Source organism: Coregonus clupeaformis, chromosome 2 (genome assembly GCF_020615455.1).
Source record: "Coregonus clupeaformis isolate EN_2021a chromosome 2, ASM2061545v1, whole genome shotgun sequence".
NCBI classification, from domain to species: Eukaryota; Metazoa; Chordata; class Actinopteri; order Salmoniformes; family Salmonidae; genus Coregonus; species Coregonus clupeaformis.
Genome location: NC_059193.1, coordinates 10,967,857 through 11,103,909, shown reverse-complemented (window position 1 = coordinate 11,103,909; position 136,053 = coordinate 10,967,857). Strand labels below are relative to the sequence as shown.

The 136,053-nt window shown below is 45.0% G+C and overlaps 4 protein-coding genes and 1 long non-coding RNA gene across 5 annotated transcripts; 2 read left to right on the top strand and 3 right to left on the bottom strand.

Moving 5' to 3' along the window:
* Positions 1–4,198: 4,198 nt before the first annotated feature.
* On the top strand, positions 4,199–14,319 carry LOC121535648 (vicilin-like seed storage protein At2g18540). Its single transcript, XM_041842893.1, has 5 exons — positions 4,199–4,376; positions 12,107–12,229; positions 12,488–12,623; positions 13,003–13,669; positions 14,061–14,319. Exons 3-5 carry the CDS (start codon positions 12,566–12,568, stop codon positions 14,317–14,319), a joined length of 984 nt encoding a protein of 327 aa, XP_041698827.1. The 5' UTR covers positions 4,199–4,376; positions 12,107–12,229; positions 12,488–12,565.
* A 21,854-nt stretch (positions 14,320–36,173) lies between these two features.
* LOC121535654 (potassium channel subfamily K member 4-like) lies at positions 36,174–52,361 on the top strand. Its single transcript, XM_045225479.1, has 8 exons — positions 36,174–36,495; positions 37,662–37,822; positions 44,377–44,652; positions 45,116–45,233; positions 45,551–45,711; positions 46,108–46,294; positions 46,743–46,879; positions 51,378–52,361. The coding sequence occupies exons 3-8, from the start codon at positions 44,464–44,466 to the stop codon at positions 52,359–52,361; spliced, it is 1,776 nt and encodes a 591-aa protein (XP_045081414.1). The 5' UTR covers positions 36,174–36,495; positions 37,662–37,822; positions 44,377–44,463.
* Positions 52,362–57,438: 5,077 nt separating this feature from the next.
* LOC121536830 (transforming growth factor beta-2 proprotein-like) lies at positions 57,439–65,126 on the bottom strand. Its single transcript, XM_041844421.1, has 7 exons — positions 64,569–65,126; positions 64,155–64,318; positions 60,861–60,993; positions 60,512–60,622; positions 59,487–59,673; positions 59,068–59,221; positions 57,439–57,841 (listed from the first exon to the last, which is right to left on the bottom strand). The coding sequence occupies exons 1-7, from the start codon at positions 64,921–64,923 to the stop codon at positions 57,683–57,685; spliced, it is 1,263 nt and encodes a 420-aa protein (XP_041700355.1). The 5' UTR covers positions 64,924–65,126; the 3' UTR covers positions 57,439–57,682.
* A 3,473-nt stretch (positions 65,127–68,599) lies between these two features.
* On the bottom strand, positions 68,600–71,634 carry LOC121536836. Its single transcript, XR_005994904.1, has 4 exons — positions 71,423–71,634; positions 70,943–71,042; positions 69,642–69,814; positions 68,600–69,125 (listed from the first exon to the last, which is right to left on the bottom strand). It is a non-coding gene; the product is annotated as an uncharacterized LOC121536836 (long non-coding RNA).
* Positions 71,635–71,765: 131 nt separating this feature from the next.
* On the bottom strand, positions 71,766–110,610 carry LOC121533537 (autophagy-related protein 2 homolog A-like). Its single transcript, XM_041839576.1, has 40 exons — positions 110,088–110,610; positions 109,499–109,661; positions 108,955–109,104; positions 108,568–108,670; positions 108,125–108,263; positions 107,599–107,799; positions 107,370–107,469; positions 106,447–106,617; positions 105,982–106,173; positions 105,642–105,885; positions 105,376–105,517; positions 105,106–105,204; positions 104,797–104,955; positions 104,342–104,615; positions 104,183–104,255; positions 103,857–104,025; positions 102,518–102,660; positions 102,140–102,264; positions 101,743–101,897; positions 101,332–101,482; positions 97,297–97,481; positions 97,091–97,171; positions 96,864–96,970; positions 96,668–96,760; positions 91,768–91,838; positions 91,606–91,682; positions 82,437–82,607; positions 82,132–82,258; positions 81,748–81,974; positions 78,157–78,386; positions 77,900–78,035; positions 75,965–76,189; positions 75,620–75,806; positions 75,258–75,423; positions 75,096–75,165; positions 74,902–74,984; positions 74,690–74,811; positions 74,334–74,488; positions 73,655–73,810; positions 71,766–73,501 (listed from the first exon to the last, which is right to left on the bottom strand). Exons 1-40 carry the CDS (start codon positions 110,256–110,258, stop codon positions 73,265–73,267), a joined length of 6,030 nt encoding a protein of 2,009 aa, XP_041695510.1. The 5' UTR covers positions 110,259–110,610; the 3' UTR covers positions 71,766–73,264.
* Positions 110,611–136,053: the final 25,443 nt, after the last annotated feature.

The window sequence follows — 136,053 nt, the reverse complement described above, 5'->3', positions numbered from 1 at the left end:
CATTAGTAGGCCAATAATATATGGTATTATTTGTTTCCATTATTAGGGCAATAATATATGGGTAGTATGTATTTCCATTAGTAGGGCAATAATATATGGGTAGTATTTATTTCCATTAGTAGGCCAATAATATATGGTATTATTTGTTTCCATTAGTAGGCCAATAATATATGGTAGTATTTATTTCCATTAGTAGGCCAATAATATATGGGTAGTATTTGTTTCCATTAGTAGGCCAATAATATATGGGTTGTATTTGTTTCCATTAGTAGGCCAATAATATATGGGTTGTATTTATTTCCATTAGTAGGGCAATAATATATGGGTTGTATTTGTTTCCATTAGTAGGGCAATAATATATGGTAGTATTTGTTTCCATTAGTAGGGCAATAATATATGGGTTGTATTTGTTTCCATTAGTAGGCCAATAATATATGGGTTGTATTTGTTTCCATTAGTAGGGCAATAATATATGGTAGTATTTGTTTTGTGAGTGCAGGTTTGGAGCAGGAAGGATGCAGTTAAAGTTAAACCAGTAAAGAAAGCTAGCTTCCTTTGACAACAGAAGGGCAGAGGGAGTGTGTCAGAGGGAGTGTTTAGCCTGAATGCACCCCCATTGTCTTTCCTGCTGGTCGGTAGACACTGGCTGCAGTATGGGCTTTGTGTCATCCTGTATGGCTCCAGACACATTTAATTACTAGCCTTTCAGTACAGACACTGCGTTCCTCAACACAGGAGACAAGACTGCTCAAATGTACTGTGAAATGAGCTCAAAATGGATTTCACATGACTTGGAATTGTGAAACCCCAAACTAGAGTTAAAGGCATTGGAGAAACAGAGCTGATAGTGCCTTGACAGTTGACTGACTCCTCTTAGTCAATCTGTATGGATAGTCCTACATTCACAATCACCAACAGTTGCTACAGTGTTTTTGTTGTTGTTTTTTGGCCCATCCACCACCACTCTTTGGAGGACAAAAATGAACTTTCTCTTTTGTTGTTACATGGACATTCTACACACATTCTACACACATTTTACATACATTGCACTTTATTTTATATTTTATTTTACAGTAGTTACATAGCAAGAATAAAGTAATTTGACATTTTGATATACATTACATCTAGATAGCTAGTACGTATACATTTTCAGTCATAACTATTATAGAACATGAGCTAGTCCCCTGTAGCTCAGTTGGTAGAGCATGGCGCTTGCAACGCCAGGGTTGTGGGTTCGTTTCCCACGGGGGGCCAGTATGAAAATGTATGCACTCACTAACTGTAAGTCGCTCTGGATAAGAGCGTCTGCTAAATGACGTAAATGTAAATGTAATGAGCTTTTAAACCCACCCCTCAGCTACTTTCAGTCCATCCTACCTATCGCCGTAAAACACCCTCTTGTGATTTCCATGGGCCATATTCTTTTCAACTGTGCTGTTTCACATATTCTGAACCTGTTTAATCGCATAGGATCTACAATTTGTAAGTTCAAGATAACTATTTGTACTAAAAATATTATTATGTTGATTGAATTCCAAATCTCCCAACAGTGCTATTTGTAGGGTTAATTTGAGATACATGTTGTGATTTTTCAGCGATTCCTGAACCTGTGACCAGAATCAAGCTACATAGGGACAATACCAGAATAAATGATCTAGTGATTCTGTCTCTTCGCAGCAAAATCTGCAGAGCTGAGATTGTTATATGCCCCATATACAGTTAAAGTTGGAAGTTTACATACAGTTAGGTTGGAATCATTAAAACTCGTTTTTCAACCACTCCACAAATTTCTTGTTAACAAACTATAGTTTTGGCAAGTCGGTTAGGACATCTACTTTGTGCATGACACAAGTTATTTTTCCAACAATTGTTTACAGACAGATTATTTCACTTATAATTTACTGTATCACAATTCCAGTGGGTCAGAAGTTGACATACACTAAGTTGACTGTGCCTTTAAACAGCTAGGAAAATTCCAGAAAATGATGTCATGGCTTTAGAAGCTTCTGATAGGCTAATTGACATCATTTGAGTCAATTGGAGGTGTACCTGTGGATGTATTTCAAGGCCTACCTTCAAACTCAGTGCCTCTTTGCTTGACATCATGGGAAAATCAAAAGAAATCAGCCAAGACCTCAGAAAAAATATAGTAGACCTCCACAAGTCTGGTTCATCCTTGGGAACAATTTCCAAACGCCTGAAGGTACCATGTTCATCTGTACAAACAATAGTACGCAAGTATAAACACCATGGGACCACGCTGCCATCATACCGCTCAGGAAGGAGACGCGTTCTGTCTCCTAGAGATGAACATACTTTGGTGCGAAAAGTGCAAATCAATCCCAGAACAACAGCAAAGGACCTTGTGAAGATGCTGGAGGAAACAGGTACAAAAGTATCTATATCCACAGTAAAACGAGTCCTATATCGACATAACCTGAAAGGCCGCTCAGCAAGGAAGAAGCCACTGTTCCAAAACCGCCATAAAAAAGCCAGACTACGGTTTGCAACTGCACATGGGGACAAAGATCGTACTTTTTGGAGAAATGTCCTCTGGTCTGATGAAACAAAAATAGAACTGTTTGGCCATAATGACCATCGTTATGATTGGAGGAAAAAGGGGGTTCTTGCAAGCCGAAGAACACCATCCCAACCGTGAAACACGGGGGTGGCAGCATCATGCTGTGGGGTTGCTTTGCTGCAGGAGGGACTGGTGCACTTCACAAAATAGATGGCATCATGAGGAAGGAAAATTATGTGGATATATTGAAGCAACATCTCAAGACATCAGTCAGAAAGTTAAAGCTTGGTCGCAAATGGGTCTTCCAAATGGACAATGACCCCAAGCATACTTCCAAAGTTGTGGCAAAATGGCTTAAGGACAACAATGTCAAGGTATTGGAGTGGCCATCACAAAGCCCTGACCTCAATTCTATAGAAAATGTGTGGGCAGAACTGAAAAAGCGTGTGCGAGCAAGGAGGCCTACAAACCTGACTCAGTTACACCAGCTCTGTCTTATTGTGGGAAGCTTGTGGAAGGCTACCTGAAACGTTTGACCCAAGTTAAAGAATTTAAAGGCAATACTACCAAATACTAATTGAGTGTATGTAAACGTCTGACCCACTGGGAATGTGATGAAAGAAATAAAAGCTTAAATAAATAATTTTCTCTACTATTATTCTGACATTTCACATTCTTAAAATAAAGTGGTGATCCTAACTGACCTATGACAGTGGATTTTTACCAGGATTTAATATCAGGAATTGTGAAAAACTGAGTTTAAATGTATTTGGCTAAGGTGTATTTAAACTTCCGACTTCAACTGTACATTACATTCTGTTTGTGGCAAGAATTTTGTATAATAATTTAAATTGAAAAACTCTTTAAAGTTTTGAATCAAGCATAGTTTTGCGTATCAGTTCATAAACCATGTGCCATGGAATCAGCACATCGAAAATCTCTTACCAACTATTTTGGTATGGCGACGCGGTCAACATTTTGGTCCTCACGTAAAACTGACATATATTTTTATTTCCATTTTTTTGTGTGCCAATTTTGGTCTTAAATAAAGGGCAGACAAACAACTTCCTTCTTCCTCTTTCCTCCTCAATTCTTTACAGTAATGCTGCAATCACTTGGTTGTCATTTTGGAAAGAGCAGACAGCTACAGTCTTAATCAATGTGTTAGTCGTTCTGTCAATCAATCTGACAGCTATCTGATAAATCAGTCACTTCCCTGTTTACATTCTCAACATATGACAACAACATCCACTATGTATCTACCATGAATCACTAAGATTCTCGCTCAAATACATGTAATTAAATTCAAGACCCTTTTAGAAATAACTTTCATTGCCAAAGCAAACAGGGAACATATTCTCTCTCTCCTCATCTCTCCCAGTGTCAGGGTGTGTAGCAGAGCTGCAGGGGCGTACGTGTACCCTACAAGGGGAGCTGAAGGCTGAGTGTGAACGGTTCAGACAGACCCAGGACGCTCTAGCCAACGCCAGGAGAGACCTGACCACCAGAGAACAGAGTGTACAGAGGGCCAAGGACGAACTGAGCCTCGCTCACACGCGCCTTCTCACAGGAGAGCGATCGGGTTTGGATACACACACACTTACACTGTATGAAACACACACGGGTGAGTGACTGCCAAACAAACTGCACACAAGAGTGTGACTACCAAGGCAGAGGGACACAGTCACACCTATCACACATTCAGTTATACTGTGTGTCTCCTCTCCAGGCCCAGTCGTTGGAGCAGGGTGTGAAGCAGCTGCAGGAGGAACTGCAGTGTCAGAGACAGAACACTGAGAGCAGCTGGCTGCAGCACCAGCAACGCACCAGAGACCTGGACAAACAACACCAGAGGGTGAGGGGGGGAGAGGGGGATGGGTGTGTCTGAGGGTTGCATACACCCCTCCACTGTGTGTAAGATGATCTGAAGAAGGACAAACAGAGGGTGAGGCTGTGTGTGTGTGTGTGTGTGTGTGTGTGTGTGTGTGTGTGTGTGGGGGGGTCTCATACACCTCTGTAGCTACTCACCCAGGTGGGATGGTGTGTAAGGTGATCTGGAAAAAGTCTAGTGTCAACTCAAGTAAAAAAAAATAGTATGAAAATAACAATAATGAGGCTATATACAAGAAGTATCAGTACTAAGTCAATGTGCAGGGGTACAGGGTAGTAATGAGGCTATATACAAGAAGTATCAGTACTGAGTCAATGTGCAGGGGTACGGGGTAGTAATGAGGCTATATACAAGGAGTATCAGTACTGAGTCAATGTGCAGGGGTACAGGGTAGTAATGAGGCTATATACAAGAAGTATCAGTACTGAGTCAATGTGCAGGGGTACGGGGTAGTAATGAGGCTATATACAAGGAGTATCAGTACTGAGTCAATGTGCAGGGGTACAGGGTAGTAATGAGGCTATATACAAGAAGTATCAGTACTGAGTCAATGTGCAGGGGTACAGGGTAGTAATGAGGCTATATACAAGGAGTATCAGTACTGAGTCAATGTGCAGGGGTACGGGGTAGTAATGAGGCTATATACAAGGAGTATCAGTACTGAGTCAATGTGCAGGGGTACAGGGTAGTAATGAGGCTATATACAAGAAGTATCAGTACTGAGTCAATGTGCAGGGGTACGGGGTAGTAATGAGGCTATATACAAGAAGTATCAGTACTGAGTCAATGTGCAGGGGTACAGGGTAGTAATGAGGCTATATACAAGGAGTATCAGTACTGAGTCAATGTGCAGGGGTACGGGGTAGTAATGAGGCTATATACAAGGAGTATCAGTACTGAGTCAATGTGCAGGGGTACAGGGTAGTAATGAGGCTATATGCAAGGATTACTGTCCCGTGTAGCTCAGTTGGTAGACCATGGCGCTTGCAACGCCAGGGTTGTGGGTTCGATTCCCACGGGGGGCCAGTATGAAAATGTATGCACTCACTAACTGTAAGTCGCTCTGGATAAGAGCATCTGCTAAATGACTAAAAATGTAAAATGTAAATGAGTTCCGGTACCCGAGTCAATGTGCAGGGGTACGGGGTAGTTGAGGCAATACAATATGTACACTGAACAAAAACATAAATGCAACATGCAATAATTTAAAAGATTTTAATGAGTTAAAGTTCATATAAGAAAATCAGTCAATTTAAATAAATAAATTAGGCCCTAATCTATGGATTTCACATGATTTCACATCACATGAGAGATGTGCATCTTGTTGGTCACAGATACCTTAAATAAAAGGTAGGGGCGTGGACCAGGAAACCAGTCAGTATCTGGTGCAGCGCAACACATCTCCTTCGCATAGAGGAAATCAGGCTGATTGTGGTCTGTGAAATGTTGTCCCACTCCTCTTCAATGGCTGTGCGAAGTTGCTGGATATTGGTGGGAACTGGAACACGCTGTCATACACCTCAATCCAGAGCATCCCAAACATGCTCAATGGGAGACATGTCTGGTGAGTATGCAGACCATGCAAGAACTGGGACATTTTCAGCTTCCAGGAATTGTGTACAGATCCTTGTGACATGGGGCCATGCATTATCATGCTAAAACATGAGGTGATAGCGGCGGATGAATGGCGCGACAATGGGGCCTCAGGATCTCGTCACGGTATCTCTGTGCATTCAAATTGCCATCGATAAAAATGGTAATTGTCGGTTACTTCTGCCAAATTCTCTAAAACAATGGTAGAGAAATTAACATTACATTCTCTGGCAACAGCTCTGGTTGTTGCACGCTCCCTCAAAATTTGAGACATCTGTGGCATTGTGTTGTGTGACAAAACAGCATATTTTAGAGTGGCCTTTTATTGTCCCCAGCACAAGATGCACCTGTGTAATGATCATGCTGTTTAATCAGCTTCTTGAATGCCACACCTGTCAGGTGGATGGATTATCTTGGCAAAGGAGAAATGCTCACTAACAGGGATGTAAACCCATTTGAGAGAAATTAGCTTTTTGTGTTCGTATGGAACATTTCTGGGATCTTTTATTTCAGCTCATGAAACATGGGACCAACACATTCCGTGTTGGGTTTATATTTTTGTTCAGTGTACATGTAGGTAGGGGTAAAAGTGACTAGGCATTCAGGACAGATAATTAACTGAGTAGCAGCAGCGTATGTGGAGAGTATGAAAGTGTGTAGTGTGTATGTATGTGCGTATGTAGTGTGTGTATGTGTGTTGGAGTGTCAGTGTAGTGTGTGTGGATCCAGTGAGTGTGCATAGAGTCAGTGCAAATAATTTTTATTTTTTATAAAGGGGTTCGATGTAAATAGTCCAGGTAGCCATTTGATTAACTGTTCAGGAGCCTTTCGGTCCCAGACTTGATGCACCGGCACTCCATTTCCTATATAGTGTACTACTTTTGACCAGGGCCCATAGGTTAGTACACTATGTAGGGAGTAGGGTGCCATTTGGGACTCAGATCGCAGTGTTTCCCCTATATGCATTATCTGCTAAATGGTAAAAAAAATGTAATACATTAATTATTTATAATGTAGATGTATAAATGTACATTGAGTGTACAAAACATTAAGATCCCCTTCCTAATATTGAGTTGCACCCCCCTCAGAAAAGGGCTGTACATTACAGTAAAAGAGATGCTTGGTTATTCCAGTCTCACAGGTGCTACTTAACACTTTCTGAGAATATTTCCCACTCTACTACTAGTCTAGCTTTTCAACCTCTAGTTCATGAATGATAACAATGAATCACTTTCAGTTCCTCCAGTCAGTCACCACAGTCTAGTAAATCAACCGCAGGCCTGACCTCAGTAAAATACAGTGCATTCGGAAAGTATTCATACCCATTCCCTTTTTCCACATTTTGTTACATTAAAGCCTTATTCTAAAATTGATTAAATAAATACAAATCTCATCAATCTACACACAATACCCCATAAGGACAAAGCTAAAACAGGTTTTTAGAAATGTTTGCCAATTTATTTAAAAAAAAACTCAACTGAAATACCTTATTTACATAAGTATTCAGACCCTTTGCTATGAGACTCGAAATTGAGCTCAGGTGCATCCTGTTTCCATTGATCATCCTTGAGATGATTCTACAACTTCATTGGAGTCCACCTGTGGTAGATTCAACTGATTGGACATGATTTGGAAAGGTACACATCTGTCTATATAAGGTCCCACAGTTGACAGTGCATGTCAGAGCAAAAACCAAGCCATGAGGTCAAAGGAATTGTCCGTAGAGCTCCGAGACAGGATTGTGTCGAGGCACAGATCTGGGGAAGGGTACCAAAAAATGTCTGCAGCATTGAAGGTCCCCAAGAACACAGTGGCCTCCATCATTTTTAAATGGAAGAAGTTTGGAACCACCAAGGCTCTTCCTAGAGCTGGCCGCCCCCCGGCCAAACTGAGTAATCGGGGGAGAAGGGCCTTGGTCAGGGAGGTGACCAAGAACCCGATGGTCACTCTGACAGAGCTCTAGAGTTCCTTACAGAAGGACAACCATCTCTGCAGCACTCCACCAATCAGGCCTTTATGGTAGAGTGGCCAGACAGAAGCCACTCCTCAGTAAAAGGAACATGACAGCCCGCTTGGAGTTTGCCAAAAGGCACCTAAAGACTCTCAGATTCTCTGGTCTGATGAAAACAAGATGGAACTCTTTGGCCTGAATGCCAAGCGTCACATCTGAAGGAAACCTGGCACCATCCCTACATTGAGGCATGGTGGTGGCAGCATCATGCTGTGGGGATGTTTTTTAGCGGCAGGGACTGGGAGACTAGTCAGGATCGAGGGAAAGATGAACGGAGCAAAGTACAGAGAGATCCTTGATGAAAACCTGCTCCAGAGCGCGCAGGACCTCAGACTAGGGCGAAGGTTGACCTTCTAACAGGACAACGACCCTAGGTACACAGCCAAGACAACGCAGGAGTGGCTTCGGGACAAGTCTCTGAATGTCAGTGAGTTGCCCAGCCAGAGCCCGGATTTGAACCCGATCTAGCATCTCTGGAGAGACCTGAAAATAGCTATGCAGCGACACTCCCCAACCAACCTGACAGAGCTTGAGAGGATCTGCAGAGAAGATTGGGAGACACTCCCCAAATACAGGTGTGCCAAGCATGTAGCGTCATACCCAAGAAGACTCGAGGCTGTAATCACTGCCAAAAGTGCTTCAACAAAGTACTGAGTAAAGGGTCTGAATACTTTTTTTTTTTACCCATTTTTCTCCCCAATTTCGTGATATCCAATTGGTAGTTACAGTCTTGTCCCATCGCTACAACTCCCCTTTGGACTCGGGAGAGGCGAAGGTCGAGAGCCATGCGTCCTCCAAAACACAACCCTGCCAAGCCGCACTGCTTCTTGACACACTGGTTGCTTAACCCGGAAGCCAGCCGCACCAATGTGTCAGAGGAAACACCGTCCAGCTGGCGACCGAAGTCAGCTTGCAGGCGACCGAAGTCAGCTTGCAGGCGTCCGGCCCGCCACAAGGAGTCGCTAGAGTACGATGGGACAAGGATATCCCGGCTGTCCAAACCCTCCCCTAACCCGGACGACGCATGGGCCAATTGTGCGCCGCCTCATGGTCTACCGGTCACGGCCGGCTTTAGATAGATAGATAGATAGATAGATAGATAGATAGATAGTTGTGTTTGCTAATCCAAGTTTATCATTTTAAAAGACTAATTGATCATTAGAAAACCCTTTTGCAATTATGTTAGCACAGCTGAAAACTGTTGTGCTGATTAAAGAAGCAATAAAACTGGCCTTCTTGAGACTAGTTGAGTATCTGGAGCATCAGCAATTGTGGGTTCGATTACATTTACATTTTTAGTCATTTAGCAGACGCTCTTATCCAGAGTGAATTAGAGTTATCCAGAGAAATTGCCAAGAAACTGAAGATCTCGTACAATGCTGTGTACTACTCCCTTCACAGAACAGCGCAAACTGGCTCTAACCAGAATAGAAAGAGGAGTGGGAGGCCCCGGTGCACAACTGAGCAAGAGGACAAATACATTAGAGTGTCTAGTTTGAGAAACAGGCGCCTCACAGGTCCTGAACTGGCAGCTTCATTAAATTGTACCCGCAAAACACCAGTCTCAACATCAACAGTGAAGAGGCGACTCCGGGATGCTGACCTTCTAGGCAGAGTTGCAAAGAAAAAGACATATCTCAGACTGCCCATCTTAATCTTTTCTTTTTATTGGCCAGTCTGAGATATGGCTTTTTCTTTGCAACTCTGCCTAGAAGGTCAGCATCCCAGAGTTGCCTCTTCACTGTTGACGTTGAGACTGGTGTTTTGCGGGTACTATTTAATGAAGCTGCCAGTTGAGGACCACATTTCTAAGTGACCCCAAACTTTTGAACGGTAGTGTAGATAGATGGATAGATACAACAGGATCTGTCCTATAGATACAGTGGATATAAAAAGTCTACACACCCCTGTTAAAATGCCAGGTTTTTGTGATGTAAAAGAATGAGACAAAGATAAATCATGTCAGAACTTTTTCCACTGTTATTGTAACCTATAATGTGAACAATTCATTTGAAAAACAAACTGAAATCTTCGAGGGGGAAAAATGAAAAATTAAAATCTTACAATAACCTGGTGTGTAGACTTTTTATATCCACTGTATATAGATAGATAGATAGATAGATAGATAGATAGATAGATAGATAGATAGATAGATAGATAGATACAACAGGATCTGTCCTTTAGATAGATAGGTGGATAGATAGATACAACAGGACCTGTCCTTTAGCTCAATAGATAGACACAACAGGATATGTCCTTTAGATAGATAGATAGATAGATAGATAGATAGATAGATACAACAGGATCTGTCCTTTAGATAGATAGATAGATAGATAGATAGATAGATAGATAGATAGATGGATACAACAGGATATGTCCTTTCGATAGATGGATATGTCCTTTAGATAGAAAGATACAACAGGACCTGTCCTTTAGATAGATAGATATATAGATAGATAGATAGATGGATAGATAGATAGATAGATAGATAGATAGATAGATAGATAGATAGATAGATAGATAGATAGATAGATAGATAGATAGATACAACAGGACCTGTCCTTTAGATAATGTCCACATAGCCCCTCCTGTTTGTTTCCTTCCCTGTGGCTACTGTTCCTTTGGCTACTGTTCCTGTGGCTACTGTTCCTATGGCTACTGTTCCTGTGGCTACTGTTCCTCTCTATTCCCAGCTCCCCCCATCCCCCCCCTCAGGAAAGGGCTGTACATTACAGTAAAAGAGATGCTTGGTTATTCCAGGCTCACAGGTGCTACTTAACACTTTCTGAGAATATTTCCCACTCTACTACTAGTCTAGCTTTTCAACCTCTAGTTCATGAATGATAACAATGAATCACGTTCAGTTCCTCCAGTCAGTCACCACAGTCTAGTAAATCAACCGCAGGCCTGACCTCAGTAAAATACAGTGCATTTGGAAAGTATTCATACCCATTCCCTTTTTCCACATTTTGTTACATTAAAGCCTTATTCTAAAATTGATTAAATAAATACAAATCTCATCAATCTACACACAATACCCCATAACGACAAAGCTAAAACAGGTTTTTAGAAATGTTTGCCAATTTATTTAAAAAAAAACTCAACTGAAATACCTTATTTACATAAGTATTCAGACCCTTTGCTATGAGACTCGAAATTGAGCTCAGGTGCATCCTGTTTCCATTGATCATCCTTGAGATGATTCTACAACTTCATTGGAGTCCACCTGTGGTAGATTCAACTGATTGGACATGATTTGGAAAGGTACACACCTGTCTATATAAGGTCCCACAGTTGACAGTGCATGTCAGAGCAAAAACCAAGCCATGAGGTCAAAGGAATTGTCCGTAGAGCTCCGAGACAGGATTGTGTCGAGGCACAGATCTGGGGAAGGGTACCAAAAAATTTCTGCAGCATTGAAGGTCCCCAAGAACACAGTGGCCTCCATCATTTTTAAATGGAAGAAGTTTGGAACCACCAAGACTCTTCCTAGAGCTGGCCGCCCCCCGGCCAAACTGAGTAATCGGGGGAGAAGGGCCTTGGTCAGGGAGGTGACCAAGAACCCGATGGTCACTCTGACAGAGCTCTAGAGTTCCTTACAGAAGGACAACCATCTCTGCAGCACTCCACCAATCAGGCCTTTATGGTAGAGTGGCCAGACAGAAGCCACTCCTCAGTAAAAGGAACATGACAGCCCGCTTGGAGTTTGCCAAAAGGCACCTAAAGACTCTCAGATTCTCTGGTCTGATGAAAACAAGATGGAACTCTTTGGCCTGAATGCCAAGCGTCACATCTGAAGGAAACCTGGCACCATCCCTACATTGAGGCATGGTGGTGGCAGCATCATGCTGTGGGGATGTTTTTTAGCGGCAGGGACTGGGAGACTAGTCAGGATCGAGGGAAAGATGAACGGAGCAAAGTACAGAGAGATCCTTGATGAAAACCTGCTCCAGAGCGCGCAGGACCCCAGACTTCCTTTTCCTTTTATATGTAATCTTCTCATAATCCTCCCCGGTCCTCAACTTTTCCTTAGTGAGTACTTCCTTCCTCAATTATGGAGTAATATTCCTGTACCTCATCTCTCTCCCAGGTGTCCCTTCAGAAGCAGGCATTGGAGAGGGATGTAGACGCTCTGAAAGAGAAAGTCAAATGGACTGAGGGGGAACTGAAGGAGAGTGAGAAGAAAGAGTCCCAAACACAAACGAAACTAACGGTATACACACACAATGATCAACTACAGATGGACAGACTCTTGTGTCCTTTGGTCTAGACATGTCAATCTATTATGCCTGAACTAAGCAGTGGCCGCGTTATGAAGTCACTGAATAATTTAGTCCATATGTTATTGCTATAGAATTGGCTGCTGTTATCTAAAGAATAGGTTGGTTATTAAAAGTTGCATAGTTATTACATAGTTATTGACTTCATGCATGTGAATGTGTGCTGTTTCTCTCCTGTTGCTCTCCTATAGGAGTCGGTGCGTGAGAGGGAGGGGCTGAATGTAACACTGGAGCAGAACAGGAGGAGAGAGAGAGGACTGGAGGAGGAGATGAAGAAGCTGACTGATGAGCAGGCTGAGGCCCTCAGACGCATCAAAGAACTAGAAGGTGAGGAGGAGGAGGAGGAGGAGGAGGAGGAGGAGGAGGAGGAGCGGAGGAGGAAAGAGGGCTGTTGTTGATAATGGGGTGTTTACCCTTTATGACTAGAGACGATAGACAATGCTGTTGTCTGTTCAAGGTTCAGAAATTTGAACAGGACGTGTTTGAGTTAACAAAAGAGTGAAATCATTCCTACACCAAAGTCACTCACTTCCTTTGAGCTGCACAAGCTGTTAGTCTTGTTACTGATACCTTCAGCGGTATTACACCCTGGCTCATGATATTTGGTTGATTATCCAAATAATGAACTCTAAACAAATAATTAACATTTTCTTGAATTAACATGCCAGTTTGAATGATAATAAGTCATTTGGTTTATCTTTTCCAGACCAGAAGACAGTCCAGCCCTCTGCTGCTCCAATGGAGGAGAGGAAACAAGATAATGAGCGAAAAGAGGAGGCAGAGTCGGTAGTAGATGGCTGCATTCCTGGAAAGGAAACATCCACCAAGGACAAAAACACACTCAACACACAGAGCTCTCTTTCTCCAACAGACCAAAGTCTCCACCTCTCCAGCTCCGCTAGCTCCGATACAGACTACGAGAGCGAGACCCTGTCCAGCCACTCCAAACCCCGAGCCCAGACCACCAGGGCTGAGGGAGACCTACAGAGGGAGAACAGAGAGCTGCGTTCAGAGCTGCAGGACCTTAAGGATGAGTTACAAAGGAGACTGGAGGATCTGGAGACCCAGCGCAGAGCGGAGGCCAAGGCCAGGACCAGGCTCAAGCAAATCAGCCGCAAACACGCCTCCCAGGCTGAGACCACCAGAGAGATGGAAAGGAGGAGGGAGTTAGAGGAGAGGGCAGAGATGGGGAGGTTGAAGGAGGCACTGGCTGAACTTGAGATAAAGGTCAGGAGAGATGGAGAGGACAGGGAGAGGAGGGAGAGAGAGGACAGGGAGAGGAGGGAGAGAGAGGACAGGGAGAGGAGGGAGAGCGAGGACAGGGAGTCTGAAAGCATGCTGCTGAACTTCCAGCTAAAAAAGCAGCTGGCTGAGTTGAAGACGGAGCTCTTGATAGAACAGGAGGAGAGAGAAAAGGAGGAGGAGGGAAAGAGAAAGAGATTGAAAAACAAAGGGATAGAAGGAACGATTGACCTGACTGTGAAGTTTGAAGAGCTCCAGGCAGAGTTGGAGGAACTGAAGAATCGTGGACGTCTTGAAGTGAAGAACATGGTTGATAAAAACACCACTCTGACATATCTCACCCTGCACCATGACATCAACTCTAACTCCAACAACAACACTGTTGTCCCTGACTACAAGCTACTACCATCTCCAGACCAGCACCATCTCCTGTGTGAGAATCCCAACCTCCCAGGCAACAGCAACAACAGCTGATCTGATCCAGGAAGACTGAACTCTGACCAAAGCTCCAGAACTCTCCAGACCTATTGGTGAGGCAGAGACCACTGTGGAGGCCCAGGGGGGTGTATCTGCCTCTGAGCTGGGTGAAACCACTGTGGAAGCTGAGAAAGGGGTATCTCCCTCAGACCAGGGAGAGACCAATAAAGACCTTCTGAGAGGTGTATCTCCCTCAGACCAGGCTGAAACCACCATGGAGCTCCAGAGTGGAGGCCTCTCTGCCTCAGAGCTAGCCCAGGAGGTGGAGCATCTGCGTGGGGAGAGTGCCAGGGAGGCTGGGTGAGCCAGACAGACCCAGGCCAAGCTGGTGGCTCTACAGAGCCAGGTGACCAGGCAGACCCAGCAGCTGACCCTGGCCTTCGACCACCAGAGCAGACACATCCAGGACCTGCTGGCAGACCTGCAGGAGAAGGACGGCGGCCTCCTCAGACAGGGACAGGAACTGCAGCGCTGTAGAAATGAACTGGCCACACTCAGAGAGGAGAAGGAGAGACAGGAGGAAGAGAGGAGGTGGGAAAAAGAGGAGAGGGAGAGAAGGGAGGAAGCGAGACAGAAGGAGGAGATAGAGGAAGGTAGGGCCACTATAACCCGTCAGCAGGCTGACCATTACACAGATGTACATCAGATCACCCATAGCACTCAGAATGAGTCTGCCTCTGGGATAGAAGAGAGTACAGACATAACAATGAAACCACTGAACACTACCCAGGCTTCCTCTGCACTTTGTGATGAGGGAGGTCAGCTGACCACTCCACAGAAAAACTGTCACAGAATCGCATGATGTAACAGACAACACTACCACTCTGAGCAGCCATCCTGTTGAAAATGAGGCGGTGAAGATGGTGGATTCTAAGGCTTCTGCTCAGCCATGCAGGAGTGAAGAGACAGTTGAAAACACAGAGAAATTCAAATCGGACCATTTAACTGTCACACGTTCCAACGAGAAGATGGAACATCCTGAGGGTTCTTGGCTCCAACAGCAACACGCCCTAGTGACGGACACACCATGGACAGCCTTGCCTTCAGGAGAGTTACTGAAGAGTTACAGCTATCCCAGAAAGACCTGAGTCTAACCAGGACTGAGAACACCCATCTTACTGCAGAGCTGGAGAAGCTTCTGGTCCTACCAACAAACAACAGTACACCAGTGGACAGGGTAGACAAGATGGTAGTGAAGAGAGTCCGGCTGAAGAGCTGCGGTCTCTAAAACAGCAGAACGAACAGCTGAAACTCAAACTTCAAGATGTGGCAACCACAGACGGAGAAACTAGTTCTGTCAGTAACACGACACTACCAGCCACCTGTGGAGACCAGGCTGAAAGAAAAGCAAAGCAAAGGAAAGAACCAGAGAGAAGGACAGGAAGTTATCTCCACCTCTGGAAAGCTAGAGCAAGTCAGTGACATCAACTCGGGACGGGAGGCCACACTGCAGGATGGAGGGAAACCCAAAGACGAGGAGAGAGGGGGAGTAGAGTCTGAAGGAGAGAGGGAGAGAGGAGCTGGGGATGAGGGGAGGGGATGTAGAGTCTGAAGGAGAGAGGAGCTGGGGATGAGGGGAGAGGGAATGTAGAGTCTGAAGGAGAGAGGAGCTGGGGATGAGGGAAGAGGGGAAGTAGAGTCTGAAGGAGAGAGGAAGAGAGGAGCTGGGGATGAGGGGAGAGGGGAAGTAGAGTCTGAAGGAGAGAGGGAGAGAGGAAGAGAGGAGCTGGGGATGAGGGGAGAGGGGAAGTAGAGTCTGAAGGAGAGAGGAAGAGAGGAGCTGGGGATGAGGGGAGAGGGGAAGTAGAGTCTGAAGGAGAGAGGAAGAGAGGAGCTGGGGATGAGGGGAGAGGGGAAGTAGAGTCTGAAGGAGAGAGGAAGAGAGGAGCTGGGGATGAGGGGAGAGGGGAAGTAGAGTCTGAAGGAGAGAGGAAGAGAGGAGCTGGAGATGAGACTCTACTAGACACTACTCCACTGGCTCCACTCCAGATCACCTGCCTAGAGAAGCAGGTAGGTTTCTATACTCAAAATGTTACTGTGAACGTACAGTTGAAGTCGAAAGTTTACATACACTTAGGTTGGAGTCATTAAAACTTGTTTTTCAACCATTCCACCATTTCTTGTTAACAAACTATAGTTTTGGCAAGTCGGTTAGGACATCTACTTTGTGCATGAAACAAGTAATTTTTCCAACAATTGTTTACAGACAGATTATTTCACTTATAATTCACTGTATCACAATTCCAGTGGGTCAGAAGTTGACATACACTAAGTTGACTGTGCCTTTAAACAGCTAGGAAAATTCCAGAAAATGATGTCATGGCTTTAGAAGCTTCTGATAGGCTAATTGACATCATTTGAGTCAATTGGAGGTGTACCTGTGGATGTATTTCAAGGCCTACCTTCAAACTCAGTGCCACTTTGCTTGACATCATGGGAAAATCAAAAGAAATCAGCCAAGACCTCAGAATTTTTTTTGTAGACCTCCACAAGTCTGGTTCATCCTTGGGAGCAATTTCCAAACGCCTGAAGTTACCATGTTCATCTGTACAAACAATAGTACACAGGTATAAACACCATGGGACCACGCTGCCGTCATACCGCTCAGGAAGGAGACGCGTTCTGTCTCCTAGAGATTAACGTACTTTAGTGCCAAAAGTGCAAATCAATCCCAGAACAACAGCAAAGGACCTTGTGAAGATGCTGGAGGAAACAGGTAAAAAATAATCTATATCCACAGTAAAACGAGACCTATATCGTGCATACTGGTGCACTTCACAAAATAGATGGCATCATCAGGAATTGTGAAAAACTGAGTTTAAATGTATTTGGCTAAGGTGTATGTAAACTTCCGACTTCAACTGTAGTTATCAATGTAAGTTAGCATTAATACACTGCTCAAAAAAATAAAGGGAACACTTAAACAACACATCCTAGATCTGAATGAATGAAATAATCTTATTAAATACTTTTTTCTTTACATAGTTGAATGTGCTGACAACAAAATCACACAAAAATTATCAATGGAAATCAAATGTATCAACCCATGGAGGTCTGGATTTGGAGTCACCCTCAAAATTAAAGTGGAAAACCACACTACAGGCTGATCCAACTTTGATGTAATGTCCTTAAAACAAGTCAAAATGAGGCTCAGTAGTGGCCTCCACGTGCCTGTATGACCTCCCTACAACGCCTGGGCATGCTCCTGATGAGGTGGCGGATGGTCTCCTGAGGGATCTCCTCCCAGACCTGGACTAAAGCATCTGCCAACTCCTGGACAGTCTGTGGTGCAACGTGGCGTTGGTGGATGGAGCGAGACATGATGTCCCAGATGTGCTCAATTGGATTCAGGTCTGGGGAACGGGCGGGCCAGTCCATAGCATCAATGCCTTCCTCTTGCAGGAACTGCTGACACACTCCAGCCACATGGGGTCTAGCATTGTCTTGCATTAGGAGGAACCCAGGGCCAACTGCACCAGCATATGGTCTCACAAGGGGTCTGAGGATCTCATCTCGGTACCTAATGGCAGTCAGGCTACCTCTGGCGAGCACATGGAGGACTGTGCGGCCCCCGAAAGAAATGCCACCCCACACCATGACTGACCCACCGCCAAACCGGTCATGCTGGAGGATGTTGCAGGCAGCAGAACGTTCTCCACGGCATCTCCAGACTGTCACGTCTGTCACATGTGCTCAGTGTGAACCTGCTTTCATCTGTGAAGAGCACAGGGCGCCAGTGGCGAATTTGCCAATCTTGGTGTTCTCTGGCAAATGCCAAACGTCCTGCACGGTGTTGGGCTGTAAGCACAACCCCCACCTGTGGACGTCGGGCCCTCATACCACCCTCATGGAGTCTGTTTCTGACCGTTTGAGCAGACACATGCACATTTGTGGCCTGCTGGAGGTCATTTTGCAGGGCTCTGGCAGTGCTCCTCATGCTCCTCCTTGCACAAAGGCGGAGGTAGCAGTCCTGCTGCTGAGTTGTTGCCCTCCTACGGCCTCCTCCACGTCTCCTGATGTACTGGCCTGTCTCCTGGTAGCTCCTCCATGCTCTGGACACTACGCTGACAGACACAGCAAACCTTCTTGCCACAGCTCGCATTGATGTGCCATCCTGGATGAGCTGCACTACCTGAGCCACTTGTGTGGGTTGTAGACTCCGTCTCATGCTACCACTAGAGTGAAAGCACCGCCAGCATTCAAAAGTGACCAAAACATCAGCCAGGAAGCATGGGAACTGAGAAGTGGTCTGTGGTCACCACCTGCAGAACCACTTCTTTATTGGGGGTGTCTTGCTAATTGCCTATAATTTCCACCTGTTGTCTATTCCATTTGCACAACAGCATGTGAAATGTATTGTCAATCAGTGTTGCTTCCTAAGTGGACAGTTTGATTTCACAGAAGTGTGATTGACTTGGAGTTACATTGTGTTGTTTAAGTGTTCCCTTTATTTTTTTGAGCAGTGTACTTCAACAATTTCCCCCCATATCTTAAGCATGTGGTTGTCCACAAACCCTACTACAGAATGCTTAATACAAGCTGGCTATTTTGAATAAATGTATTTTGAATTATTTTGAATAAATCCTAAATGTTATTGTCTCTCTCCTCCTGTCCAGGTGGTGGCGCTGCAGGCTGAACTGCAGTCTCTCTCTGAGGAGAACCAGAGGCAGGCTGAGGAGCTGGCATTGTGGAGGCTGACAGCCCAGACCCCCTGTCTGGACCCAGAGGACCCCACTGCTGCTACCCTCAGCCCTGGACACAACACTGTGACTGTGATCAGGGAGGATGAGCTGCTTCTCTCCTGCACCTCCAATAGGTAATGGAAAATTAAGCACTTGCAGGAAACATTGCTATGGTGACAGTAATGCTTTTCATATACTGCTTACAGTGCATTCGGAAACCCCTTGACTTTTTCCACATTTTGTTACGTTACAGCCTTATTCTAAAATTGATTTTTTTTAAACAACCTCTTTAATCTACACACAGTACCCCATAATGACAAAGTGAAAACAGTTTTTTCGAAATGTTTGCTAATTATTTTCAAATAAAAAACATAAATATCTTATTTAAATAAGTATTCAGACCATTTGCTATGAGACTCGAAATTGAGCTCAGGTGCATCCTGTTTCCATTGATCATCCTTGAGATGTTTCTACAACTTGATTGGAGTCCACCTGTGGTAAATTCAATTGATTGGACATGATTTACACACATCTGTCAATATAAGGTCCCACAGTTGACGGTGCATGTCAGAGCAAAAACCAAGCCATGAGGTCGAAGGAATTGTCCATAGAGCTACGAGACAGGATTGTGTCTAGTGTTTCTCTGAAGACCATCCAGTTTTGATTTCTATTTGCCATATAATTTTCCGCTGTGATGTTTCAAAAAGTCCTGAACCTTTATATTCTCATAGTTTCTACAGATTGTAAATTAAAGATAAACACCTTTGCTAAGAGTATTATTATATTATTGATCAATTGACTATGACTTTTCAAATCACCCAGCAGTGCTATTTGCAGAGTTGGCTCCAAGTAAATGTTGCAATTTTTCAGCCATTCCTGAACCTGCGACTAAAAACAAGCTACATATGGGCAGTACCAAAACAAGTAATCTAATGATTCTGTCTCTTCGCAGCAAAATCTGCAGAGCTGGGATGGTTGTATCCCCCATATAAATAAACATATACATGTTATACAGAAATATACACAGATACAGTGCATTCGGAAAGTATTCAGACCCCTTCCCCTTTTCCACATTTTGTTACGTTACATCAATATTCTAAAATTTATTAAATTAAAAAAGAATCTCATCAATCTACACACAATACCCCATAATGACAAAGCAAAAACAGGTTTTTTGAAATTTTTGTAAATGTATTACAAATAAAAAAGAGAGACCTTATTTACATTAGTATTCAGACCATTTGCTATGAGACTTGAAATTGAGCTCAGGTGCATCCAGTTGACAATGCATGTCAGAGCAAAAACCAAGCCATGAGGTCGAAGGAATTGTCCGTAGAGCTCCGAGACAGGATTGTGTCGAGGCACAGATCTGGAGAAGGGTACCAAAACATTTATGCAGCATTGAAGGTCCCCAAGAACCCAGTGGCCTCGATCATTCTTAAATGGAAGAAGTTTGGAACCACCAAAACTCTTCCTAGAGCTGGCCGTCCGGCCAAACTGAGCAATCGGGGGAGAAGGGCCTTGGTCAGGGAGGTGACAAGAACCCGATGGTCACTCTGACAGAGCTCCAGAGTTCCTCTGTGGAGATGGGAGAACCTTCCAGAAGCACAACCATCTCTGCAGCACTCCACCAATCAGGCCTTTATGGTAGAGTGGCCAGACGGAAGCCACTCCTCAGTAAAAGGCACATGACAGCCCACTTGGAGTTTGCCAAAAGGCACCTAAAGGACTCTGACCATGAGAAACAAGATTCTCTGGTCTGATGAAACCAAGATTAAACACTTTGGCCTAAATGCCAAGCGTCACGTCTGGAGGAAACCTGACACCATTCCTACGGAGAAGCATGGAGGTGGCAGCGTCATGCTGTGGGGATGTTTTTCAGCGGCAGGGACTGGGAGACTAGTCAGGGTCGAGGGAAAGCGGAGCAAAGTACAGAGAGATCCTTGATGAAAACCTGCTCCAGAGCGCTCAGGACCTCAGACTGGGGCGAAGGTTCACCTTCCAACAGGAGTGGCTTTGGGACAAGTCTCTGAATGTCCTTGAGTGACCCAGGTCAGAGCCCGGACTTGAACCCGAACATCTCTGAAGAGACTTGAAAATAGCTGTGCAGCGACGCTCCCCATCCAACCTGACAGAGCTTGAGAGGATCTGCAGAGAAGAATGGGAGAAACTCCCCAATTACAGGTTTGCCAAGCTTATAGCGTCATACCCAAGAAGACTCAAGGCTGTAATCGCTGACAAAGGTGCTTCAACAAAGTACTGAGGAAAGGGTCTGAATACTTATGTAGATGTAATATTTCTGTTTATTTTTGTTATTTAAAAAAAAGAAAATTTCTAAAAACCTGTTTTCTCTATGGTGCATCTGTAGAAGTTGGTGAGGGTCTTAGGGGCCAAGCAAAATTACTTTAGGCTCTTGAGGTTGAAGAGGTGCTTTTGCGCCTTCACTAAACTGTCTGTGGATGGACCATTTCATTTATTTTTATTTTTATATATATTTTTTTGTCATTTAGCAGATGCTCTTATCCAGAACGACTTACAGTAGTGAGGTTGTCGCCTGATGTCCACCAGATGAAAATGTTTAACGCATGCAGTACACAGAACGCACCGCAGCCTATTGCGGCACCCCCAATGTATCGTTGTGGACTGCTCCATTGGCCACGCAGTCATGGGTGAACAGGGAGTACAGGAGGGGGCTGATCACGCACCCTTGTGGGGCCCCCGTGTTGAGGATCATCGTGGCGCAGGTGTTGTTGCCTACCTTCACCACCTGCGGTCGGCCCGTCAGGTAGTCCAGGAAGTCCAGGACGCAATGTCGGGTAAGGTGGATGTGATCTGATCCTTAACTAGCCTCTTAAAGCACTTCATGATGACAGAAGTGAGTGCTACGGGGCGATAGTCATTTAGATTCGGAGATTCAGATTCAGTGTTTAATAGTCACATGTACAGGGTTGCAGGTTTGATTTCAGGGTTCGGTTACCTTCGCTTTCTTGGGTACAGGAACAATGATAGACATCTTGAAGCAAGTGAGGACAACAGACTGGGATAGGGAGAGATTTAATATTTCCGTAAACACTCCAGCCAGCTGGTCTGCACATGCTTTATAATCCGTTATTGTCTGGAGTCTCTGCCATATACGTCTCATGTCTGAGTCATTGAATTGCGATTCCACTTTGTCCACGTACTGTCATTTTGCCTCTTTGATTGCCTTACAGAGGGCATAGCTGGTCTGTTTGTACATGTCCATGTTCCTAGTCACCTTGCCATGGTTAAATGCGGTAGTTCGTTGCTTTCAGTTTTGCGCGATTGCCGCCAATCTATCAACGGTTTTTGGTTCTAATCGTCAGTGGGAACAACATCCTCTATGCACTTCCTGATGAACTCAGTCACAGAGTCAGTGGCCGAATACCTATACTAGCGTACTAAATAGTATGCGGAAAACAACGTTTTATAGTATGTGAAGTTTCAAAAATAGTACTCCGAATGCGTCATCTAATGCGCGATTGCGTTAACTCCCGCCATTCGTTGATTTTGGTACAGTTGTTGTCATGCTGTTATCAGCTGTCAAACACGTGAGTCAAAAAAGAAGAGTGAATTCTACTAGATCAAACGGCAAAATTAGTTTATGTATGTAGTACGCTAGTATGGGTATTCGGACACGGCCAGTGTATACGTCAATACTATTCTCAGAGGCAGACCGGAACATTTCCGAGACCGTGTGATTGATCAAAACAATCTTGAAGCATAGATTCCGATTGGTCAGACCAATGTTGAACAGTCCTTACCACAGGTGCGTCCTGTTTTACATTTCTGCCTAAATCGGGAGGAACAAAATAGAGGCGTGATCTGATTTGCCGAAGGTAGGGCAGGGGAGGGCCTTGTAGCCGTCCCGGAAGGGGGAGTAGCAATGATCAAGAGTGCTCGATGAGCGAGTGCCACAGGAGATGATAAAACTTCGGTAGCGTTTTCCTCAGATTTCCTTTAGTGAAGTCCCGAGCTACAATAAATGCGGCCTCAGGATATGTGGTTTCTAGTTTGCACTAAGTCCAGTGTAGTTCCTTGAAATCCGCCGCGATGTTGGCTTGGGGGGTATACACGGCCATGACAATGACCGAAGAAAATTATCTTGGGTGGTAATACGGTCAGCATTTGATGATGAGGTATTCCAGATCGGGAGAACAAAAGGACTTGAGTTCCTGTACGTTACCACAATCACACCATAAGTAGTTAATCATGAAACATACACCTTCACCTTTTCCCGGAGTGTTCCTTCTACCTGTCCACGCCATGGACGGAGAACCCTGCTAGCTGAATAGACGGTAATAGTATATCCGGAGAACCATGATCCCGTAAAACAGAGTATGTTACACAGTCCCGGATGTCTCTCTGGAAGGAGGTCCTCGCCCTGAGGTCGTCGAATTTATTGTCCAGGGACTCAACGTTCGCAAGTAAATATACTCGGAAGCAGTGGATGGTATGCACGCCTCCTGAGTCTAAGAGCCCACTCCTTGTTCCTCTTCTCTGGCGACGGCGACATGGAGCAGTTTAATTCAAAATGACAAAAGCTGCGAAAGGAGAGTTGAAAAGTAATTTTGGGAAAATATTTGGTGAAGTGGTAAAATAAAATTATAGCAATGGCGGATATTTTATGTGTGATGATTGTGAGGCGCTATTCAAATGTAACAGTCAAGACGGGACTTCAAATAGGCCTATGGCATGTCAATGGAACTGTAGCCTACTGTTTAGATGGGTTAAATGGAAACTGAAATCTGGACATTGACTAACCAGAATAACCTACGTTTTTTGGTAAACTCCAAAGTCCTCTGATACTAGTCCCGTGCGAATCGACATCCCTGTGTTTTGAGAGAAATGTCTGAGTTTGACAGGTGTTGCTCGCGGTTTGAGCAAGAAAGCAATAACTGATTAGAGAAATGGAATTTAGTGCTGTGCATAGCCTATATACGAAGGGCCTACGTGTATGAACTTTCATAGTGAATGCTTTTGTTTATACGTTTTGTGCGAATGAATTGAACATCGCCAAATGCATCATAAAAAAATATTGCGCCTATTTAATGCAACTCTTGCTGTTAATAAATCGCAAAGCAGTGTACTACTGAGCTAAACATTTGGTACAAGTTCACTTTCTCACCCATCGACTAAAAACGCATATCAAATGCAAGTTAGGCCTAGCTGTTTAGCTCACATCTGAAGGCAGGGGGCATTTAGGACGTCTTTTAATGCGGATCGCTAAAATATCCGAATGATTATGATCACACTTCCTCAATTCAAATATTATGGCAAATACAGTATACCAAAGATGGTTTGGTATGGTTTAGAACCTTGGGAACCAAGCTCGAGTTATCAGTGTAGCCTGTTATCACCTGGACTTGTTGAAATACTTTATTTTCATACCTAGAAAACACTTGTCACCCTCTGTCAAAAAATTGTTCTGCAGTCTTTGACTGTAGCTTATAGCGCATGTTCTATATTTGCGGGTTAGGGTTGGGTGCAGGCCTCAGATTTTCAATTTATCACATATAGTCGGGCGGTTGTGGATGGGTTATTAGCAATTGGGTGCAGGTGAACAAACAGCTGACCCGCGCACCACTAATCTACACCAGTCACACAAATGACAGCTGCATCATCACACTGTTTACTTTCGGCACATATTTCACATCTATCACAGAGTCTGTATAGTCACAATGTAAAGTCATGTAGCTACTGAATGTGATAGCGGATACAAAGTCTGTAGTCTAATGTTGTCTTTAGAAAGGACTTCATGTGGAGATGACATTAACTAGTACCACATATGACTTCACTTAATCCTCTTGGCCTCCTTGGGAGTGTAGGGCGTCCACCATGGCTCTCCACCTTACGCTCTTCTTAATTTTTGTTGTGTGTGTGTTTGTACAGATCCACTGGGAGACCGTCAGAGGAGAAAGAGTCCCTTTCACTGGACCTACTGCGTACCGCCTCCTGACCTGATGTACTGACTCATGGTACTGGAACATAGAGATCAAACAAAACACCTTTCATCTCTGTCTACTGAAACACCTAGACCTCAAGAGGGACAACAACTCTATCACCTGCTGACGTTTCAGACAAGGCCTTTTATTGAGTTTTACCACGGCTCATTGGTTTCTCAGCCCCTACCACAGTACTATTCTTAACAAATCTACTGATACAGATTGCCTTGATGTGCTTAAAACAATACTTTTTTTATAAGCTACTCGCCCTGACGCCAAAGTTGTTATGATTCATCTTATGGGTTAGGCCATGGTCAGAGGTCTGTTGTGAAAACTTCAATTTTTGTTTGAGTAGCCTTATTTATAGACTGTTGAATGTGTTAGTGTGTGTGTTCATATCGGCTTTTATAAGCAGTGGGTGTACATTTGAGTGAGTGTGTGTGTTGGTTTGTACAAAACTGTGTGTACAAGGATGAGTACGTACTGCATGTGTAGGATGATGTGTGGGTCGTTATGTTTTCTCAATATTAGCGTGTGTGCCTGTGTATGACTCAACCTAACCTGAGCTTGTTTCCGCTCCTTGTATGGTGATCCACTGTGAGCGCTCCCTCTCTCCCCCTCCCTCTCTCCCCCTCCATCTCTTCCCCTCCCTCTCTTTCCCTCCCTCTCTACCCCTCCATCTCTTCCCCTCCCTCTCTTTCCCTCCCTCTCTACCCCTCCATCTCTTCCCCTCCCTCTATTCCCCTCCCTCTCTCCCCTCCCTCTCTTCCCCTCCCTCTCTTCCTCTCCCTCTCTTTCCCTCCCTCTCTACCCCTCGCTCTCTTCCCCTCGCTCTCTCCCCCTACCTCTCTCCCCCTACCGCTCTCCCACTCCCTCTCTCCCCTCCCTCCCCCACTCTCTTTCCCTCCCTCTCTTTCCCTCCCCCTCTCTCTTTCCCTCCCCCTCTTTCCCTCCCTCTCTTTCCCTCCCCCTCTCTTCCCCCTCTCTTCCCCTCCCTCCCCCTCTCTTCCCCTCCCTCCCCCTCTCTTCCCCTCCCTCTCTTCCCCCCTCTCTTCCCCTCCCTCTCTTCCCCCTCTCTTCCCCTCCCTCTCTTCCCCTCTCTTCCCCCTCTTCCCCTTCCCTCCCTCTTCCCTCCCTCTCCCCCTCCCTCTCTCCCCTCCCTCTCTTTCCCTCCCTCTCCTTCCCTCCCTCTCTAACCCTCGCTCTCTTCCCTCGCTCTCTCCCCTACCTCTCTCCCCTACCGCTCTCCCACTCCCTCTCTCCCTCCCCCTCCCCCTCTCTTTCCCTCCCTCTCTCTCTTTCCCTCCCCCTCTTTCCCTCCCTCTCTTTCCCTCCCCTCTCTTCCCCCCCTCTTCCCCTCCTCTCTTCCCCCCTCTCTTCCCCTCCCTCTCTTCCCCTCCCTCTCTTTCCCTCCCTCTCTTCCCCCTTTCTTCCCCTCCCTCTCTTTCCCTCCCTCTTCCTCTCCCTCTCTTTCCCTCCCTCTCTTCCACTCCCTCTCTTCCCCCTTTCTTCCCCTCCCTCTCTTTCCCTCCCTCTTCCTCTCCCTCTCTTTCCCTCCCTTTCTTCCCCTCCATCTCTTTCCCTCCCTCTTCCTCTCCCTCTCTTCCTCCCTCTCTTCCCCTCTCTCTTCCTCCCTCTCTCTTTCCCTCCCTCTCTTCCCCCTTTCTTCCCCTCCCTCTCTTTCCCTCCCTCTTCATCTCCCTCTCTTTCCCTCCCTATTCCCTCCCTCTCTTTCCCTCCCTCTCTTCCCCTCCCTCTCTTTCCCTCCCTCTTCCTCTCCCTCTCTTTCCCTCCCTCTCTTCCACTCCCTCTCTTCCCCCTTTCTTCCCCTCCCTCTCTTTCCCTCCCTCTTCCTCTCCCTCTCTTTCCCTCCCTTTCTTCCCCTCCATCTCTTTCCCTCCCTCTTCCTCTCCCTCTCTTTCCCTCCCTCTCTTCCCCTCTCTCTCTTCCCCTCCCTCTCTTTCCCTCCCTCTCTTCCCCCTTTCTTCCCCTCCCTCTCTTTCCCTCCCTCTTCATCTCCCTCTCTTTCCCTCCCTCTCTTCCCCTCCCTCTCTTCCCCTCCCTCTCTTCCCCTCCCTCTCTTCCCCTCCCTCTCTTCCCCTCCCTCTCTTCCCTACCTCTCTTCCCCTCCCTCCCTTCCCCTCCCCCTCTTCCCTCCCTTTTCTTTCCGTCCACTCAGAAACGTTTTAAAGCTTGCACGCCGTGTTCTTACATTTACGCAAATGCCAGACACTTATGAGTGAGGGCTATTTTTGTTTTGTTGATACGCTTTATTTAAATTGTCCAGGTTTAATCTCCTTTTTTTACATTTGAGTTTTTTCTAGATTTAATATATTTTTTAAATATTTTGATAGATATTTTTGCTTACGTTAATTATTGTGCCTTGGATTTGTGCCTTAGGTTCCTAGATTTTCAGTTGCAACAATAAACTGCCCTGGTTTGAAACAATATTCAGTTAAGAGATTGTATAGAGCGTCTGCCAAATGACTCAAATGTAAAATGTATATCAGAACAATTTATAGCATCTTAAATGTAATCCTGGTACTGCCACCCTCGTTTATGTGCTTTGAGGAAGTGTGCGCTTGTATATGCGAGAGTGTTTAGTGTGAACGAAACCTACCTCCATTACAAATCCACTTCACTCTAACCTCCTTTCAGAGCGGAGGTTTATTACAGTGTTACTGCATGGTACTTAGATTAATCTGAGTTGTTATTGGTTTAGTTGTGGTCTAAAAATCTCTCAAAACCACCCCTATTTGTTTTTAACACACAGCTAAATAAGTTAATAGAAATAGTAAGTTAATGCATTGTGGAATTATTTTAATTTCTCTCACATTTTTTGGTACCCTTCCCCAGATCTGTGCCTCGACACAATCCTGTCTCGGAGCTCTACAGACAATTCCTTCAAACTCATGGCTTGGTTTTTGCTCTGACAATCACTGTCAACTTTGGGACCTTATATAGACAGGTGTGTGCCTTTCCAAATCATGTCCAATCATTTGAATTTACAACAGGCAGACTCCAATCAAGTTGTAGAAACATCTCAAGGGTGATCAATGGAAACAGGATGCACCTGAGCTCAATTTCGAGTCTCATAGCAAAGGGTCTGAATACTTATGTAAATAAGATATTTCTGTTTTTAATTTTTAATAGATAAACAAAATGTGGAATAAGTCATGGGGTCTGAATATTTTCAGAATGCACTGTACGTAGTTAGCTACACGTGCTTTCTGTCACTACATACATAATACATGTAGCCTCTTTCAACAGCCATGTCTTTAGATTCTAGAAGCCTGGCGTGTGTTCTAGAACACACATAACTCTATGGGCTGTTACAGTACCATCAGTGCTCGACTCGGAATGAAATAGGTGCTGGTACTCATGTTGGGTGCCGGTACTGTTTATATTTCTGAGCTCCACAATACTTTTGAGCTAATATTTTATAAGAGGAACACGAGCTCAAGCAGTAGAAAATTTGAGGTGCCAGTACTCCGTTCCGGTGAGCTCCTGCCCAAGTCAAGCACTAAGTACCATTCATTAGCCTTCTGAACACACCCCTAGCTGAGTTATCTGTGGGATCTCTGGGTGTATGGGCGGTGGGACTAGTCCAAGGAGTCCAAACAGAACACACTGAATTCTTTCCCTTATATGTGACACTTTTATGTGAATTTATCACTGTTGATGTTTTTTGTCACTGTTGAAGATAGATTAAAAAGGTATCTTGTGACTTCTTTCTCTTTCCACCTCTAAGGTCTGTGTGTCTAAGAGTTGTTCTTTCCATCTTGTCTATGATAGCTCTATTTGGTAGCTGTATTTCTTTCCATCTCTCTCTTTATTCTCTCTAGGTTGGAGTTGCATTCCAAATAGTGCCCTCTAGTCTAGAGGTCACTAATGGGGTACCCAGTACGGCAACTGGCAAGACATCAGTCCTGACATCAGAGTCCAACTGAAATCATTTTTTTCCCATTCACCGCTTACTTGAAAGTAGCCTGGTCCCAGATCTGTTTGTGCTCTTGCCAACTCCCTTGCTCATTGTCAAGCCAAACAATGTTTGGTATGACAATGAGTGGCATGATGGCACATACACACTGGTACCCAGAGTAACATGAAAGGACTGGAAAAGTGAATGCAATGTCTCAGGCACTCATCCTAACCTAGTAGTTGGATATCCTGTTTCTGCTACACAACAGTCAACCTTCTAGTCACCTCGAGAGACTTGAGTTTGATGACTGGATAAATATGAGTGGATTACATTGTGATAACTTAACGTTGCTCAAGACACCTCTGTCTGTATTTTGATCCAAACTCACTCTAGTTAGGAATGTATGGGTTTAAAAAGCTAAGCCCCTCTAAATGAACATCAGGAAACAGACAGGGTCTCTGCTCTTCCTCCAGCCCATAGCTTTCTCATGCTCACAGTAATGACTAGGGTGTAGGGCCAGGAGTTTTGGGTCACTGTGCTTCTACCGGTATTTCCAGCATTGTCCACTAGTGTTGCTGCAGGTAGGAAATCCTAGGAAATGTTCTGTAATTGACGCAAGCTGTCTCCAATCAATTGTTTGGTTGTGCGTGTGTGTTTGGCGGGGGGATTGCCTAATCCAAAGATATCAAATCAAAGTTTATTGGTCGCTTACACACATTTGCAGATGTTGTCGCAGGTGCAGTGAAATGCTTGTGTTTCTAGCTCCAACAATGTAGTAATAATACCTAGCAATACAAAACAATACACACATAATCCAAAAAGTAAAATAAAATAAATTCAGAAATATCAGTACGAGCAATGTCAGTGTCCGGAATATATACAGTACCAGTCAAAAGTTTGGACACACCTACTCATTCAAGGGTTTTCTTAATTTTTACTATTTTCTACATTGTAGAATAATAGTGAAGACATCAAAACTATGAAATAACACATATGGAATCATTTAGTAACCAAAAACGTGTTAAACAAATCAAAATACATTTTAGATTTTAGATTCTTCAAAGTAGTCACCCTTTGCCTTGATGACAGCTTTGCACACTCTTGGCATTCTCTCATCCAGCTTCACCTGGAATGCTTTTCTAACAGTCTTGAAGGAGTTCCCACATATGCTGAGCACTCGTTGGCTGCTTTTCCTTCACTCTGCGGTCCAACTCATCCCAAACCATCTCAATTGGGTTGAAGTCGGGTGATTGTGGATGCCAGGTCATCTGATGCAGCACTCCATCACTCTCCTTCTTGGAGGTGTGTTGGGTCATTGTCCTGTTGAAAAATAAATGATAGTCCCACTAAGCGCAAACCAGATGGGATGGTGTATCGCTGCAGAATGCTGTGGTAGCCATGCTGGTTAAGTATGCCTTGAATTCTGTGGTCCTCTGTAGCTCAATTGGTAGAGCATGGCGCTTGTAACACCAGGGTAGTGGGTTCGATCCCCGGGACAACCCATACGTAAAAATGTATGCACACATGACTGTAAGTCGCTTTGGATAAAAGCGTCTGCTAAATGGCATATTATTATTATAATAATTCTAAATAAATTACAGACAGTGTCACCAGCAAAGCACCATCACACCTCCTCCTCCATGCTTCACGGTGGGAACCACACATGCGGAGATCATCCGTTCACCTACTCTGCGTCTCACGAAGACATGGCGGTTGGAACCAAAAATCTCAAATTTGGACTCATCAGACCAAAGGACAGATTTCCACCAGTCTAATGTCCATTGCTCATGTTTCTTGGCCCAAGCAAGTCTCTTCTTCTTATTGGTGTCCTTTAGTAGTGGTTTGTTTGCAGCAAATCGACCATTTACATTTACATTTTAGTCATTTAGCAGATGCTCTTATCCAGTGCATACATTATTTTATTTTTATTTTTTTCATACTGGCCCCCCGTGGGAAGCGAACCCACAACCCTGGCATTGCAAAAGCCATGCTCTACCAACTGAGCTACATCCCTGCCGGCCATTCCCTCCCCTACCCTGGACGATGCTGTGCCAGTTGTGCGCCACCACATGGGTCTCCCGGTCACAGCCGGCTACGACAGAGCCTGAAGGCCTGATTCACGCAGTCTTCTCTGAACAGTTGATGTTGAGATGTGTCTGTTGAACTTAACTCTAATGAAGTTATCCTCTGCAGCAGAGGTAACTCTGGGTCTTCCTTTCCTGTGGCGGTCCTCATGAGAGCCAGTTTCATCATAGCGCATGATGGTTTTTGCGACTGCACTTGAAGAAACGTTCAAAGTTCTTGAAGTTTTCCGGATTGACTGACCTTCATGTTTTAAAGTAATGATGGACTGTCGTTTCTCTTTGCTTATTTGAGCTGTTCATACCATAATATGGACTTGGTCTTTTACCAAATAGGGCTATCTTCTGTATACCACCCCTACCTTGTCACAACACAACTGATTGGCTCAAACACATTAAGGAAAGGAATTCCACAAATTATATTTTAAGAAAGCACACCTGTTAATTGAAATGCATTCCAGGTGACTACTTCATGCTGGTTGAGAAAATGCCAAGAGTGTGCAAAGCTGTCATCAAGGCAAAGGGTGGCTACTTTGAAGAATCAAAAATATAAAATATATTTTGATTTGTTTAAAACTTTTTTGGTTACTACATGATTCCATATGTGTTATTTAATAGATTTGATGTCTTATCTATTATTCTACAATGTAGAAAATAGTAAAAATAAAGAAAGTAGGTGTGTCCAAACTTTTGACTGTATAGTGTGTGTGTACACCAACCCGTTCACGTTCACGAAAATGGTTCACTCCTACAGACAGTGGGCCATGGCTTGCTATGTAAAGCAGGCAGACATGCATCGAGGCATTGTTACTGTTTGATTGAATGTTAGAATGGGCAAAACGAGTGACCTAAGCGTTAACGTGGTATGTTCGTCGGTGCCAGGCGCGCTGGATCCAGTATCTCAGAAACAGCCGCTCTCCTGGGCTTTTCACGCACGAAAGTGTCTAGGGTATACAGAGAATGGTGGCAATACAAAAAAACATCCAGTCAGCTGCAGTCCTGTGGGTAAAAAGAGCTTGCTGATGAGAGGGGTCGAAGGAGAATGGCAAAAATCGTGCAAGCTAACCGGCTGGCCACAAACAGGCAAATAACAGCGCAGTACAACAGTGGTGTGCAGAACGGCATCTCGGAACGCACAACTCATCGGTCCTTGTCACGGATGGGCTATTGCAGCAGACGACCACACCGGGTTCCACTCCTATCAACTAAAAACAAGAAGCAGCTCCAGTGGGCACGTGATCACCAACACTGGACAATTAATGAGTAGAAAAACAATAACATGGCCTGGTCCGACGAAGGTTCCTGTTGTGTCATGCTGATGGCAGTCAGGATTTGGCTAAAGCAGCATGAGTCCATGGCCCCATCCTGCCTGGTGTCAACAGTACAGGCTGGTGGCGGTGGTGTAATGGTGTGGGGAATGTTTTGCTGGCACACGTCAGGTCCATTGATACCAATTGAGCAACATTTGAACGCCACAGTGTATCTGAACATTATTAGGTACACCCATCTAGTACCGAGTCGGACCCCCGTAGCCATGAAGGGATGAAGCTGGTCAGAAACAAACTGGCCACTGAATGAGTACATACTATATATATATATATATATAAATAAATAAATAATGTTGTGTAATCCTTCTACCCCCCTTACCCCACCTCCCCGCCCAAAAAATAAAAGAACATTGTAAAGTGGTTATCCCACTGGCTATAAGGTGAATGCACCAATTTGTAAGTCGCTCTGGATAAGAGCGTCTGCTAAATGACGTAAATGTAAAATGTAATGTAAATGTATGCACAGTATATGATTAGAAAAGGTGTGTACAGACATTATGGACAGTATATGAATAGAATAGGTGTGTACAGCAGTAGTTATGAGCCATGACAAGAATACAGTATATACAACGTGCCATTGGAACACAGGACTGATGGTTGCTGATAATGGGCCTCTGTACACCTATGTAGATATTCCATTAAAAATCAGTAGTTTCCAGCTACAATAGCCATTTACAACATTAACAACGTCTACACTGTGTTTCTGATCAATTTGATGTTATTTTAATGGACAAAAAAATTGCTTTTCTTTCGAAACAAGGACATTTCTGAGTGACCCCAAACTTTTGAACAGTTGTATGTGTATATATACACAGTGGGGGAAAAAAGTATTTAGTCAGGCACCAATTGTGCAAGTTCTCCCACTTAAAAAGATGAGAGAGGCCTGTAATTTTCATCATAGGTACACGTCAACTATGACAGACAAATTGAGAATTTTTTTTCCAGAAAATCACATTGTAGGATTTTTTATGAATTTATTTGCAAATTATGGTGGAAAATAAGTATTTGGTCACCTACAAACAAGCAAGATTTCTGGCTCTCACAGACCTGTAACTTCTTCTTTAAGAGGCTCCTCTGTCCTCCACTCGTTACCTGTATTAATGGCACCTGTTTGAACTTGTTATCAGTATAAAATACACCTGTCCACAACCTCAAACAGTCACGCTCCAAACTCCACTATGGCCAAGACCAAAGAGCTGTCAAAGGACACCAGAAACAAAATTGTAGACCTGCACCAGGCTGGGAAGACTGAATCTGCAATAGGTAAGCAGCTTGGTTTGAAGAAATCAACCGTGGGAGCAATTATTAGGAAATGGAAGACATACAAGACCACTGATAATCTCCCTCGATCTGGGGCTCCACGCAAGATCTCACCCCGTGGGGTCAAAATGATCACAAGAACGGTGAGCAAAAATCCCAGAACCACACGGGGGGACCTAGTGAATGACCTGCAGAGAGCTGGGACCAAAGTAACAAAGCCTACCATCAGTAACACACTACGCCGCCAGGGGACTCAAATCCTGCAGTGCCAGACGTGTCCCCCTGCTTAAGCCAGTACATGTCCAGGCCCGTCTGAAGTTTGCTAGAGTGCATTTGGATGATCCAGAAGAGGATTGGGAGAATGTCATATGGTCAGATGAAACCAAAATAGAACTTTTTGGTAAAAACTCAACTCGTCGTGTTTGGAGGACAAAGAATGCTGAGTTGCATCCAAAGAACACCATACCTACTGTGAAGCATGGGGTGGAAACATCATGCTTTGGGGCTGTTTTTCTGCAAAGGGACCAGGACGATTGATCCGTGTAAAGGAAAGAATGAATGGGGCCATGTATCGTGAGATTTTGAGTGAAAACCTCCTTCCATCAGCAAGGACATTGAAGATGAAACGTGGCTGGGTCTTTCAGCATGACAATGATCCCAAACACACCGCCCGGGCAACGAAGGAGTGGCTTTGTAAGAAGCATTTCAAGGTCCTGGAGTGGCCTAGCCAGTCTCCAGATCTCAACCCCATAGAAAATCTTTGGAGGGAGTTGAAAGTCCGTGTTGCCCAGCGACAGCCCCCAAAACATCACTGCTCTAGAGGAGATCTGCATGGAGGAATGGGCCAAAATACCAGCAACAGTGTGTGAAAACCTTGTGAAGACTTACAGAAAACGTTTGACCTGTGTCATTGCCAACAAAGGGTATATAACAAAGTATTGAGAAACTTTTGTTATTGACCAAATACTTATTTTCCACCATAATTTGCAAATAAATTCATTAAAAATCCTACAATGTGATTTTCTGGATTTTTTTTCTGAATTTGTCTGTCATAGTTGATGTGTACCTATGATGAAAATTACAGGCCTCTCTCATCTTTTTAAGTGGGAGAACTTGCACAATTGGTGGCTGACTAAATACTTTTTCCCCCACTGTACATATAAAGTGGGTAAAACGGTATGTAAACATTTATTAAAGTGACCAGTGTTCAATGACTATGTACATAAGGCAGCAGGGTAGAGTACCGGGTGGTAGCTGGCTAATAACAGTGACTAAGTTCATGGCAGGGTACTGGGTGGAGGCTAGTGGTGACTGTTTAACAGTCTGATGGCCTGGAGATAAAAGCTTTTAATCGGTCTCATGGTCCCAGCTTTGATGCAGCTGTACTGTCTCCGCCTTCTAGATGGTAGTGGGGTGAACAGGCCGTGGCTGAGGTCTTTGATGATCTTCTTGGCCTTCCTGTGACACCGGGTGCTGTAGATGTCCTGGAACGCAGGCAGTGTGCCCCCGGTGATGCGTTGAGCAGACCGCACCACCCTCTGGAGAGCCCTGCAGTTGCGTGCGGTTCAGTTGCCATACGAGGCGGTGATACAGCCCAACAGAATGCTCTTGATGGTGCATCTGTAGAAGTTTGTGAGGGTCTTAGGGGCCACGCCAAATTTCTTCAGCCTCCTGAGGTTGAAGAGGCGACATTGCGCCTTCTTCACCACACTGTCGGTGTGGAGGAACCTTTTCAGGTCCCCAGTGATGTTAAACGCCGAGGAACTTTAAGCTTTTGATAGGGATGTGCTCTCTTTGCTGTCTCCTGTAGTCCACAATTAGCTCCTTCGTTTGGTTGACGTTAAGGGAGAGGTTATTTTCCTGGCACCACTCTGCCAGGGCCCTCACCTCCTCCCTGTAGGCTGTCTTGTCATTGTTGGTAACCAGGCCTACCACTGTTGTGTCGTCAGCAAACTTGATGATTGAGTTGGAGACGTGCGTGGCTACGCATTCATGGGTGAACAGTGAGTACCGGAGGGGGCTGAGCATTCACCCCTGTGGGGCCCCGTTTTGAGGATCAGCATGGCGGAGGTGTTGATGCCTACCAAGATACTGGATAGAATGATGAGATGCTTGAGTCTCCGCCCTAACAATGGGATTCGTTGTCCACAGAGTGGAATGGAGGGCTCTCAACCTCCCACCTATTCCTATCTTTGGATTGGTGGATACATCTCGTATTTGAATACATTTTTGAATATTCGATGAGGGGTGTTGACGCCAACCGCCTGTATTCAATGGACCTCATGAATTTGCATAGACAGTCTCTAATTTAAACAGGGACAGCTCCGATATAAAGTGTTTTTACTCAAAGTTGCCGGGATGTCACGTGCATCGCACTTATATCAGTACACTCGTAACGCGTAAGCATTACAAAACTTTTATTAGATTAAATAAGCCTCACATTTAAAAATAGCAATTCATTTTTATCTTGACTAAATTCGAAACTCATTGCCCTCCATACAGAAACTTCTCACCTGCTTATTAATTAATGATCTGCTTAACGTGGACAGATTTTGGGCGGAGTAAACCCTCTCACTTCACCTCTTCCTCTTTGCCTAAGCCAGGGGAGGTATAGCTCTGTGAATTTTAATCGCACAAAACCTATTATTTTGCAGGAAATACTATTTGTAGATCAGTGACTCTACACCTCTATTTGCTCAAGATGGTTTCGTGCGATTAATATTAGTAGAGCTACGCCTCTCCTGGATTAGGCAATCCCCTCCGCCAAACACACACGCACAACCAGAAATTGATTGATTTATTGATTGGAGACAGCTTGTGTCAATTACAGAACATTTCCTAGAAATTCCTACCTGCAGCAACATTAATGGACAATGCTGGAAATACTGGTAAAAGCACAGTGCTGCTAGCCTGGCTGATTCGTGACCCACGTGACTACACAGTGAGCTGAGGGGAGGCTGGTGTTAGGAAGACTACAGTGCTTTAAAAAAGTTCCCCAAAACTCCTGGCCCTAAGACACACATGCACACCTCCTAGAATCGCCCCGCTCCTCCATTACAGGGATGTAGAGTCCTGAGCATGGGGAAACACCTTCCCACCACTGGACACACACACACACTCTCACACACTCCTACTCTGTGGACATATACACTCCTACTCACAGAGCGTTTGATGGTGAGAAGAGCCTGGACACCGAGAAGCGCATACCGATACTTCAGACTACTTCAGTTTCTCCTGAACTCAGGTAGGACTTAAAGTTAGTTGCTTTGTCAATACTTTGTTCAGATGTTTGTTTGCTCACCTATTAGTAATATACAGTATTTGTTGTCTGAGAAGATATTGATGTACTTGTTTGTGTTGTGTTGATTGCAAGCTAGAACTAACCAGCATAATTGTATGTATAAAATATGCTTCTGTGCTCAAGTGTAGGTTTTGGTTCTGGTGGGGTCATCCATTTTTTTACATGTATATCTGGGGACATTAGTATCTGTTTTTGTGACATTTCATTGAATTATTGACTTACTTGCTTGACTGAATAGTCGATTTTGTGTTTTTCTCCTCAAATGCTGTTTCTTAGCTTTGTCAGTGATTTGGATAACAAAATCTAACTTTATCCTTCTAAAGAACATTGGCAATATCAAATGCTGAGGAAAATGTTGGAAACATTCTTCGATTTATCTTTAATCTCTCAATATAAATTACTCATAACATGACATTTTATTGAATGACAAATGTACCTTAAAAAATGAATTGTTAGACAAATAAGCCTGCCATATCTGCAGCCATCTTATGAGCTAGGTGGAGACTGGTGCCAAAGCCTGGCAGTTCTGCACTCCTTTTTGTTTTTAATTGCAATACTTTGGAAACATTATGATTTATTACAACTTATGTCAGACTGTTTGAGCTGGGATATTTCACAACACATCAAACACACGTTTGCTTTTTTGGGGTTAGCTCAGTCATATCTTACAAAAATATCAAAATATGTCAGGATAGGTTTAGACAACGATAACAAATAATACCTTTTCAGCCAAGGCAGAGGGAGAGAACGTCCATACAAACCAACTCAGTCCATTAGATCAGAATGCTAACAGAGAACTCTGGGAAATATCAGAACATTGACACGGTTCTTTGGAACACCATGGCCATCTTCTGGTTCTCTTCCCCAATTGGCTGTCTTTGAACTGGCACTCTCATGACACAGTAACTGTGTAGATGGGAGGTGAATATAATTTAAAGAAAACAAACTCGTTTACACTAAATAAAGATAAGCACCCTAAACATACTTTGATTAACAGCGAGACGTATGTCTAGCAGGTTGGCAGAAGTTAATCGTTTAAAAACTTTGACAAGTTGATATCCAGGGTAGTCTGGTGTGTGTCAGTGTGTCTCTGTGTGTTATTATGACAGGGGCCCTAACGTGGACGTTGGTCTGAACCCTCCTATTAGTCACCTGGTCTTCAGCCCTGGGCCTGGGAGAGAGATCGAGGAGCGAGATCTCTCCATCACCAGATCTTCAGGATGAATAAAACGTGGACAAGTGAGGTGGTTTAGAGCGGGATGTCTTAACGGTAGTAACGTCATACTTTCCTCTATGGGTAAATCCATTTCAATTCAATAATTTTTTGACAGCACACCTTTTGAGTTCAATGAAACCTTCCATACATATTTGCCTACTGTAGAAGTGCTCCGAAAGTTACTTTTTGGACCTGAATGACGAAATATTCAAGAGATGGCACTCCTCTGGTACTCCTGGTCTGAGCATTTCCTAGTATTCTGTACATAAATCTGATACACTCCATTTAGTATATGTTATGTATCGTATGGTATGTATTCATTTGTGGATGTCCATCATCCGTTTCGCATGATATGTTACGAATTAGTGAAATGAACAATATATTACGAATTTGCAAAACGTATGATATGTTACAAATTCCAATTTGTTGTTGCTAATGTTAGCTAGGTGGCTAACGTTAGCTAGGCTAAGGGTTAAGGTTAGGAGTTAGGTTAAAGTTAGGGTTAGCCAAAAGGGTTAGGTAACGTGCTAAGTAGTTACAAAGTATCTTAAAAGTTGTTGAAAAGTTGCTAACTAGCTAAAATGCTACAGTTGTCCATGAGGAGATTCAAACACACAACTTTTGGGATGCTAGACATACGCATTATACGCCCACCCATCCACCGGCCAAGCACCCTCCTTTTCGTTTTTGTCTTATGTAACCATACCAAAGTAACATATCATACTAATTTGAGAGTCTCTGATTTATATTTACTATGTTTAGTCCATGAGACCAGACTGTGTATATAGTCTCCTTATTTTGTGTTAATATATTTTTTTTTTGCACATTTCTTACTTTTAACTCTGCATTGTTGGGAAAGGGCTAGTAAGTAAGTATTTCACGGTAAAGTCTACACCGGTTGTATTAGTCTCATGCGACAAATAAAATGTGATTTGATTTAAATTTGACTTTTTTGCATACCCCACCATACCATGAGACAGCCAGGTCTTCATCACTGGAAAATATACAGTTGAGAATATCATTTAAAAAGCTTACAAACAGGGTTGCCAAACTATTTTATAATTGCTTTTAAAAAAAATAAGTACTGCAACTTTTTAAAAAACAAACGTCAATGATCTAAAAACGCGTAAACTCCGATTTTTTTCATATTCGCATGTTGTTGTTTACACCCTATTTTACATCATCTGACGTTTTTGTGTTGTGACCACCATCGTTTGAGAAACGATGCTCTTGAATACAGGATGGCTGTCATGTTTTGGCTGTTAATTGTACTAAAATGGGAATTAAATGTATATTTTAACTTTCAAATGGTACCACAAAGATGGTTGGAGGTCCACACAGAATGTTGACTTGAATATCTGTTTTAAATTATACTGTCAATCCTCCATAGGAAACCTATTGAAATATAGATAGACATGACCATTTAATTTGACATTCGAGGGCAGGTGGACCGGCGACCATCGTTGTGGTAATAATTAGAAGTTGAAAGCCAGTATGAGGGTTTGCGCTCAGGCTATGGGAGGCAGCCGGTGCGCAGTAGAAAAAGTATGTAGAGTTCAAAGGGTACTCGCACTCAAAACCATGAAAAAGAATAACCCAAGGAGGCAGAGATGCAAAACTAATGTAATGAATTTAATACACGCTCAAAAGACTAAAAAAAGTGAAAGGTGCTATAAAACAAACTGAGCATATGTTTCGGCCTCTTTCATCAGTGCAGTACAAACAAATTAGGAAGATACATACTTAAGGAGTCACACCTGCTGTGCATAACAGGTGCAAGCAGATAGTTGATTCGATAGCCTACTGGTGAACAGGGAGTCCATACATATTAGCAAGGAATATGTAGAATATCAAAAATGGACAATTCAAATGTCACAATTGAAAAAATACGTCTAGGCTACATAACTATCAGAAGCAATAATGGTCAATGGCACAGAATTTAAAGATCAGTCACAGCATGATTAGCCTCATAAAGGTCTAGCCACTGGTGATTTCAGTTCATTTCTTTGGATGGAAGACCATAGATACACTACATTGTTAGAACCACAGGTAATGACTCTATTGATGGTGTATTCTTTATTTGTGACGAAAGATCTGAAGCTGTTGCACTTTTTAATACCTGTACAGGCCGCACAATTGCCGCAGGGGAATATATTACCCAGAAGTTCCTAAGGAGATTTCGCTGCGTCATAAGTGTCTGCGCGAACCAGCATGTCCCAGGCTGCGGGACCTGGAGTGAGTGAACAGGGAAAGATCATGAAACGCATCTGAGCCCACAGTTTGCAATACATGCCAGTGTAGTCTAATAACGTCAGGTCTGTAAGGAGTGTGCGGTAAAGTTTATTTTAATTTTTTGCGTTTGCCTTGTTCACGTCTGTCCATAGCCTTTATCGAGAGCAGAGTCCAAACTTTCTGTTGATACGTGAAGAAGGCTATTTTTGTCAGTCGGTTTGACAGAGGGTAGAACGAATTGTCAAATCACATGTCTAGAAAATGTATCTTTGCAGGGTCACGTTCCAAACTGAAGTTAATAGTCAACTAAGCCACTGGAATTCTAATGGAACGAGTCCAGTTCCGTGTTGGTGCCCTTTCATGAGATAAAAACATAAATATAGCGTTTGTAGAACACAATGTTATCAGAAAAAATATTATTAGAACGGATATTTATCCTGAGGCCCATAACATTGTTGGCATAATCAGGGGCGAAGGTAGCACCCATCGAAATGCCTCGGGATTGCAGATAATTCTCTCCAAACAAAACATAGTTCTTAGTACCAACTCAGCCATTTCAACTAAACTGGGTGGTAGGAGTAGTCAGCTCTAGCGTCTAAAGAGTAACGTAAAGCCTCCAGTCCAATGTTGTGGGGAATGTTGGTGTACAAACTAATTATGTCCATAGTTACAAGAAAAGTAGGCCTATCATCATTGTTCAGCTTTAGTTCAGATAAGTGATGAAGTCGTCCGTGTCTCTTAGGTAGGATGGTATCTTAGTAAAGAGAGGTCTGATGTGGAAATCAATGAAATAAGACAAAGGCTCGGTTAGTCATTACTTGCCCCAATCGGACGTCCGGGGGGAAACTCCTGGTAATCATTGTGCGTTTCTGGTAAAAATGTACCTAACGGCCATGGTGGGCCGCTTGTTGAGGAGGTAGCCCCGCTCATTGTCAGTCAGGTAGGCTGCCTCAGCTGAGAAAAGTACATTTCAGTTTTGTATACAGGTAGGGTTACCTTTGAGTTTACAGTAGGAGTCCGTGTCAGACAATTGTCTATGGATTTCTCCATCATAGTCAGATCTATTCATGCATGCCAATCCACCTCCCTTATCACAGCTCTTGAAGATAAGGTTGGGATTTTTTTTAGATGGAATGAAGCATGTCTCTTTGTGTCTTGCCGTAGTTGGAAGCATATTTTTTTGTCATTAGCAACAAACAATTTATCAACATCTCTTGCCACAAGCTTGCAAAGCGTGTCAATAGCTGAGTTATTTAGAAGGGGGCAGAATGTGCTCTTAGATTTGGATACTGGACGACTATCGTCATTAGCATTACACACCTAGAGGTAGACTAGTTCTGCCGTTATGGAACGAAAACGCAAAGCGCTCCCTTGGTTTGAAAGGGGTTGGTTCTCCGTCTAGGGAAAAAGGAAAGTCCCTTGTTAAGCACAGTTGCTTCATCCTCATTGAGAATATCAACAGATAGGTATTCCATATCTATTGCTTCTGATATTGCTATGCAGCCTAGATCGTTGTCTTTTTTCAATCATATGTGACATTTGAATTGTACATTTCTTTAAAATATTTTTCTACATATTCCTTGCATGGTCTCCCTATTCGCCAGTGTCTAATCAACTTTCTGCTTGCGCCTGTTAGGCACAGCAGGTGTCTCCTTAAAGACGCTGCATGATCAATCTGCTGTCTGCATTGGCCGTGCAGCATTTACGGTGATATGGCCTCTGCAGAAGTCAGCGCATTCATACTTCTTGCACTTCGCGGAGCAGAGCTGTTGTCAAGGAAGTGAGTTTGGTGTTTATACAGGACCTACCGTCAACCAATGATGTCAATGCGGAGTCCTCCCCATTGTTACAAAACCTGAGAGGCGCTCGGCGATGCGGTACAGAGCTCAATTTGGCCTATGCGTGCCTCTGGAGCCTTCGCAATTGCGTCACACCATGCATACGGCGCCTCCGACCACCTTTTCGGATCAAGCATAGATTGACTCTTAAGTACTTGTCTTCCTAATTTGTTTGTACAGCACTGATGAAGACGAGGCCGAAATGCTCCGTTTTGTCTTATAGCACCCTGCACTTTCGCTTTTTGTATTGTTTTGAGCATTAATTAAATACATTATTTTTGCATATCGGCCTCTGGGTTGTTCCTTTTCATGGTTTTGGGTGCAGTATCTTTTGAAATCTACAATAATTACAAGTACACATTTCAATTCAATAAACATTTCAATGGTGTACAAGCTAAATTGCAGTGGTCTGAAGGGAAAGGTCCATTCTATTAATTCTAATTTCTATGACTGAAATGACACCAACCATGTTATGTCTCAACCGCTGGCTGGCTGCTGCTCAACAGGTGGCGCGCATAACACAAACACCTAATAAAGTAGGGTCTAAGCTACAACACATGCAAATATGGAAAAATATCAGGTTTTTACATAGAGGTTAAAGGTTAAGACATTACATTTTTTATTACACTTTTTCCCCCCAAGAAATTATCAAATAGTTTGACAATCCTGTTTGTAAGCTTTTAAGTCATAAACTCAACCATCAAGCATCTTTCCCAGTGATGAAGATGTGTCTGATTATTATACCATGACATTTAAATAATTAAATGTATTTATATCTCTTGTGGTCCTCTGTAGCTCAGCTGGTAGAGCACGGCGCTTGTAACGCCAAGGTAGTGGGTTCGATCCCCGGGACCACCCATACACGCAACAAAAAAAAATATGCACGCATGACTAAGTCGCTTTGGATAAAAGCGTCTGCTAAATGGCATATTATATTTATATTATATTATGGTGTGGCAGGGTATACAAAATGAGTCAACTTTGAGCACCTTTATCTCTTGAATGTTCGGGCATTCCGGTCCAAAATGTCACTTTCTGCCCACTTCTTCCATGGGCAAACATGTATGGAAAGTGTTTAAATCAAAAGGGATGCTGTCAAAAAATGTTTCAATTCCTATAGGAGATATGCTTCATATCTTGTCTCACACTTACTTTCATGTTCTGGAAATGACCAGAGAACGACCCAGTTGTGTTTTTTTTTTTTTCCCCTTGATTATCAAAGTTGTTGATGGTCTCAATTTCCATGAAGAGATCATCATCATTGAATATATACACACACGTTAGTGCTGAGCAATTAGTGCTTTTTGAGGTTGGTTCGGTTTAATTTTTAAAAATTTATTATAGTTTTCGATTTTTTAAAACTCTGTTCACAACGTTGACATCAGCAAACCACTCGCCCACACGACGCCGTCTGCCCCGTACAGTTGAAACCGGGATTCATCCATGAAGAGCGCACTTCTCCAGCATGCCAGTGGCCATCGAAGGTGAGCATTTGCCCAGTGAAGTCAGTTACGATGCCGAACTGCAGTCAGGTCAAGACCCTGGTGAGGACGACGAGCACGCAGATGAGCTTCCCTTATAGTTTGTGCAGAAATTCTTCGGTTGTGAAAACCCACAGTTTCATCAGCTGTCCAGGCGGCTGGTCTCAGACGATCCCGCAGGATGTGGAGGTCCTGGGCTGGCATAGTTACCACGTGGTCTGCGGTTGTGAGGCGGGTTGGACATACTGCCAAATTCTCTAAAACGACATTGGAGACGGGTTATGGTAGAGAAAATAACATTGAATTATCTGTCAACAGCTCTGGTGGACATTCCTGCAGTCAGCATGCCAATTGCACGCCCCCTCAAAACTTGAGACATCTGTGGCATTGTGTTGTCAAACAAAACTGCACATTTTAGAGTGGCCTTTTATTGTCCCCAACACAAGGTCATGCTGTTTAATCAGCTTCTTGATATGCCACACCTGTCAGTTGGATAGATTATCTTGGCAAAGGAAAAATGCTCACTGACAGGGATGTAAACAAATTTGTGAACCAAATTTGAGAGAGAAGCTTTTTGTGCATATAGAACATTTCTGGGATCTTTTAATTTCAGCTCATGAAGAAACACGTGACCAACACTTTACATGTTGCGTTTATATATTTTTCCGGTGTACATCACACAGTTTAGGCTTGATTTGATTTATCTCTTCAGAAACTGCACATCGAGCGAGCTGACAGAAAAAAAAAATGAATTAAATAGAATTCAAATAATTGAACCGATTGTTGGTCAATTAGTTGTTTAAAAAACGAAAAATAACCGGTATTTCGGTTAATCGCTCAGCACTAACACACATTCAAAATCCTATTTGACCTAACCTTAATTGTAACCCTAAACCTAACCCCTAAAATAGCCTCTTTCCTTGTGGGGACCGGCAAAATGTCCCCACTTGTCCGAATTTTCCTTGTTTTACTATCCTTTACTATCCAAGGATGTTTTACTATCCTTGAAACCAAACACACACACACACACTTCTAAGAATGGTGCCTGTGTGTCTAGCTGTGCCACCGTCTGTATCGTGGAAGAGGCCGTAGAGCAGATCCTGGCGAACCCTGACCCCTGTGGTGGGGGGGTGAGCTCGGGGCAATGCGGTGCCCCACCCTGCTGGCCCTGCTGGCAGGTGTCATGCTTTACCTGGTGATGGGGGCGCTGGTGTTCCGGACCTTGGAAAGCCCCAAGGAGAGCAAGGAGCACGAGAAGCTGCTCTGCACCACACGCGACTTCCTTGGAAACCACTCCTGTGTCACCGCACAGAACCTCAGCGACCTCATAAAGGTACACACTCACCATAGTGCATACACTTGAACAGACAGACAAGTTAAAACACATCTGAGAAGAACCTAATCTAAACAGACTAAGACCGGTGTAGAGCCCTACCTGAGAAAGTGTAGCCAGCGGTAGATTCAGCTGCGGGACAAGTTTTGTCGGAGAGGATGGTAATTTGTAAATTAACCACAATTTAAGCACCAAAAGGCCTTTGAAAATCACGCTGAGCCAAGTTTCTTTTTATTTGTGTGAATTGGAAATATACTTATTTTTAGCAGAATTCCTGGTGATTTTAGTATTTTTTGACCAAAAACTAAAATCCTAAAAAGAAGAACACAGACCCCAGATGTAGACCTAACCTAAGACTGGTAATGAGCAGGTGTAGACCCAACCTAAGACTGGTAATGAGCAGGTGTAGACCCAGCCAGCCAGCCAGCCAGCCAGCCTGTCTGTTCTGTCTCTTTACTGTCAGAGTGTGGTGAAAGCGGTGGAGGCAGGCCTGGACGTAAAACACAGTTCCACCAACTTCACTAGCAGGTGGGACCTGGCCAGCGCCTTCTTCTTCTGTGGTACCATCATCACCACCATCGGTGAGCCTTTGTTTGTTTTTTTCCTCCTGCAAACCCTTTGGTAACAACTTAGTCAGACTGATGTGCATTTTGAATTTGATAGAAAATGAATAATCCCATCTCGGAAAATACAATGAACCTCAAGAGACTTCCCACTGGGCACAAGCTGGTTGAATCAACGATGTTTCCACGTAATTTAAATGAAATTACGTTGAACCAACGTGGAATATATGTTGAATTGACGTCTGTCCCCAGTGGGTTGCTGGTTAAATGACTAATTTTTTAAGTGATATAGATTAACATATAGGTGAATGTATATGGTCTCCATCTGTCCTCAGGGTTTGGGAACCTGTCTCCCAGGACCAAATGGGGCCAGCTGTTCTGTGTCTGTTATGCCCTGGTAGGGATCCCCATGTTTGGTTTCCTGCTGGCTGGTGTCGGGGACCACATGGGGACGGGGCTGAGGAAGGCTGTGTGGAAGATGGAGACACTCTTCCTGGTGAGACTACGCTGTCTTGTCTCAGGGGCTGGGGCTGCTTCATTTACGGGATATCATCTCATTGTACTCGCCTGTCTCAGTGGCCTGCTTAAGTGATGTCATGTCACTGTGCTGTAAACAGAAGAGGCCGTCTTGGAGTCTCTAGCACTTGAAACACGTTACACACAAGTAGAACAGAAGCCGACTTAAACATTCAGTTAGTCATTAGCTACTTCCCAATGTAACTTTGCAGTAATATTTTTTTAAGTTTCTGTTTATCAAAGAAAAGGCACAGTATTTGAGCCTCTTGAGGAAGATCTTACCCTCTCCATACATCTACCTCATCTCTCCCTCTTTTAATACATAATTCTTTCCCTTCTTCTTTTGTGTCCCTCTTTCTCTCTGCCCCTCTCTCAGAAGCGGCGGGTCAGTCCCACCTATGTGCGGGTCATGTCTGCCGTTCTGTCCATCCTGATTGGCTGTCTGATCTTCCTCGCCGTGCCAACGCTGGTGTTTAAGGAAGTGGAGGACTGGTCATTTCTGGAGGCGCTCTACTTTGTGGTCATCACCCTCACCACGGTCGGCTTCGGAGACTATGTAGCAGGTATGAAGTGAAGTGAACACGGGGTACATGAAAGACACTGTACACACTTTGGATAGTATAGAATCTGGAGAGTACACACTCTACACATTCCTTTCAGGCAGGGGCGCAACTTTGGTTTCATAAGCGGGGGGGGGACATAACTTTTTATTCAATTAATTTTTTGGTCAATATTTTTTGGGGATAAACACTCCAAACAGCCTACCCGACGCTCGGAGGCGTCCGCATGGCCCTAAAGCACACCTTTGCCTCATTTTGTCTCACATTCCAATTATAAGACTGGGGGGGACAAAACTGCAATTTCATGTCCCCCTGTCCCCAGTGAAAGTTGCACCCCTGCTTTCAGGATACACACTATGAAAGATACACATCATATTTCATAGGGATAGGGACCTATCGAAACCCCTTTGTTCGTGGGTGCACGTGCATGCGTCAATGTCCTTGTTCTTAGGTGCTAACCGGAGGGACGGAGATCTGTTTAAGCCCCTGGTGTGGCTCTGGATAGTGTTTGGCCTGGCTTACTTTGCCTCTATACTCACCATGATTGGGAACTGGCTGCGGGTCCTATCCAAGAAAACACGTGCTGAGGTGAGTGGTAGTGAGTGGGACACAAACCAAGGATTTACTGGGGGCACTTTGGATTTGAACTGTCAATATTTACTTATCCTTTATCCCTCTGTCTCTGGGTTTCTTTCACTCTCACCTCTCTCACCTCTCTCTCTCTCTCTCTCTCTCTCTCTCTCTCTCTCTCTCTCTCTCTCTCTCTCTCTCTCGCTCTCTCTCTCGCTCTCTCTCTCTCGCTCTCTCTCTCGCTCTCTCTCTCTCTCTCTCTCTCGCTCTCTCTCTCTCTCAAAATTCAATTCAATTCAAGGGGCTTTATTGGCATGGGAAACATATGTTTACATTGCCAAAGCAAGTGAAATGGATAAACTAAAGTGAAATAAACAATATTAAGTGAACAGTAAATATTACACTCACAAAAGTTCCAAAGGAATAAAGACATTTAAAATGTCATATTATGTCTATATACAGTGTTGTAACGATGTGCAACTAGTTAAAGTACAAAAGGGGGAAAAAAATAAACATAAATGGGTTGTATTTACAATGGTGTTTGTTCTTCACTGGTTGCCCTTTTCATGTGGTAACAGGTCACAAATCTTGCTGCTGTGATGGCACACTGTGGTATTTCACCCAATAGATATGGGAGGTTATCAAAATTTAGATTTGTTTTCAAATTCTTTGTGGGTCTGTGTAATCTGAGGGAAATATGTGTCTCTAATATGGTCATACATTTGGCAGGAGGTTAGGAAGTGCAGCTCAGTTTCCACCTCATTTTGTGGGCAGTGTGCACATTGCCTGTCTTCTCTTGAGAGCCAGGTCTGCCTACGGTGACCTTTCTCAATAGCAAGGCTATGCTCACGGAGTCTGTACATAGTCAAAGCTTTCCTTAATTTTGGGTCAGTCACAGTGGTCAGGTATTCTGCCACTGTGTACTCTTTGTTTAGGGCTAAATTGCATTCTAGTTTTCACAGTTTTTTTTGTTAATTCTTTCCAATGTATCAAGTAATTATATATTTATTTTCTCATGATTTGGTTGGGTCTAATTGTGTTGCTGTCCTGGGGCTCTGTGGGGTCTGTTTGTGTTTGTGAACAGAGCCCCAGGACCCGCTTGCTTAGGGGACTCTTCTCCAGGTTCATCTCTCTGTAGGTGATGGCTTTGTTATGGAAGGTTTGGGAATCGCTTCGTTTTAGGTGGTTGTAGAATTTAACGGCTTTTCTGGATTTTGATAATTAGCGGGAATCGGCCTAATTCTGCTCTGCATGCATTATTTGGTGTTTTTCATTGTACACTGAGGATATTTTTGCAGAATTCTTCATGCAGAGTCTTAATTTGGTGTTTGTCCCATTTTGTGACTTCTTGGTTGGTGAGCGGAACCCAGATCTTACAACCATGAAGGGCAATGGGTTCTATAACTGATTCAAGTATTTTTTGCCAGATCCTCATTGGTATGTCAAATGTTATGTTCCTTTTGATGGCATAGAAGGCCCTTCTTGCCTTGTCTCTCAGATCGTTCACAGCTTTGTAGAAGTTACCTGTGGAACTGATGTTTAGGCCGAGTATGCATCGTTTTTTGTGTGCTCTAGGGCAACGGTGTCTAGATGCAATTTGTATTTGTGGTCCTGGCAACTGGACCTTTTTTGGAACACCATTATTTTTGTCTTACTGAGATTTACTTTCAGGGCCCAGGTCTGACAGAATCTGTGCAGAAGATCTAGGTGCTGCTGTAGGCCCTCCTTGGTTGGGGACAGAAGCACCAGATCATCAGCAAACAGTCGACATTTTACTTCAGATTCTAGTAGGGTGAGGCCAGGTGCTGCAGACTGTTCTAGTGCCCTCGCCAATTCGTTGATATTTATGTTGAAGAGGGTGGGGCTTAAGCTGCATCCCTGTCTCACCCCACAGCCCTGTGGAAAGAAATGTGTGTGTTTTTTTGCCAATTTTAACTGCGCACTTGCTGTTTGTGTACATGGATTTCATAACGTTGTATGTTTTTGCCCCAACACCACTTTCCATCAATTTGTATAGCAGACCCTCATGCCAAATTGAGTCAAAAGCTTTTTTTAAATCAACAAAGCATGAGAAGACTTTGCCTTTGTTTTGGTTTGTTTGTCAATTAGGGTGTGCAGGGTGAATACGTGGTCTGTCGTACGGTAATTTGGTAAAAAGCCAATTTGACATTTGCTCAGTACATTGTTTTCACTGAGGAAATGTACAAGTCTGCTGTTAATGATAATGCAGAGGATATTCCCAAGGTTGCTGTTGACGCATATCCCACAGTTGTTATTGAGGTCAAATTTGTCTCCACTTTTGTGGATTGGGGTTATCAGTCCTTGGTTCCAAATATTGGGTAAGATACCAGAGCTGAGGATGATGTTAAAGATTTTAAGTATAGCCAATTGGAATTTGTGGTCTGTACATTTGATCATTTAATGTAGGATACCATGAACACCACAGGCCTTTTTGGGTTGGAGGGTTTATATTTTGTCCTGTAGTTCATTCAATGTAATTGGAGAATCCAGTGGGTTCTGGTAGTCTTTAATAGCTGATTCTAAGATTTGTAATTGATCATGTATATGTTTTTACTGTTTGTTCTTTGTTATAGAGCCTAGTTAAATAAAGGTTAAATAAATAAAATAAAATAAAAAATAGAGCAAAAAAGATTGGAGAAGTGGTTTACCCATACATCTCCGTTTTGGATAGATAACTCTTAGTGTTGTTGTTTGTTTAGTGTGTTCCAATTTTCCCAGAAGTGGTTAGATTCTATGGATTCTTCAATTACATTGAGCTGATTTCTGACTGTTTCTTCTTTTTCCATAGTGTATTTCTGTATTGTTTTAGTGATTCACCATAGTGAAGGTGTAGACTCAGATTTGCTGTGTCTCTATGTTTTTGGTTGGATAGGTTTCTCAATTTCTTTCTTTAGGTTTTTGCATTCTTCATCAAACCATTTGTTGTTGTTGTTAATTTTCTTAGATTGTCTGCTTGAAATTTTTAGATTTTATAGGGAAGCTGAAAGGTCAAATATACTGTTTAGGTTTTCTACTGCAAAGTTTACACCTTCAATATTACAGTGAAATGTTTTGTCCAGGAAGTTGTCTAAAAGGGATTGAATTTGTTGTTGCCTAATCGTTTTTTGGTAGGTTTCTACACTACTTTCCTTCCATCTATTGCATTTCTTAATATTATGCAGTTCCTTTGGCTTTGATGCCTTGTGATTGAATATTGCTCTGTTCAGGTAGACCATGATTTTGCTGTGATCTGATAGGGGTGTTAGTGGGCTGACTGTGAACGCTCTGAGAGACTCTGGGTTGAGGTCAGTGATAATGTAATCTACTATACTACTGCCAAGGGATGAGCTGTAGGTGTACCTACCATAAGAGTCCCCTCGAAGCCTACCATTGACTATGTACAGACCCAGTGTGCGACAGAGCTGCAGGAGTTGTGACCCATTTTTGTTAGTTGTTTTGTCATAGTTGTGTCTAGGGAGGCATATTTGGGAGGGAATGCTGTCATCTCCAGGTAGGTGTTTGTCCCGCTGTGTGCTGAGGGTGTTCGGTTCTTATCCAGTTCTGGCATTTAGGTCACCACAGACTAGTACATGTCCCTGGGCCTGGAAATGGTTGATCTCCCCCTGTAGGATGGAGAAGCTATCATCGTTAAAGTTTGTGGATTCTATTTTGGGGATATAGGTAGCATACATGATGACATTTGTCTCTGTTGAGATCATTTCCTTATTAATTTCTATCCAGATGTAAAATGTTCCTGTTTTGACTAATTGAATAGAGTGGGTTAGGTCTGCTCTATACCAAATTAGCATACCCCCTGAGTCTCTTCCCTGTTTCACCCCTGGTAGTTTGGTGGGTGGGACTACCAGCTCTCTGTAACCTAGAGGGCAACCAGTGGGTCCGTCTCCTCTATAACATGTTTCTTGTAGGATGACAATGTCTGTATTTCCAATTTCTTTGATGAAGTCTGGGTTCCTGCTCTTTAGGCCAAAGGCAGATGACCTCAGGCCTTGTATATTCCAGGATGAGATAGTAAAAGCTTTGTGTTCCATAGTGTATTTTTGTGTGGTTTAGGCCCGGACCATTACAGTAGGTGTGATGAGAGCATGCTGAGCATCTGATACATACCTCTTAGGTCGCAGGATGGGGCTTGGGGGGGTGCATTAGTGGGGGTTGAGCCTGTTGCTCTTCTCTCTCACCTCTCTCGCTCTCACCTCTCACACCTCACTCTCTCACCTCTCACACCTCTCTCTCACACCTCTCACACCGCTCACCTCTCTCTCTCGCTCACCTCTCTCTCTCGCTCACCTCTCTCCCTCGCTCACCTCTCTCCCCCGCTCAGCTCTCTCTCCCGCTCACCTCTCTCTCCCGCTCACCTCTCTCTCCCGCTCACCTCTCTCTCCCGCTCACCTCTCTCTCCCGCTCACCTCTCTCTCTCTCTCACCTCTCTCTCTCACCTCTCTCTCTCTCACCTCTCTCTGCCTCTCTCACCCTTTTTCCCTCTCCCTTTCTTTCTCAGATGGAGGAGTTGAGGGCCCATGCTACAGACTGGACCCAGAACATGTCCATGGACTTCCGGATCCTCAACCCTCTGGACCTCAACGACCCCTTCCTGCAGCAGCGGCGCCGCTGGAAACTCAGCACCCGGCGGCGGGTCCGCAGGGGGGTGCTGGGGCACCACGGCAGGCAGGGTGTCATAGGGGAGAACGGACATCTGCCCAATAGGTGGGTCACCCACACCCGCTCCATGACCCGTCTGGAGGTCGTGAGGTTAGGGGGGGGTGAGGTTAGGAATGAGGGGGCGAGGTTAGGACCAGGGGCGGGGGGCAGGTCGTTGGGCCGGACGGTGGCGAGGTCGCTCTCAATGCCTGCAGCACGCTCCGTGATGGAGTTAGACTATGACCCTGATCCTGTTTCTATGATGATGATGCAAGGGGAGACTGGGTCTGTGTTCGAGTCTGAGTCTGAGTTGCCGTCCGAGTCTCCAGAGTCTGACTGCAGATCAGAAGTCTCCTCCTCTGACTCTCACACCTCTGACGTGTGTACACCAGGGCAGGGGATCACTTTTGCCAGTTTTGATCCCAGTGGGTCTCTCTGTACTGAGCAGAGGGGAAGCCAGGGAGAATCCAGGCAGGTATTTTTCAAGGAGGACGTCCGGTTCCCTGTGCCTCTCCAGCAGCTCCCCAAGTCCCCCAAGCCCATCCCCATGTCGCCCATATTCTCTGTTACGCACATGCCTCTCCCCATACCCACCCCGCCAGGCTGCAAAATGCTCGATTTCTTTGGGGAGAACTTGGCCTACATTGACGAGTCGTCGGACACGCTGAGTGACCGGAACCAGCCGGTTGAGGGGGGTGTCAGCCCTCGCCCCCGTAAGCCCCGCAGGAGGAGTATGAGGAGGCAGCTGCCCCACCGGAGCCCCCTGAGGGAGAGGAGGGACAGCGACATGCAGCCCCCCTCCAACCCCCCGACACCTCCCCCTCTCTCCCATCTCAGAGACTGACACAGTGACATGCAGTCCCCCTCTAACCCCCCCACCCAATCCCCTCTCTCCCATCTCAGAGACTGATGAACAAACTGACAGACACAGGTCATCAAGGGGGATACTAAGGCTGGTCTTTATTACCAGTGTTCACAGGAGATGCAGACCTTAAAGCTCAGATGGACTTATATTATGTACTGGGGATAAAGGCCAACAATTTACTAGATCTCACTGACTGAGGACCACAGACGCCATTGAGATATATTTGTATGAAAACCAATGCATGTATTCAGCAGCACAGATATAGAATATAAAAACGGTCTAAGCTCAGTCAAGTCAGACTCACTGGGTTATGAAATAGCACCATCTCCTGGCTGGTAAGTGTAGTACCTCAACTCCTCTGCATAGGTGTAGAGCCTGCTGTGCTGTCTGATACTGGAGCTCAGCCCATACCTCAGCCATGGTTTTTAAATGACTGACTAAATTGGATAGACTTTTTTGAATAACCATTTTGGATCTGGTTTCAGAGATCCATATCTCTGTATATCCCAGTGTCCTTCAGCATGTGGGATATATCGTGCTCTGGTTGAATAAAGGCCGGTCCACAAAATGTAACTTGGTGCAAAAAGTTTTATTTCACATAATTTTTCAAGAGGTTAAATAAAACAAATGACTATAGTAAGGCCTATAAAGTGCCAAATAAAGTAACAGGGTTGACCGTAACAGGGTTGATGATTTCATCTTAAATCAGCCATAAATCCTCGCTGACAGGAGGTATGTAAGCTTGTTGTGTGCAACAGGGAGGGGCAATTGAATGAAAACTTCCCCAAAAAGGTTTTATAGATATTTCCACACTAGCATGATAAAGGATGATAATGCCCTTTTAGTGTAAGAGCTGTTTGAAAATAAATGTGACATTTCAGCCTGTTTTGGTGGGATGGAGTTTGGGCCTGTCTGGTGACATCACCAGGCAGTAAATTAGTTAATAGACCAATAACAAAGAGAGTTCCAAACCTCTCTGCCAATAACAGCTAGTTTTCAGTTTCCCCCTCCCTACTCAGACCATTCCCAGACAGTCCTAGCAAAGTTCTTGCTTGAGAAATCGCTCTTTGCTAAAAAGCTGTTTTGTTTCTTTTTGACCGTTTTGATTGACAACAATCACAATAAGTGACTTAATTGTTACCCAGAAATGATTTGATATTGAGTTAAAAACAGCTGCATTGGGCCTTTTTAAAATATCAAAGGGATGCAAAAGGGACTGATTTTGTGGAATGACCCATAACTTTAGTTTTGACTGCATTCTGTTTCTCTGAATACAAAGGAAATAAAGTCCTATTAAACCTACCTGAGATAACATAATACATGGAGAGGCCTTGGGGAGACGAGGGGGGTCAGATCGTATGTGTACATCACACACACACACACATACCATACACACACACTGCAAACAAACTACAAATGCACACACACACTACACACCCTCTCAAAGCCACTGAGTCAGACACACTCAGACACCCAGAGGAGTGTTACTGTGGGATAAATGCAGGTTGAATATCGTAAGGGGTGGTTAAGTGGAAAGGACTAACAGATGCTGGGGGGGAGGGGGACCTCACCACACCTCCGTCCTGCAGCCAGCAGCACCCCTAACGTCCTCCTCCCCCTACAGAGGCCACATGTCCTCACGTCCTCCGCTCTTCACGTCCTCTTCCCCCTCCTCCCCCTACAGAGGCCACATGTCCTCACGTCCTCCCCCCTTCACGTCCTCTTCCCCCTACAGAGGCCACATGTCCTCACGTCCTCCCCCGTTCACGTCCTCTTCCCCCTCCTCCCCTACAGAGGCCACATGTCCTCACGTCCTCCCCCCTTCACGTCCTCTTCCCCCTACAGAGGCCACATGTCCTCACGTCCTCCCCCGTTCACGTCCTCTTCCCCCTCCTCCCCCTACAGAGGCCACATGTCCTCACGTCCTCCCCTCTTCACGTCCTCTTCCCCCTCCTCCCCCTACAGAGGCCACATGTCCACACGTCCTCCCCCGTTCACATCCTCTTCCCCCTCCTCCCCTACAGAGGCCACATGTCCTCACGTCCTCCCCCATTCACATCCTCTTCCCCCTCCTCCCCCTACAGAGGCCACATGTCCTCAAATCCTCCCCCGTTCACGTCCTCTTACCCCTCCTCCCCTACAGAGGCCACATGTCCTCACGTCCTCCCCCGTTCACGTCCTCTTCCCCCTCCTCCCCCTACAGAGGCCACATGTCCTCATGTCCTCCCCCCTTCACGTCCTCTTCCCCCTCCTCCCCCTACAGAGGCCACATGTCCTCACAGCCTCCCCCCTTCACGTCCTATTCCCCCTCCTCCCCCTACAGAGAGGCCACACGTCCTTTTCCCAGACAGGGCCCCAGAAAGGCTGAGGGACTGGGGAAAGAGGAGGAGGAGAGGATTAATGGAGGCACAGTTTGGTTACTGTTTCAGACTCAATGTCCAACTCTCTAGGCATTATCTTATTTTCATCACCTTTCTGTGTTTGGTGCATAAAGCGGACCAACTTGGCGGCCGTACAGACCCACTCTGTTTCTCTCTAGGTTCAGTGTCAACCACAGGAGTACACAGAGCATAAAGATAAACATAGAGAACTCTACAGTCTTTCTCTCTCTCACACACACACGCCTACCTGAAATACCAGAAGGCCCAAAATAAGCTGAGCCTCAGGGTGGACGTATTTTGAGTTGAGGCATCTTATCAAAAGTGGTTAACGTGGCCAAACCTCAATGTGTGACTGGATCAATGTTAACAATATGACCTAATATATTGTACATCCAACAGCAATCAAGTAAGAAGTAAATGTACATGACAGATAAAGTGTGGTTACAGCTGTGAAACGTCCTATCATGCCAGACCTGATTGTTACAAATTTGCTACGGCTGCAAAATAGCTACCCCTGTCCAAAGCTGATGTGTTCCAAATTGGGCCTATGGCCCACGTCTCTCCTTTCAAAGCCTCTCTTTCTGTTTTATTCCCTCTCTCCTCTCCTCCCACCACAAACGGGTTTAAATCTGGCATTCCGTGAGTGGTCGCTGTCTGGAAATCTTTCACATCCTGTTTACGCCAGCAGATTTCAGCCCTCAACCACAGAGCTAGCTGGAGGCCCCGGGACACACAACCTCACTCCCTATCCTCCTTTCGTTCTCTTTCCCTCTCAGCCTCCTCTCTCTCTTCTCTTTCCTCGCTCTCTCCCTCTACTCCCCTCTCTCACCTCTTTATCTCCTTCTCTCCCTCCGCTTCTCTCTCTTTCTTTCAGACCAAAGGAAAACTACACTGCTCAAAAAAATTAAGGGAACACTAAAATAACACATCCTAGATCTGAATGAATGAAATAATCTTATTAAATACTTTTTTTCTTTACATAGTTGAATGTGCTGACAACAAAATCACACAAAAATTATCAATGGAAATCAAATGTATCAACCCATGGAGGTCTGGATTTGGAGTCACCCTCAAAATTAAAGTGGAAAACCACACTACAAGCTGATCCAACTTTGATGTAATGTCCTTAAAACAAGTCAAAATGAGGCTCAGTAGTGTGTGTGGCCTCCACGTGCCTGTATGACCTCCCTACAACGCCTGGGCATGCTCCTGATGAGGTGGCGGATGGTCTCCTGAGGGATCTCCTCCCAGACCTGGACTAAAGCATCTGCCAACTCCTGGACAGTCTGTGGTGCAACGTGGCGTTGGTGGATGGAGCGAGACATGATGTCCCAGATGTGCTCAATTGGATTCAGGTCTGGGGAACGGGCGGGCCAGTCCATAGCATCAATGCCTTCCTCTTGCAGGAACTGCTGACACACTCCAGCCACATGGGGTCTAGCATTGTCTTGCATTAGGAGGAACCCAGGGCCAACTGCACCAGCATATGGTCTCACAAGGGGTCTGAGAATCTCATCTCGGTACCTAATGGCAGTCAGGCTACCTCTGGCGAGCACATGGAGGACTGTGCGGCCCCCCAAAGAAATGCCACCCCACACCATGACTGACCCACCGCCAAACCGGTCATGCTGGAGGATGTTGCAGGCAGCAGAACGTTCTCCACGGCGTCTCCAGACTGTCACGTCTGTCACATGTGCTCAGTGTGAACCTGCTTTCATCTGTGAAGAGCACAGGGCGCCAGTGGCGAATTTGCCAATCTTGGTGTTCTCTGGCAAATGCCAAACGTCCTGCACGGTGTTGGGCTGTAAGCACAACCCCCACCTGTGGACGTCGGGCCCTCATACCACCCTCATGGAGTCTGTTTCTGACCGTTTGAGCAGACACATGCACATTTGTGGCCTGCTGGAGGTCATTTTGCAGGGCTCTGGCAGTGCTCCTCCTGCTCCTCCTTGCACAAAGGCGGAGGTAGCAGTCCTGCTGCTGAGTTGTTGCCCTCCTACGGCCTCCTCCACGTCTCCTGATGTACTGGCCTGTCTCCTGGTAGCTCCTCCATGCTCTGGACACTACGCTGACAGACACAGCAAACCTTCTTGCCACAGCTCGCATTGATGTGCCATCCTGGATGAGCTGCACTACCTGAGCCACTTGTGTGGGTTGTAGACTCCGTCTCATGCTACCACTAGAGTGAAAGCACCGCCAGCATTCAAAAGTGACCAAAACATCAGCCAGGAAGCATAGGAACTGAGAAGTGGTCTGTGGTCACCACCTGCAAAACCAGTCCTTTATTGGGGGTGTCTTGCTAATTGCCTATAATTTCCACCTGTTGTCTATTCCATTTGCACAACAGCATGTGAAATGTATTGTCAATCAGTGTTGCTTCCTAAGTGGACAGTTTGATTTCACAGAAGTGTGATTGACTTGGAGCTGCATTGTGTTGTTTAAGTGTTCCCTTTATTTTTTTGAGCAGTGTAGTTAAAATCAGAATCATCTCCCTTCAGTAAATATGCACAGATCTTAAGTATCAGAGGGCTTACGTGGGGTTACTGGGCCTTTCAACTTGGTAGAGATCAGAGTCTTATGCAACAAGAACACATTGTATTTCCAATCAAAACACTTTAATAATATCAGATTTTTAAAGCTATTTCAATAAATTCGATATTTACAGTATTCTCAACCTTATGAAAGTGGGGAAGAGACCCACTGCTGATGACGACTTTCAGAGTTTCATCCTGTGCCAGACAGCCAGACTGCCAGACAGCGTAAAATGTGTCTTAGTGAAATGAAGGGTTGAATATACAGAGATAGTCAGTCTGTTCTTTTTGCTTGAGGACCAAAAGTTGTTTTGATCAAAGTCCCTCGTCCTCCACCTCGTCCTCCTCCTCGTCCTCCATCCTCCTGGCCCGCCGCTCAGCTCCTGCGTCAGTGGCACTTGCAGGACTTGACCACCATGTTGGAGAGCTGCTCTACCTTGGGCGTTCGGCCCATGAAGTAAACGATGGTCAGAGGCTCCAGGTCCTGAGGTACGCAGCACGGAGAGGCAGACGCCTCAGGGTTCAGCTTGTTATATAGCGGCAGGATCTGTGTGTGTGTGTGGTCAAGAGAAAGTACCACATGATATCACATCAAAAACAATGACAAGTACTGAAAACACTACTTAAAGGGATAGTTTACCCAAATTACAAAATGACACAGTGCTTTCCTTTCCATTATATCGTCTAGAATGTCATTGTATGCTGTAGCGTTAAGATTTCCCTTCACTGGAATTAAGGGGCCTAGCCCAAACCATGAAAACAGCCCCAGACCATTATTCCTCCTCCACCAAACTTTACATTTGGCACTATGCATTCGGGCAGGTAGCATTCTCCTGGCATCCGCCAAACCCAGATTTGTCCGTCGGACTGCTAGATGGTGAAGCGTGATTAATCACTCCAGAGAACGCGTTTCCACTGCTCCAGAGTCCAATGGCGGCGAGCTTTACACCACTCCAGCCGACGCTTGGCATTGCGCATGGTGATCTTAGGCTTGTGTGCGGCTGCTCGGCCATGGAAACTCATTTCATGAAGCTCCCATTTCATGAACAGTTCTTGTGCTGATGTTGCTTCCAGAGGCAGTTTGGAACTTGGTAGCGAGTGTTGCAACCGAGGACAGACGATTTTTACGCGCTTCAGCACTTGTCGGTCCCATTCTGTGAGCTTGTGTGGCCTACCACTTCGCGGTTGCTCCTAGACGTTTCCACTTCACAATAACAGCACTTATAGTTGACCGGGGCAGCTCTAGCAGGTCAGAAATTTGATGAACTGACTTGTTGGAAAGGTGGCATCCTATGACGGTGCCACGTTGAGCTCTTTAGTAAGGCCATTCTACTGCCAATGTTTGTCTATGGAGATTGCATGGCTGTGTGCTCGATTTTATACACCTGTCAGCAACGGGTGTTGCTGAAATAGCCAAATCCAAATTATTTGAAGGGGTGTCCACATACTTTTGTATATATAGTGTATATAACTTTCAAAATACAGAAATACAGCCAGTATGATGCTGCGTTTTGCATCATGATGCAAAATGCATCATACCAGCTGTGTTTCTGTATTTTGAAAGTTATACATCTTGAAAACTAGATTGCTGACATGCAAAACATTTTGGGACTATATCAACAATGGACTAATGAAACAAATACCAAAATATAGTTTTTGGGCAGAGTTTTCCTTTAACCATACTGTGAGTGTGTGGCAATAAAGCCACAAGACCTGACTGTGACTGAGGTGATATAACATTCATGCCACTGTAGTGGTTGGGGGTTAACTAACCATGTTGTAGTGGTTGTCAGCGCTCCAAAGGTATGAGCAGCTGCCAGAGCAGAAATTGGCCTTGTATCCCTTCGGCTCATGGATCCACTTCCAGTTCAGGTCCCGGCGGAAGTGGATGTAGAGCGACCGCAGACAGCAGTCCGCGTCTGAGTTCCTAAAACGGGTAGGAGAGATGGAGAGAAACCACTCTCTCATTCTGATCCACACAGGCACAGGATATGTCCTACTTAATCAGTTTCAGGACTATAAGCCTCCGATAGATTCATAACAATACAACAATAATCAATAATGTTGCTATGAACAAATGTGTAGTAATTCTGGATATCAAAGACCAAAATAAAGAGAAACCTCTAAGTGTCTTGTATGGTCGTAGATAACATTGTACATTTTTGGTGTCTGATCTGAGGTGCATACCCTACCTGGAGCAGGTGGTGGTGTCTGCGGTGGCCCTCTTCTTACGGGTCTTCTTGCCCGGGTTTTCTACCCTGTCGCTGGGCAGCAGGGTGAGGATGAGGTGGGGGGTCTTGGTACTAAACTCCACATGGCCCTTAGCCAGCCCTGACCCCGGCCTCCGCACCTGCTGCTGAAGCAGCTCATCATCCAGACCTGGGGAAGGAGGAGGAAGAGAGAGAGGGAGAGGAGGAGGAGGAAGAGAGGGAGAGGGGGAGTAGGACATGGAGGAAGAGGGAGAGGGGGAGTAGGACATGGAGGAGGAGGAGGAGAGGTAGAGGGGGAGTAGGACATGGAGGAGGCGGAGGAGGAGAGGTAGAGGGGGAGTAGGACATGGAGGAGGAGGAGGAGGAGAGGTAGAGGGTGAGTAGGACATGGAGGAGGAGGAGGAGGAGAGGTAGAGGGTGAGTAGGACATGGAGGAGGAGGAGGAGGAGAGGTAGAGGGTGAGTAGGACATGGAGGAGGCGGAGGAGGAGAGGTAGAGGGGGAGTAGGACATGGAGGAGGAGGAGGAGAGGTAGAGGGGGAGTAGGACATGGAGGAGGAGGAGGAGGAGGAGAGGGAGAGGGAGAGGGGGAGTAGGACATGGAGGAGGAGGAGAGGTAGAGGGGGAGTAGGACATGGAGGAGGAGGAGAGGTAGAGGGGGAGTAGGACATGGAGGAGGCGGAGGAGGAGAGGTAGAGGGGGAGTAGGACATGGAGGAAGAGGAAGAGGGAGAGGGGGAGTAGGACATGGAGGAAGAGGAATAGGGACAGGGAAGGGAGAGGAAGTGGGGGGAGAGGAGGAGGGAGAGAGGTGGAGGAGGGAGAGAAAGGGTTGGTGTGTTTTCGGAGTGCGTGGGAAAATGTATTGATCTCATGGAGACACATAATGGGAACATTTGTCAGCCAGAATGCTGTGTGTGAGTTGAGAAGCTCAATCATTACTAAAAAAAAGAGCCATGTGTTATGTGTCTACGTTACATAACATAAACAGGTTCTACAACAAGCAGACCAGCGAAGCGCGCCTCCAGCTCCTCGCTCTTATTGAACACGATGCTGTTGGTGGAGGGAACGAAGGTGCAGAACGGACAGTGAACACCCAGCTTCAAACCCAGGTTCCTCTCTGAAAGAGTGATATGGAGGATGAGATGACGGAGTAGGGGTAGAGAGATGGTGAGAGGTGGACAAAGAGAGAGGAGAAAACAGATACAGTATAAACCTCCAAATCATGAGTAGAGTCAAATCTGAAACATTCATCCAATTGACACTTCAAATGTTAACTTTGAAGTTAAGTTTGACACCTTGAATGCTGTTAAGTAGATAAAGGGATATTGAGCCGTGAGATTGGCTTGTCAACTTACCTCTATGAGCCAGCCAGTCCTTCACAGTGTCTGTGACATCCACAGAAAGCCACGCCCCTTTGGTCTGTGGGCGAACTGTTCTGGAGTCGATGTATCTCTGCGAGGGGCCTGTTGGCTCTTCTGGCTTTATCACCTGACAGAGACATAGAGAGAGAACCGGAGAGAAGCATCAGTTCACAACTCCAGCAAACTGTGATACCAGTGAAGTTCTGAGATATTGTAAAAACGAATGAATTGATTGATTCTGACATGGGTTCATGAACTATGTGATATTGTTGTGACCCTTTGTACAGGAAAGTAATATTGTGATACCTAATACAGGTAAGCGATAGTGTAATATGATATACTGTACAGTAGCGGTGAGTGGGTAAAATCACCGGGGTAGCCAATCCAGAAAATAAAACATATTACAACCTATATATTCTTGTTTCTCATGGTCTGAGAGTCCTATAGGTGCCTTTTGGCAAACTAAGTGGGCTGTCGTGCCTTTTACTGAGGAGTGGCTTCCGTCTGGCCACTCTACCATAAAGGCCTGATTGGTGGAGTGCTGCAGAGATGGTTGTCCTTCTGGCAGGTTATCCCATCTCCACAGAGGAACTCTGGAGCTCGGTCAGAGTGACCATCGGGTTCTTGGTCACCTCCCTGACCAAGGCCCTTCTCCCCACATTGCTCAGTTTGGCCGGGCGGCCAGCTCTAGGAAGAGTCTTGGTGGTTCCAAACTTCTTCCATTTAAGAATGATGGAGGGCACTGTGTTCTTGGGGACCTTCAATGCTGCAGAAATGTTTTGGTACCCTTCCCCAGATCTGTGCCTCGACACAATCCTGTCTCGGAGCTCTACGGACAATTCCTTCAACCTCATGGCTTGGTTTTTGCTCTGACATGCACTGCCAACTGTGGGACCTTATATAGACAGGTGTGTGCCTTTCCAAATCATGTCCAATCAATTGAATTTACCACAGGTGGACTCCAATCAAGTTGTAGAAACATCTCGAGTCTCATAGCAAAGGGTCTGAATATTTATGTAAATAAGGTATTTTTGTTTTTTTTAATGTAATACATTTGCAAAAAATTCAAAAAACCTGTTTTCGCTTTGTCATTATGGGGTATTGTGTGTAGATTGATGAGGGGGAAAAAACTATTTAATCCATTTTAGAATAAGGCTGTCACAAAACAAAATGTGGAAAAAGTCAAAGGGTCTGAATACTTTCCAAATGCACTGTATGCCTGGCGACCGTGATATATAGGCCTAAGGCCGAGACAATAAGAAGACAGTGGCAGAATAAATTCAACCACACCTTTGTTTCATCACAAAACCAGATAGCAACCTCTGCCCAGTGAAATACACAAAACATATTTTTTGTAACAGTTACATGACCTACAGCATGGTCAAGCAAGGTAATGTTTTCGACATTTTCGGACTACTAAACAACTATTGATTTAGAACCATGGAGAGTTACCTCAAGTCGCAAAGAAAACAGGAGCTGCCTTCACTATTGCAGCACCATTTCAACTTCAAGATTTCAACATAATCTAAATCACCTATGCTTAGTCTAATACAGTGACAAGTAAGAACAAAGTAATATAATAAAATAACAATAACGAGGCTATATACAGGGGGTACCGGTAACAAGTCAATGTGCGGGAGTACAGGTTAGTCGAGGTAATTGAGGTAATATGTACATGTAGGTAGGGGTAAAGTGACAATGCATAGATAATAAACAGCGAGTAGCAGCTGCGTAAAAAAGGGGGTCAATGCAAATAGTCCGGGTAGCCATTTGATTAACTGTTTAGCAGTCTTATGGCTTGAGGGTAGAAGCTGTTAAGGAGCCTTTTGGACCTAGACTTGGCGCTCCGGTACCGCTCGCCGTGCAGCAGCAGAGAGAACAGTCTATGGCTTGGGTGGCCACGTAGTCGTGGGTGAACAGGGAGTACAGGAGGGGACTAAGCACGCACCCCTGAGGGGCCCCCGTGTTGAGGATCAGCGTGGCAGATGTGTTGTTGCCTACCCTTACCACCTGAGGGCAGCCCGTCAGGAAGTCAAGGATCAAGTTGCAGAGAGAAGTGTTTAGTCCCAGTGTCCTTAGCTTAGTGATGAGATTTGAGGGCACTATGGTGTTGAATGCTGAGCTGTAGTCAACAAACAGCATTCTCACGTAGGTGTTCCTTTTGTCCAGGTGGGAAAGGGCAGTGTGGAGTGCAATGGAGATCGTGTCATCTGTGGATCTGTTAGGGTGGTATGCGAATTGTAGTGGGTCTAGGGTTTCTGGGATGATGTTGTTGATGTGAGCCGTGACCAGCCTTTCAAAGCACTTCATGGCTACAGACATGAGTGCTACGGGGCGGTAGTCATTTAGGCAGGTTACCTTGGTGTTCTTGGGCACAGGGACTATGGTGGTCTACTTGAAACATGTAAGTATTACAGACTCGGTCAGGGAGAGGTTGAAAATGTCAGTGAAGACACATGCCAGTTGGTCAGCGCATGCTCTGAGTACGTGTCCTGGTAATCCGTCTGGCCCTGCGGCCTTGTGAATGTTTACCTATTTAAAGGTCTTACTCACATCGGATACAGAGAGCGTGATCACATAGTCGTCCGGAACGGCTGGTGCTCTCATGCATGGTTCAGTGTTGCTTGTCTCAAAGCGAGCATAGAAGGCATTTAGCTCATCTGGTAGGATTGTGTCACTGGGCAGCTCACGGCTGGGTTTCCCTTTGTAATCCGTAATAGTTTGCAAGCCCTGCCACATCCGACGAGCGTCAGAGCCGGTGTAGTAGGCCAGTACGGAGATTTAAGTATAAACCACAAGTCCAAATCCATATCTCCATAGATGGCTAATGTAGGAAAGGGATGGACAACACAAAGAGATGCAACAATTTAAGTTTTTTTCTGTCAATAATTATGTTTGGCTTATGATTTGATTGGTCTGAAGCCAAATCCAAACTGGCTTCCCTTGACACTTTTTTTTGTGCTCCATGACCATTCACAGCTGAGCTCACTCAGTTTAACTCAATGCTGATTGGCTATTATTTTATATATTTTTTATCAAGGGAGGCCAAATCCTAGCTGGCTTCCCTTGCATTCAACGCTACGGGCGGCAACAATGTAATAATCTTTTGGACCAGACAGCATCAGATGATTTCTCTGGTGAGATACATTCAGCCTCTTGCGAATTGAAGAACATTTATGAAACACAGAGAGACTAAAGATACATTTGTAAATGCTTTTTTTTTGGTAAATATTTTGGGGAAGGCAGGCTTCCCTTGGCTTCCATGAATACACACCACAGATCCTGTACCTGATAGATCTCTACTCTCTGCTCTGAGGTGCGGGCCTGGGGGTTTGGTGCTCTGTAGATTCTGAACTCAGCTTTGACCAGGGTGCTGGAGTTCCTGTCCACAACACTCACATCGAACCCCACCACTCTGTAATATGGGCTGGGGATTGGAGGGCTCACTGCATCTACAAGAGTGGAGAGGTGTATTAATAAAGATGCAACATATCCTAAATAATGTGTGACACACACAGTCACGATAGTAATAGAGGTATCTGACAAATGGCTAACAACTTGGCAAGGTGGCTGGAGACCATAACGCATGCATAACAGTAATGTATAAACATTTATTTTCGTAAATCACTGACATACAAAAAAGAATCATGATGACTGATTTGTGTCTTCTATTAAGTTGATATTGATTAAGGCACCACTCACTTGTGTCCATGCGCTGCTTAAGCATGTCTATGCGCTGAACCTCTTTTGCGTAATAATCCTCCTCGCTGCTCTCCCGGTCGCACGCGGAATCGGACTGACGCGCACGCTCCTTCAGCAGCTCTCTAGTGCTGTTGTAGAGCAGCATCACCTCCGCGGGCACGGCCTCGGGCTGTGGGCTCGGTGCGGGGGGCTCCGGTGTGCTCCGGTAGCGGAGCTTGCTGAGGATCTGGCCGCGGACGGCCTCAATGCGCTTGGATTTCTGATCATCCAGGCTGACTGACTGGCAGGTGGAGAGGCCCTCGGCGGACACGGCCAGCCGGAGCAGCAGTAGCAGGGCGAGGTGGGTGAGCCACATAGTCCGGTGGTCAGATGGATGAAGGGGCTCACTCCGCTCAATATGGAATATTTCAGTCTGTGTCGTGTCCGGTGCAGTTCAATGCGCACTGAGGACCTGTTACTCCGCTATCCTGGCGACTGTCTATCAACCCCCAGAAATACAATTTGACAGAAAATGTCCAACGTTTAAAAAAATAAGTCTAAATAATAGCCAATTAATAGTATAAAACAAATACAGCTAGAATAGAGAAGCTCAGCCCATGGCGTCTAAGCATAAAGTTGGATACAATTATTTCAAGTGTTTATTTGATCATTTTCTCTGAGAGACATTTCTGAGCAAATAGAATAAAAATCACTGTCCATACGTGTTCCTTCAAAAGCCTTAGAACTGAATGCTATAGAGAGATTCCTGATACAATTTTGAGAAAATGTTGAGATGTAAACCAACATGCATGGTTGGCTACTCAAATTCTCACACCACATAAAAGTTAGAATATGATACAATCCTATATGTAAGAGGTATTTGTACTACCGATAAAGACAACTCCTCCAGAAAAGTTGAAATATATTATAGAGTTTAAGGTAATCTTTGGTACAATCCCATCCTTAGAAAATGTATCCTCCTCTTGATTCTTCTGATATGGATATCACGTTCCACTATAGCGAAAAGGTCTGATGCCTTTCTTTCATTCCTTGGCAAGAGAAAAATAATCCAGAGCTGTGGGACAGAACCTTCAGTGTGTGTGTGTGTGTGTGTGTGTGTGTGTGTGTGTGTGTGTGTGTGTGTGTGTGTGTGTGTGTGTGTGTGTGTGTGTGTGTGTGTGTGTGTGTGTGTGAGAGAGGAACAGAGTGAGAGAGGGAGGGGGTGAGAGAGAGAGGTTGCATGTGAGAGCTAGCGGGTGGGGGTGCCACCAAAGTGATGGGTGTGTGTCATTAGACATCTCCCTCTCATCAATTGAGTACCAACGTACACACACACAGACACACACTGGCAGCCATATTTTTGGAGATTCTCCCCACCACAAAAATGTTTGCACAGGCCTCCCTTCTATCCTCGGGTAAGTATCCTGTTCAAACATATCAAACCACCGTTTCATACCCAGTCCCTATTTAAAAGCAAAAAAGTGATAGATGGAGTTTGCTAATTCCTTGGCTTGTCATATTTGACTGACATGGTCTCATTCGTCTTCCATCTAGTTATTTCCATAACTGTCTCCTAACTGTGTGTCCTACATACAGTTGAAGTCGGAAGTTTACATACACCTTAGCCAAATACATTTAAACTCAGTTTTTCACAATTCCTGACATTTCATCCTTGTAAAAATTCCCTGTCTTAGGTCAGTTAGGATCACCACTTTATGTTAAGAATGTGAAATGTCAGAATAATAGTAAAGAGAATTCTTTATATCAGCTTTTATTTCTTTCATCACATTACAATACACTCAATTAGTATTTGGTAGCATTGCCTTTAAATTGTTTAACTTGGGTCAAACGTTTCAGGGAGCTTTCCACAAGCTTCCCACAATAAGTTGGGTGAATTTTGGCCCATTCCTCCTGACAGAGCTGGTGTAACTGAGTCAGGTTTGTAGGCCTCCTTGCTCGCACACACTTTTTCAGTTCTACCCACACATTTTCTATAGGATTGAGGTCAGGGCTTTGTGATGGCCACTCCAATACCTTGACTTTGTTGTCCTTAAGCCATTTTGCCACAACTTTGGAAGTTTGCTTGGGATCATTGTCCATTTGGAAGACCCATTTGCGACTAAGCTTTAACTTCCTGACTGATGTCTTGAGATGTTGCTTCAATATATCCACATCATTTTCCTTCCTCATGATGCCATCTATTTTGTGAAGTGCACCAGTCCCTCCTGCAGCAAAGCACCCCCACAGCATGATGCTGCCACCCCCGTGCTTCACGGTTGGGATGGTGTTCATCGGCTTGCAAGCAGCCCCCTTTTTCCTCCAAACATAACGATGGTCTTTATGGCCAAACAGTTCTATTTTTGTTTCATCAGACCAGAGGACATTTCTCCAAAAAGTACGATCTTTGTCCCCATGTGCAGTTGCAAACCGTACTCTGGCTTTTTTATGGCGGTTTTGGAGCAGTGGCTTCTTCCTTGCTGAGCAGCCTTTCAGGTTATGTCGATATAGGACTCGTTTTACTGTGGATATAGATACTTTTGTACCTGTTTCCTCCAGCATCTTCACAAGGTCCTTTGCCGTTGTTCTGGGATTGATTTACACTTTTCGCACCAAAGTACGTTCATCTCTAGGAGACAGAACGCGTCTCCTTCCTGAGCGGTATGACGGCTGCGTGATCCCATGGTGTTTATACTTGCATACTATTGTTTGTACAGATAAACGTGGTACCTTCAGGTGTTTGGAAATTGCTCCCAAGGATGAACCAGACTTGTGGAGGTCTACAATTTTTATTCTGAGGTCTTGACTGATTTCTTTTGATTTTCCCATGATGTCAAGCAAAGAGGCACTGAGTTTGAAGGTAGGCCTTGAAATACATCCACAGGTACACCTCCAATTGACTCAAATGATGTCAATTAGCTATCAGAAGCTTCTAAAGCCATGACATCATTTTCTGGAATTTTCCAAGCTGTTTAAAGGCACAGTTAACTTAGTGTATGTCAACTTCTGGCCCACTGGAATTGTGATACAGTGAATTCTAAGTGAAATAATCTGTCTGTAAACAATTGCTGGAAAAATTACTTGTGTCATGCACAAAGTACATGTCCTAACCGACTTGCCAAAACTATAGTTTGTTAACAAGAAATTTGTGGAGTGGTTGAAAAACAAGGTTTAATGACTCCAACCTAAGTGTATGTAAACTTCCGACTTCAACTGTACATCTAGGCCATTTGTCCCAGATCTAGTATTTATTGAAATATTTTCATTTTCATAAAGGAGTATCCCAGTTATCCAGTCCCACCCTGTCTCTGTCTTCCTCTCTCCCTCTTCTTGCCAGTCTCATTGTTAATTACAGTTCAGAAGCCGGGAACTGTTAATCTGTCAGAGGAGGCTTTTGTTGCAGCTCTCTCCCCATCCCATTATACTCTTATTATAGTTTCGGCTCCAAAGCTGTAATTGCAGTAAATAGAAGGGATAGGTACGAGCGAGAGAGAGAGAGAGAGAGAGAGAGAGAGAGATAGGAGAAGAGAAAGAGATAAAGAGACAGAGAGAGAAAGAGAGATGGAGAGGGAGAGAAAGGGAGAATGAGAGAGAGACGCAGTCAGCCCAAAAGCTTGTGGCGGGCAGGCTTTTTTCTCTCCTGGCAAGGTTTCTAAAAATGATAACACTGCATGGGAAGTTTGGGAACACTTTGTTTCAACATGACCGTTAATGCTGTGCCCCAAAGCCTCAGACGGTGTGCCCCCCAAGGCGGCTCAGAGCAAATTTTGCCTACGTGGATCTAGGGTTGTTTGGCAACAGCCAGTGCTTATGACTGTCTGACCTGGGGGTGAATGGATCAAAGGGGCCTAGTGGTTAGTTGTGGTATTGCAATGTGTGGGTAGAAAACAGGCTTCCTCTTTTCCTCAGTCCCCAAATATAGTCACGGATCGCCACGTCATCTAGCTCTCAGCAGTTCTCCTGACCTGCGACAACAAACTCAAGGATATGGTTTGGTGATTTATCACAGTTTGACATTACCTTTAATTCATGAGTGGATATACTACCGGTATGCATTTTTAACTTGCCTGTAGTTGAGGTCTGTAACGGTATTTATTTATCTGTGTAACTTAATTACAAGGGAAAGTATTTTAGGGTAGCAAGGAAACCAAGGAATGTTACTTTTATTGCAAAAAATAAATAAAACAAAATTAGCTCCCAGATATTGGACAACGTAGAAGCATTCAGACCCGTTCTGTGGTTTTCTGGGGGCAGCAGTGTGTTCACATCCCATTGCCCCATGTACTGTACTATATAACCAATTCAACAGTGTATTTCTTCCTATACAGTCTTAAACAGCAAGCAGTCCCATACAATGAACGGTTGGTGTGAGATGGTGGAGAAGGGCGAATGGGGGGTTACTGTATGGATAAGTGGTGTATTTCTCTCTGTACATCTAAGAGCCCATGTTGGGGGTAACGAACCCCCAACCCCCCTCCTCCATGCCTCGTCCTCATCCAGCAGCATGTTGGGGGCCCCTTGGGAGATGGGGAACTCACGGCCAGACTCTGGGCACTCCAGACACCCCTCCTGCACCTCCACCTGGACAGAAGAGAGACCGATACACGTCACATCACCTGTGGTTACTCTCTGTGTGTCTGTGTCAATTAGGGCCAGCACGATACTCGTTAGTATCGTGGCAAGGAAACAAAACACAAAGCGGATTTAAACTTCTTTAGGAAAACAGCCCTAATGTTGGAAACAAACATCATCATGTTGTCATCTAGAGTCACATTTATTTATTTTCCAAGCTATAGCAGACAATATTTTACATACAGCAGGTTTTTAAAGGATGAGAGTTTGGTCTGCTTCCTGTTTTCATTTTTGCCATGGAAAAGATATTGCGATACTGGTATAGTTACAGCCCTAGTGACAATAGGGTTGTAGGTTACACAATGCAGTGTGTTTACATAGGAGAAGAGTGGAAACCTACAATCACATTTTATCAAGCAGAATGAAACAGCCAGAGGGAAACGTGACTGGGACTCTACCTAACCTGACCACTAGATGTCCTCATATTCCCATAGTACTAAAAGCATTATGCATCCTTCTACTCACCAAAATAGGAGTTGATAGAACTATGACTCAAGTAATGAAGAACAATTCATTACTATCAGGTTATTTATGGTGAACATAACCTTCAGCAGAACCCTGTGTACTTTATGCAGGAAGTCTTCATTCTTCTCATAGTCCGTAACCAGCTCTGCAGGTGAGCCCTGAAGATGACCCAGCTGGAGAAAGACCACAGTTAGGAATTAGGATATACTGGAAGACAGTAATATTGCCATACAACCACAATCACAAGAATCAAGACTTAGAATTTTGGTAAAACCTATCTGTATTAGTTAGACCAAAGTATAGTTAGTCTACATGCCATATAGGTTATAAGACTAGTTAACTATTCTACCTCTGTTGGATATAGTAGCTTTAAATGACTTTGCACAGGGGTGTACAGAGCAAATGGAACAAAACAGGAAGGGACCATAGAGAAAGATAGAGGCCTCTAGTGGCCAAAAGGCCGTATTAGCATAGGCAACGCAATTGAGGGCTTCCACCATTTTAATGAAGTCAACTGGGTGGGACTTCCAACTTCATTGGCTGATCCCTCCTGTTGGAGTCATGTCCAACTGGGTCATCAGGAGGGATCAGCCAATTGACTACTTTACAATGGAGATAGCCTCGATGGCGCTGCCCATGCTGTCACCACTGAGGTATAATAAGAACTGGAGACTGCGTCAAAGATGTCTGACTATTGTTTTCAAGGTAATCTACTCATGTTCACATAAGCCGATTCATGGACAGTCTATATCCGGTTTATAAGGACCAACATTCCATGCGCACTAGCACTCAGTGTGCACAGGGAGCATCGCGAGCAGCGACGACATCATCACGTCATCCAAAAAGATGGCAGACATTGGATGAATATAAAATGTTAATGTCTTCGGCTGTGAGTGATGAAAAAAATAATCTGCCTCAGCGACAATTATTTGAATGATTCAATGGATGTTTTGTGCACAAAGGTGTTAACTAACGTGTCTTATTAGGAATGTTGAAATCTGACTTCTCTAAGTGGCAATGTATGAAAATTGTTTTTCTGGGCGGGGTGTCAGTTAAACTGCAGTACAGAAGCAAAACTGTAGGAGCAGTCGAAACCGTGCTTCTAGATCTGAACACTGGCCCCTTGGCTGTCACATAAACTATAACGGCACAGATACAAAGATGAGTCCTCTATCTCTCTTCATGGACCTACCTGAATTTGTCCAATAGAAACTCTCGTTTGTGTTTTCCGTTGGGAGTAAACCCTGGTGTGTACACGTTTGTTTGGCATTCCAGACAGTGGTAGTCAGACAGACACTCACCCCATCAGCCGCCTGAACCAGTGCGCTCCAATCCAATTTGGGGATCATTCGATTCACGAAATTGGGATTGAACTCCACCTCACTCACTCACCTCCGTCGCCTGGGATCCTCACAAGCGGGATGAAAAAAATGCATATACACTGAGTATACAAAACATTAAGAGCACCTGCTCTTTCCATGACAAACTGACCAGGTGAAAGCTATGATCCCTTATTGATGACACTTGTTAAATCCACTTCAATTGGTGTATATGAAGTGGAGGAGACAGGTTAAAGAAGGATTTTTAAGTCTTGAGACACAGATTGTGTATGGTAGTAGGTGCCAGGCGCACCGGTTTGTGTCAAAAAACTGCAACGCTGCTGAGTTTTCACGCTCAACAGTTTCCCGTGTGTTTCTCAACAGTTTCCCGGGGTTGGGCGACATATGACACCTTGCCAGTTGCCACAATTCTGCAAGCTAGTTTTGAGCAGACTTCCTTACCTTTACGAGGGGGGTATCCTTTGGTTACCTCTTTTACGTGAGATGTCAATATGTTGTGCGTCAGTAGATTCATCTTTACAGTCTATGAATGTCGCCTATATAAAAGAAAGTGAGAGAACCAGTAGCTTGGTCAATATATACTGTATTTATCTACAATCATTATGATTCTCTACCATTCAAACTCAAAAAAATTCGTTTAAATTTGGACGGGAATGTCGATGGTGCAACAGTGAATAGTTTCCCCCAAACATCAATCCTAAAACAGGTTCCTAGCAGTACAAACTATTTTAGGAAAGCAGAGGACTGCACCCCCCCCAAAAAAATTCTCACAGAAACCGAGAAGTTACGTTTTTTTTATATTCATGTTTTATTTTTTTGTATACTCATTGTCTTGGTATTATACAGGTCATTCTTACAGGTATATAGTAAATACAGACCTGTGACCAATAGAACCCATGGGTCACCCTCAAGAAACCACTAACCCACAAACATGCATTACACACACACACTCTCTTACACACACACACCTTAAACTTATTGAACAAAATATAAAAATGTTTTACCCTTTTCCCCCCCCCATCTTAACCCTCCAGACAGATTCCACCAACACTTATTTGAAAATGAATGATAATACTAGTTTAACATAATTTGAAAATACAAATAAAGAATGGAGGAAGGCAACTAATGAGACAAGTCTTATGTTGAGAGGAAGGAACCAGACTGGTGATAAGGTCTAAGGCCCTGAGGGGACCTCTTGCTCTGACAAAAACAACAGTTAACGTACTGCAAGTACAAATCGGATGACCAAGCGCTAGCAAGCATTAAACGCAAGCAAAGCCATTTGACGTAGAGAGGAAAGGACATTTCTCTAGTTCGTTCAGTTCATCGTCCAAATTCTCCCATGACTGCATTTAGTTAACACAACCAGGCCCAGGTCATTTTGTCCACTGGTCAAATATGAACAAGTAAGCATACAGAGAGATGAGTAAAGGTTTCAGGAAGGCGATAAAACTAAACACATTGGTTTAAAACCAAAGGAGGAGAGGCCAGGGAACCCAACATTGAACAAGCTTATGGCACAAACAACACCGGGGTGGGGATGTGTGCAGGCTAGGATGGAACAATCCCAGAATTGCGTTTTGAGGTTTTGATTAACTATGACATTCCTCTGTAAGAATCTCAGCTAAGGCCACTATATCATAGTCTTTCAGTCTCCATGACTACAAGAGAGATGGATATTACCATCCAATCCCTGTGGACACTGATTTAGGCTCAATAGAATGATTTCCCAGACTCAGATTAAGCCTACTCCTAAAATGCATGCTCAATTAAGGATCGCCATTCAAACTGCTTTTCAGTCCAGGAATAGGTTTAATCTCAAACTGGGAAACCGGCCCATAGTCTGATCAACAGAAGACTGGGAGAGCTACTGATTAACACGTTCAATCGCACCTACCACTACTAGACACCTTATACTAGACTAGAGCCCTGTATGCCCTTTGTCAGCGTTGACATCTAAACATGAAGACAACCCAGAATGACAGTGATATGTTGACATAGTACTAACGGTAGAGTATCCTCATCATGTACGTACTGCTGCAAGGAGAGTGAACAGAACTGAGCTCTATTTGATTGCATCGAAGAAAGAAATAAAAAACATTTGTATCTTGATCCATATGGAGCCCCATAAAATACTGGGTGTCAATCACTCCGCAGTAGTTAGTTTTGTTGCATTAAAACTCACTCTTTCACGTTTTCACACATTCACTCCCTTCATCTATTCACACACTTAACAATTTCACTCCCATATCTTTAACCTTTAATCCCCCCCCCCAAGAATCATCACTCTTGGCCTTCTTCGGAGCGCCATTTTAAGAAGTCCTCCTTCCGTGCATCTGGCTTGATCTGGTTCCGCATGCCCCCAAGTAGGTTGGATGTTGCCTCAGAGGCCACTATTAGGGGACGGACCACAGTGGGCGGGATCTGCCGCAGGACTCCGCCCACAGCACCAGGCAGACCTTTCTGCTCATGCCCGCGAGTCGCCACGTCACATAGCGTCTGAGCTGTGTCCATCATGCCCTAGGAAACAGACAGACAACAGAGGGGTGAGTGAGAGAAGTTTGTGTGTTCAAATGAAAGAAAGTGCTAGGCCTTTTGTTGTTGCTATTATTCTAAAATGGTTGCCTTAAATTAACATTTATTGATTGATTTGTTGATCAGTAGAACACGTACTTCTCTGATGGTGTCATAGGCCTTAGCCACGCCCTCTCTGAGGTCGGCAGGCTGGTGGGCGCGGCGGGGCCGGTTGGAGGGCGGTCGGCCCTCTGTGATGTAACGGTTCAGGGGGGGCGTTGGGGACAGGATGTCGTACACCGTCTCTGCTGTGGCCTAGAGGAGAAACAGCAGGAATATTACAACACTTCAGGAGAGTGAGGCACATCATAGTAATGGAGGAATCTGTATTACTGGTCCCAGTGGCTTCTACCCATACGGTTGCTACTAGTCTTTCAGTTCTTTCCTACATGGTTTAGGTATGCTAACCCTTTGGCCACAATCTAGGGCAGGGTTCTTCAATTCCGGTCCTGGAGGGCCGAAACACTTCTGTTTTTTATTTCTACCTGGTAGTTAATTGCACTCACCTGGTGTCCCAGGTCTGAATTAGCCCCTGATTAGAAGGAGAGGATGAAAAACAGAGGTGTTTTGGCCCTCCAGGACCGGAATTGAAGAACCTTGATCTAGGACATGTGACTGTAAGGTTAGTGGTATTAACATGTGTGGTACATGGGATGCATTGTTTCAACCTATGTCTATGTGAGCTGCTTGTATGATTGGTATTCTACCGCTGTGTGACTTACAGACCGTCTGTATCCAGCTGATCTGTCTGTGGTTAGAGGTCAGAGGTCAGTAGTACCTGTATGGCCTGCACCAGTCGGTTGCTGAGCTCCAGAGCAGCAGAGGCAGTGGAGGTACCGAAGGACGCGGCCCCCCGCTGGAGACCCCGGATAATGCGGCCGTCCCGCCTGTACTGCTCTATGGGCATCCAGAACAAGTCCCTCACTCCATGGACTAGAGAGAGAGAAAGTTACACACAAAAAAACTAATGAGATCAACACTAAATGAGGTTGTGAGAGTATGCTAGCTATAACCATACTGCAAAAGAACAATTATATTACTATGGTTATAACTCAGGAACTACTAAAAGGGACAATAGCAAAAAAGCCAAGAAACAAAGATCACCAAACAAGTGACGTCACTTCCTGTACTTACACAGCTGAACTACAGAGTGCATGGGGCCTAGACCTCCCAGAATGCCCGGCAGCTGGTTCTTCCTGATGTCTGTCAGCCACTCAGTGACAGCGTACTGAATCACCTTATCTACTCCTAGAAGTCTGGGAGGAAGAGATATTAGAGAAAAGCGTTACGAAAAAGACACTTGCTTCAGACTACAGAGAAACCCCACAGAGTTAGTGTTGTTGTACCCGTGTCGGCAGCAGAGTCTCTTCAGCTTCAGCTCAGAGCAGTTCAGCTGGGCCAGACCAATCAGAATCCCTGCAAACGTCCCCTAGGAAACAATCACAAAGAAAATGTCAAGTGTGTGACATAACAAAAATATAACCACAGAGATGAGTTCACTGACAAAGCATTGCAGTTAAAATGTTCTTTGTCCTTTCACCTGCTCAATGACCACATGCTTGCCCTGGTAGTCCAGCCAGATGGGAACTTCAGAGGTGAAACGGAACTCCCTTAGAAAGAGAAGGAAAGACAACGTAGAAATAATTTCCACACATTCAAAATAGACTGTTGATTTACTCTTTGGGAGGATGAAGTTAATTACCGGAAGTAGATTGGCTGATCAGTGGAAGAGGTGGAGCCAGCGGATGAGGAGCTCTGCTCGCTATAGGTGGTTTCTACAGAAGTGGTGAGGTCAGGACCCAGACCAGCAGTGGTCTCAGCGCCACTGACCCCATCCTCAGCGGGCTTCTGGGAAGGGTCTGTCTTCACTGTGAGAGGACAGAGAGAAAAGAGAATATTATGAAAACAGGAGAAAGTATCAAGTGGGTGAGGAGATGATACATGATACAGAGCACCATGTATGCTATGTATGATTTCTTTCCTGATCCATGTGACCGGAGCCAGAAAAAAACCCCAGGCCCTACTTATTATGTAGAGTACAGAGAACACAGTGAAGGTGCTCACCCTCAGCTGCAGGGTCCACAGGCAGGTAGGGGTTAACTCCAGCAGCCAGACTACTGAAGAAATCCTTCAGGAAGAACAAGGCATCCTGGTCGATGTTGAGTCGGAGGGGCAGGAGGCTGACTCTTAAACAACACTCTGCACCACCCAGACCAGAGTCTGGACACACCTGCAGGGCCTTCACTGTTAACTGGGAGACACAGACATGGACAACATATTAGACAGGATTACAACAAACCAATATCATAGAAAACGTTATAATTCCCCTGGAAATGAGAATCATTAATAAGAACAGACTTTCACAATGAAAATAAATTATGATAAATGGCTATAAAAAGCCCCTCTCACCATGTTGGAGTGTGCTCTGCGGGGCATGCTCTCGCTGGTATACAGGTAGAGGAACTTGTTAAGCTGGGACGAGGCCAGGCGGTCGCGTACCTCCAGCTCCTGAACAATGAACACCTGGCGGGACAGAGGCTGCTCCCCCACCACCCCGACCTCAGGCCCCTCTCCGTCCTGACCCGGCCCAGCCGCAGACGCCACCACCGGGTAGGACTCGTGCTGGAAGCTCACCTGGAACAGGAATGACACAATTAACTAATGGTTGTAAACACATAGTACCGGTTTTAGCTTTTTGCTGTCTCCACATTAACAAAAGGACTGGTTGACATTTATGCTACACTCGAACTGAACATATCCTTATGATGGGGGAAAAATGAATTAGCTTTCTAGTTTGTACGGAGAAAATAATCAAAGGCAAACAATATCTTTAGAGTACTGTAAGGACACTTCTTCCATTTAGGAATGATGGAGGCCACTGTGTTCTTGGGAACCTTCAATGCTGCAGACATTTTTTAGTACCCTTCCCCAGATCTGTGCCTCAACACAATCCTGTCTCGGAGCTCTACGGACAATTATTTCGACCTCATGGCTTGGTTTTTACTCTGACATGCACTGTCAACTGTGTGACTTTATATAGACAGGTGTGTGCCTTTTCAAATAATGTCCAATCAATTGAATTGACCACAGGGGGACTCCAATCAAGTTGTAGAAACATCTCAAGGATGATCAATGGAAACAGGATGCACTTGAGCTCAATTTCGAGTCTCATAGCAAAGGGTCTGAATACTTATGTAAATAAGGTATTTCCGTTTTTAATTTTTTATAAATTTGCAATGAAATCTAAAAACCTGTTTTCGCTTTGTCATTATGGGGTATTGTGTGTAGGTTGATGAGGGGAAAAATAATAGGATGCCACCTTTCCAACAAGTCAGTTCATCAAATTCCAGCCCTGCTAGACCTGCCCCGGTCAACTGTAACTGCTGTTAATGTGAAGTGGAAACGTCTAGAAGCAACAACGGCTCAGCCGTGAAGTGGTAGGCCACACAAGCTCACAGAACGTGACCGCTGTGTGCTGAAGCACGTACAAATAATCTGTCCTCGGTTGCAACACTCACTACCGAGTTCCAAACTGCCTCTGGAAGCAACGTCTGCACAACAACTGTTCGTCAGGAGCTTCATGAAATGGGTGTCCATGTACGAGCAGCCACACACAAGCCTAAGATCACCATGCACAATGCCAAGCGTTGGCTGGAGTGGTGTAAAGCTCGCTGCCATTGGACTCTGGAGCAGTGGAAATGCATTCTCTGGATTGATGAATCACGCTTCACCATCTGGCAGTCCGACGGACGAATCTGGGAACGCTACCTGCCCAAATGCATTGTGCCACCTGTAAAGTTTGGTGGAGGAGGAATAATGGTCTGGGGCTGTTTTTCTAGGCCCCTTAGTTCTAGTGAAGGGAAATCTTAACGCTACAGCATTTGATGAACTGACATTCTAGACGATTCTGTGCTTCCAACTTTGTGGCAACTGTTTGGGGAAGGCCCTTTCCTGTTTGAGCATGACAATGCCCCCGTGCACAAAGCGAGGTCCATACAGAAATCTTTTGTCGAGATCGGTATGGAAGAACTTGACTGGCCTGCACAGAGGCCTGACCTCAACCCCAACAAACACCATTGGGATTAATTGTAACACCGACTGTGAGCCAGGCCTAATTGCCCAACATCAGTGCCCGACCTCACTAATGGTCTTGTGGCTGAATGGAAGCAAGTCCCCGCAGCAATGTTCCAACATCTAGTGGAAAGCCTTCCCAGAAGAGTGGAGGCTGTTATAGCAGCAAAGGGGGGACCAACTCCATATTAATGCCCATGATTTTGGAATGAAATGTTCGATGAGCAGGTGTCCCATACTTTTGGTCATGTAGTGTATATACACTCTACCTACCTTGGTGAGCTGGATCTCCATGAGCAAGTTGTGTTGACGCCCGCCGCCTCCAGCCCAGCGCCACGAGTTCTGAGGCCGGGACAGAGCAGCGGAGCGGGACGGGGACCCACGCATCCCAGAGGGGGCAGAGCGACCCCTAGAGAAAGAGGGGGAGGGAAAGAAAGAGAGGGAGAAAGGAGCTTTATGATCAGTAAGAGAGAAATCTTCCAAATTCAAGTGCCTGTTGCTGGGTTGTGTGTACATTTGTGTATATGGACCTGTTTCTATGCTGCGTGTGTGTAGACATGGCCTTGCCCCCAAAGTCTCTCCCTCCGTACAGATGCCAGACGACAGACACCTCTCGTAGCACCACCCTGCTCTGGGGGACAGGGAAGCAGCTGGGGGCCCGCAGCAGGTCAGAGCTGCCCCGCGGCCGGGAGAAGTGGCCCTCCCTCACCCTGATAGGACCCTCAGCTAGCACCGTCACTAGGGGCTCCCCGTCTCTGGGCTGGGGAGGGGGTGAATTAATGAACATGGGACACCAGAATAGGTTTAGTACTTAATGTCACATAATCAAATTCCATGTGAACTACGACTAATCGGCGAGTAATAGGACCCGAGCTTAATTTCGAGTCTCATAGCAAAGGGTCTGAATACTTATGTAAATAATTTGCTCAACATTTCTAAAAACCTGTTTTTGCTTTGTCATTGTGGGGTATTGTGTGTAGATTGCTGAGGATTTGTATTTATTTAATCCATTTTAGAATAAGGCTGTAATGTAACAAAATGTGGAAAAAGTAAAGGGGTCTGAATACTTTCCGAAGGCACTGTATATATAGAGAGAGTATATAGAGAGTATAGAGGGAGCGAGAGAGTGAGTATAGAGGGAGCGAGAGTATAGAGGGAGAGTATAGCGAGAGTATATATATAGAGAGAGAGAATAGAGGGAGAGAGAGAGAGCATAGAGGGAGAGAGAGAGAGCATAGAGGGAGAGAGAGAGAGCATAGAGGGAGAGAGAGTATAGAGGGAGCGAGAGTATAGAGGGAGCGAGAGTATAGAGGGAGACAGAGTATATATATATATGAGAGAGAGTATATAGAGAGAGAGTATAGAGGGAGAGAGAGTATAGAGGGAGAGAGAGTATAGAGGGAGAGAGAGTATAGCGGGAGAGAGAGTATAGCGGGAGAGAGAGTATAGCGGGAGAGAGAGTAGAGAAAGAGTATTATATATATATACAGTGGGGGAAAAAAGTATTTAGTCAGCCACCAATTGTGCAAGTTCTCCCACTTAAAAAGATGAGAGGCCTGTAATTTTCATCATAGGTACACGTCAACTATGACAGACAAAATGAGATTTTTTTTCTCCAGAAAATCACATTGTAGGATTTTTAATGAATCTATTTGTAAATTATGGTGGAAAATAAGTATTTGGTCAATAACAAAAGTTTCTCAATACTTTGTTATATACCCTTTGTTGGCAATGACACAGGTCAAACGTTTTCTGTAAGTCTTCACAAGGTTTTCACACACTGTTGCTGGTATTTTGGCCCATTCCTCCATGCAGATCTCCTCTAGAGCAGTGATGTTTTGGGGCTGTCGCTGGGCAACACAGACTTTCAACTCCCCTCCAAAGATTTTCTATGGGGTTGAGATCTGGAGACTGGCTAGGCCACTCCAGGACCTTGAAATGCTTCTACGAAGCCACTCCTTCGTTGCCCGGGCGGTGTGTTTGGGATCATTGTCATTCTGAAAGACCCAGCCCCGTTTCATCTTCAATGCCCTTGCTGATGGAAGGAGGTTTTCACTCAAAATCTCACGATACATGGCCCCATTCATTCTTTCCTTTACACGGATCAGTCGTCCTGGTCCCTTTGCAGAAAAAACAGCCCCAAAGCATGATGTTTCCACCCCCATGCTTCACAGTAGGTATGGTGTTCTTTGGATGCAACTCAGCATTCTTTGTCCTCCAAACACAACGAGTTGAGTTTTTACCAAAAAAGTTCTATTTTGGTTTCATCTGACCATATGACATCTCTCCCAATCCTCTTCTGGATCATCCAAATGCACTCTAGCAAACTTCAGACGGGCCTGGACATGTACTGGCTTAAGCAGGGGGACACGTCTGGCACTGCAGGATTTGAGTCCCTGGCGGCGTAGTGTGTTACTGATGGTAGGCTTTGTTACTTTGGTCCCAGCTCTCTGCAGGTCATTCACTAGGTCCCCCTGTGGTTCTGGGATTTTGCTCACCGTTCTTGTGATCATTTTGACCCCACGGGGTGAGATCTTGCGTGAGCCCCAGATCGAGGGAGATTATCAGTGGTCTTGTATGTCTTCCATTTCCTAATAATTGCTCCCACAGTTGATTTCTTCAAACCAAGCTGCTTACCTATTGCAGATTCAGTCTTCCCAGCCTGGTGCAGGTCTACAATTTTGTTTCTGGTGTCCTTTGACAGCTCTTTGGTCTTGGCCATAGTGGAGTTTGGAGTGTGACTGTTTGAGGTTGTGGACAGGTGTCTTTTATACTGATAACAAGTTCAAACAGGTGCCATTAATACAGGTAATGAGTGGAGGACAGAGGAGCCTCTTAAAGAAGAAGTTACAGGTCTGTGAGAGCCAGAAATCTTGCTTGTTTGTAGGTGACCAAATACTTATTTTCCACCATAATTTGCAAATAAATTCATTAAAAATCCTACAATGTGATTTTCTGGATTTCTTTTTCTCAATTTGTCTGTCATAGTTGACGTGTACCTATGATGAAAATTACAGGCCTCTCTCATCTTTTTAAGTGGGAGAACTTGCACAATTGGTGGCTGACTAAATACTTTTTTCCCCCACTGTGTATATATACACATACAACTGTTCAAAAGTTTGGGGTCACTTAGAAATGTCCTTGTTTTCGAAAGAAAAGCAATTTTTTTGTCCATTAAAATAACATCAAATTGATCAGAAATACAGTGTAGACGTTGTTAATGTTGTAAATGGCTATTGTAGCTGGAAACTACTGATTTTTAATGGAATATCTACATAGGCGTACAGAGGCCCATTATCAGCAACCATCAGTCCTGTGTTCCAATGGCACGTTGTGTTTGCTAATCCAAGTTTATCATTTTAAAAGGCTAATTGATCATTAGAAAACCCCTTAGCAATTATGTTAGCACAGCTGAAAACTGTTGTGCTGATTAAAGAAGCAATAAAACTGGCCTTCTTGAGACTAGTTGAGTATCTGGAGCATCAACAATTGTGGGTTCGATTACAGGCTCAAAATGTCCAGAAACAAATAACTTTCTTCTGAAACTCGTCAGTCTATTCTTGTTCTGGGAAATGAAGGCTATTCCATGCGAGAAATTGCCAAGAAACTGAAGATCTCGTACAACGCTGCGTACTACTCCCTTCACAGAACAGCGCAAACTGTCTCTAACAAGAATAGAAAGAGGAGTAGGAGGCCCCGGTGCACAACTGAGCAAGAGGACAAATACATTAGTGTCTAGTTTGAGAAACAGGTGCCTCACAGGTCCTCAACTGGCAGCCTCATTAAATAGTACCCGCAAAACACCAGACTCAACGTCAACAGTGAAGAGGCGACTCCGGGATGCTGACCTTCTAGGCAGAGCTGCAAATAAAAAGCCAGAATTGCTGAACAGTAGTGTATATATAAAGAGAGTATAGAGAGGGAGAGAGTATAGAGTATAGAAGGAGAGAGAGAGTAGAGAGAGTATAGCGGGAGAGAGACTACAGAGGGAGAGTACAGAGGGAGAGTAGAGAGGGAGAGTAGAGAGAGAGTATAAAGGGAGAGTAGAGAGAGTATAGCAGGAGAGAGAGTATAGAGGGAGAGTAGAGAGAGAGATAATGAAATAGAGAACAGAGACTCACAGGTATACCCATCCCAGGAGCCTCTAGGATACAGAAGTCCTCGTTGTCCTCTGAACCCTCAGAGCCCTCCTCTGACATCATATCCATCTGCACCTCAGTGGCTGTCACCACCAGTTTGTCAAGCTCTGACTCCTCCCCCTCAATGACAACTGGTGGGCGGAGCTTACGGGCCTCCCCAGGAAACAGGTAGACAGAGACAGGTGAGCCCCGCGGGACTGTGGGAGATCCTGGACATAGAAATGTTAATTTAGAAGTAATATGCATTAGAAATAGGAAATACACACAGGAATAGCTAATGGCCATCCATTTCATCTATCAAATGTACAGAAGGATTTTATAGGGGGAGATATCGAACTACACTATCATTTAATTCCCCCGTTTTACCTGAATCCATATCCTCATCTCGAAGGCTCCTCTCGGTGTCAATCAAAGCATCAAGGAGATCGTACTGGTTGATCTCAGCAGTCTCAGCTGGAGGGCAGGGTGGCAAGGAGGCGGGACTTTCTGACAACTAAAACAAGTCACAGACAGATAGTTGAGGTTCAGTTAGGCTCCTTTCCTGTCGCTCCAGTTTCATTTTTCTTCAGTTGTTCTCACACAACGTTTAGCCGAACAAACAAAATCTGTTCCAGACCTTAAACAAGGTAGTGTACACTAGTTTACTATTGGTCTACTGGCCTGTGTCTTACCGGCAGTTTCTGTCCAGCGATCTCAGTGGGTGATGTGTGTCGGGGGGGCGGGTGCAGGTCTCCCTGGGACACCAGGTACTGCAGCATGTTGACCAGGGCAGCACAGGAGTCAGCACAGGTGTGGAGGTGGACCATGTTGTTGGAGCAACGCAACTCAAACAGAGGCTGGGACTGGGGGAAGAGACAGAGAGGAGGTGAGGGGATTGGAATAGAAATCTAATAAAATGTTATGTCACATGCACCAAACACAACTGGTGTACACTTTACCGTGAAATGCTTGCTTACAGGCAGTGGTGGAAAAAGTACCCAATTGTCATACTTGAGTAAAAGTAAAGATACCTTAACAGAAAATGACTCAAGTAAAAGAGAAAGTCACCCAGTAAAATACTACTTGAGTAAAAGTCTAAAAGTATTTTGTTTTAAATATACTTAAGTATCAAAAGTAAAAGTATTAATAATTTCAAATTGCTTATATTAAGCAAACCAGACGGCACACTTTTATTTTATTTTTTTAACAAACAAAGCATTTGTGTTTATTGAGTCCTCCAGATCAGAGGCAGTAATAAGTGCGTGAATTGGACCATTTTCCTGTCCTGCTAAGCATTCAAAATGTATCGAGTACTTTTGGGTGTCAGGGAAAATGTATGGAGTAGAAAGTACATTCTTTTCTTTAGCAATGTACTGTAGTAAAAGTAAAAGTTGTCCAAAATATAAATAGTAAATTATAGTTCAGATACCAAAAAAACTACTTAAGTAGTACTTTAAAGTATTTTTACGCCACAGTTTACGGGCCCTTCCCAACAATGCAGTTTAAAAATAATGATACAAATAAAATAGTAACATGAGGAATAAAATAAAATACACAAGAATGGAGCTATATACAGGGAGTACCAGTCCCAGATCAATGTGCAGCGGTACAAGGTATTTAAGGTAGATATGTACATGAAGGCAGGGTAAAGTGACTAGGCATCAGGATAGATAATAATAAGGTATTTAAGGTAGATATGTACATGAAGGCAGGGTAAAGTGACTAGGCATCAGGATAGATAATAATAAGGTATTTAAGGTAGATATGTACATGAAGGCAGGGTAAAGTGACTAGGCATCAGGATAGATAATAATAAGGTATTTAAGGTAGATATGTACATGAAGGCAGGGTAAAGTGACTAGGCATCAGGATAGATAATAATAAGGTATTTAAGGTAGATATGTACATGAAGGCAGGGTAAAGTGACTAGGCATCAGGATAGATAATAATAAGGTATTTAAGGTAGATATGTACATGAAGGCAGGGTAAAGTGACTAGGCATCAGGATAGATAATAATACGGTATTTAAGGTAGATATGTACATGAAGGCAGGGTAAAGTGACTAGGCATCAGGATAGATAATAATAAGGTATTTAAGGTAGATATGTACATGAAGGCAGGGTAAAGTGACTAGGCATCAGGATAGATAATAATAAGGTATTTAAGGTAGATATGTACATGAAGGCAGGGTAAAGTGACTAGGCATCAGGATAGAAATAATAAGGTATTTAAGGTAGATATGTACATGAAGGCAGGGTAAAGTGACTAGGCATCAGGATAGATAATAATAAGGTATTTAAGGTAGATATGTACATGAAGGCAGGGTAAAGTGACTAGGCATCAGGATAGATAATAATAAGGTATTTAAGGTAGATATGTACATGAAGGCAGGGTAAAGTGACTAGGCATCAGGATAGATAATAATAAGGTATTTAAGGTAGATATGTACATGAAGGCAGGGTAAAGTGACTAGGCATCAGGATAGATAATAATAAGGTATTTAAGGTAGATATGTACATGAAGGCAGGGTAAAGTGACTAGGCATCAGGATAGATAATAATAAGGTATTTAAGGTAGATATGTACATGAAGGCAGGGTAAAGTGACTAGGCATCAGGATAGATAATAATAAGAGTAAGTTAAGAACAGAGCATCAGCAGCAAATTATGAATGTAAAAGTGTGTGTGTGTGTGTGTGTAATGTGTATGTATGTGTATTTGTGTTGTGTCGGATGGCAGGGAGCTTCCCTCTGTAACTCTTTGCAGTCAAGGGCTGGTGCATTTGCCATACCAAGTGGTGATTCAGCCAGTCAAGATGCTGTCGATGGTGCAGCTGTAGAAGTTTTTGAAGATCCGAGGGCCCATACCAAATCTTTTCAGCCTCCAGGGGGATAAGGCGCTGCCGTGCCCTCTTCACGACTGTGCTGGTGAGTGTGGACCATGTTAAGTTATTAGTGATGTGGACGCCAAGGAACTTAAGCTCTCGACCCACTCCACAACAGCCCCGTCTTTTTCCTGTAGTCCACGATCAGCTCCTTGGTCTTACTGACGATGAGGGAGAGGTTGTTGCACTGGCAGCAAACTGCAAAGTCTCTGACCTCCTCCCTGTAGGCAGTCTCATCGCCGTCGGTGGTCAGGCCTAGCAACTTTGTGTTGTCAGCAAACTTGATGATGGTGATGAGCTTGGAGGGGACTATGGTGTTGAACGCTGAGCTGTAGTCTATTAACAACATTCTCACATAGTTATTTCCCAACTTGTCGAGGTGGGAGAGGGCAGTGTGAAGTGCAATTGAGATTGCATCATCTGGGGATCTGTTGGGGCGGTATGCGAATTGGAGTGGGTCTAGGGTGTCTGGGATGTGAATTGGAGTGGGTCTAGGGTGTCTGGGATGTGAATTGGAGTGGGTCTAGGGTGTCTGGGATGTGAATTGGAGTGGGTCTAGGGTGTCTGGGATGTGAATTGGAGTGGGTCTAGGGTGTCTGGGATGTGAATTGGAGTGGGTCTAGGGTGTCTGGGATGTGAATTGGAGTGGGTCTAGGGTGTCTGGGATGTGAATTGGAGTGGGTCTAGGGTGTCTGGGATGTGAATTGGAGTGGGTCTAGGGTGTCTGGGATGTGAATTGGAGTGGGTCTAGGGTGTCTGGGATGTGAATTGGAGTGGGTCTAGGGTGTCTGGGATGATAGTGTTGATGTGTGTCATGACTAGGGCTGTGGCTGTCACGACATTTTGTCAGCCGGTGATTGTCAAGCAAATAACGGTAATTGACCGTTAATTAACATTAATTAGCATCTCCTGGCTTCCACACATAGCCTACAAGCCATTTAAAAAAGTATAATTAATCCATGTAATATAGCCTACACCGTCACAATAAATCCATTATTTATTTTAGACAGGTCTAAAGAAGCATGATATGAAAATGTTTTAGTCTATTTCAGAAGAAAATAATAGCATACTCTGAGTTGTCCTTATGTGGCTATGCCAAATGGCTGTGGGCTACACTAGTTCATTTAGCAGACAAGATTTGCTTATAATTCCGTGGCATTATTTTATAGTATGAAGAACACAATTGAACAAAGCTGAATAAAATATAAATATTTTCTCCAAACGATTTGAGAGAGTGCGCACATGCGGCTATTCTGTGTTGAGCGGTTAACAAAGAAATAGGTACTCCTATATGCTTAATTTAGAATTAATGTAACTTTAGTTGTTCTACAAACATTGGGCTATATGTTTTGATTTTTAATACATTGTAAAACTGCATGATGAGACTAATGATGATTTGAAAAAAGTTGCTTGAAAGGCATGAGCTCTGCTTTGTTTTTAGCGCAGGCTGTACACACTCCAATAGTCTCTCATTCACAATTTGACAAGTACTTGATAATGCCTCGAATTTCACGGCGGCATCCCCTTTGTGGCCGTAATACACCTGAAGCGACTCTCACTTACACGGCTCTCCGTCACATGATCGGGTCTTTCTCACAGGCTACAAATGAAGACTGAGACATCGGGGACGCAACTGCAGGCGTCCTTATCCAATTCTGAGGTGCATATTGAAGACATAGGAAGAACTGTCCACATTTACTTAGTCAGCCAACAAGATGAGTAGGCCTAACGAACAGCAAAAGCACTAGCCTATGTCAATCTACTATCCCCCATTGTTAAAAAACAGATCACCGACCATTTCGAATCCCCCCGTACCTTCTCCGCTATGCAATCCGGTTTCCGAGCTGGTCATGGGTGCACCTCAGCCACGCTCAAGGTCCTAAACGATATTATAACCGCGATCGATAAAAGACAGTACTGCGCAGCCGTCTTCATCAACCTGGCCAAGGCTTTCGACTCTGTCAACCACCGCATTCTTATTGGCAGACTAAATAGCCTTGGTTTCTCAAATGACTGCCTCGCCTGGTTCACCAACTACTTCTCAGATAGAGTTCAGTGTGTCAAATCGGAGGGCCTGTTATCTGGACCTATGGCAGTCTCTTTGGGGGTGCCACAGGGTTCAATTCTTGGGCCGACTCTTTTCTCCGTGTATATCAATGATGTCGCTCTTGCTGCTGGTGACTCTCAGATCCACCTCTACGCAGACGACACCATTTTGTATACATCTGCCCTTCATTGGACACTGTGTTAACAAACCTCCAAACGAGCTTCAACGCCATACAACACTCCTCCCGTAGCCTCCAACTGCTCTTAAACACTAGTAAAACTAAATGCATGCTCTTCAACCGAACGCTGCTTGCACCCGCCCACCCGACTAGAATCACTACTCTCGGCGGGTGTGACCTAGAGTATGTGGACAACTACAAATACCTAGGTTTCTGGTTAGACTGTAAACTCTCCTTCCAGACTCACATTAAGCATCTCCAATCAAAAGTTAGATCTAGAATCAGCTTCCTATTTCGCAACAAAGCCTCCTTCACTCGTGCTGCCAAACATGCCCTCGTAAAACTGACTATCCTACCGATCCTTGACTTCGGCGATGACATTTACAAAATAGCCTCCAACACTCTACTCAGCAAATTGGATGTAGTCTATCACAGTGCCATCCGTTTTGTCACCAAAGCCCCATATACTACCCACCATTGTGACCTGTACGCTCTTGTTGGCTGGCCCTCACTACATATTCGTCGCCAAACCCACTGGCTCCAGGTCATCTATAAATCACTGCTAGGCAAATCCCTGTCTTATCTTAGCTCACTGGTCACCATAGCAACACCCACCCGTAGTCTGCGCTCCAGCAGGTATATCTCACTGGTCATCCCCAAAGCCTACACCTCCTTTGGCCGCCATTCCTTCCAGTTCTCTACTGCCAATGACTGGAACGAACTGCAAAAATCTCTGAAGCTGGAGACACTTATCTCCCTCACTAACTTTAAGCGTCAGTTGTCAGAGCAACTTACCGATCACTGCACCTGTACACAGCCATTCTGAAATTAGCCCACCCAACTACCTCATCCCCATATTGTTATTTATTTTGCTAATTTGCACCCCAGTATCTCTATTTCCACAACATCTTTTGCACATTATCATTCCAGTGTTAATTACGAAATTGTAACTATTTTTGCGCTATGGCCTATTTATTTGTTGCCTTACCTCCATAACTTACTACATTCGCACACACTGTATATATATTTTCTGATGTATTTTTGACTTTATGTTTTGTTTACCCCATATGTAACTCTGTGTTGTTGTTTTTAATCGCACTGCTTTGCTTTATCTTGGCCAGGTCGCAGTTGTAAATGAGAACTTGTTCTCAACTGGCTTACCTGGTTAAATAAAGGTGAAATAAAATAAATAAATTGTAAAAATAAAGAAAAACCCTTGAATGAGTAGGTGTGTCCAACTTTTGACTGGTAGCGCACACACACACACACACACACACGGTCAAATGTTTGGACACACCTACTCATTCAAGGGTTTTTCTTTATTTCTACTATTTTAAATTGTAGAATAATAGTGAATACATCAAAACTATGAAATAACACATATGGAATCATGTAGTAACCTAAAAAGGTGTTAAACAAATCAAAATATATTTGAGATTTGAGATTCTTCAAATAGCCACCCTTTGCCTTGATGACAGCTTTGCACACTCTTGGAATTACCCATGCTATGGACTATTCAACGCTGGTCTGACCAATCTGATTGTTTTGATCACGCAGAATGGGATATGTTCCGGGTAGCCTCTCAGAATAACATCAACGAATACACGGATACGGTGACTGAGTTCATCAGGAAGTGTATAGGAGATGTTGTACCCACAGTGACTATTAAAACCTACCCAAACCAGAAACCATGGATAGATGGCAGCATTCGCACAAAATTGAAAGCGCGAACCACCGCATTTAACCATGGCAAGGTGACTTGGAATATGGCCGAATACAAACAGTGTAGTTATTCCCTCTGTAAGGCAATCAAACAGGCAAAACGTCAGTACAGAGACAAAGTGGAGTCGCAATTCAACGGCTCAGACACGAGACGTAAGTGGCAGGGTCTACAGACAATCACGGATTACAAAGGGAAAACCAGCCACGTCGCGGACACCGACGTCTTGCTTCCGGACAAGCTAAACACCTCTTCGCCCGCTTTGAGGATAACACAGTGCCACCGACGTGGCACGCTACCAAGGACTGTGGGCTCTCCTTCTCCATGGCTGACGTGAGTAAGACATTTAAGCGTGTTAACCCTCGCAAGGCTGCCTGCCCAGACAGCATCCCTAGCCGCGTCCTCAGAGCATGCGCAGACCAGCTGGCTGGAGTGTTTACGGACATATTCAATCCCAGTCTGCTGTCCCCACTTGCTTCAACATGTGCACCACTGTTCCTGTACCCAAGAAAGAAAAGGTAACTGAACTAAATGACTATCGCCCCGTAGCACTCACTTCTGTCATCATGAAGTGCTTTGAGAGGCTAGTTAAGGATCATATCACCTCTACCTTACCTGACACCCTAGACCTACTTCAATTTGCTTACCGCCCCAATAGATCCACAGATGACACAATCGCCATCGCACTGCACACTGCCCTATCCCATCTGGACAAGAGGAATACCTATGTAAGAATGCTGTTCATTGACTATAGCTCAGCATTCAACACCATAGTACCCTCCAAGCTCATCATTAAGCTCGGGGCCCTGGGTCTGAACCCCGCCCTGTGCAACTGGGTCCTGGACTTCCTGACGGGCCGCTCCCAGGTGTTGAAGGTAGGAAACAACACCTCCACTTCGCTGATTTTCAACACTGGGGCCCCACAAGGGTGTGTGCTCAGCCTACAGGGAGGTGGTGAGGGCCCTGGGAGTGTGGTGCCAGGAAAATAACCTCTCACTCAACGTCAACAAAACAAAGGAGCTGATTGTGGACTTCAGGAGACAGCAGAGGGAGCACGCCCCTATCCACATCGAAGGAACCACAGTGGAGAAGGTGGAAAGCTTCAAATACCTCAGCGTACACATCATTGATGATTTGAAATGGTCCATCCACACAGTGTGGTGAAGAAAGCGCAACAGCGCCTCTTCAACCTCAGGTGGCTGAAGAAATTTGGCTTGGCACCTAAAACCCTAAAACTTTTACAGATGCACAATTGAGAGCATCCTGTCGGGCTGTATCACCGCCTGGTACAGCAAATGCACCGCCCGCAACCGCAGGGCTCTCCAGAGGGTGGTGCGGTCTGCCCAATGCATCACCGGGGGCAAACTACCTGCCCTCCAGGACACCTACAGCACCCGATGTCACAGGAAGGCCAAAATGATCATCAAGGAAAACAACCACCCAAGTCACTGCCTGTTCACCCCGCTATCATCCAGAAGGCGAGGTCAGTACAGGTGCATCAAACCTGGGACCGAGAGACTGAAAAACAGCTTCTATCTCAAGGCCATCAGACTGTTAAATAGCCATCACTAGGCGGCTTCCACCCGGTTACGTAACCCTGCACCTTAGAGGCTGCTGCCCTCTATATATAGACTTGGAATCACTGGCCACTTTAATAATGAACACTAGTCACTTAATAATGTTTACATATTTTTGCTTTACCCATCTCATATGTATATACTGTATTCTATTCTACTGTATTTTAGTCTATGCCACTCCGACATTACTCGTCCTAATATTTATATATTTCTTAATTCCCTAATATTTATATATTTCTTAATTCCATTCTTTTATTTTTAGATTTGTGTGTATTGTTGTTAATTGTTAGATATTTCTGCACTGCTGGAGCTAGAAACACAAGCATTTCGCTACACTCGCAATAACATTGGCTAAATATGTGTATGTGACCAATAACATTTGATTTGATTTGAATGGAGTCATGGTCAGATTTGCCAAAGGGATGACGAGGGAGGGCCATGTATGTGTTTCTGTGGGTAGAATAAAACTGGATTTTAACGCCCCTAGTGGCGCAGGAGACATGTTGGTAGAAGTGAGGTAGGACGATTTTATGTCTGCCCGCGTTAAAGTCTCCGCCCACCAGAAACGCTGCCTCTGGGTGAGCGGTTTCTTGTTAGTCTATGGACCCACACAGTTCGTTGAGTGCCAGAGTGGTGTTGGCTTGTGGAGGGATGTAGACAGCCGTGATAATTACGAATGAGAACTCTCTTGGTAGATAAAAGGGTCTGCAGTTTACCATGAGGTAATCTATATCAGGTGAGCAAAAGCTTGAGATATCCTTCACACTTGAAGCAGCACACCAGTTGTTATTTATGAAAAAAACACTCCTTTCGACTTCCCCAAAGCTGCCGTCCAATCCTGCCGCTGCATGGAGAATCCACAGAGTACTACATGAATAGTCATCATCCAGCCACGTTTCAGTAAGACATAATATTGCAGCTTTTCAAGTCTCTCTGATAGGAGACTGTTGAACGAAGCTCATCCATCTTATTCTTGAGTGACTGGATATTTGCCAACAGAATGGAGGGGAGCGCCATTCAGTTCTCTCGTCACCTCAATTTTACCAGGACGCCTGCGTCGTTTTGGTAGCCCAAGGAATAGGGTCTGGTATGAACAGTGGAACAGCTGTGGGAGTTGAAGTCGTAGTTGAAGTCGAAATCTAGGTTAGTAACTGTTGATCTGATGTCCACAAGTGAGCACAAGCATTTTGCTACACCCGCAATATCATCTGCTTAATACGTGTATGTGAACAATAACATTTGATTTTATATGTGATAATAGTATGAACTTTTTGTTCAGAAAAAGATAAACAAAATAAGTCACTAAATAGCAAAGTTGGGTTGGAAGTCGTAAGATGTCGCCCTTCTCCGTCGAGGAGAAGAAAGGACGAGACCGTAGATTTGAGACCGACAGTCTCTCAAGTGCAAACACACAGACAGATGTGTAATCACATAAGATTGTCAGGCTAAGAACTTACCAGTTTCCCTGTATCACTGCCTTTCCATGTGGTGACAGCCAGCTCCAGCAGATCAATGTCCAGAACACACACATAGTCTGAGAGAGAGAGAGACAGAGTTAGAAATGCAAACACACTCAGACGTAGATGTACACACACGGTATAGTTAATAATGTGTCATACCTCGTCTCAGGTCCACTACGTCACTTTCACACTTATCAGAGAGATACATGGCAGAATCATCCAGGATAAACCTGAGGAGGAAATACCATCACAAACTTCAACAACCAACAATTATGTTATCCCCCCCCTTGCGAGTCCCCCTCGTGACAGAGAATATAAAAAAATATATGTTAATTTCCTGCAATTCTACACATTTTGCCAAGGGGTGGAGAGAAGATTTATCAATTTTATAACAAATTTCATGCAATCCTACTAATTTTGCCATGGGGCAGAGAGAGAAATTTGCAGTTCTACAGCTACTTTCCTGCAATTCTATACATTTCAAATAAAAATTTTATTTGTCACATGCGCCGAATACAACAGGTGTAGACCTTACCATTAAATGATTACAAGCCCTTAACCAACAATGCAGTTCAAGAAATAGAGTTAAGAAAATATTTACTAAATAAACTAAAGTAAAAAAATAACGAGGCTATATACATGGGGTACCAGTACCGAGTCAATGTGCGGGGTTACAGGTTAGTCGAGGTAATTTGTACATGTAGGTAGGGGTAAAGTAGATAATAAACAGCAAGTAGCAGCAGTGTAAAAACAAAAGGGTGGGGGGGTCAATGTAAATAGTCCGGGTTGCCATTTGATTAATTGTTCAGCAGTCTTATGGCTTGGGGGTACAAGCTGTTAAGGAGCCTTTTGGACCTAGACATGGCGCTCCGGTACTGCTTACCGAGCGGTAGCAGAGAGAACAGTCTATGACTTGGGTGACTGGAGTCTTTGACAATTTTTTGGGCCTTCCTCTTACACCACCTAGTATACAGGTTCTGGATGGCAGGAAGCTTGGTCCCAGTGACGTACTGGGCCATACGCACTACCCTCGGTAGCGCAGAGCAGTTGCCATACCAGGCGGTGATGCAACTGGTCAGGATGCTCTCGATGGTGCAGCTGTAAAACCTTTTGAGGATCTGGGGACCCATGCCAAATATTTTCAGTCTCCTAAGTGGGATAAGGTGTTGTCGTGCCCTCTTCACGACTGTCTTGGTGTGTTTGGACCATGATCATTTGTTGGTGATGTGGACACCAAGGAACTCTGGACCCGCTCCACTACAGCCCTGTCGATGTGAATGGGGGCGTGTTCGGCCCTCCTTTTCCTGTAGTGCAGGATCAGCTCTTTTATCTTGCTCAAGCTGAGGGAGAGGTTGTTGTCCTGACACCACACTGCTAGGTCTCTGACCTCCTCCCTATAGGCTGTCTCATCGTTGTCGGTGATCAGGCCTACCACTGTTGTGTCGTCAGCAAACTTAATGATGGTGTTGGAGTCGTTCTTGGCCACGCAGTGGTGGGTGAACAGGGAGTACAGGAGTGGACTAAGTATGCACCCCTGAGGGGCCCCCGTGTTGAGGATCAGCGTGGCAGATGTGTTGTTGCCTACCCTTACCACCTGGGGGCAGCCCGTCAGGAAGTCCGGGATCCAGTTGCAGAGGGAGGTGTTTAGTCCCAGGGTCCTTAGCTTAGTGATGAGCTTTCTGGGCACTATGGTGTTGAACGCTGAGCTGTAGTCGATGAACAGCATTCTCACATAGGTGTTCCTTTTGTCCAGGTGGGAAAGGGCAGTGTGGAGTGCGATTGAGATTGCGTCATCTGTGGATCTGTTGGGGCGGTATGCGAATTGGAGTGGGATGATGGTGTTGATGTGAGCCATGACCAGCCTTTCAAAGCACTTCATGACAACTGACATGAGTGCCATGGGGCGGTAGTCATTTAGGCAGGTTACCTTCGCTTTCTTGGGCACAGGTACTATGGTGGTCTGCTTGAAACATGTACAGTGAGGGAAAAAAGTATTTGATCCCCTGCTGATTTTGTATGTTTGCCCACTGACAAAGACATGATCAGTCTATAATTTTAATGGTAGGTTTATTTGAACAGTGAGAGACAGAATAACAACAAAAAAATCCAGAAAAACGCATGTAAAAAATGTTACACATTGACTTGCATTTTAATGAGGGAAATAAGTATTTGACCCCTCTGCAAAACATGACTTAGTACTTGGTGCCAAAACCCTTGTTGGCAATCACAGAGGTCAGACGTTTCTTGTAGTTGGCCACCAGGTTTGCACACATATCAGGAGGGATTTTGTCCTACTCCTCTTTGCAGATCTTCTCCAAGTCATTAAGGTTTCGATTCGAGCCTGACGTTTGGGAACTCGAACCTTCAGCTACCTCCACAGATTTTCTATGGGATTAAGGTCTGGAGACTGGCTAGGCCACTCCATGATCTTAATATGCTTCTTCTTGAGCCACTCCTTTGTTGCTTTGGCCGTGTGTTTTGGGTCATTTTCATGCTGGAATACCCATCCACGACCCATTTTCAATGCCCTGGCTGAGGGAAGGAGGTTCTCACCCAAGATTTGACGGTACATGGCCCCGTCCATCGTCCCTTTGATGCGGTGAAGTTGTCCTGTCCCCTTAGCAGAAAAACACCCCCAAACCATAATGTTTCCACCTCCATGTTTGACGGTGGGGATGGTGTTCTTGGGGTCATAGGCAGCATTCCTCCTCCTCCAAACACGGCGAGTTGAGTTGATGCCAAAGAGCTCGATTTTGGTCTCATCTGACCACAACACTTTCTCCAGTTCTCCTCTGAATCATTCAGATGTTCATTGGCAAACTTCAGACGGGCCTGTATATGTGCTTTCTTGAGCAGGGGGACCTTGCGGGCGCTGCAGGATTTCAGTCCTTCACGGCGTAGTGTGTTACCAATTGTTTTCTTTGCGACTATGGTCCCAGCTGCCTTGAGATCATTGACAAGATCCTCCTGTGTAGTTCTGGGCTGATTCCTCACCGTTCTCATGATCATTGCAACTCCACGAGGTGAGATCTTGCATGGAGCCCCAGGCCGAGGGAGATTGACAGTTCTTTTGTGTTTCTTCCATTTGCGAATAATCGCACCAACTGTTGTCACCTTCTCACCAAGCTGCTTGGCGATGGTCTTGTAGCCCATTCCAGCCTTGTATAGGTCTACAACCTTGTCCCTGACATCCTTGGAGAGCTCTTTGGTCTTGGCCATGGTGGAGAGTTTGGAATCTGATTGATTGATTGCTTCTGTGGACAGGTGTCTTTTATACAGGTAACAACCTGAGAATAGGAGCACTCCCTTTAAGAGTGTGCTCCTAATCTCAGCTCGTTACCTGTATAAAAGACACTTGGGAGCCAGAAATCTTTCTGATTGAGAGGGGGTCAAATACTTATTTCCCTCATTAAAATGCAAATCAATGTAAAACATTTTTGACATGCGTTTTTCTGGATTTTTTGTTGTTATTCTGTCTCTCACTGTTCAAATAAACCTACCATTACAATTATAGACTGATCATTTCTTTGTCAGTGGGCAAACGTACAAAATCCGCAGGGGATCAAATACTTTTTTCACTCACTGTAGGTATTACAGACTCGGTCAGGGAGAGGTTGAAAATGTCAGTGAAGACACTTGCCAGTTGGTCCGCACATGCTCTGAGTACACGTTCTGGTAATCCGTCTGGCCCTGTGGCTTTGTGAATGTTGACCTGTTTAAAGGTCTTGCTCACATCGGTTACGGAGAGCATGATCACACAGTCGTCCGGAACAGCTGGTGCTCTCATGCATGCTTCAGTGTTGCTTGCCTCGAAGCGAGCATAAAAGGTATTTAACTCATCTGGTAGGCTTGCGTCACTGGGCAGCTCGCAGCTGGGTTTCCCTTTGTAGTCTGTAATAGTTTGCAAGCCCTGCCACATCCGACGAGCATCAGAGCCGGTTTAGTAGAATTCAATCTTAGTCCTGTATTGACGCTTTGCCTGTTTTATGGTTCGTCTGAGGGCATAGCGGGATTTCTTATAAGCGTCCAGATTAGTGTCACGCTCCTTGAAAGCGGCAGCTCTAGCCTTTAGCTCGGATGTTGCCTGTAATCCATGGTTTCTGGTTGGGATATGTACGTACGATCACTGTGTGGACGACGGTGTCAATGCATTTATTGATGAAGCCGGTGACTGAGGTGGTATACTCCTCAATGCCGTTGGATGAATCCCGGAACATATTACAGTCTGTGCTAGCAAAACAGTCCTGTAGCATAGCACCCACGTCATCTGACCACTTCCGTATTGAGCAAGTCACAGGTACTTCCTGCTTTAGTTTTTGTTTGTAAGCAGGAATCAGGAGGATAGAATTATGGTCAGATTTGCCAAATGGAGGGCGAGGGAGAGCTTTGTAATGGTCTCTGTGTGTGGAGTAAAGGTGGTCTAGAGTTTATTTACCTTTGGTTGCACATGTGACATGCTGGTAGAAATGAGGTAAAACGGATTTAAGTTTGCCTGCATTAAAGTCCCCGGCCACTAGTAGTGCCGCTTCTGGATGAGCATTTTCTTGTTTGCTTATGGCCTTATACAGCTCGTTGAGTGTGGTCTTAGTGCCAGCATTGGTTTGTGGTGGTAAATAGGCTATGAAAACTATAGATGAAAACTCTCTTGGTAGATAGTGTGGTCTACAGCTTATCGTGAGGTACTCTACCTCAGGCGAGCAATACTATAGGGTGGAGGCAAATGTTTGCAGATAACTGATGATCAATGGGCCCCACCCCGGTCGGTAATTCGACCATGCTTACTACAAGTTTAGATAGCTGGCTGCTAGACTAACTTACCAATCTAAAAGAAAAATGCTGACATGGCCTAATTAAGTGACTTGCTGATGCACAACCACATTTCGAAATTGCACCTTGTGTATTCTATTATTCTAACTCTCAACAGTAAGTTGAGACCCCGACTGAGTTCCAAAAAATATAGATTATAATTATTTATTTTTAATTGGTCCGCGGGCCTACAAAAAGCGGTTGCCCATCCCTGAACTAAAAGGAAGAACTCATCTTTTGAGGTTCACTGTACCTGAGGTGAAAGGTGGCAGTGTCTACGATGATGTTACTGGAGAGAGAGAAGGATTCTGCTGTGAACAACACCCTCAATGGAAGATACAGGGGCCTGAGAGACAGAGAGCAACAAAGAAGGGGAGAGAAGGGAGAAGTTTGTTAATTATTTATTATCTGCCTTTGTCCACATATGTAAATCTGCTGTGTATGTATACCTGTAGTCCATGGCGCAGGTGGCCAGGTGTGTGTGTAGGACGGTAATAACTGCAGGAGATGTGTAGCCCAGTATCGGGTCATCAATGACATCCAGAAAATCAACCAGCTGTCATGAAGAAAACAGACTAATCAACAAGACTCACTAACCAAACACACACCCACACAGTCAAATCATGATAGGTGCCTGAAGCGTCTCAGCTTTAGTATTTATTAGTATCCCCCATACCTGTTCGTGCCAGCTGTGATTGGTCTGTGCCATGCGATGTCGCATAGTGGCGCCATGGAGACGAAGGGCAACCAGGAACTCCTGTAAAATACACAAACACAGAATTAAGTTAGTGATATTTCTTCATCATACGCACAGCTAACCTACAAGCACAATCAAAAGGTGATATTTAATTCAAATAATAAATGAGAAGATACACGTGTTACCTTGACGTTTCTCTGAGGGTCCAGGGTGATTTTGATGGCTGTGGATAACATCTGGACCTCAGTCTCCCTACCACTCACACTGCTCACCCCCACCTCTGTGGGGTAAATGGTAAGGTCTAGATGCCCTGGGGGAGTGAAGCTGGGCATTTCCAACCGCCCGGGGACGGGAGAGTCTTTCACTACAGCTGTGAGGGGGAGGAAAAGGGTTAGTGACCAGAAAGGAAAGAGGTAAGGGCTGTCAGTCATTTAGCTCATGACTAAAATATACAGTGGCTTGCGAAAGTATTAACCCCCCTTGGCATTTTTCCTATTTTGTTGCCTTTCAACCTGGAATTAAAATGGATTTTGTGGGGGTTTGTATCATTTGATTTACACAACATGCCTACCACTTTGAAGATGCAAAATATTTTTTTATTGTGAAACAAACATGAAATAAGACCAAAAAAAAGAAAACTTGAGCGTGCATAACTATTCACCCCCCCAAAGTCAATACTTTGTAGAGCCACCTTTTGCAGCAATTACAGCTGCAAGTCTCTTGGGGTATGTCTCTATAAGCTTGGCACAACTAGCCACTGGGATTTTGCCTATTCTTCAAGGCAAAACTGCTCCAGCTCCTTCAAGTTGGATGGGTTCCGCTGGTGTACAGCAACCTTTAAGTCATACCACAGATTCTCAATTTGATTGAGGTCTGGGCTTTGACTAGGCCATTCCAAGACATTAAAATGTTTCCCCTTAAACCACTCGAGTGTTGCTTTAGCAGTATGCTTAGGGTCATTGTCCTGCTGGAAAGTGAACCTCCGTCCCAGTCTCAAATCTCTGGAAGACTGAAACAGGTTTCCCTCATTTTCCTTGATGGCCAAAAAGCTCAATTTTAGTCTCATCTGACCAGAGTACTTTCTTCCATATGTTTGGGGAGTCTCTCACATGGCTTTCGGCAAACATCAAACATGTTTGCTTATTTTTTCTTTAAGAAATTGCTTTTTTCTGGCCACACTTCCGTAAAGCCCAGCTCTGTGGAGTGTACGGCTTTTTAATTTTTTTTTATTTAACCTTTATTTAACCAGGTAAGCCAGTTGAGAACAAGTTCTCATTTACAACTGCGACCTGGCCAAGGTAAAGCAAAGCATTGCAATAAAAACAACAACAGTTACATATGGGGTAAACAAAACATAAAGTCAAAAATACAAACAGAAAATATATATACAGTGTGTGCGAATGTAGTAAGTTATGGAGGTAAGGCAATAAATAGGCCATAGTGCAAAATAGTTACAATTTCGTATTAACACTGGAATGATAGATGTGCAAAAGATGATGTGCAAATAGAGATACTGGGGTGCAAATTAGCAAAATAAATAACAGTATGGGGATGAGGTAGTTGGGTGGGCTAATTTCAGAATTAAATTAGGGGCTTCATAGCAAAGGGGGTGAATACATACAGTGGGGAAAAAAAGTATTTAGTCAGCCACCAATTGTGCAAGTTCTCCCACTTAAAAAGATGAGAGAGGCCTGTAATTTTCATCATAGGTACACGTCAACTATGACAGACAAATTGAGAAAAAGAAATCCAGAAAATCACATTGTAGGATTTTTAATGAAATTATTTGCAAATTATGGGGGAAAATAAGTATTTGGTCACCTAAAAACAAGCAAGATTTCTGGCTCTCACAGACCTGTAACTTCTTATTTAAGAGGCTCCTCTGTCCTCCACTCGTTACCTGTATTAATGGCACCTGTTTGAACTTGTTATCAGTATAAAAGACACCTGTCCACAACCTCAAACAGTCACACTCCAAACTCCACTATGGCCAAGACCAAAGAGCTGTCAAAGGACACCAGAAACAAAATTGTAGACCTGCACCAGGCTGGGAAGGCTGAATCTGCAATAGGTAAGCAGCTTGGTTTGAAGAAATCAACAGTGGGAGCAATTATTAGGAAATGGAAGACATACAAGACCACTGATAATCTCCCTCGATCTGGGGCTCCACGCAAGATCTCACCCCGTGGGGTCAAAATGATCACAAGAACGGTGAGCAAAAATCCCAGAACCACACGGGGGGACCTAGTGAATGACCTGCAGAGAGCTGGACCAAAGTAACAAAGCCTACCATCAGTAACACACTACGCCGCCAGGGACTCAAATCCTGCAGTGCAAGACGTGTCCCCCTGCTTAAGCCAGTACATGTCCAGGCCCGTCTGAAGTTTGCTAGAGTGCATTTGGATGATCCAGAAGAGGATTGGGAGAATGTCATATGGTCAGATGAAACCAAAATAGAACTTTTTGGTAAAAACTCAACTCGTCGTGTTTGGAGGACAAAGAATGCTGAGTTGCATCCAAAGAACACCATACCTACTGTGAAGCATGGGGGTGGAAACATCATGCTTTGGGGCTGTTTTTCTGCAAAGGGACCAGGACGACTGATCCGTGTAAAGGAAATAATTAATGGGGCCATGTATCGTGAGATTTTGAGTGAAAACCTCCTTCCATCAGCAAGGGCATTGAAGATGAAACGTGGCTGGGTCTTTCAGCATGACAATGATCCCAAACACACCGCCCGGGCAACGAAGGAGTGGCTTCGTAAGAAGCATTTCAAGGTCCTGGAGTGGCCTAGCCAGTCTCCAGACCTGAACCCAATAGAAAATCTTTGGAGGGAGTTGAAAGTCCGTGTTGCCCAGCGACAGCCCCAAAACATCACTGCTCTAGAGGAGATCTGCATGGAGGAATGGCCCAAAATACCAGCAACAGTGTGTGAAAACCTTGTGAAGACTTACAGAAAACATTTGACCTGTGTCATTGCCAACAAAGGGTATATAACAAAGTATTGAGAAACTTTTGTTATTGACCAAATACTTATTTTCCACCATAATTTGCAAATAAATTCATAAAAAATCCTACAATGTGATTTTCTGGAATTCTTCTTCTCATTTTGTCTGTCATAGTTGACGTGTACCTATGATGAAAATTACAGGCCTCTCTCATCTTTTTAAGTGGGAGAACTTGCACAATTGGTGGCTGACTAAATACTTATTTTCCCCACTGTATGCACGCACCACTTTTCCGTTATTTATTTATTCGAATTTTTTGAAACAAGTAATTTTTTTCAATTCACCTCACCAATTTGGACAATTTATTGTATGTCCATTACATGAAATCCAAATAAAAATCAATTTAAATTACAGGTTGTAATGCAACAAAACAGGAAAAACGCTCAGGGGGATGAATACTTTTGAATTAAAGTGGTCCTATGGACAGATACTTCAATCTCCACTGTGGAGCTTTGCAGCTCCTTCAGGGTTATCTTTGGTCTCTTTGTTGCCTCTCTGATTAATGCCCTCCTTGCATGGTCCGTGAGTTTTGGTGGGCGGCCCTCTCTCGGCAGGTTTGTTGTTGTGCCATATTCTTTCCATTTTTTAATAATGGATTTAATGGTGCTCTGTGGGATGTTCAACGTTTTGGATATTTTTTTATAACCCAACCCTGATCTGTACTTCTCCACAGCTTTGTCCCTGACCTGTTTGGAGAGCTCCTTGGTCTTCAATGTGCCGTTTGCTTGGTGGTGCCCCTTGCTCAGTGGTGTTGCAGACTCTGGGGCCTTTCAGAACAGGTGTATATATACTGAGATCATGTGACAGATCATGTGACACTTAAATTAAGTCCACCTGTGTGCAATCTAACTAATTATGTGACTTCTGAAGGTAATTGGTTGCACCAGATCTTATTTAGGGGCTTCATAGGAAAGGGGGTGAATACATATGCACGCACCACTTTTCCGTTATTTATTTTTTGAAACAAGTTATTTTTTTCATTTCACCTCACCAATTAGGACTATTCTTTGTATGTCCATTACATGAAATCCAAATAAAATCCATTTAAATGACAGGTTGTAACGCAACAAAACAGGAAAAACACCAAGGGGGATGAATTATTTTGCAAGGCACTGTACATGATAACACATGGATTATCACACTTTTACAAATGATTAGGTAGGTAGTACTCCCAGTGGAATGACTCTGATATCACAGAGTCATTCCACTCACCTTTGTGGTAAAGTTCCACCCTCCTGCTCTCCAGGCACAGGAAGCTGAGATGGGGATTGTTCTGATGCTGCGCCACGCTGAACATCTTCCCCCCTTCCAGGTCCAACAGGAGCTCCCCATGACACCGGTCCTCCTGACTTCCTGTCTCTCCCTGAAGGAGACGAGAAAAATAAAACGATTTATTTAAACAAGTGTCTTCCTTAGAAGCGTCATAGTATATATACATTAAATCATTCAATTTGTGTAATACAAATTCCAAACTATTGAATTCAAAATAAAATGTATGTTTGCTCTAATATCGCTCATTCAAGCATTAAGGTCCAGTCAGGATTTGAACCAGGATCCAAAATCTCTCCAGTCTATTTCCCTAGCTAACCATTGTAAGATGTAGCTGGTTCATCAATGGCTCACCTTGCTGTCCGTCATGGCTTGGAGGCGGCCCTTTCCTATGACAACGGTGAGGGAGAGCAGGCTGAGGGCGTGGTTAGGGCGGGGCTCTGACTGCCTGCGTCTGGTTGATTCACTGGCTGTGTAGAACTGAGCATCTTCCTCCTCGGAGTCTGAGTCTGAGAGACCAGAAATATCCCAGTTATAGAACTGCTGAGCAACCAGCAACTACACATTTCAGATGGTCTGCAGGGGTGCAGACTAAAGAGTTGCTCAACACATACCACTTGGCAAGCCATCTTAAATCAGAGCTTTAAATAGACTAAAGATGTTAACAAGATGCTACCCAGAGATTATCCAATTCTGAATGTCTGACCAGTCTGAAGTAGTTTACAAGTCTCTACAAGTATGGGGGTCTCACCTAGTCTGAATGCAGACTTGCAAAGCTGGAAGTTGTCATCATCTTGGCGACGGTGTTGGGGGCTGTGGTCGCTCTTAGGGTCTGAGGGGGGAGGGGCTTCCCACATCAACAGGTCATTATTGATCCTACAGGGATGGAGAGGGAGAGAGGAGGACAGAGGGAAAGGACAGAAAAAGAGGAAGTGAGTGATTGTAAAATGTTTACATTGACATGTTAGTCATTTGCAGATGCTCTTATCCAGAGAGACTTACAGTAGTGAGTCATTTAGCAGACGCTCTTATCCAGAGAGACTTATAGTAGTGAGTGCATACAATTTAATACTTTTTTTGTACAAATAAGCAAACTAGCAGAAAAAGAGAGACAGACAAACACACAGACCTGTTGTAGACGCTCTGGAAGGCCTGTTTGCTGGGCAGGAAGATGTAGGCCAGGGGCAGAAAGATGTCTACTACACACTGACACTGAGAGACACACTGAGACTGGAACTGTTGCATCCCCTCTGGGTCTGCTGGGATCACCATCTGAGGGGGAAGTAGAGAGACAGGACAGAAGGATGAGAGGGAGAATGAGGAAAGTGGGTCAAATAAAAACACATATTCAGGAAGTGTGAGATTATATGTGAGAGAGGGATGGTAAGGTGATTGAGTGTAGGTGAAAAACTGACAATTGGTCCAGAGAGGGATGGATGGTCAGGAGTGAGAGACGCATGGTCAGGATTGAGTGACGAGTGTAGGTGTTTGTGATGGGATGATACCTCCTCAGACTCTTCCTGGGGTTTATTATGGATCCCCATTAGTTCCTGCCAAGGCAGCAGCTACTCTCCTGGGGTTTATTATGGATCCCCATTAGTTCTGCCAAGGCAGCAGCTACTCTCCTGGGGTTTATTATGGATCCCCATTAGTTCTGCCACGGCAGCAGCTACTCTTCCTGGGCTTTATTAAGGATCCCCATTAGTTCTGCCAAGGCAGCAGCTACTCTTCCTGGGGTTTATTATGGATCCCCATTAGTTCTGCCAAGGCAGCAGCTACTCTTCCTGGGGTTTATTATGGATCCCCATTAGTTCTGCCAAGGCAGCAGCTACTCTTCCTGTGGTTTATTATGGATCCCCATTAGTTCTGCCAAGGCAGCAGTTACTCTTCCTGGGGTCCAAACACATTAAGGCACTTACATTACACATAAAACAACATATAAAACAGTACATCATATAAATATATTATTACACCACTACATATCTACAATACAACATGTATAATACCACCATACAACAACATTACAATGTACGTGTGTGTAGATTGTGTGTGCTAGCGAATGTGTGAGTATGTGTGTGTCTCTTCACAGTCCCCGCTGTTCAATAAGGTGTATTTTTTATCTGTTTTCTAAATCTGATTCTACTGCTTGCATCAGTTATCTGTTGTGGAATAGAGTTCCATGTAGCCATGGCTCTAAGTAGTACTGTGCGCCTCCCATAGTCTGTTCTGGACTTGGGGATTGTGAAGAGACCTTTGGTGGCATGTCTTGTGGGGTATGCATGGGTTTCCGAGCTTTGTGCTAGTAGTTTAAACAGACAGCTCGGTGCATTCAGCTTGTCAACACTTCTTACAAAAACAAGTAATGAAGTCAATCTCTCCTCCACTTTGAGCCAGGAGAGATTGACATGCATAGGGACGGTCAGGGGTGAGAGAGGGATGTAAGTGTTTGTGATGGGATGGTGCGGTACCTCCTCAGTCTCGAACATGGTGCGGTTGGAGGAGAAGGGGGAGCTGGTCTTCTCTCGGAGTTCACAGGGGTTCTCAAACGACATGGACCCCAGGTCCCTCATCAGACCCATCCCTACTCCTCCTAATGCTGACCCCAGACCCTCTCCTCCACTCACACGCACTGACAGCCTGGAGAGACAGAGACAGGGAGATGTAAACTATGCAGCTGTGAACTTGGTGTACAGTATATTGATGTGCAATGTTGAGTTCTGAAAGACATGCAATCCAAGTAGCACAGCAAGTGAAACAAACTCTCCTAAAACACATGTTCCAGAAACACACTCACTTGGCCATGGAGTCTTGACTCTTCTGGACTCTGATACAGGGGAAGGAGCCTCCTTCCCAGCCCTCATACGTTCCTGAGAGAGACAATGAACAAACAATTGCTTAAAATGTGAGTGTTACTGTGTGTGTATGTATATTTGACTGTGTGTGTATTCCTCACCGTGCATGTCACTGAAGCTGGCCTCCAATAGCTGTGTGAGGGAGCCGTGGGGGGGGGCAGGGGGTGCATGGGGATCCGGCTGGAGGTCAGGGCCCTCCTGGGAGCAGATATCCAGGTCAAACAGCTCCAGCACCAGGGTCTCCTCCCGCATGGCTCTCTGGGAAAGTGGGCGTCGGAAGGGGAGCGGCCGGAGGTCCGGGATGGGGAAGCGGAGCTTGAGGACGGCGTGGGGCGAGAGGAGGGAGAGAGAGGAGTGCAGCTCACTGCTCTGGGTCTGAGAGAGGGATGGAAGAGGAAGAGGAGAGGAAAAAAAGAGGGGAGAATGTTAAAATAAAGAATCTAAACATAAAGCAAACCTGCAATTTAACTTCAATTGTGAGGCAGGCATATCAAAATCATTATCAACCATTATCAACATGCTCCTCTTAGCAGCTGATGGCTTGCTAAGTGTTTACCTGTGTGTGTACGGGTCCTCCTCCTGTCTGTGTGGGACAGTGGCTGCAGATCCTGCTCAGAGGTTCCAGTCGACTCAGAATGTCCAGGTCCAACTCAGCACTCAGCTCTCCCAACTCTACCCTCACTACACTGTCTCTACGCACCACACGCTGCCTCCCCTGCAATACAGCGACATATCAGGAGGAGGGGGTAGCAGGTTAACAGAGGCGACCAAAACAGACTGAATCAATGACATATTAGCTTTTGAACATGTTCAACTGACACAAACACGCAGGCCAACACACAACATACACACTGTCCTGGTTTACCTTGCGCAGGTGTTTCTCTGTGAGACTGTAGTGGAGCTGTGCACAGGGTCTGGCTGTAGCTCCCACTGTGAACATACCAGCACGCTGGAACTGGAGCAACTAGAGAGGGAGAAAAGAGGAGTGAGGAGTGGGAGCGAAGAGAGTGAGGAAGGAGAGAGGGAGGGAAGAGTTATATCCTGGGCAATGCTATCCCCTGCTATAGCACACTGTATTATGATGAATGTTGTGTTAAAGCCCTCAGACAATCTCAAATAACAGCCCCTGTCCTACCTCAGTGTATTGGGGATTTCCTGGCTCCCAGAGGCACTCAAGTAGCTCTAGCCTACTGAAGGATAGGTCAGAGGTCACAGCACGGGAGTGGCGACCTGCACTGCGCATCTCACACGCCACCTGTACCGCTGCTCCAGTCATCCTGAGAGAGAGAGGGAGAGGGAGAGAGAGAGAAAATATGATTTATTGATATGTAGGGCAGGCAGGTTTGTTGATTTATCTGAGGAGTGGCGGCCAACGTTGAAGAGGCTATTGTGTGTTTTTACCTGAGATGTGAGTGGGGGCAGGCTTTAGCGAAGCTAGCTCTGAGGTGGTGGAAGTCTCTCTCGCTGAACATACTGTCTTTGAAGAAGGCCAGCTCCCGGAAGAACACTCGAGACACCTGGGTCAATGAGGACACTCCATCCGGCCCGGGGGGCAGGTCCTGCTCCAGTAAGGTTAGGGTGAGCCCGCCGAGCGAGAGGCGGAGCAATGCCTCTGGTTTCAGGGGCTCTGATTGGCTACTTCGCCCTGGAAGAGGAGGGGTTAATAAGATAGGTTGTATAATATAGTTTTTGTTACCTGTGAAATGTGCACAAGACAGTGTGAGTAAGATGTGAGTGTTACCTGGTATTCTGCTACACTGGGGCAGGCTGGATAGTGTTCCTGGTACAGGATAACGCCTGGGACCCTGTGGTAGGCCCTGGGCGTAGCTAGCCTGGCTGTGTGTAGACGACGCCATGCTGTCGGAGAGAGAGCTGCCAGAGCGCGCTGACGTCACACTGCTGGTCATACCAGGACCCATGGAGAAGAACATATCTGAGCGAGAGAGTGAGTGAGTGAGTGAGTGAGTGAGTGAGTGAGTGAGTGAGTGAGTGAGTGAGTGATTAAACACAGAGACAATGTGCACTATGCTTCATATGTCTACTTCAACCAATCTCTCACAGAAATGTAAAGAATGCAAATTATGCAGCAGCAAACTACTGTACATGTGTCCTGCAGACTGTGTCACCACAAAGCTAATGTGACCCCTGTCACCTCAAATTCACTAGCCTCCATATTGCATTCCAACTTTGGCTGCCCTCCACATACCCCCGTTCTCCAGACCGGTGAGGTAGGGCTCCATGTCAGGCTCGTCGTCCCAGTCCGGATCTCCATCTCCGGGGCTGGAGCTCAACTGTTTGCTCAAGTCCTCCTCTATCAGACGCAGGTCCTCAGAGTCCAGGGGACGGCTGTGAACCCCAGCACCACTGGCCTCAGGCTCTGGTAGGATAGACAGGGAGGAATCATACAGGGTCTGCAGTACACAGTGTGTATGATGATGAGCATGGTTAAAAGACACTGAACTGTGGATCCAAATAAAGTGTGTTCAATTAAGTGAGTTTTGTTCCACTGTCAATGAAATAAGGATGTGGAACTAAGACACATACACTGAGTGTACAAAACATTAAGAACACCTTCCTAATATTAAGTTGCACCCCCCCTTTGCCCTCAGAACAGCCTCAATTTGTTAGGGCATGGACTCTACAAGGTGTCGAAAGCGTTCCACAGGGATGCTGGCCCATGTTGACTCCAATGCTTCCCACAGTTGTGTCCAGTTAGCTGGATGTCCTTTTGGTGGTGGACCATTCTTGACACACACGGGAAACTGTTGAGTGTGAAAGACCCAGCAGCGTTGCAGTTCTTGACACAAACCGGTGCGCCTGGCACCTACTACCATACCTCGCTTAAAGGCACCTACATTTTTTGTCTTGCCCATTCACCCTCTGAATAGCACACACACACACACACACACAATCAATCAATGTCTCAAGGCTTAGAAATCCTTCCTTAATTTGTCTCTTCCCCTTCATCTACACTGATTGAAGTGGATTTAACAGGTGACATCAATAAGTGATCACAGCTTTCACCTGGATTCACCTCATCAGTCTATGTCATGGAAAGAGCATGTTTTGTATACTCAGTGTAGGTGGAATGCAGGTGGGGAGGTACAGGTAACCAGTTTCTTTACTCACCTGTGTCGATGCAGAGGGCAGATAGAAGGTCGGTCAGGTGAGTGATCTGGTCTGGAGAGAGCAGCAGGTGAAGGAAGCCCACCTTCCCATCCAGCTCCAACTGAAAGATAAGGAGAAATGGTTGGAATAATAGTGACAAAACAAGACAGTGTTCTTAAAATCTAGGTTAAACACACAGGAAGGAACTGAACCAAACCACAGACAAACACACTGACAGACACACACACACCTTAGGTCCAGGCAGCATGTCGTTCTGTTTGATCTTGACTGTGGTCTCCATGAAGCCGGAACAGCTGCCGATGAGGAGGGGCTGCTGGGTGGCCGGAGGGGGGGAGGTGGGGGCGACTGGAGAGTCATCGTCCTCCTCATCACCTACCTCCTCCTCTTCGCTGGCTGAGGCTGAGCCAGGGGTGTCAGCTCTTAAAGGACCCTGAGGAGGAGAGAAATATTACCAGGGTTAACCCTTAGCACCACTGGTTGGTAGAGTCTATTTACATTTAAGTCATTTAGCAGACGCTCTTATCCAATCAGCCCCTAGTCTCATTTTGCCTCTCAAACTAGGGGGAGAGTGAGAGGAAATACTGTATGAGAGTATGTGAGTAGTTTCTAAGTTAGTATTTAGTCTCTATAAGAGGTGTGTGTTATATTGGGACCCAATATGAGAGTATATGCATGTGAGTATATGCATGTGAGAGTGACTGTGTGTACATGAGGGGATTGATATGTGCCATGGTCAATGTGAAACAGTGTGCTACCTGGGGCCCTCCAGTGGTCTCGTACAGCAGTTGAACAGAGCTGAGCTGGAGGATCTTGTGCAGGAAGGCAGGGGGCTGGTGGATGTCTACAGGCACTGTCTGACTGGGGTCCCTCACCGCCTCGTCACAGTACTCCAGCCTGCAGCGCACCACACAGCCACCGGGGGCAGAGAAGAACACTCAGCACAACAACGCTATATAACCTTCAACCTCAGCCAAAACACCCACCATACACACATACAAGCTCTACCAAAGATAGTGAAGCTTCTCCGAGGTTCAAAGGTTCTCTTTGGATCTACAGACAAATCCAGAGACAGTTTGGCATTGCAGGTTTGCCTCAAGTGTTTCCTCATCTCGTTTCCTTCCTGACTTCTAAACTGGTCAAAGGTGGACGGACCACCACAGGCAGTGTGAGAGTGTCAGTGCGGTGAGAACCAAAATACCGTTTGATGTGCACCTCTAAGGCAATGCCCGTCTCCATGTCCAGGGGCTGGTGCTCTATTCGGATTATTGTGTCCAGAAGGGTGACTTTTATCCGACGCAGGACTGCAGCAAAACACAAACAGGGACATTCATTATCACTAAGCATATTGGTCACAAAGACACTAACAAGGGACACCAGTGATGTGATTTGAGTCCTTATCTCACAAGCTTGGACTGGACAGTACACGACTGACACAGTTTGAAAATGACTGAAAAATATGTTATCTTCAGAATGCACTATAACCAACCACAGGGGACAGTACAGGTACAATAATGACAACTTTAAAACAGGTGCACGCTTTTCACTGCCACGCACACATGCAAACAAGGCCTACACAGTGACTCACCCGTCTCAATAGTTTGTGCAAACATCTCCAGGCCCTCCAGTGGAGCAGGCGGCTCCTCTGACGCCTCAGGTGGGTCCTTTAGGCACTCCTGGGCCAGCTGCATGCTGGAGGTCATGCATGTGGACCAGCCCTGGGAGTCCAAACCCCCACCTACACGTAAACAACAACAAGGCATGATTCAGTGACTGTAATAAATGATAAGTGATGACTCATGAACATACTGAACTGTATCACTGAGCAACATAGTCATCTGTTAATTGGTTTGCAGCTGGCTCTGAAAAATGTTGAGCCTGGGATAGTGTAATATGTCTTCTCTTGAGCTCTGACATTGGTTTACAACAAAGAGTTAGCTAGTACTAGACAACTGTATTTGTCTTTGTTGACAATGACATTCTAAAGGTAGCTAGCTAATCAATGGTTACCACAACTTCCTTCCTGAAACTGACAGGCCTGAGGCAGTGACAGGAACAGGAGCTGAATCAATAACAAGGTAACAACAAAGAACTCATTAGTCAGGCAGAGTGGCTGTCAGGCTGAGACTTACTGGTCCTGTACTTGGGTCTGCATGTTATCTGAAGGCCTGAGATGACGAGGGTGCAGTGGTCGGTGACAAGAGCTGACCATGGAATTGTCACCTCTATGTTGCTCACAAACCCATCCACAATCTCAAATGGAGCCCCAAGAGATTCCAATAGCTCGTTGACCGCCTGGGGGGAGGGGAGGAAGGAAGGAAATGGGCGATGAGAAATGAATAGAGATGAGTGGAAGATGATGTTTGAAAAAGAAACACCATGTTTTACAATAAACAACTTGTGGAAATGGCGTCGGGCAACGGTTTTGTCTGATGTGCAGATTGAAAGTGAGTGAGTTTGCGAGATCTAAGTCATATACAGTATATTTCAACGGAACTGCAGGGACAATGGATTAGGCGAGTTATTTTCCAATCAGATGCTAACAAAAATATTTATCGGAATTGTTGTTCCTTGAACTCACGAGAAGCGAGGATATGACGATGATTGTTGACTCAAGTCCTGAAATTGCGAAATAGTTGAGGGTCGGGGTGCATGGGAACACACAAAGGGGACCAGTTGTTCCTTGACAGTTAAACTGCCTTACTACTTTGACTAACTCACCCAAACATCGATGTTGATTTCTTTGATGACACCACTACCATTGTACAGGTCCAAACTCAGCTGTTCCAAACTCAGTCGTTCTTGCAAGAAGTGACCGAGGTAATGCTGTAAGAGGTACCGACAGGCCCGCTTCTTGATTGAGCCTGACCAGGGGAAAAGCCAGCGAGACATAGGGCCAGCGAGTTCAGGGTGAGGGAGCGATGAGGTGATGGAGGAAAACGAATGCAAAAACAGTCCTCTGGCAACTGCATAACAAACAAAACAAAGTGTACTAACGAAGAACGAGCTACAGGGCTGGCTAGCTAGCTAGGGGGCTGAGGGAGGGGATAACCCGTCTCTCGAAATCCTTTGTGTCAGGACCGATGAGTCCACGGCAACGTCGTTTCACAGGACGTTATACTGTTTCATTTCCTATTTTAGCGGTATTTCTGTCCAAACTGTGCGACAAGTGCTATTACATATCTCCCGTTTCACAGGGTGTTAATTGTTTTCATACTCGAACTGATGGTATTGTGGGGACGGCGCTGCGTCATTGCGTCAGTTGCAAAAGCCGAAAGTTAGATTTATAAATACGCCATCTTTGGAAGGTCAAAACAAAACTGTGTGCGCGTTCCTCTGCCCAGGCGTTGCTGTTACATGCCATTTCTTAGCTACAACGCTTGGATAGTTATTTTACGTATCAGCTAAACACGTTTGTGTTCAAAACCATTGGGGACTCGGACATTTCCGATGATCAATTCAAGGGGCTTTATTGGCATGGGAAACATATGTTTACATTGCCAAAGCAAGTGAAATAGATAAGAAACAAAAGTGAAATAAACAATACCATTTTTTACAGAAAACATTACACTCACAAAAGTTCCAAAATAATAAAGACATTTCAATTGTCATATTATGTATATATACAGTGTTGTAACGATGTACAAATAGTTAAAGTAAAATAAGTAAAAATAAATAAACATAAATATGGGTTGTATTTACAATAGTGTTTGTTCTTCACTGGTTACCCTTTTCTTGTGGCAACAGGTCACACATCTTGCTGCTGTGATTGCACACTGTCGTATTTCACCCAATAGACATGGGAGTTTATCAAAATTGGATTTGTTTACGAATTCTTTGTGGGTCTGTGTAATCTGAGGGAAATATGTGTCTCTAATATGGTCATACATTTGGCAGGAGGTTAGGAAGTGCAGCTCAGTTTCCACCTCATTTTGTGGGCAGTGTGCACAAAGCCTGTCTTCTCTTGAGAGCCAGGTCTGCCTATGGCGGCCTTTCTCAATAGCAATGCTCACTGAGTCTGTACAGTCGTGGTCAAAAAGTATTGGTCTTCACAAAGTTCGCTGCTTCAGTGTTATGAGATATTTTTGTCAGATGTTACTATGGTATACTGAAGTATAATTACAAGCATTCCATAAGTGTCAAAGGCTTTTATTGACAATTACATTAAGTTTATGCAAAGAGTCAATATTTGCACTGTTGACCCTTCTTTTTCAAGACCTCTGCAATCCGCCCTGGCATGCTGTCAATTAACTTCTGGGCCACATCCTGACTGATGACAGCCCATTCTTGCATAATCAATGCTTGGAGTTTGTTAGAATTTGTGGGTTTTTGTATGTCCACCCGCCTCTTGCGGATCGACCACGTTCTCAATGGGATTAAGGTCTGGGGAGTTTCCTGGCCATGGACCTAAAATTTCGATGTTTTGTTCCCTGAGCCACTTAGTTATCACTTTTGCCTTATGGCAAGGTGCTCCATCATGCTGGAAAAGGCATTGGTCATCACCAAACTGTTCTTGGATGGTTGGGAGAAGTTGCTCTAGGAGGATGTGTTGGTACCATTCTTTATTCATGGCTGTGTTCTTAGACAAAATTGTGAGTGAGCCCACTCCCTTGGCTCAGAAGCAACCCCAAAGGATGCTTTACTGTTGGCATGACACAGGACTGATGGTAGCGCTCACCTTGTCTTCTCCAGACAAGGTGTTTTCCGGATGCCCCAAACAATCGGAAAGGGGATTCATCAGAGAAAATGACTTTACCCCAGTCCTCAGCAGTCCAATCCCTGTACCTTTTGCAGAATATCAGTCTGTCCCTGATGTTTTTCCTGGAGAGAAGTGGCTTCTTCGCTGCCCTTCTTGACACCAGGCCATCCTCCAAAAGTCTTCGCTTCACTGTGCGTGCAGATGCACTAACACCTGCCTGCTGCCATTCCTGAGCAAGCTCTGCACTGGTGGTGCCCTGATCCCGCAGCTGAATCAACTTTAGGAGATGGTCCTGGTGCTTGCTGGACTTTCTTGGGCGCCCTGACGCCTTCTTCACAACAATTGAACCTCTCTCCTTGATGTTCTTGATGATCTGATAAATGGTTGATTTAGGTGCAATCTTACTAGCAGCAATATCCTTGCCTGTGAAGCCCTTTTTGTGCAAAGCAATACATTTACATTTACATTTTAGTCATTTAGCAGACGCTCTTATCCAGAGCGACTTACAGGAGCAATTAGGGTTAAGTGCCTTGCTCAAGAGCACATTAACGTCATTTAGCAGACGCTCTTAGCCAGAGCGACTCACAAATTGGTGCGTTCACCCTATAGCCAGTGGGATAACCACTTTACAATTTGGGGGGGGTTAGAAGGATTACTTTATCCTATCCCAGGTATTCCTTAAAGAGGTGGGGTTTCAAATGTCTCCGGAAGGTGGTGAGTGACTCCGCTGTCCTGGCGTCGTGAGGGAGCTTGTTCCACCATTGGGGTGCCAGAGCAGCGAACAGTTTTGACTGGGCTGAGCGGGAGCTATGCTTCCGCAGAGGAAGGGGAGCCAGCAGGCCAGAGGTGGATGAACGCAATGCCCTCGTTTGGGTGTAGGGACTGATCAGAGCCTGAAGGTACAGAGGTGCCGTTCCCCTCACTGCTCCATAGGCAAGCACCATGGTCTTGTAGCGGATGCGAGCTTCAACTGGAAGCCAGTGGAGTGTGCGGAGGAGGGGGGTGACGTGAGAGAACTTGGGAAGGTTGAACACCAGACGGGCTGCGGCATTCATTCAATGATGATGGCACGTGTTTCCTTGCAGGTAACCATGGTTAACAGAGGAATAACAATGATTTCAAGCACCACCCTCCTTTTAAAGCTTCCAGTATGTTATTCTAACTCAATCAGCATGACAGAGTGATCTCCAGCCTTGTCCTCGTCAACACTCTCACCTGTGTTAATGAGATAATCACTGACATGATGGCAGCTGGTCCTTTTGTGGCAAGGCTGAAATGCAGTGGACATGTTTTTGGGGGATTAAGTTCATTTTCATGGCAAAGAGGGACTTTACAATTAATTGCAATTCATATGATCACTCTTCATAACATTCTGGAGTATATGCAAATTGCCATCATCAAAACTGAGGTAGCAGACTTTCTGAAAATTAGTATTTGTGTAATTCTCAAAACGTTTGACCACGACTGTACATAGCTTCCTTAATTTTGGGTCAGTCACAGTGGTCAGGTATTCTGCCACTGTGTACTCTCTGTTTAGGGCCAAATAGCATTCTAGTTTGCTCAGTTTTTTTGTTAATTCTTTCCAATGTGTCAAGTAATTATCTTTTAGTTTTCTCATGATTTGGTTGGGTCTAATTGTGTTGCTGTCCTGGGGCTCTGTGGGGTCTGTTTTGTTTGTGAACAGAGCCCCAGGACCCGCTTGCTTAGGGGACTCTTCTCCAGGTTCATCTCTCTGTAGGTGATGGCTTTGTTATGGAAGGTTTGGGAATCGCTTCCTTTTAGGTGGTTGTAGAATTTAATGGCTCTTTTCTGGATTTTGATCATTAGCGGGTATCGACCTAATTCTGCTCTGCATGCATTATTTGGTGTTTTACGTTGTACATGGAGGATATATTTGCAGAATTCTGCATGCAGAGTCTCAATTTGGTGTTTGTCCCATTTTGTGAATTCTTGGTTGGTGAGCGGACCCCAGACCTAACAACCATGAAGGGCAATGGGTTCTATAACTGATTCAAGTATTCTTAGCCAGATCCTAATTGGTGTGTCGAATTTTGTGTTCCTTTTGATGGCATAGAAGGCCCTTCTTGCCTTGTCTCTCAGATCGTTCACAGCTTTGTGGAAGTTACCTGTGGCGCTGATGTTTAGGCCGAGGTATGTTTAGTTTTTTGTGTGCTCTAGGGCAATGGTGTCTAGCTGGAATTTGTATTTGTGGTCCTGGCAACTGGACCTTTTTTGGAACACCATTATTATTGTCTTACTGAGATTTACTGTCAGGGCCCAGGTCTGACAGCATCTGTGCAGAAGATCTAGGTGCTGCTGTAGGCCCTCCTTGGTTGGGGACAGAAGCACCAGATCATCAGCAAACAGTAGACATTTGACTTCAGATTCTAGTAGGGTGAGGCCGGGTGCTGCAGACTGTTCTAGTGCCCTCGCCAATTCGTTGATATATATGTTGAAGATGGTGGGGCTTAAGCTGCATCCCTGTCACACCCCACGGCCCGGTGGAAAGAAATGTGTGTGTTCTTTGCCAATTTTAACCACACACTTGTTGTCTGTGTACATGGATTTTATAATGTCGTATGTTTTTGCCCCAACACCACTTTCCATCAATTTGTATAGCAGACCCTCATGCCAAATTGAGTCAAACGCTTTTTCGAAATCAACAAAGCATGAGAACACTTTGCCTTTGTTTTGGTTTGTTTGTCAATTAGGGTGTGCAGGGTGAATACGTGGTCTGTCGTACGGTAATTTGGTAAAAAGCCAATTTGACATTTTCTCAGTACATTGTTTTCACAAGTCTGCTGTTAATGATAATGCAGAGGATTTTCCCAAGGTTGCTGTTGACGCATATACCACGGTAGTTATTGGGGTCAAATGTCTCCACTTTTGGGGATTGGGTTTATCAGTCCTGGGTTCCAAATAGTGGGGAAGATGCCAGAGCTTAGGATGATGTTAAAGAGTTTAAGTATAGCCAATTGGAATTTGTGGTCTTTTATAATTTCCTACTTCAGTGCTTTTAAGACTGAGAACTCTGAATAAAACTAGCACCGACTGAGAAAAAACAACATTTTGAACGGTCATCCAGCCACAGATAGAACAATGAACCAGATATTTCACTGGATGTATAAATGTGAAGAATCCGTTTGGCTTTTCAACTCACTACCAAATATGGTGATGAGAGGAAGCCCAGTGGCCAGAAGTGGGAGAAGATGGAGCGAGATGGATTTTGGCCTTTCTGTTTCAAAAACTACAATCTGTAACAAACAGAGTGGACTGCGTTTTGAAGACTTTACCCTTTGCCAAAGTTCCTAAAAATTGCATTGTTTAGAAGTGCAAGGGCGAATTGAGTTATTGCACACGCACACTTCGCAGAGGCGTTCCCTAATGGACATATGCAAATAAATGGTTGAACGCGCCAATAGGATGTCACTAGCTCGTGCTTGGCTCTGCCCACCTCCTTGCTTGTTCTGCCCACTATGATTCATTTGCTCCCATTGGAAACGACCGGTTCTGGTCTAGCTTGGGTTAGTTCTGAAAAAATATTAGATCCAGCACTTTCTAGAGCTCCGACTTTCCGACCTGAAGACCACTGGCGTCATGATTTGACTGTTTTTCTTCCCGAGTTCCCAGTTGTCTTGAAAGAACCATCAGAGTTTCTAAACCCAGAGGCGCAACAACACCAGTGGTGTAAAAAATACCCAATCGTCATACTTGAGTAAAAGTAAAGATACCTTAATAGAAAAAAACTCTAGTAAAAGTGAAAGTCACCCAGTAAAATACTACTTGAGTAAAAGTCTGGCCTTGTGTTTTAGGTTATTGTCCTGCTGAAAGGTGAATTAATCTCCCAGTGTCTGGTGGAAAGCAGACTGAACCAGGTTTTCCTCTAGGATTTTGCCTGTGCTTAGCTCCATTCCGTTTCTTTTTTATCCTGAAAAACTCCCCAGTCCTTAACGATTACAAGCATACCCATAACATGATGCAGCCAGCACTATGCTTGGAAATATGGAGTGGTACTCAGTAATGTGTTGTATTGGATTTGCCCCAAACATAACACTTTGTATTCATGACAAAAAGTTAATTGCTTTGCTACATGTTTTGCAATATTACTTTAGTGCCTTGTTGCAAACAGGATGCATGTTTTGGAATATTTTTATTCAGTACAGGCTTCCTTTTCACTCTGTCCTTTAGGTTAGTATTGTGGAGTAACTACAATGTTGATCCATCCTCAGTTTTCTCCTATCACAGCAATTAAACTCTGTAACTGTTTTTAAAGTCACCATTGGCCTCATGGTGAAATCCCTGAGCAGTTTCCTTCCTCTGGCAACTGAGTCAGGAAGGGCACCTGTATCTTTGAAGTGACTGGGTGTACAGTGAGGGAAAAAAGTATTTGATCCCCTGCTGATTTTGTAAGTTTGCCCACTGACAAAGACATGATCAGTCTATAATTTTAATGGTAGGTTTATTTGAACAGTGAGACAGAATAACAACAAAAAAATCCAGAAAAACGCATGTCAAAAATGTTATAAATTGATTTGCATTTTAATGAGGGAAATAAGTATTTGAGCCCTCTGCAAAACATGACTTAGTACTTGGTGGCAAAACCCTTTTTGGCAATCACAGAGGTCAGACGTTTCTTGTAGTTGGCCACCAGGTTTGCACACATCTCAGGAGGGATTTTGTCCCACTCCTCTTTGCAGATCTTCTCCAAGTCATTAATGTTTCGAGGCTGACATTTGGCAACTCAAACCTTCAGCTCTCTCCACAGATTTTCTATGGGATTAAGGTCTGGAGACTGGCTAGGCCGTTCCTCCCGAGTGCTCCTATTCTCAGCTTGTTACCTGTATAAAAGACACCTGTCCACAGAAGCAATCAATCAATCAGATTCCAAACTCTCCACCATGGCCAAGACCAAAGAGCTCTCCAAGGATGTCAGGGACAAGATTGTAGACCTATACAAGGCTGGAATGGGCTACAAGACCATCGCCAAGCAGCTTGGTGAGAAGGTGACAACAGTTGGTGCGATTATTCGCAAATGGAAGAAACACCAAAAAACTGTCAATCTCCCTCGGCCTGGGGCTCCATGCAAGATCTCACCTCGTGGAGTTGCAATGATCATGAGAACGGTGAGGAATCAGCCCAGAACTACACGGGAGGATCTTGTCAATGATCTCAAGGCAGCTGAGACCATAGTCGCAAAGAAAACAATTGGTAACACACTACGCCGTGAAGGACTGAAATCCTGCAGCGCCCGCAAGGTCCCCCTGCTCAAGAAAGCACATATACAGGCCCGTCTGAAGTTTGCCAATGAACATCTGAATGATTCAGAGGAGAACTGGGTGAAAGTGTTGTGGTCAGATGAGACCAAAATCGAGCTCTTTGGCATCAACTCAACTCGCCGTGTTTGGAGGAGGAGGAATGCTGCCTATGACCCCAAGAACACCATCCCCACCGTCAAACAGGGAGGTGGAAACATTATGCTTTGGGAGTGTTTTTCTGCTAAGGGGACAGGACAACTTCACCGCATCAAAGGGACGATGGACGGGGCCATGTACCGTCAAATCTTGGGTGAGAACCTCCTTCCCTCAGCCAGGGCATTGAAAATGGGTCGTGGATGGGTATTCCAGCATGAAAATGACCCAAAACACACGGCCAAAGCAACAAAGGAGTGGCTCAAGAAGAAGCACATTAAGATCCTGGAGTGGCCTAGCCAGTCTCCAGACCTTAATCCCATAGAAAATCTGTGGAGGGAGCTGAAGGTTCGAGTTGCCAAACGTCAGGCTCGAAACCTTAATGACTTGGAGAAGATCTGCAAAGAGGAGTAGGACAAAATCCCTCCTGATATGTGTGCAAACCTGGTGGCCAACTACAAGAAACGTCTGACCTCTGTGATTGCCAACAAGGGTTTTGCCACCAAGAACTAAGTCATGTTTTGCAGAGGGGTCAAATACTTATTTCCCTCATTAAAATGCAAATCAATGTATAACATTTTTGACATGCGTTTTTCTGGATGATTTTGTTGTTATTGTGTCTCTCACTGTTCAAATAAACCTACCATTAAAATTATAGACTGATCATTTCTTTGTCAGTGGGCAAACGTACAAAATCAGCAGGGGATCAAATACTTTTTTCCCTCACTGTATTGATACACCATCCAAAGTGTAATTAATAACTTCACCATGCTTAAAGGGATATTCCATGTCTGCTTTATTTTTTATTTTTACCCATCTACCAATAGGTACCCTTCTTTGTGAGGCATTGGAAAACCTCCCTGATCTTTATCTGTTTATCTGTGTTTGAAATTCACTGCTCGACTGAGGGACCTTACAGATAATTGTATGTGTGGGGTACAGAGATGAGGTTGTCATATTAAACACTATTATTGCACAGAGTGAGTCCATCAAATATTTACTTTCTGTAGGCACTGTATGTATTATTTTGTAAATATATTTTGTTAATAGTTCACTAAAGTTTATTGCAACATACTGGCCACCTATTAGTCTACTTTCTTATCTCTACACAGTGAAACTGTATGGGTATAGATAGGGTATGATCATAGTATTACCTCAGGAATGTTTTCCTCAATGATCTTGACCACAGCATCCATAAAGGTATTTCTGCTCAGGATCGCCCTGATGTTCTGAGATACCAGGTCTGAAACAGAGGAATAGAGAATCATACATTTTAGACCAGGACAGTGGAAGATAGAAAGAGTGGTTATTTTGAATGTACAGGTAGTATGGGGTGTTACCTGGGTCAGTATAGATGTTTTTCAGGTCCAGTGCTCGCTGGAAGCCATCAAAACGCTTGGCATTTCTGAGGGAGATATTACAGAAGTTACTCATATGAATCTGTACATATGCATCCACATGCTTTTCCAACTCTCTCCCTCCATTGATCTCACCTTTAAGTTCTCTATGTCCTCAGGCTTCAGTTGGATGGGGGGGTGGGGGGGGTAAGGAGGTGTAGAAGAAATTGTTATAAATTGTAACTTCAAACGCTGCCCACAGATGGCAACAAGAAATATATAAACATTCAACATTCAGGTTATGGTTTGAGAGATAGAAGGGATACACTACACTTAAAGCCAGGAGGAAACAGTTAGCTGCTGTACCTTGTAGCCCTCAGTGTCTGTGATTTGGCGAGAGACTCTGCACTGTGCAGGCATCCTCGAGGTAGAAATTGGTTTTATGGCCTTCAATCTGGTACTGAAAGGGATGGATGAGAGGGATGAGTGAGAGAGAGACAAGAGAGAGAGAGAGAGAGAGAGAGAGAGAGAGAGAGAGAGAGAGAGAGAGAGAGAGAGAGAGAGAGAGACAATACTAATACTTAAATGCACTTGTAAATACCCTCAACATGTACACTACATGACCAAAAGTATGTGGACACCTACTCGTTGAACATCTCATTCCAAAATCATGGACATTAATATGGAGTTGGTCCCCCATTTGCTGCTCTAACAGCCTCCACTCTTCTGGGAAGGCTTTCCACTAGATGCTGGAACATTGCTGCGGAGACTTCCCTTCAGCCACAAGAGCATTAGTAGGGTCGGGCACTGATGTTGGGCGATTAGGCCTGGCTCGCAGTCGGCGTTACAATTCATCCCAAAGGTGTTCGATGGAGTTGAGGTCAGGCCTCTGTGCAGGCCAGTCAAGTTCTTCCATACTGATCTCGACAAACCATTTCTGTATGGACCTCGCTTTGTGCACGGGGGCACTGTCATGCTCAAACAGGAAAGGGCCTTCCCCAAACTGTTGCCACAAAGTTGGAAGCACAGAATCGTCTAGAATGTCATTGTATGCTGTAGCGTTAAGATTTCCCTTCACTAGAACTAAGGGGCCTAGCCTGACCCATGAAAAACAGCCCCAAACCATTATTCCTCCTCCACCAAACTTTACAGGTGGCACTATGCATTTGGGCAGTTAGCGTTTTCCTGGCATCCGCCAAACTCAGATTTGTCCGTCAGACTGCCAGATTATGAAACGTGATTAATCAATCCAGAGAACACATTTCCACTGCTCCAGAGTCCAATGGCGGCAAGCTTTACACCACTCCAGCCGACACTTGGCATTGCGCATGGTGATCTTAGGCTTGTGTGCAGCTGCTCGGCCATGGAAACCGATTTCATGAAGTTCCTGGCAAACAGTTATTGTGTTGACGTTGCTTCCAGAGGCAGTTTGGAACTCGGTAGTGAGTGTTGCAACCGAGGACAGACAATTTTTACGCGCTTCAGCACTCGGCGGTCCCTTTCTGTGAGCTTGTGAGGTCTACCACTTTGTTGCTCCTAGACGTTTCCACTTCAAAATAACAGCACTTACAGTTGACCGGGGCAGCTCTAGCAGGGCAGAAATTTGACGAACTGACTTGTTGGAAAGGTGGCATCCTATGACGGTGCCACGTTTAAAGTCACTGAGCTCTTCAGTAAGGCCATTCTACTGCCAATGTTTGTCTATGGAGATTGCATGGCTGTGTGCTCGATTGTATACAACTTTCAGCAACGGGCGTGGCTGAAATAGCCGAATCTACTAATTTGAAGGGGTGTCCACAAACTGTTGTATACACACGTACACATGAATTTTGTGTTTTAAATATGTGGTAGTGAAGTAGGGGCCTGAGGGCACACACTTAGTGTGTTGTGAAATCTGTTATGAATGTATTGTAATGTTTTAAAAATTGTATAACTGCCTTAATTTTGCAGGACCTCAGGAAGAGTAGCTGCTGCCTTGGCAGCAGCTAATGGGGATCCATAATAAATACAAACTGAACAACCTGAATCTAACTCTGCAAGGTAAAGACACACATTCTAAACATGTATGAAAATGTGTGTGGATTCATGAAGAAGCTGTAAAGATGGGGAAATAAGTTATTTCCAGCAGCTCGACACCTAACTATTTACAGGTGATGTTGACAGAGTTCCTATGGTGCAGATAGTAAACTCACATTAATCCAAACTCAACAGTGAGTTCAACGCCTACTTCCCTGACATTGAAAACAAGTCTGCCAAACTTGACTGGGTGCGTAAACCAATCTTTTGTCAAATGTACACCTAATCTAGGAATCACGCCGGTCGCACATGCATGAGGGGGTACTTCAGACGGGTGAAAGTGTTTTAGGGGTACAGTACCCAAAAAAGGTCGGAAACCACTGGTCTATAACTACATTGCCCGTGCTCATTAGCTTCCGGGACGCACGCAATTGCATTTGCCAGCGCAGCGCGCACCACCTTGGTACACGTGGAATCAATTTGAAGGGAGCGGGTGTCAACCTGACAGTTCAGCCAAACGTAATAAACATTGATTGAAATAACATTTACATTGGTTGACTAGACTATTAAACACAAAAGCTGCCATAAAGACGTGCTACAGAAGCCCTACCTCGTCAAGTTGGACACGTGCGACCACTGCCAGGATGGGGTACAATTTTCGTAAGGTCATTTTGAGTCTCGTAAACTTACCGAGTACTGTCACCACATTATCTGAACAAATATCCCAAATGCAGTTTATTTTACAGACATGGGTTGCTGGTTAACTTTTCGTTAGCTAGCTAGCAAGTTGAAGAAACGTTAACGTTGCTCTGGTGATGCATTATTTTTCAGTCAAGCAAATTATTTACTATAAATCTAAACAATGTTTGATCAAAACTAACTGCGAGTCAAATTGTTTGGTTTTAGTAATATAAGATGTGACGATGAAATGGCGAATACAATATGACATTTGCGATAGGGACAACATTGATACTCCGCTCTGAACTAAAACGGACTCTCCTGGTCAGGGTTGTCAGGTGTAGCAAAAATGTATATAGCCTAATGACCTCGCAAAACCTGCCCACAAGGCCTGAAAACTAGCACTTTTTTTTCACATCAAGAGAAGAGTTGCCACATTTATCCAAAAAACCTTTTTCCATAACGTTATCGAGCGAATTAAGAATAAATATCCACGTAATTTGTAACGACATAGGCTAAGGAGCTAAATTCGGTTTTCCATTAAAATAAGAATTATTCTGAGTTTAAGAATGTGTAGCAAGAGAAAAAAAACTTGCCAGATCATTTTCCATCAATGGATGTTGATTTAACTTGTTTTGACTGCTATGATTACGCAATAAGGCCCAAGGAGGTGTGGTATATGGCCAATATACAATGGTGAAGGGCTGTTCTTAGGACAAACCCCTGAGGTGCCTTATTGCTATTATAACTGGTTACCAACGTAATTAGAGCAGTAAAAATACATGTTTTGTCATACCCGTGGTATATGGTCTGATATACCACGGCTGTCAGCCAATCAGCATTCAGGGCATGAACCACCCAGGTTATATTTGTAAATAAATCCAGTTTGCACATGTGCATAACTATAAATAAATCCGACAGGAGAGTTTGAGTGATGAAAGTTGGACAGAGGATCTCGTATTCTCTGTGCAAGAAACACTTGGATGAACTTCAAAAAACGAATGTTAGGCTATTTTCTGACAATTGTGCCATTCTTATGTGCCAGATGTTAAGACTACAAACCTTTAAAAATGGCCAATTTGCGAGATTGACTTGTTATTTCAATAGGCATAAGCTACTGACTAAAATGTGGGTTTATAATTGCAATCCAACTTTGCCATGATTTGTTGAGCTAGATGCAGGTAGCCTATAGCCCCTGATAGGCCAACATCTCATTTCAGGGAAAAGTGCACAATGAAACTGACATTAAATGTGGAGAATTATACATTTGCAATAGAGCTGTGACCATGATCACAACTGATAACTTCCAATTTACTTAACTAAACATGGCCATTAATAATTGCATAATAACACAAGGCTACAACAACAAACTGAAGTTATATGCTATTTATTCAATACATTTGCCAGCTCCAGGTAGGCTACACAAGTGGCACAAATTGATTTGCAATGATTCCAGTGATATCGTTATTTCAACATATTTATTGTATCAAATGGTAGCCTACAATAGCATAGAAATTAATAGCCTTCTTAATGGCAAACAGGTCCAAATGTATCATTCTCCACATTTAATTTCAGTTTCATTGTGGACTTTTTCCCATAACAGAAGCACACGAGGGAGTTCCATAACTTCCATTTCACATTTCCACTTGCGCAGCGCTCCAGACCCTAGCACTGAGCATGAGTAAAACCCTTCGCTTGATACTGTTATTCATAAGAAAAGTCAACATTAGAATGCAGTTGACTTTAAACCACCTCTGAGAATTTATCTAAAGGGCTCTAGTTCACCTAAAGTCATTTTCCAATGCTTTGTCACCGTTATATCAGTTCTAGCGCATTAATATGTTTTATGGAAAAATAATTGAAAATAGGTGTCTCCATAATGATAATCTAAATAGCCTACCTACGAAGTGCTCTCAACACACACACGCACACACACACACACACACACACACACACACACACACACACACACACACACACACACACACACACACACCCCTCCGGCCCTCCTCCTCCCCACCACTCACTCAGTCAGTAACAGCCTGCTCACTGCCTGATAGTCAGCAGCAGGTCACAGTGAAATATAAATAAAACATTTAAGAGAAATGCCATGGCGGCCACGGTGCAATTCAGAAGTAGCCCAAAAACCCGCAACCATTACATTTTGCCGGAAAACTGCGGACATGGCAACCCTGCTCCTCATGATTTTAAACAATGCCTCTCTGTGAGAGTGGTTTGCGCATGCGCGCTACCTGCAGGGTAAAGGTAGGGCCAGAGATACCCCAAGCGTTGCACATTTTGTTTTTTGACCTAACACTACATATCTGATAAAAATAATCAACTAATCATCAAGCTTTGATCATTTGAATCAGCTGTGTAGTGTTAGGGCAAAAAACGTGCACCTCTTGGGGTCCTGTGGACTGAGTTTGGGAAACGCTATATTAGAGAAAGGAGGAGATAGGATTCCGACAGGCTGACCCTCAACACGGAGGCCCTTCAGGGGGTGTGTTTAGTCCCTTCCTGTAGTCTCTGTTCACCCACGACTGTGTGGCCACGCACGACTCCAACACCATCATCAAGTTTGCTGACGACACAATGGTGGTAGGCCTGATCACCGATGGTGATGAGACAGCCTACAGGGAGGAGATCAGAGACTTAGCAGTGGTGCCAGGACAACAACCTCTACCTCATCGTCAGTAAGACCAAGGAGCTGATCATGGACTACAGGAAAAAGAGGGGAGAGCACAATCCACATTGACAGGGTTGTAGTGGAGCGGGTCGAGAGCTTCAAGTTCCTTGGCGTCCACATCACTAAGGACTTAACATGGTCCACACACATCACTAAGGACTTAACATGGTCCACACACATCACTAAGGACTTAACATGGTCCACACACATCACTAAGGACTTAACATGGTCCACACACATCACTAAGGACTTAACATGGTCCACACACATCACTAAGGACTTAACATGGTCCACACACATCACTAAGGACTTAACATGGTCCACACACATCACTAAGGACTTAACATGGTCCACACACATCACTAAGGACTTAACATGGTCCACACACATCACTAAGGACTTAACATGGTCCACACACATCACTAAGGACTTAACATTTACATTTTACATTTTTACATTTTAGTCATTTAGCAGACGCTCTTATCCAGAGCGACTTACAGTTAGTGAATACATTATTTTTTATTTTATTTTTTCATACTGGTCCCCCGTGGGAATCGAACCCACAACCCTGGCGCCATGCTCTATCAACTGAACTACATCCCTGCCGGCCATTCCCTCCCCTACCCTGGACAACGCTAGGCCAATTGTGCGCTGCCCATGACATTAACATGGTCCACACACATCACTAAGGACTTAACATGGTCCACACACATCACTAAGGACTTAACATGGTCCACACACATCACTAAGGACTTAACATGGTCCACACACATCACTAAGGACTTAACATGGTCCACACACATCACTAAGGACTTAACATGGTCCACACACATCACTAAGGACTTAACATGGTCCACACACATCACTAAGGACTTAACATGGTCCACACACATCACTAAGGACTTAACATGGTCCACACACAACCGTACAGTTGTAAAGAGGGCACGGTAGTGCCTCTTCCCCCTCAGGAGGCTGAAAAGATTTGGCATGGGCTGCACCATCGAGAGCATCTTGACTGGCTGCATCACCGCTTGGTATGGGAAATGCACCGCCCTTGACTGCGAAGCACTACAGAGGGTGGTGCGGACAGCCCAGTACATCACTGAGGCCAAGCTCCCTGCCATCCAACACAACACAAATACACACACACACTTTTACACTTATCATTTGCCGTTCTGTTCTTAACTTACTCTTATTATTATCTATCCTGATGCCTAGTCACTTTACCCTGCCTTCATGTACATATCTACCTCAAATACCTTATTATTATCTATCCTGATGCCTAGTCACTTTACCCTGCCTTCATGTACATATCTACCTCAAATACCTTATTATTATCTATCCTGATGCCTAGTCACTTTACCCTGTCTTCATGTACATATCTACCTCAAATACCTTATTATTATCTATCCTGATGCCTAGTCACTTTACCCTGCCTTCATGTACATACAGTGGGGAAAAAAAGTATTTAGTCAGCCACCAATTGTGCAAGTTCTCCCACTTAAAAAGATGAGAGAGGCCTGTAATTTTCATCATAGGTACACGTCAACTATGACAGACAAAATGAGAAAAGAAAATCCAGAAAATCACATTGTAGGATTTTTTATGAATTTATTTGCAAATTATGGTGGAAAATAAGTATTTGGTCAATAACAAAAGTTTCTCAATACTTTGTTATATACCCTTTGTTGGCAATGACACAGGTCAAACGTTTTCTGTAAGTCTTCACAAGGTTTTCACACACTGTTGCTGGTATTTTGGCCCATTCCTCCATGCAGATCTCCTCTAGAGCAGTGATGTTTTGGGGCTGTCGCTGGGCAACACGGACTTTCAACTCCCTCCAAAGAATTTCTATGGGGTTGAGATCTGGAGACTGGCTAGGCCACTCCAGGACCTTGAAATGCTTCTTACGAAGCCACTCCTTCGTTGCCCGGTGTGTTTGGGATCATTGTCATGCTGAAAGACCCAGCCACGTTTCATCTTCAATGCCCTTGCTGATGGAAGGAGGTTTTCACTCAAACTCTCACGATACATGGCCCCATTCATTCTTTCCTTTACACGGATCAGTCGTCCTGGTCCCTTTGCAGAAAAACAGCCCCAAAGCATGATGTTTCCACCCCCATGCTTCACAGTAGGTATGGTGTTCTTTGGATGCAACTCAGCATTCTTTGTCCTCCAAACACGACGAGTTGAGTTTTTACCAAAAAGTTCTATTTTGGTTTCAACTGACCATATGACATTCTCCCAATCCTCTTCTGGATCATCCAAATGCACTCTAGCAAACTTCAGATGGGCCTGGACATGTACTGGCTTAAGCAGGGGGACACGTCTGGCACTGCAGGATTTGAGTCCCTGGCGGCGTAGTGTGTTACTGATGGTAGGCTTTGTTACTTTGGTCCCAGCTCTCTGCAGGTCATTCACTAGGTCCCCCGTGTGGTTCTGGGATTTTTGCTCACCGTTCTTGTGATCATTTTGACCCCACGGGGTGAGATCTTGCGTGGCGCCCCAGATCGAGGGAGATTATCAGTGGTCTTGTATGTCTTCCATTTCCTAATAATTGCTCCTACAGTTGATTTCTTCAAACCAAGCTGCTTACCTATTGCAGATTCAGTCTTCCCAGCCTGGTGCAGGTCTACAATTTTGTTTCTGGTGTCCTTTGACAGCTCTTTGGTCTTGGCCATAGTGGAGTTTGCAGTTTGACTGTTTGAGGTTGTGGACAGGTGTCTTTTATACTGATAACAAGTTCAAACAGGTGCCATTAATACAGGTAATGAGTGGAGGACAGAGGAGCCTCTTAAAGAAGAAGTTACAAGTCTGTGAGAGACAGAAATCTTGCTTGTTTGTAGGTGACCAAATACTTATTTTCCACCATAATTTGCAAATACATTCATAAAAAATCCTACAATGTGATTTTCTGGATTTCTTTTCTCAATTTGTCTGTCATAGTTGACGTGTACCTATGATGAAAATGACAGGCCTCTCTCATCTTTTTAGGTGGGAGAACTTGCACAATTGGTGGCTGACTAAATACTTTTTTTCCCCACTGTATCTACCTTAAATACCTTATTATTATCTATCCTGATGCCTAGTCACTTTACCCTGCCTTCATGTACATATCTACCTCAAATACCTTATTATTATCTATCCTGATGCCTAGTCACTTTACCCTGTCTTCATGTACATATCTACCTCAAATACCTTATTATTATCTATCCTGATGCCTAGTCACTTTACCCTGCCTTCATGTACATATCTACCTTAAATACCTTATTATTATCTATCCTGATGCCTAGTCACTTTACCCTGTCTTCATGTACATACAGTGGGGAGAACAAGTATTTGATACACTGCCGATTTTGCAGGTTTTCCTACTTACAAAGCATGTAGAGGTCTGTAATTTTTATCATAGGTACACTTCAACTGTGAGAGACGGAATCTAAAACAAAAATCCAGAAAATCACATTGTATGATTTTTAAGTAATTAATTTGCATTTTATTGCATGACATAAGTATTTGATCACCTACCAACCAGTAAGAATTCCGACTCTCACAGACCTGTTAGTTTTTCTTTAAGAAGCCATCCTGTTCTCCACTCATTACCTGTATTAACTGCACCTGTTTGAACTCTTTACCTGTATAAAAGACACCTGTCCACACACTCAATCAAACAGACTCCAACCTCTCCACAATGGCCAAGACCAGAGAGCTGTGTAAGGACATCAGGGATAAAATTGTAGACCTGCACAAGGCTGAGATGGGCTACAGGACAATAGGCAAGCAGCTTGGTAAGAAGGCAACAACTGTTGGCGCAATTATTAGAAAATTGAAGAAATTAAAGATGACGGTCAATCACCCTCGGTCTGGGGCTCCATGCAAGATCTCACCTCGTGGGGCATCAATGATCATGAGGAAGGTGAGGGATCAGCCCAGAACTACACGGCAGGACCTGGTCAATGACCTGAAGAGAGCTGGGACCACAGTCTCAAAGAAAACCATTAGTAACACACTACGCCGTCATGGATTAAAATCCTGCAGCGCACGCAAGGTCCCCCTGCTCAAGCCAGCGCATGTCCAGGCCTGTCTGAAGTTTGCCAATGACCATCTGGATGATCCAGAGGAGGAATGGGAGAAGGTCATGTGGTCTGATGAGACAAAAATAGAGCTTTTTGGTCTAAACTCCACTCGCCGTGTTTGGAGGAAGAAGAAGGATGAGTACAACCCCAAGAACACCATCCCAACCGTGAAACGTGGAGGTGGAAACATCATTCTTTGGGGATGCTTTTCTGCAAAGGGGACAGGACGACTGCACCGTATTGAGGGGAGGATGGATGGGGCCATGTATCGCGAGATCTTGGCCAACAACCTCCTTCCCTCAGTAAGAGCATTGAAGATGGGTCGTGGCTGGGTCTTCCAGCATGACAACGACCCGAAACACACAGCCAGGGCAACTAAGGAGTGGCTCCGTAAGAAGCATCTCAAGGTCCTGGAGTGGCCTAGCCAGTCTCCAGACCTGAACCCAATAGAAAATCTTTGGACAGAGCTGAAAGTCCGTATTGCCCAGCGACAGCCCCGAAACCTGAAGGATCTGGAGAAGGTCTGTATGCAGGAGTGGGCCAAAATCCCTGCTGCAGTGTGTGCAAACCTGGTCAAGACCTACAGGAAACGTATGATCTCTGTAATTGCAAACAAAGGTTTCTGTACCAAATATTAAGTTCTGCTTTTCTGATGTATCTGTCACAAGCCGGGCTAGAACTCCGGTCTCAGATGTGTAGAGCTGGGGGTACTACCCCTTAGCCACAGAGGAGATGTTGTAGGACCCAAATGAAACACCCAAGGCAATACTCCAGGCAAGTAGATTTAATGTTCCAAAACAGGAGGCAAAGCAAAACAACTCCACGAGGGGAGAAAAACAAACTAAAGATAACTTCGAACAACTTACTAGGACTGACACGGTGGGACAAAGCAGGAGACACATAGTCAGGACGCAATAACCAAGTGAGAAACAAGGGGAAAACACACAGCTAAAATACTAAAGGGAAAACAAGGCACAGGTGACCTGGATCAAACTAATGAGGACACATGAGGAAGAACAAAGGCAGAGGGGAACACAGCTGACCTCTAGAGGCCAGGAGACAAACAGGAGAAGCAGGAAGCTGACAGGACCCCCTCCTCTAGGAACGACTCCTGACGTTCCTTCCAGAACACCCTGGCCTCAGGGTGCGAAAATCTCGGACCAACCCTGGATCCAGGATGTCCCTGGCTGGAACCCAGGAGCGCTCCTCTGGCCCGTAGCCCTCCCAGTCCACCAGATACTGCAGAGAGTTCTGGACCCTCCGGGAGTCCAGTATCCGGCGGACTGTGTAGGCTGGCTGGCCGTCAATAATCCTGGGAGGTGGCGGGGTCTGCGTGGGGGGCAAAGGGAGAAGACAAGACAGGTTTAATAAGTGAAACATGGAAAGTGGGGTTAATACGAAGGGAGCGAGGGAGAACCAAACGATAAGACACAGGGTTAACCTTTCTAGCAATGCGGAAAGGGCCGATGTATCTCTGGGAAAGCTTCTTGGATTCGACCCGGAGGGGCAGGTTCTTAGTGGCCAACCAAACTCTCTGACCAGCTCGGAAACTAGGGAAGCCGTCCCGGCGGTGGCGATTAGCCTGACTTTGGTATCTCTGGGAGGTCCGAAGGAGGGCACGCCTGGCCTTCTTCCAGGTCCGCCTACAGCGTTGGACAAAGCGCTGGGCCGAGGGAACACCAACCTGCGCCTCCTCCTCTGGAAATAATGGAGGGTTGTAACCGAACTGGCATTCGAATGGGGACAATCCGGTGGCTGAGGACTGGAGGGTGTTGTGGGCATATTCAGCCCAAATGATATAGGTGGCCCAAGACGTGGGATTACTGGCCGCCATACACCGCAGGGTGGTCTCCAGATCCTGATTAATCCGTTCCGTTTGGCCATTAGACTCTGGATGGAACCCCCGACGATAGGCTGGCTGTGGCCCCAACAAGCCTGCAGAAGGCCCCCAAAACCGGGACGAGAATTGGGGACCTCGGTCAGAGACCACGTCCAGGGGAATACCAAATATCCGGAAGACATGGTTCATGAGGAGCTCAGCAGTCTCCTTAGCCGAGGGCAGCTTGGGCAGGGGAATAAACCGGGCAGCCTTAGAGAACCGGTCTACCACCACTAGGATGACGGTGTTGCCCTGGGATAGAGGAAGTCCCGTAACAAAGTCCAGAGAAAGGTGTGACCATGGCCTTCGAGGAACAGGTAAGGGATGGAGCAGTCCCTGGGGTCGCTGGCGTGTCGACTTTCCCCTGGTTGCACACAGGGCAGGCCTCAACATAGACCTGCACGTCCTTCTTGATGGACGGCCACCAAAACCGCCGTCGGAGGAACTCCAGTGTGCGAGCACTGCCTGGATGGCATGTCAAGGGCGACTCATGACCCCACTGCAAGACGCGGGCCCGAACAGAGAGAGGAACGTACAGGCGACCGGCAGGACCACCGCCTGGATCGGGCTCCTGGACAAGAGCTTCTCGTACCCCTCTTTCTAGTTCCCACTGAAGAGGTGCGACGATCCTAGACCTCGGAATAATCGATGCCAAGGGCTTCTCTTGTACCTCGGGAGAATAGACTCGAGACAGAGCATCCGGCTTGACGTTCTTGGTGCCAGGTCGGTAAGTCAGGAGGAACTGGAATCGATTAAAGAAAAGAGACCATCGTGCTTGCCGAGGGTTCATCCGCTTAGCCTGTTGGAGATATTCCAGGTTCTTGTGGTCTGTGAGAACCTGGAAAGGGTGCTGAGCCCCCTCAAGCCAATGGCGCCACTCCTCCAAGGCCAGTTTTACCGCAAGCAACTCTAGATCCCCCACGTGGTAGTTGCGCTCGGCCTCAGACAGGCGGCGAGACATGAAGGCACAAGGGTGTAATCTCCCATCCGCACCCCTCTGTGACAGGACGGCTCCTACCCCCACTTCTGAGGCGTCCACCTCCACCACGAAAGGTCTTTCTGGGTCAGGGGTCACCAGAATCGGAGCAGAAGTGAAGCGGCGCTTGAGATCCTCGAAGGCCCCTGCTGCTTCCGGACCCCAGTGAATCTTGGTCCCTCCTCCCTTGGTAAGCGTCGTCAAGGGGGCTACCACCGCGCTGAAATTCTTGATGAACTTCCGATAGAAGTTAGAAAAGCCAATGAACCGTTGAACCTCCTTGACCGTGGCAGGTGTGGGCCAATCGTGGACCGCCTTGACCTTCTTGGGATCCATCTCTAGGTGCCCGGGAGTGACAATAAACCCGAGAAACTGAGTCTGAGAAACATGAAATTCACACTTCTCAGGCTTAACGTAGAGGTGATTGTCAAGGAGCCTCTGGAGAACCCGGCTAACATGCCCCTCATGCTCCTTCAGTGACCTCGAGAAGATGAGGATATCGTCCAGGTACACGAAGACGAACAGATTAAGCATATCCCGGAGAACATCATTAATCAGGGCTTGGAATACTGCGGGGGCATTGGTGAGCCCGAACGGCATCACCCGATATTCATAGTGCCCCGTGGGCGTGTTGAACGCCGTCTTCCATTCGTCTCCTGGCCGGATCCGCACGAGATGGTAAGCATTGCGGAGATCCAGCTTAGTAAAAATGGAAGCCCCTTGAAGCAGCTCAAAAGCAGTGGCCATGAGAGGAAGGGGGGTATCGATTCGAACCGTGATCTTGTTGAGTCCCCGGTAATCAATACAAGGCCTAAGACCCCGTCTTTCTTTTCAACAAAAAAGAAGCCCGCCCCAGCCGGGGAAGTAGAGGCATAGATGAGGCCGGCTGCCAAGGACTCCTTAATGTAGGTGTCCATAGCTGCGTGCTCGGGGAGGACAAGGAAAAGATCCGACCTCTAGGAGGGCAGCACCCAGGGAGTAGATCAATGGCACAGTCATACGTGCGATGAGGCGGTAAGGCAGTAGCCCGGGCCTTGCTGAACACTGCCTTGAACCGATGGTAAACACTGGGGACTCGGGAGACGTCAACAGACTCTTGAAACTGGGTACTAGGGGCTGAGGGACTCTGAAGCATGCAGGTGAGTTGGCAAGTGGGACCCCAGCTTAGAATGGTGCCAGTAGGCCAGTCGATCTGGGGATTATGTCTGCATAGCCAAGGGTGACCCAGGATAATAGGATACTCGGGAGAGTCAATGAGATAGAAGGTCTCCTCCTGCTGGTGTTGAGAGATGGTAAGTCGCAGGGACTGAGTCGCCTCAGTAACCTTTCCTGGTTCCAGAGGTCTGCCATCTAAGGCTGTAACTGCCTGGGGTTGAGGAAGTAGTTGGGTAGGGATCTTAAGTTCCTTAGCCAAGGTTACATCCATAAAATCACCTGCGGCACCGGAATCGATCATAGCCTGGACCCGATGCTGGTGGCCCTCCCAGGACAGAGTGGCTGGAATAGCTAGGACCGCGTTAGTAGGAGGAGCTCTAATTTTCCCCATCACAACCCTCCTGTAGCTGGGCGGGGACAGGCGTTTCCCGAAAGCTCGGGGCAAGTGGAGCGGAAATGGCCGGCAACCCCGCAGTAGAGGCACCGACGCTCCCTCATGCGACGTTCCCTTTCGTTGGGAGAAAGCCTGGAACGGCCTAACTGCATGCTCTCCGGGGAATCCTGGGGCAGTTCAGGAGCCGGGGCAGCTCTGAATGACGGAGTCCAAACAGGAGAAACAGAGCTGCTCAGAGGAACTTGGGACTGAGACACCTGACGGCGAGCCGTTCTCCGCTCTCTTAGACGATTGTCCAGGCGGATGGCCAAGGCTATGAGGGACTCGAGATCTCCAGCTGGTTCTCGGGTGGCTAACTCATCTTGAAGGGGCTCAGATAACCCTCCCTGAAAGCAGACCCTCAGCGCTTCATCATTCCATCCGCTCCTTGCTGCTATGGTCCGGAAATCAATGGCAAAATCTGCCGTGCTTCGGGGGCCCTGACGGAGAGACAGTAGGCGCTTGGAAGCCTCCCGCCCACTGACAGGATGATCGAACACCCGCTTGAACTCTTCTACAAATGCAGCGTGGGAGTCACAACAGGCCTCCTGGGACTGCCACACCGCAGAAGCCCAGGCGAGCGCCTTTTCTGAAAGAAGGGTAATGATGTAGGCAATCTTGGAACGGTCTGTGGGAAAACTTGAGGGTTGGAGCTCGAAGGTGAGGGAGCATTGGGTGAGGAAACCCTGGCAAGAGCTTGGATCCCCAGAAAAGGGCTTGGGAGGTGGTAGTCGGGGCTCCGCCAACCGAGAAGGCCTGTCGTCACTGGGGGTGACCTGGGGGAAGGGAGAGGACCAGGGAGGCGTTCAAAGAGCTGGCGAAGGGCACTCATCATTTCGGCCAAGAGTTGAGAATGACTAGCCATCAGCTCCTCTTGTCGGCTGAGAACGGCTTCATGGCGCTGGAAAGAAGCCTCATGTCGAGTGATCACCGCCAACAGGTCCTGGGAACTGAGTGTTTCTGGGTCCATGATTGACTTGGTTATTCTGTCACAAGCCGGGCTAGAACTCCGGTCTCAGATGTGTAGAGCTGGGGGTACTACCCCTTAGCCACAGAGGAGATGTTGTAGGACCCAAATGAAACACCCAAGGCAATACTCCAGGCAAGTAGATTTAATGTTCCAAAACAGGAGGCAAAGCAAAACAACTCCACGAGGGGAGAAAAACAAACTAAAGATAACTTCGAACAACTTACTAGGACTGACACGGTGGGACAAAGCAGGAGACACATAGTCAGGACGCAATAACCAAGTGAGAAACAAGGGGAAAACACACAGCTAAAATACTAAAGGGAAAACAAGGCACAGGTGACCTGGATCAAACTAATGAGGACACATGAGGAAGAACAAAGGCAGAGGGGAACACAGCTGACCTCTAGAGGCCAGGAGACAAACAGGAGAAGCAGGAAGCTGACAGTATCAAATACTTATGTCATGCAATAAAATGCAAATTAATTACTTAAAAAACATACAGTGTGATTTTCTGGATTTTTGTTTTAGATTCCGTCTCTCACAGTTGAAGTGTGCCTATGATAAAAATTACAGACCTCTACATGCTTTGTAAGTAGGAAAACCTGCAAAATCGGCAGTGTATCAAATACTTGTTCTCCCCACTGTATCTACCTCAAATACCTTATTATTATCTATCCTGATGCCTAGTCACTTTACCCTGCCTTCATGTACATATCTACCTTAAATACTTTATTATTATCTATCCTGATGCCTAGTCACTTTACCCTGCCTTCATGTACATATCTACCTTAAATACCTTATTATTATCTATCCTGATGCCTAGTCACTTTACCCTGCCTTCATGTACATATCTACCTTAAATACCTTGTACCGCTGCACATTGATCTGGGACTGGTACCCCCTGTATATAGCTCCATTCTTGTGTATTTTATTTATTCCTCGTGTTACTATTTTAAACTCTGCATCGTTGGGAAGGGCTCATAAGCAAAGCATTTCACGGTAAACTCTACACCAGTTGTATTCGGCACGTGACAAATAAAATTAGATTTGATTTTTTGAGTTAGCGCCCAACACTCCCATTCTCTCCTTGAAGGAGAGCTCTCCTTGTCCCAGAATTGCCCAGAATGCACCACGTGGCCCATTGACGACGCAGTGCAACGTACACAATGGGTGTTAATACGATTCCATTGGAGTTTCCCCATCTCCTCAAAAGTACTGATAGGGCTCAGGGACATCCATTGAGGACATCCTTTGAGAAGCAAAGACAATTCCTGTCAACCTTGACCTCATCAACTTTGCCACAGATTTAATGCTGCAAAAATGTGTAATGAAATAAATTAAATGAAAGACCCTGTTTTTGTTGGCTGCTTCTGTTGATGTTTGGTGCTAGCCTCCCTCATCTGTCCTGCAGTGATGGTTCAGGAGATAACCACCACCACAAAGCCTGGAGTATCTACTGTGGCTATTCAAATTGAATTTCCTTAATGGCACAAGCAAATGAGACAAACCAGACCATGGTCTACAGTGGGGCAAAAAAGTATTTAGTCAGCCACTATTTGTGCAAGTTCTCCCACTTAAAAAGATGAGAGAGGCCTGTAATTTTCATCATAGGTACACGTCAACTATGAAAGACAAATTGAGAAGAAAAAAATCCAGAAAATCACATTGTAGGATTTTTTATGAATTTATTTGCAAATTATGGTGGAAAATAAGTATTTGGTCACCTACAAACAAGCAAGATTTCTGGCTCTCACAGACCTGTAACTTCTTCTTTAAGAGGCTCCTCTGTCCTCCACTCGTTACCTGTATTAATGGCATCTGTTTGAACTTGTTATCAGTATAAAAGACACCTGTCCACATCCTCAAACAGTCACACTCCAAACTCCACTATGGCCAAGACCAAAGAGCTGACAAAGGACACCAGAAACAAAATTGTAGACCTGCACCAGGCTGGGAAGACTGAATCTGCAATAGGTAAGCAGCTTGGTTTGAAGAAATCAACTGTGGGAACAATTATTAGGAAATGGAAGACATACAAGACCACTGATAATCTCCCTCGATCTGGGGCTCCACGCAAGATCTCACCCCGTAGGGTCAAAATGATCACAAGAACGGTGAGCAAAAATCCCAGAACCACACGGGGGGGACCTAGTGAATGACCTGCAGAGAGCTGGGACCAAAGTAACAAAGCCTACCATCAGTAACACACTACGCCGCCAGGGACTCAAATCCTGCAGTGCAAGACGTGTCCGCCTGCTTAAGCCAGTAAATGTCCAGGCCTGTCTGAAGTTTGCTAGAGTGCATTTGGATGATCCAGAAGAGGATTGGGAGAATGTCATATGGTCAGATGAAACCAAAATAGAACTTTTTGGTA

Excerpts from the sequence above, each read along its gene's own strand:
- LOC121535648 (XM_041842893.1), top strand. The coding sequence starts at position 12,566 with ATGAAGAAGCTGACTGATGAGCAGGCTGAGGCCCTCAGACGCATCAAA. Across the intron at positions 12,624-13,002 it reads ACGCATCAAAGAACTAGAAG|ACCAGAAGACAGTCCAGCCC; the intron begins GTGAGGAGGAGG and ends TATCTTTTCCAG. Across the intron at positions 13,670-14,060 it reads CTAAAAAAGCAGCTGGCTGA|ACCTATTGGTGAGGCAGAGA; the intron begins GTTGAAGACGGA and ends AGAACTCTCCAG.
- LOC121535654 (XM_045225479.1), top strand. The coding sequence starts at position 44,464 with ATGCGGTGCCCCACCCTGCTGGCCCTGCTGGCAGGTGTCATGCTTTAC. Across the intron at positions 45,712-46,107 it reads AGATGGAGACACTCTTCCTG|AAGCGGCGGGTCAGTCCCAC; the intron begins GTGAGACTACGC and ends CCCCTCTCTCAG. Across the intron at positions 46,880-51,377 it reads CCAAGAAAACACGTGCTGAG|ATGGAGGAGTTGAGGGCCCA; the intron begins GTGAGTGGTAGT and ends TTTCTTTCTCAG.
- LOC121536830 (XM_041844421.1), bottom strand. The coding sequence starts at position 64,923 with ATGTGGCTCACCCACCTCGCCCTGCTACTGCTGCTCCGGCTGGCCGTG. Across the intron at positions 60,994-64,154 it reads AGAGAGTAGAGATCTATCAG|GTGATAAAGCCAGAAGAGCC; the intron begins GTACAGGATCTG and ends TGTCTCTGTCAG. Across the intron at positions 60,623-60,860 it reads GGACTGGCTGGCTCATAGAG|AGAGGAACCTGGGTTTGAAG; the intron begins GTAAGTTGACAA and ends TCACTCTTTCAG.
- LOC121533537 (XM_041839576.1), bottom strand. The coding sequence starts at position 110,258 with ATGTCTCGCTGGCTTTTCCCCTGGTCAGGCTCAATCAAGAAGCGGGCC. Across the intron at positions 91,683-91,767 it reads CGTAGTGGACCTGAGACGAG|ACTATGTGTGTGTTCTGGAC; the intron begins GTATGACACATT and ends TCTCTCTCTCAG. Across the intron at positions 75,807-75,964 it reads GCAGAGCACACTCCAACATG|TTAACAGTGAAGGCCCTGCA; the intron begins GTGAGAGGGGCT and ends TGTGTCTCCCAG.